At 31.7% G+C, this 112,916-nt stretch overlaps 3 protein-coding genes across 4 annotated transcripts; 2 read left to right on the top strand and 1 right to left on the bottom strand.

The window, feature by feature from the left end:
* Positions 1 to 5,386: 5,386 nt before the first annotated feature.
* On the bottom strand, positions 5,387 to 34,371 carry LOC143059596 (chitin synthase chs-2-like). The gene is made up of 16 exons (XM_076233113.1): positions 34,229 to 34,371; positions 30,632 to 30,722; positions 27,727 to 28,156; positions 24,842 to 25,800; positions 23,188 to 23,287; positions 21,802 to 21,935; positions 21,310 to 21,392; positions 18,278 to 18,386; positions 16,874 to 17,027; positions 16,114 to 16,321; positions 15,214 to 15,414; positions 14,301 to 14,698; positions 12,627 to 12,791; positions 11,295 to 11,506; positions 7,422 to 7,558; positions 5,387 to 6,547 (listed from the first exon to the last, which is right to left on the bottom strand). Exons 1-16 carry the CDS (start codon positions 34,287 to 34,289, stop codon positions 5,550 to 5,552), a joined length of 4,440 nt encoding a protein of 1,479 aa, XP_076089228.1. The 5' UTR covers positions 34,290 to 34,371; the 3' UTR covers positions 5,387 to 5,549.
* Positions 34,372 to 44,456: 10,085 nt separating this feature from the next.
* LOC143058068 (chitin synthase chs-2-like) lies at positions 44,457 to 76,011 on the top strand. 2 transcript variants are annotated; one of them, XM_076231529.1, is made up of 16 exons: positions 44,457 to 44,626; positions 51,934 to 52,045; positions 52,254 to 52,665; positions 54,508 to 55,772; positions 56,840 to 56,942; positions 58,833 to 58,945; positions 60,097 to 60,173; positions 64,251 to 64,353; positions 65,307 to 65,460; positions 66,475 to 66,682; positions 68,261 to 68,461; positions 69,662 to 70,059; positions 70,466 to 70,630; positions 71,707 to 71,915; positions 73,025 to 73,134; positions 74,765 to 76,011. In XM_076231529.1, the coding sequence occupies exons 2-16, from the start codon at positions 51,966 to 51,968 to the stop codon at positions 75,775 to 75,777; spliced, it is 4,611 nt and encodes a 1,536-aa protein (XP_076087644.1). In that variant the 5' UTR covers positions 44,457 to 44,626; positions 51,934 to 51,965; the 3' UTR covers positions 75,778 to 76,011. The 2 variants fall into 2 exon arrangements, with proteins under 2 accessions (XP_076087644.1, XP_076087645.1); XM_076231530.1 differs by having other exon boundaries at positions 58,836 to 58,945.
* A 6,645-nt stretch (positions 76,012 to 82,656) lies between these two features.
* LOC143059503 (chitin synthase chs-2-like) lies at positions 82,657 to 110,699 on the top strand. Its single transcript, XM_076233012.1, has 16 exons — positions 82,657 to 82,709; positions 90,087 to 90,193; positions 90,613 to 91,045; positions 92,363 to 93,414; positions 94,029 to 94,131; positions 96,473 to 96,576; positions 97,799 to 97,875; positions 99,813 to 99,924; positions 101,303 to 101,456; positions 102,037 to 102,271; positions 102,904 to 103,104; positions 103,828 to 104,225; positions 105,599 to 105,763; positions 106,571 to 106,785; positions 107,659 to 107,723; positions 109,236 to 110,699. Exons 2-13 carry the CDS (start codon positions 90,117 to 90,119, stop codon positions 105,695 to 105,697), a joined length of 3,045 nt encoding a protein of 1,014 aa, XP_076089127.1. The 5' UTR covers positions 82,657 to 82,709; positions 90,087 to 90,116; the 3' UTR covers positions 105,698 to 105,763; positions 106,571 to 106,785; positions 107,659 to 107,723; positions 109,236 to 110,699.
* The last annotated feature ends 2,217 nt before the right edge of the window (positions 110,700 to 112,916 follow it).

Consider the following 112,916-nt stretch of genomic DNA (forward strand, 5'->3'; position numbering starts at 1 on the left):
GTAAATTTTGACATTGAATTTTTACTCTTTTGAAAGTTATTGTCCCGTAATGATGATGGATGATATAAATGAACTGATTGATATTTAAAGTCCAGTGGCAACTATGACATGCATGCCAGGATAAAAACAAGCTATACATATGGTATTAATATGAAATAATTACATTAGATGTATGTTTCATTATAATACGTTATTCTGATTGGCTAATTGCACATCACGTGTTATTCCTTAGCAATTGCATCACTCAATAAAACTTATTATTCAGGATAACACGAGGTCACACAATACAGTACACACTCAGGTGAATTAAATAATTTTTTTTTTATAAAATTCGTGTTTTCATGATCCTAGCTACAAAATGTTATTATAAGTATTGAATGCTTATTTTTGTAACTTGATAGGGTTGTAAAAGCGTTGACCGTGCGCACATTTTCAAAATGAAGCGCTTCCGCGCTTCATACAAAATGAACTTCGGTCAACGCTTTTACAACCCAATAAAGTTACAAAAAGAAGCATTCAATTCTTAAATAAATCCTACTATGTACTGAACCGACGCGAAGTCTCGGATTTTGAACGTTCTCAAAGTACTGTCCACTGAATAAAGTCGTATCACATTACTCGAATTCGTTACATAAATACCGCACACTCAACGGAATCGTTACTAGTTTTAATGTCCAGGTGCACATTCAAATGTATACAATCTTTTTGTGAAGTCTTAGGGATTTTGTTAGAAAAACTGTTTTCAGAAGTTGAAACATGTACCCTCTTTTAAAAAAATCGCTGAAAAAGAAAAAGTTGCAGTCTGACAAAATGAAAACTTGATGCGTTTCCCTCAGTTTTAGTTTGTAACCCGGATTTGTGTTTTTTTCTCAATCGATTTATGAATTTGGAATGCCCTCTAATCTGTCTGAAACCCTCATACTATACACTCGTTTTGAACTTTGTCCAAATCGGCAAAAAATGTTTCCGACGTTAAAAAAACTCAAAGCCGCCTAGACTGGACAAGACCGGTGATAAAGAAACCATTGAGTGTTATGTAATTTAACGGACAATCAGGGTGGTGAATAAATAAAGGCAACAGTAGTATACCGCTGTTCCAAATTCATAAATCGATTGAGAGAAAAAAAACAAATCCGGGTTACAAACGAAAACTGAGGGAAACGCATCAAATATAAGAAGAGAACTAAATGTACGACACAACAGAAACACAACATTAAAATGTAACACACACAGAAACGAACTATAATATAACAATGGCCATTATTAGTGGTGACCTCTTTATACACATGTTTTGCTAAGTTTCGATGAAAACGAGTCTCCACACTGCCGCTTTGACCAATCATATTCATTATCGGACTCAAAGTCAATAGAAAGAAGACTGGTTTGAAAAAATTGTAGACGAGACTGACAAATATAATAAGTAATATCCTTTGGTCTTTTCAAATGTTTCCATATTGACTTTTGTGAATATACATTGTATATTATCAAACACCTAAACACATATGTGACTTGTATGATTAATAAGTCAAATAATTTGAATATAGTGATATTTTTTACACTTGTTAAATATGAGTAAAGTCTTTTTCAACTAATTTTCATAGTTCGTTCTTATGTTGTAATGCCATACCACTGTCCAAGGTTTGGGGGGGGGGGGGGGTATCCCGCTGATATGTTGTTTAACCCCGCCACATTCTGTATATATGTGGCTGTCCCAAGTCGGGAGCCTGTAATTCAGTGGTTGTCGTTTGTTGATTACATAGTTTGTTTTTGTTCATTTGTTTGTACATAAATCAGGCCGTTAGTTTTCTTATTTGTATTGCTGTACATTTGTCATTTCGGGGCCTTTTATAGCTGACTATGCGGTATGAGATTCTGTTCATTGTTGAAGGCGGTATGGTGATCTATAGTTGTTAATTTCTGTGTCTTTGGGTCTCTTGTGGAGAGTTGTTTCATTTGCAATCAGACCACATCTTCTTTTTTATATTAACACAGTCAGCATAGTTGACCACGTTAACACTGTAGTTTATTTTAGTTTTTTTTTTAAGGAATCAGGCATTCTAGTAAATTTCATTTTTATGAGTAGGTCATTTATGACGTCATGGTCAAATGACCGTGAGAATTATGTATATGAGATTATAGACAAAATACTTTCATCCAATTAGAAGACGTATTACATCCAAAATCAAATTTTTAGAAAGGAGACTGAAGATAAAAAAGGGAGTAAAAAAAACTCATTAGTCGTAGAGAGACCGGCAATATTATGGCAGAAAACGAAAAAGGATAAAAATAGCTGACGAAGACGGTAAAATGCTCTCTCTGGACTGGTTTGACTCATTATGTTTCGATACAAGTACCCTTGATATTGTTTATCACTACACACAATCATTTGTGGACCGGTGTGTGCACTTATTTGAATAAAAAGAGATGTGAGGTATTCTTCCACGAAATAAGAAATAAACGACAAATATAAAAGAAAACCATCTCGAGTACAACTTACGTTTTTGTATTAAACTTTTGGCGTGGTTCAGTAATTATACATCCCACAATTGCGTTATGATATCTTTTTTTGTATTCTTGTCCACTTCATGTTTGCTTAATACTTGTACTTGTCTATAAAGTGTGTATGTGCCAATATGTTGAATTTTTTAAGTGATTTAGATAATAACATAATGTTGACTGCTGTACCTCAAATTATCATTTTATGACATATTGTTTTACCTTTTATAAATATGAGAAGATGTGGTATGAGTGCCAATGATACAACTTAGCTCTCTATCCATAATATGTCTGCTTGTTTTGCTCACATAGTGCTGTCAATATAAGGGAATTCTATGTCTGAATTAGGAAAATATATATAAAGTTTTCAGGACAATCTTTTGAATTATTTATACTACTTAGTATGCAGTCTTGCATCCAATTGTTTCAAAATTTCTGTTGCGTTTTACATGTATATATTAATAATTCACCTGTAATTAGCTGTTTTGCCTCTGGTTGGGAATAAACTTAAACAACCATGCGACTGATATGCAAGTGAGAGATTAAGCTAGCTATAAAACAGTGGTTTAACCCACTATTCTCTGCATAATGAAATGCCTGTACATGTATTAAGTCAGGAATGACTGTTTTTTTTCTATTTTACTTTTTACAGTCATCAACAATAAACAAGTTTATATATTACAGTGCAAATTGGATTAAAAAGGATATAGAATCCTACTTGTACAAATTGGATTATGGATCCTGCTGGATTTCAGTTTGAACTGCAACATATATACAAAATGTCGAGCTTGAAATTGTTAAACATTTCTGACGTCTCATCTGTAAACATTAATGAAAGGTTGATCCAAGAACGTTTTATCCTCAAAGAAATCAGTGTCATGCATGTTTGAAAAACATTATAAATTTCTGACATTCTATTGGTAAACATTTGGTCTGTAGAATACTTTATAAAACATGTAAAAAGATATTCCGGAAACTTTTTGTCCATAATGACAAAATGAAATGGGTATGAAACATGCTCTTAATTGTAACAAATATTTCATAAATTCCGCCTAAAAAAATTGGGTCTGGATAGTACATATTCATGATTAGGTACTTTAGAACCTTTTGTCCACAATGAAATCGGTATAAATAAAGAAATGACCATTTATCTTCAAGTAGGAGGGGTGTTAATTTTTTTCTTTCTAAAAAGATATTCTGATTCCAAATGAAATTGATGTTGAGAAAAAAATCCTGACTCAGACAAAAAACAATACTCCCCTTTAAATCCCGTATTTCTGATCTTAATTATAAACGTTATGCATTTCTAGTATCTGAGTCTTAAAAAAATTAGAATAAATTTGACATAAGGTATAGAAAAACTTATATTCATTATACAAAAATATAAAACAAAAATGTACCAAACACTGAATGTTTATATCTCAATGTTAACTTGTATATGTTTTGCACTGATATCTACGTCACAGCATTTATAATTCTTCTAGATGTTTCGTTAAAGAGAGGCTGCACTAACACCAAAGTTATATCCAAACTCATCGAAGACAAACTGACTTTCAAGCCGTTGTAAAAAGAGAACGAGAAAATACGAACAACAGTTTACAAAGCATGTCAGAGAAATTTTAAAGCTGAGCAAAACTAACAACCAAAACCCGATGTCTTAGATACTGTAAATTCAGAAATTATTGCGAGGTTTTTATTAATGCGAGTTGTGAACGCAATAATTTTAAACTCGTATTTTGAGATATTATATATGAACTAAACAGGATTTTTCTCAAAATCGTAAAAAATAAAATCGCATTCAAGTCTAAAATGACAAAATCACATAAATAAATGCACGCAATAATTTCTGAATTTACAGTACACACTATGATCAGCCTGTGATAACCATCGTGTACAAATTCTTTAAATTATAGTCTTCCTCTTAATGTGTATGTTAGTAGAACATGTGAAATCTTAAAAGCATTTAGCTTGAATTACAGTAATTTAAATTACGCCTAAACATTAGTTATTTGCCTGATACTTTATGATTTTTGTTTTCTAATCGAAATGTTTCTTCATTGCAACCTTGGGTAAAAACCTTGAAAATCCAACATGTTTCAACCCGCAAAGTGGAGAGGGATTAATATAAGTTGCAAAACTTGTTTCCCAATCCACTATAAATAAATATGTTTAAACTAACACGTTTCAGAAAATTACAAGACACAATCCTTATCAGATTATTTTCTATGTTTGAAAACTCTAAATTGAATATTTTTAATATCTGTATGTTTATGCCATCAACATAAGCACTAATCTACTAGAATGACAATAAATGTATCGCAATACATCAATACGTCTGATAAATTGAGTGATCAACACCACCTTAAGATACAAGATGTACAAAAATGAGGAATACTTGCGATATCAAATACATTCGCCTATTTTTAAAATGTACAACAAAAATACATATAAGATGGACTTCTAAATAAAATTGAGAATGGAAATGGGGAATGTGCCAAAGAGACCATAGAAAAAAAACAACAGCAGAAGGTCACCAACAGGTCTTCAATGTAGCGAAAAATTCCCGCACCCGGAGGCGTCCTTCAGCTGGCCCCTAAACAAATATATACTAGTTCAGTGATAATGAACGCCATACTAATTTCCAAATTGTACACAAGAAACTAAAATTAAAATAATACAAGACTAACAAAGGCCAGAGGCTCCTGACTTGGGACAGGCGAAAAAATGCGGCGGGGTTAAACATGTTTGTGAGATATCCTTAAGACTGCTGAAGGATACGGAAACTAAAACTTGCATTGTAATACTTAAAAGTAGAATTATATTTAATATCGTTTTTTTAAATGTTTTGTTAATCATTTTTATATGTTACTGTAATATAAGTCGAAACCAATTTTAAAATTCGCAAAGCTTTATTATAAAAAAAGTAAACTAGGAAAATTTGGCATATTTCACCAGACAAAAGTTAGGCTACAAATGAATATAAAAATAAAGTGAAAAAATATTATAATACCACAACTATTGTAAATAATTGAATATATCGTTACATTTTTTTTTCAAACGTTACTATCACTACCAAACTTAACATTAGAACTGTCTGACTTTGTTTTGTGTCCTCCCCCTTCAGAAGATGATGATCCTGATCTCTTCCTATCAAAGGGTTCTACCTTGTTTCCGCTCGCCCCGCTCTTTTCTTTCTTTTCATTTTTCTTTCGTTGTTGAGCAGCTGCAACAATGTTCATTAATTTAGGCTCTTCCTTTACTACAGTCTTATCCTTAACGATTTGCCATTTAGCCATTACTTTTTTTGCGATCTCTTCGTTTCTTGAAAACAACGAACCCTTGAGATCTTGTAAAGGTGCCTTCTTCCAGTTTGCGTTCACAACGTCCCGCAGATTCTTGAACTTTTTTCCACCCAATTGGGCAATCGACGTTTTCAAGTTCATGAATTTTCTATCTTTATCGGTATACGTTGTTGTTGACGGTGCAACAGGAACTACTACTGGCGATGTCAAAAAGTCAGCAAATTCGGCAGTCGTTTTATCTGTATGAGTGCTAACACTTTCCCAGATTTCGGTGGTTGCACAGATATGCACTAGCGTTGAAAATCTGTGATACAACATACACAGAAACTGAAGCAACAACAGAAGACCAAAGACGGCCGTGAATAGAATTGCAATGGGTACCAGTTGGATTGTACCCCCACTGCACTCAAAGTCTACAGATAAGGAATCTTTAAAAGCGTTTACCTGAGTTAATCCGAACATTACTGTAACAAGAATAGCATTCAGTAGATAGACAAACAAACACGCTCTATTTCTTAAATCAATTAATGCCTCTTCGACTTCCTTTTCCTTGTTAGTGTCTTTGGGTAAAGGTGCTAGATATTTCTTTATATATTTTTTCCAAAACTTTCGTTCTTCTTTTGAAATAAGCTCAGCAGTTTTGTCTGCATATATGTGCCACTGTATCGGCTCTTCTTTTGTCTTGTTTTCTATTTCAGGTTGCTGCTCTTTATCAATATCCGTTTGTCTGACCTGTGTTGCTTGGTCAACTATATAATTAACGTAATGATTTTAACTGTTAGTATGTCATGTAATGTTAATGATAGAAACAAATAAAGCAAGAATAATAGAAACGGTTACCATAATTTACAAGTATTTTAGTATACTTATCAACGTCACGTGTGTTTATATGAGATTTAATAGTTGTACTCAGAATAAAGGCCAGATCAAAAACGAAGTTGAAGAGCATTGATAGAAAAATATAAAAAAGGCTCTATATTTGAATGTTGCCATACTTGATTGTATTATGTGTTGGACTGGTTTTGATTTAATGTTCCTCTATGTACAGTTTTCTTTTATTCCATCGATATATGTATGTCTTCAAACGAAACAGCAAAGAAGTTTACTCTTGGTGCATTTCAATATGCCTAACCCGAGTCCAGCCCTTATACTTATCTTTAGTTATATCAGTAAATCGTTTATTGTATGTTTTTTTTTATAATGAGTCGTTTAATTGAGGTAAGCATTTTAAATTGATACTCTATAGTGTATCTTGCTATGGTTTGATTTGACACATAGTCTACTATTTAAGGTTAGGGTGAAGGTTGGCGCATAAAAAAACATTTAAACCCGCTGCATTTCTTGCACCTGTCATAAGAAAGGAACCTGTTGTTCAGTGGTTTTCGTTTGTTAATTTGTGTTGATAAGTGTTTCTCGTTTTTTATATCGATTAAACCGTTGGTTTTCCTGTTTGATTGGGTTTATACTAGTCATTTATGGGGCACTTTATAGTTCGTTGTTTGGTGTAAGTCTATGCTCCGTTATGAAAATCATACTGTGACCTATAAAGATTTACTTTAAATTATGACGTTTCGTTTCGACCTTAAACTTTATTTATGCAGCTATCATTTGAACATTTCTTACCTTTATCAAGCATTTCTTTTCCCTTTAGTTCTTCTTTATCTGTGTTCATAATTTCCCTGACATCTCGAACTTCGTTCATCATATTAGAGTATAGGAAATCGTCTTTGTTGTAGTCATTTGTTGGACAAAACATACAACTTATGTAATGTAAAAAAGAAAAAAAATATCAATGAAAGCTAAAGAGAAATGAGATACCCTAATAGCAAGTCGATTTTCGACAGAAAGTGTTGAAAAGCCCGATAATTGCATACTTATAAAATTATGAATTTAAAAACATATCATTGAAAGTTATCCACCCATGATTGAACTTCTTTAAACGGAGCACTAGCTACGAGTCGTATAATTTTTGTTTGTACTACATTACGCATTTGTGGTTCAATTATTGATAAAAGTTAAGTAGTGCTTTTAGCAGCCAGTATGGTTCATTTTCTTCTAAATAAGTAAAGAAACATCGATGATGAATTATTCACTTGCAAGTTATAATAGTTCGACCTCATTGAATTCGTATGCATGTGAACTGCAATTTAACTCCTTAGCTAGAGATAGGTTACGCATGATTTATTAAAATAGAAGAATGTTAACATTGAAAGTGAAACAAAAAGTAAAATCACAAAAATACTGAACTCAGAGGAAAATCAATTCGGAAAGTCCATAATCACATGGCAAAATCAAATAACAAAACGCATCAACAACGAATGGACAAGAACTGTCATATTCCTGACTTGGTACAGGCATTTTCAAATGTAGAAAATGATGGATTGAACCTGGTTTTATAGCTAGCTAAACCTCTCACTTGTATGACAGTCCCATCAAATTCCGTTATATTGTCACCGATGCGTGAACAAAACAAACAGACACAATAGTTAAAAATGTAAAAAATAGGGGTATAGCAGTCAACATTGCGTTATCATCTTAATAACTATAAAAACAACAAATGTAACGAAGAAGCACAAAAAGGCACACACCAAATTAGCATCTTCATTTTGATTATATTACACGATTTTATTTGTCTATGTAAAATGCACCCATCAAGGAAGGAGGGTTTTGAGTACTGGTGTAAAATTGCGCGTTTGAAATTCGCACAGGTAGACATGAAATTATTTTGTCGTTCAAAGTATGACGGGATGCATAAATACAGAGTCACGTCAAATGTATATCACAAAAAAAGTGGATCAACAGTAAAAGTACTATTAATAAATAAAAGAAATTTGTCATTCAAAGTATGACAAGATACATAGGTACAGAGGCACATCATAAAATAATTTTGTCGTTCAAAGTATGATGGGATACATAAGCAAAGTGTTACGTCAAAAAGGATATATAAAAAAACAGACTTAACAGTAAAAGTAATATTCATAAAGACAAATAAAATAATAATATAACACGTTATTAAGATGATAAACAACGTCAGTACGCAAAATCGATACTTCAAGACCATCGTGTATTATTTGTGAAGTTGATACGGAATATTTATCAACAAGTTCTGGGTACCTTCCGATGAACTTATTTTAGAAAAAGGACGAGACGTTTTTTGACATACCCCTGGTTTATCAACTTTCTGCTCAGACACTGGTGACGTTTTACAAAGTCTGAGTAGGAGCTGCAAGCTCTTGAATACCGAATAAGTTGGGAAATGTATATTCCACATGCAGGTGAGGTTGGTATATTACTATTAAGGTGGGGGAAATTGATAATTTCAAAATCGAAATCGTCTCGTTTGTCATAGATTCTGGTACTAAGATGACTGTGTATGTCCAATTCGAGGTATAAGTCTAAAAATGAGGTGGAGGAAGCCGTGTCTGTTGTCTCTTTAATTTCTAGTTCTGGTGGATATATTAATGGAACCCAATAAGAAAAGTTCGGATTGTTAATGGAAAGAACACCATCAATATATTTGAAAGTGAATAATCTGGCTTCTTTGATCTACTTGTTTTTGACAAGTGTCTGAAGGAACTCCGATTCATATGAAAATAAGAAGAGGTCGGCAAGGAGAGGCGCGCAGTTCGTTCCCATAGGAATGCCGACAATTTGTTGAAAAAGTGTACCTCCAAACTCAACAAACATGTTGTCGACAAGAAACTCCAGCATACTGACCACTTGTTCTTTTGTGTAGCATGTTTTACCTTTTTGTTTGTCACTTTTAACGAAATATGCCTTATGAAATCCCAATGTAATAAATTTGTAGCGTATGCTACCATTTTTATGTTGAAAGGTATTGTGGATTCTTATACATGTAACATCAATTATTTTTTAAAAACCTGAAGTATTAAATCAAAGAGACTTAAAAATTGCAATTGCACAAGGTCGTTATAGAATCATATTCAAAACAGTGTGGTTGTGGCCATTAGTTGATGACCTAAATTATACCATTGGCTGGGACAGATTATGTGAATGTTTGTCTGTAACGACCACTGCTCACTACTTACTTATTATAGAATTTAAAACTGTGGGGTCACCAAAGGTATTAACGCCTTTGATAATTAAATAATTGGAAAAATTAATCAGAAATAACCTTTATGTTTTGATTTATATTATCGATATAAATCAAAACATCTTACGATTCCTGATTCGTTTTTTCGAATTACTTCATTTAGGTGTTGAGAACCTTTGGTAACCCCACAGGTTTAGTGTCTTTAACAAGTACACAGTGGGCAGTAGTCGTTACAGACAAATGTTTACACAATCTGTCCCAGTCAATGGGACAATTTAGGTCGTCAATCAATGGCCACAACCACACTGTTTTAAATATGATTCTATTTGTATATGTTTTTGTTTGTATCGTGTTATATTCTCACCGAGAATTTTTAGAGGTACTCTCAAATAGTTCATTAGAAGGTGATTGACTAAAATACACATGAAATTCTGTATACATCATCTAGTATATGCATTGTTGATTTATGACTTATTATAATTTGGATATTTGTTTATCGCATAAGTATAATTGCAAAAATTGAAATATTTTCAAAAACAACCCTATTCTTATCTTTTATCATGAATTTTTAAGATATTTGTTGTTTTTGTTTATTTTGCAAACAATTTAAATAGAAACTCATGAAAATATTAAAATAACAAAAATTACAAACTGCGGGGAAAACGGAGAGTACCCAATCGAATGGTAAAATCCAAGGCTCAAACACATCAAACGAATGGATAACAACCGTCATATTTCTAACTTGGTACTTAATTGTGACGGATTGGATTCACCAACTTTGTTTCATAAAAAGAATAACTATCACAGATGCAAACATCTTCTTCTAGAATAGGACAATAGCACTTTTTTAAAAACAAGAATGGTACAATGATTGAAACATAAAGTTCTTTGTAACTGATATCGTATAGATGCTTATTATTGTTTACTGACAATCTATATGCTACGATTAGAGGACATTATATTTTACAGACAATCAGCAATAATATGCATGGCAACAAACTGTATCCATCGCCATGCTGACTCAATCCATTATTCTTATTAGGGAGCCATTAAATAACAAGAAATCTCTAACTTCTCTTTCTGCTAAGAAGATATTTCCTTCTGATAGAAACAGAACAAATAACTTGACCAAAACTAGTTGAAGTGATGTTTTCTGCCAAACAAATTGCACGAAGTAATAGATAAATAAAAATTAGAATGTGAATTGAATTACAAATTGGATGGAAGTTCCTGAGATTTGATATTTTCTATTTTTATGCATCTGTGTAAAAATTAAATGAAAATATTTACTTTGTCGAAACTGTTAACAGAATTATAAACAAAAGTAGTATTTATCAATTGATTTTACACATTTTGTTAGATTTTTTAACAAAAGGACTGTAAGTCATTGAATTTATAACAAGATTAGTAGTATTTTGGTTAGTAACGGTATTTCAACATACCTGAAAAATTTTCCTAATGAACAAAAATATCCCTTTTCTTCTTTTTCTGGTTTAAACTTTTTGTCTGGTTTCGTGTTGTCAGTTGTTTCTTTGGTTTCCCGAGTGCCCCATGATACTATGTGAAGATTTCCAATCGAATAAAGAAACATCAACATTGACATTGACGGTATAGCCACAAAATACAGCAGCCCAGGTATGATACAGAAAAATTCCTACAATTATAATTTACCAATGTTATAACTCATAGTGCGGAGCTTAAGTTTTAATTTGCATAAGGACAGTCTATATGAATTTGTGTGTGATAAGGATGATTGCCGTTATAATTATTATTGATGTCTAATCACCCATCAGTGTCATCAAACGAATATACAAATTAACTGAATGTATATGGGTCGAATAACTGGACACTTCATTGATGAAGGTATCCAGAAACACCTGTCTATAGATGGACTGGTCTATGATGAGCGAACCGGTTAAACCCCGCACAGTCAAGTGACATAAATCAAGTGATATCCATCTTAAATCATGTACGACAGAAGTAAACATGTTGTACGGTTATAACTTTTTAATACAAAGCTTGTGATTATTTTTTAAAGAATACAAGCATTGAACGCAGTGTTTAAAATTCCATCGGAGATACAATTAAAAAACCAATCTCAGTTATGATACGTTATAAAAAAAAAACGAAACATTATGGACATTCGGCAAACTATTGCAAAGCATATGAAATCTTACTTAATATTTTTGGTTAAGAAATACTATTAATTGAAATAGTTTAAAAAAAACAATAGCATACCGCTGTTTGAAACTCATAAATCGATTGAGAAAAAAAAAACCAAATCCGGGTTACAAACTAAAACTGTGGGAAACACATCAAACATAAGAGGAGAACATATTTGAAGGTTAAAACAATTGTCCTAGCAGTAAGGTATTACGTATTGCTAGTTTGAAGAGTATCATAAGGACATTAAAGCGCTGTTCCTCTTTATCTACTGCTCAGCTGGGATTGAGTATTAAAATGATCATCGTCCGTCAATTACATAGTATATTATCAACTCCTCTGAGACAGAATGCTTTTAATCTTCATGAGGTTGAATGATATCAAATGAGTTTGACTGCCTTATACCATGAATACAGTCTTTCCGATTTATCAATTTCTATTGGAGCTAAGGATCATTTTCATATTCAACATTTTGAAAATCAAATTATATCCTCATTTTGCTACAGTAAAGAAATCTTGTTAATTTTATTTTATGAGTGAGTTAAGAAACTTTAGATTCCCATGTCATGATTTTATGCATCACATCTAATCGTTTTTCTAACATTTCATACCTTTGGATGAATTAAAGCCGATACCACGAAAACACCTGCCACGAATATGATGAAAATGGTCGTCATTGAGCAAAGTCCTTCTTCGATAGCATCCTTTACTACACCAATCATTACAATCATCATCACAATAACATAAATGGCTGATAGCACGGCAGCTAATTGAAGCTATAACAGAAAGCATATATTCGAAAAAAAATTGTTAGAAAAGAGGATCATTGAGCCTATCCCTCAATTAGAATTATACACAACATATATCATGTATATCTTTAATACAGTTTATAAAGTATTAAAAGTATTAATATCTCGATTTTCAAGAATTGTAAATTCATGTTTTCATAGACAATAGAATGAAAAAAGAACAACCGGGAGCGAACGACAAAAACTCAGAAACCCAGAGCAAGACCAGTTGTGCCATGGTGAGCATCTGTTGTTATGAGAAATATAAATACTAGGGAACAAAAATCTCTGCATTGTTCAATAAAGACAACAGTAGTATACCGCTGTTCGAAACGCATCAAATATAAGCGGAGAACAACGACACAACATTAAAATGTAACACCCACAGAAACGAACTATAATATAACAATGGCCATTTTCCTGACTTGATACAAGACATTTTACGAAAAGAATTATAGGTTTAACCTGGTTTTGTGGCATGCCAAACCTCCCGCTTTTATGGCAATGTAAAATATAACATAAAAATGACAACATTACATGACAAGACTACAATACAAATAACTGGCAGAACATATAGGACAGAGAAACACACGAATAATAGCTAACAAAAGTTACTAGGTTTTAAATTTTATACGCCAGACGTACGTTTCGTCCACACAAGACTAACCAGGGACGCTCAGATGAAAAAAAGTTCGAAAGCCAAAACAAGTACAAAGTTGAAGAGCACTGAGGACCAAAAGTTCAAATATAGGGCAACTACTACAAACAGTTAATATCAATTTAAAACCTTGTCATAAGCTATAGAACACGCAAGAGGGTCGTTCTACAACCCCATATTCCCACTGGAAGAACAGCATAGTTTGCAGTATTTCCGACAGTTGTTGATTTTTTTTAACATACTCGATGTATTTATGCCATATCTTCTTTGGTTGTATTTGTCATCAGAATTGCCTTCTTTTGATAATCTGTAAGATTTCAATGTCTTCATTACGATGAATTGAAATGCGATGTAATGAAATATTAAGGATATCTCATCACAAGGACAGACTTATATCCGAGTATATCTCAACTGTTGACACTAAACGCGCCTAAATGACGTAATTTAGAAGTCTGTAACCCTTCACTATCAAAGTTAACCAATCGCCTTTATTTTCTTCATTATGCAGGATAAAACAGATATTGCTTTTGTTCGATAGAATCACATTTTCCTTTTGATAGCAATGTGAATACCAACTATACAAATTTAGTTTGCTGATTATCCGTACAATATAGTATCATATTTTCTACAACCGATCCCTTAATACGAGAACAGAAGTGACGACGCATCATAATAAACGAATGAAGTTCACTGAAACCAAAGTTTGTAACAGAAATGCAAGGAACTCGAAAGCTGTCAATTAGATAGGAAGCATGTATCACACGATTACAAGGTATCAGTAAAGTTACCTAATACGAAATCTTATTATTTATTTGACAAAACTAAATAATGAAACTAACCTGTCTTTGAGATGATGCATAAAGAGTCATTAGCAGGAATAATGTGACAGGAAACAAATTCAGGAGAAGAGACACATATGGTGGTATTGCTTCAAAACCAACAATAATCGCTCCCAAGATAATCATAAATACTGTACCCGGTGTTAACAATGTGGATACGAACAAACTCATCTGGTAGACAATGTACAAAAAAGATATATTCTCATTTTTCTTTGTGACGTTTTTCCAGTCAAGTATGATATCGAGAATATTTGCCATTGTAGAAGGTGTCCATCTGCGGCGTTGGTTGTAAAATTCATAAAACCCTTCCGGTGCGAAGGTATAAGCATCTGATTCTGCGCAGTACTCTACTTTCCATCCTTGTTTAAGCAGTAACGTACATAACCATCTGTCTTCACCTAGAAAAGATCAGTAAAACTAATTAAGTCAGAAGTGCTTATATCTTATAATAATTTTAGTATTAATGTTCATTCAAAGTGTAGTGTCAATCAAGAATGCATATTGGATAATCCCAACTAAGCTTTTAGTGATAAAATTTAGGTACACAATGGTTAAAAATAGTGAGAAAACAGCAATGTAGAAAGGAACTGAAATGACAAAATAGGCCATGTAATATCTCATTTCTGAACAAGACACAACCAGTATGACACAAATAGTTACATTTTTTTTTGAGTAATATATAGGTCTTAGTGATCTTCTGTAGAAGAAGGCGTTTGTAATGTATTCATTTATAGGAGGTAACTAGATATGCATGACATAAATTTTGATGTTCTACCTGATAAAAGTAAATGAGACGCAAAAAAAAAAAAACAATAGAAAAAAACTTTATAAAATATACTTTGCTTATCAGTGATGTTCCAACAGTTTATATGCTCATTGAATTACAAAGTTAAGGATTAAAATGTCATTATACCTTGATCATACTGAACATAATGTTGAGCTTCATTTGCAATTGTTGTGTACTTTTGTAACACTTCTGGATGCATTAGAGCGGAACCCCGGAACAGACTGAAGCATCCTGGACTACAAAGTACGCAACCAATCACGTGTTCTGTTGCTTTCTGCAGCCAATGACTGATTGCATATTCAAACTTCTGATACCATACCATTGGTCCTGAAAAGTAACGCATTCAGGTCACTAAATATGCAATATTAATTTACCTTTGTTTACAGTATGAAAAACCCTATATTCAAAATAATGGGATCTACAGGTGAATTATGACGGATTGGATATCGTATGAATGACTTTGTTTGAGATTTTTACGAAGAAGCCAAATACTATTTATTCAATCCTTCAAAATGCCAACAGTAACAACAGGAAGAAATCCGATTAATGATGAAGAAAGAGAATATTTTGGATAGGGCAGTAAATTATTTCTTACATCATGCAACTTAACGTTTTACTTTTTTTGGTTGTTGCAATGGTTCTTAAACGGATTGAGAAGATGCCACTACCTATGTGTGAGGAAGCAGTTTCATGTCCTCGTTAAAATCAAATTGTCTGCGAGATTATGCATCCAACATGTCCATGTCTATTATCAATGCATTGAACTGTCTGATTGAGAAGTTCAAGGTGAACATATCACTATAAACCAGACAACCATCAAAGTATGAAATAAATAAGTTTATAACATTATGTCTTTCGTTTTTATCCTTTCGGTTATGTCAGCTCTGAAAAGATTGTACGGTGTTAAATAGTTTTAAATGTTTCGGACCGAGCATCACAAATGAAACTTTAATTGTAGAGATATGTTTCGGGTTAATCATTATGAAAATAATATTACTGTAAATGAAATAAGGTAAAATGTAAAACCTGATCCAATAGGGTGAATCCTTCCACAGGCTGCTCCGACAATCTTTGACTTGTTCATTCTTCTCATCAAACTAAGTACAGCTTCTGGTTCAAAATCAACGTCTCCATCGAGAGCTAAGAGGTAGGTATTATCCAAGGCTGCTTGCTTCCCATTATCACCATACTTTTCTTGTATACACCATTGTAAAATATAATACATATACATAACCTGTGTGAATGAATAAAAATGCATCATAAGCTACATTTAGGGATCGCAAACCTGGTTTTTAAGTTGGTTCGTATTCCTAAAACATTACTTAAGCTCTGTGTGTTTATTTATGTCTCTTTAAAAAAGTTTAAGAGATGTGGTATGATTAACAATGGGACAACTATGTACCACAGTTCAAATGAAGCCATTACAGGCATCCGTACGGTCCCCAACAATGAGAAAAGCTCTTACTGTATAGTCGGCTTTAAAATTCCCTGATATAAATAATAAATAATAGAAACATGAATCATTCTAATTCATAACAAAACCAATTTCCGAAAAACAAATATAACAAACATAAACCAATGACACAAACTGAACAGCAGCTTGTACGATAACACGGTAGAAAACTGAAAAAAAAGACAAAACAAAAAAGGGCACGACTTTACGGGGAACCGTGTTATAAATGGTGATTTTAAATTCCACTTTAAATATCGTCTCCTTTTTGTATAATATTGAAAAAAGATTGTGTGCTGATAATATTAAAGATTGTATAATTTGAATTGACTTTACCTGACTCCATCGTTTCTTGTGACGAATTTTTGTCTTATCTTTCAGGTGAGCGACCATTTTGTTTTCTCCTGGTAAAGCCCATTCAATTCTTGCTCCGTAGGGCGTTCTGTACATGGTTCCATCATCTACCTTTACTTCATCACCATGTACTTCTCTGAAAACCAAGGGGAAAATTTATTGAAAGAAACAGTCACTTGTGACAAATTGTTGAATAAATGCCTGTGGACAATATTTAAGGCGTATCGCAAAACATTATTAAAATTAAAACTACTGTGAAAGTACTTTAATTCGTGGGTATCAATTTTCGTGGTTTGAGCAATATTTACATGTTCGTGGGTTTTTAAATTCGTGGATTTTAGTTTTCTAAAAAAAAAAAATTGAAAAATTGAAGCCTTTAGAAACGAGGGATACAAATAGTCTAGATTGAAGGAAATTGCAAAGTAAACATTGACCCGTGTAAATCGTAGTGATAACACTTATTAACCTATGATAAAGTGATCAACAGATTAAAGACCATCAAAGGTGTTAATTAGGCCATTAACATGTCACCTAAAGAAAACAGTAACATAAACAAATGCTATGAATTGCCAAATAATTCTTAGCAAAATCAAGACCAGCATAATTTTTTTATTTCTTATATGTACGAGAACTATGAGGATATAAAATGAACACTTTATCATACCAGCATATCAATACCGGAAATCTGACTTTCATTGATCAAAAACAAAAGTTGTACATTTTAGGTTATTAAAGATTAAATGGGTATAATCCTGCATGCGGTTGTAGTTCTGTGACTGCTATTAAAGTATTCTCAGAGTTTGTGCTATTCAATATCTTCTCTTAGACTAGATCATACATGTCATATCAGTAGTCAAACCTACCGATTGGGATCTTTCCAGGTCTTGATTTAGACAATGGTTATTTTATTTCGTTGGACACTTACATTCGTGGATAAAGTCATCCACGAAAACCACGAAAATTGGTACCCCACGAATAAAAGTACAAATATAGACAAAATGTGTGTATAAATTAATGCTTAACGAAATGGCAAAATCAAAAGCTCAAACACATCAAAGGAATGGAAAATAACAGCCAAATTCCTGACTTAGTAAGGCATTTTAAATAACAAATAATTAGTGATAATTATAATTGCATTTCCGGACAGGGACCCAATTTCCAATCGAAATTTTATGTAACAATAATTTCGTTTTCATTGTTACATGTATTTGTGGTTACATGCAAAATTTGACAAAAAAATTGCAAAATTTATATTTTGAAATAATGTCTCTTTATGTGTAACATCGGGAAGGTTTGTATTATATTCGTGTCACTTCCCCGTATATGTTGTTTATAATTGAAACAAAGTTATATAAAAAATAAAACATTTATTAGAAAATCCATTACCTTCCAGCCACATAAATGCAATCGATGAATGTTTTTACATAGCTATTAACTTCTGGATATTTTTCTCCGTCTTTCAAAGGAATAAAGGCATCATCAAAGAAAACTTGAGCTATAAAATAAAATATTAATCAATATATGTATAATCAATTATATGTATACTAAGTATATTTTGATTTGCAGGCCTCAATAGCACACGCTCCGCCACTGTCATATGTATTAAAACTAAAATAAAAATATACCAAATAAGGAAGAAGCCGATTTGATTGAGCCTCCTCTGAAACCATACAAAGTCAGAAATATTTGTGATATGACATATATACATGTAGATTTTTTCACTTCCTAAATTTTTCATTGGGACAATCTCTTTTTCCCACAGAATACGCCTACTTTTGAAAAAAATATCTTTATTCGGGAACGTTATCGATTGGTGTCTTATAGGCTTTCGCGCATGCTCAGTCGACATACTGGCCGCAAAATACGAATGTTACGCAGCTCATACGGTTTTGAGTTAAAAGGGTAAATAAACTACTGAAAATCCCACTTTGTAACACTTTTCTTAGGGTATATAATTAATGTTTTATTTTCCAACCGTGATGAATGGAGCATTTTGAAATATATTCCTTATGTTCATCTTTTTAGGAGATAACATTGAATGCATTAATCGTGTCCAAATCCTTACTGTGACTACACTCTTTATTTCAACACTTGCTCAATTTTACCGCGATTTCGATCATAATAAAAAATAATTAAGAAAATTCGGTACGTAATGGCACACGTTTAAAAAAAAAATATGTAATATTGTCACTTTGAACATTGACAGAGACATAAACTAGATATGTCAAAGCGACACGAATGGCCCCGTCCCAAAAAGTTTTAAAAGCTGCAATTTCAATATAAACACATGTGGACACAAACATGATGGTAGTCTCACATATCAAAAATCAGCTCAAAATCTGGAGACGTACAAAAAAAAAATCCTGTATAACTGTGATTTTCAATAATTCATCAAGGTCCAAAGCCCGTAATTTCAGCACAAATTAGCGGAGCAGAACGAAACTTTATCTTGACCTGTAACTCATCATGGTTAACTCGCATACCAAAAATCAGCCCAATATCTGAAGGCGTTTTGAAAAAAGGTCTGTATAACTGTGATTTTCAACAATTTCTCATAGTCTAAAGCCCGTAATTTAGTCAAAAATTAGTGGAGCGGAACGAAACTTAAAGTTGATCTGTAACTCGTCATGGTTAACTTACTTCTTAAAAATCAGCCCAATATCTGAAGGCGTTTAGAAAAAAAGTCCGTAGGACTTTGATTTTCAACAATTTCTCAAAGTCCCAAGTCCGTAATTTCGGCAAAAATTAGTGTAGCGGAACGAAACTTAAACTTGATCTGTAACTCATCATGGTTAACTCACATACTAAAAACCAGCCCAATATCTGAAGGCGTTTAGGTAAAAACTCCGTATAATGGTTTTTTGCGGAATGACGGAATGACGGAATTACGAAATTTCAGAATTACGGAACTAATGAATTTCGGACAAGGGTAAAACTAAATGGCACCGACAACTTCGTTGCGGGGCCATAAAAACTGTACTTTAATTAAGGAATAACAGTACTGTAGTTGAAGAGTTGCCACCGTCAATTGTAAATTTGACGGTCGCAAATGCAGTTTTACTGGCGACGCGTAGCGGAGACAGTAAAACGGAGATTTGCGACCGTCAAATCAAAATTGACGGTGGCAACTCTTCAACTACAGTACTGTTATTCCGATTCTAATGCATTACGAAAAGAAAAAATGCGATAAAACTTGAAAAAATGTCTAAATTTGTCAAATAAAAAAAATCCGCGAAACTTCATGAATGATTTTGGCACAAAGACGTCATGGCTAAACGTGACGTCATACAAATGAAAACTTACAAACTGTACGCTTCAAATTCGGATAAAATTACATTAAAACGGCGAATTCGAGGTAGCTGATGTTTTATTTTCGATTATATAGTAGTAATCGAACATTTGTTGATTTATCAATTCAAAATGGCGGGTCCCTCCTTAGTTACGCCTGGTCAACTGTGGATTTGACGGCAACTTTTAGCCAATGAAAAAAATTGTTACATCCAAATTGCATTAGAATCGTTATTATTTGATAAAATCATCCTGATTTTATGGTGGGAGTTTTTTCTGCTTTTATAACTTTTCTGTTTGAATCCGTCTTGGTTTTCTAACTACAACCTGGAACTTCTTGTAGCTTTTCGCGGCGTATATACGTTCTTTGTAGAGGAAACCTGTGACGCAATTTGATTGATATTGACTGTTGGTGTCTTCGAGCAATTTAATCTTATACGTATACGGAGGTCAGTCTGTGATTTTGGGGTTTGGGTGCATTGAGCCATAGCCGTGACTTTTCATGACCATGCTAGCGACTGAATAGTAAAATAAAATCATGTTCAGGTATGAAACAAATTACTTTTATAAAATTGAGAATATAAATGGGAATATGTTTAACTATTCGGTACAATTCCATGATAGGAATTATCTTTTATATAAATTATTATAAAACGTTTTTCTCCGCATCAAATTGATCAAATTGCCGTGTCAAACACAGTAGACACCCCGATGTGGGGTTCTACACGGTGGTTTGATTTATCTGTTTTCATCGAGGAAAAGTTTAAGATTACTTTAGTTGCAAATATTATGCTTATGAAGATATAGTTTGTATAATTTATTCGTTGATATGAACGAAATAAAAAGGACGAAAAATCAAAACTATTTAAAGTTAATGTATGTCAGTATTCTCATAATAAAACTTGTTAAAATAATAAAACTGACATAAAAAAATTTAAGCAACGATGCAATGTTACTCAGTTTTAAAACAAAAACATCTGAAACCCGAAAAAAAAAATCATGATATGACAGAGAAGTAAGAGAATTTATGTTCTTTTGTCTATAAGCTAAAATTACTATCCTAACTTTAAAACACAAAATAGTAAGGCAACAATGCTTATATCGTTATCATCATCTTAGGTTCACAATACCTTCGAGGTCATAATCTTCTTTTGCATCCTCATCCATTAACAAGTCGTCCTTAATTTTGTTCCTAAATTGGTTTGCGTCTAGCCTACAAAGTATTGAAATCAAACGATTGATTTAAGTGTGTTTTACATCGCCTTACAGTTAATGGTTATATCATGGTGATGGAAACAAATAGTTGAAATTTGGATACTGAACAATTTAAAACTAAAAACTTACGAACACAGTAGATGATTTGATACATTTTGTAATTTTTTCGGTGATAATTTTCTCATATATCCAAGGTATTTGGTCTCTAGTAAATAGTGGTTTAATACATCAAAACGATAAATTTATTGAAGTTCTATCCTCACTCATACGCTAGAACGCTGTATTACTGGCGATTTACGCCGAACTTATTTCCGTGCTTTACGAATAATCTTAAATAATAAATTTTCTTGCTTTACGAATTATCCTAATAATATCTTTTTGAGTAATGAAATACAAATTGCATTTACTTAAATATTGACTTCAGAAGCTGTGTCATTTCATTGGCTGTTTCGTGCCACATCGTTGCACAACAAGCATACAACATCTTTGGTTGTTTTTGTTCCTTGTCGTCTTTATCTGTTAGAATTTTGGTGTCAGTATCCTAGGTTTTGAAAGAAAATGAATAACTCATGAAAAATAACTATCTAGTGGAAATAAGTATCATAATAAAAGTAGAGCTAGAATTGCGTTACAAGAAAGGCATAGACAAAGAAAAAAAAATAAATACATTTAAAATATCGTAAGATTTCGTTTGCTTTACCAAATCATTATCAATATTATCTGTGCCCAAAAGTGTTTCAGTTAAAAATAAAATTTTGTAGAATGAATGTTATTTGAATGGAGACAGTGTTTAGAGAAATATTTTATTGACGTGATAGTGTCTTAAGTCTTAAGTCTGTCACGACTGAGTCCCGATTCTACCGAATGTAATCCGACAGAGATCAGATAGTGACAAGACAGTGAACCGACGCTGACGGAAGTTATCCGTTCGAAAACTGTCGGCATAATCGGGATGATCAGGTACTGTCGGAACGTAATCCTATCACGATCCGCTCTATCGCATTGCAAACGGCTTTGTCTATTCTCAGTCGTATTGTATTCTGTTATTGTTGGGACTTCTCCAGATCTTTCCCGTTCTACAGGACACCGTCCCGAATACACAGAACATTGTTAGGAATTCGATCCGATACAGCAGAATCTGTCACGACATAGGCACGATTGTAATCCGACTAGACAAAATCGGCTGAGATTCCCCGAATGTTACGGGACGCACCTAACTGTCGGGGTGCTTTGCCGAACTATTCGGACCCTTCCCGACCAGTAGGAATCTGTTACGAACTAAAACGACTGCGTTCAGACAATAATAGAACATTCCAGATAATTGAGGATACTAATCCGACTTTTTCACTTTTCGTGTCGTATCGCTGTCTGATCTCAAACGGGAGCAATAATCGGCAATGTGTGAACTCCGCATTAAATTAAAACTTTGTTGAGGAGCTAGTGTTTCTGAAAAATACGGGTTGAACGTGAGATGTATTTAATCAATCTGTTGCTGAAATAATAAAGTGTTTCAAATGAATGCCTTGCTGAAGAAACAGCGACCAAAATACATGCTTAAATGAAGGAATAGTGTAAAACCAATACATTTTTGAAGAAAAGTGTGTTCCGAATATATACCAATTTGAATAAATATTGGCCCGAATGAATATCTCCAAATAAAATTGAGAATGGAAATAGGAAATGTGTCAAAGAGACAACCACCCGACCATACATGGAACAGAAAAAAGCAGAAGGTCACCAACAGGTCTTCAAATGTATGTCTTGTTGAAAAAAATTATGTTTGAAATGAATACCTTAGAAGAGATCCTGTTATATTCCTTGTCATTTCTCCTCCGATTCAGTAACAGCGAGAGGTCAATAAATAGTCCGCAGTAGAAATTAGAAACAAACATCCTGTAAGTATATAATGCAAGATGATATTTAAACAATAAGTACTACATAGTTAAGTGCCAAAACTATCTATATTTAAGTAATTGAACTCCGTGAACAATGCTTTGACTATTAAAATGAAATACACCATACATACTCCGAAATACTAAACATCTTATTCTGATTTATGTGCTCACAAAATGGACATTTATATATTGTAAATACCAATGTTTAGACCATTGTCCAATCGTTTTCATAGTATTGATTCAGAATGTTTTAGTACATGTAGTTGAAATAACGCCTTCTTCTTTTTTTGAACGAATGTCATGTTTACCTAATGTATATTTATTTCTGGTTTTGTAACTTGGTTTTTACGCTTTCAAGATTATGATTTGAATAGAACATTTATTTTATTTTTCTTAATATAGCTACAGATTATTTGATAAATTCAAAAGATAGGCAAGAGATACAAAAGGGACTTTCAAAATCATACGTCAAAAATTAGATGAAAACACCATGGCAAATACTCGAAATATTAAATAACAAACAAGCCAACATAACACAATATAGGACACATAAGACTGAGTGAGCATCCTGAAGCACACCAAAACCAGGGGTGTAAATGTAAATTAGAAGAAAACAAATCAATAACGGTTTCCCAAATCGTGATGCGTCCGTAAAAAAATTGAAGGAATGTTTTCAACTTTACCAGTTAAACTCTTTTGTTAATAATTTTCTTGTGAGCAACAACCCTCTATCTAAGAAATCATTTAAGGAAAAGCAAGCCCAGTTATATCGTATCAACTGGAGGATATATGTTCCATATTCAGGTGCTGCTGGAGTCTTGCTTCACAGCATACTCCATTATTCAAAGTTGACTTTTTAGAATTTTATATCCTCAATGCTCTTCAACTTGTACTTCTTTGGCTTTATAAACATTTTGATATGAGCGTCACTGATGAGTCTTATGTAGACGAAACGCGCGTCTGGCGTACTAAACTATAATCCTGGTTCCTTTGATAACTATATTGACCAATTGTCATTTCGGGGCCTTTTATAGCTGACTATGTTATATGGGCATTGCGCATTGTTGAAGGCCGTACGGTGACCTATAGCTGTTAATTTTTGTGTCAGTTTGGTCTCTTTTGGAGAGTTATCTCATTTACAATCATACCACATCTTCTTTTTTTTTAACTTAAAATGATTTTTATAGATTTTGCCCATTTTGTTCAAAAAGCTTCTAAAATATCACAGTACTAATACATACTTTGTTGGTTTGATATTTCTAATTGAATAACAATTCAGAACAGCATTTTAATGACGCTCCAAACTCATTGAATGATATTCTGATCTAAAGAAAAGTCTCTAGCTTCAGTACGAAGAATGCTTATTCAAGATGTCAAATTGGTTAAAATGTGCCAGCACACATTGCCTTCCCTTAAAATTATAACATTCAAATAATATCTTAAAAAAGGTAGTACCAACATGACTTTTGTACTATGCGCGCATGTCTATAAAATACTCAAGATTTATAAAAAAAATTCATTGATGAGATATCATTCAAGTAGACTAAGTTACCTTGCAGTTTCACCATGTTTGTAACCATTGACTTTCCATATATGTCTGGTAATCAAAAGTATAGAAGCAATAAGTACAAAAAAAGCGGCAAATAATTCAGTGTAGTTTCCAACCAACTGATCAATTCCTTTTACACACCAGGTAGAAAATAGCAAATCACAAGAGCTAAACTTCAAAATTTCAGGTTGGTGCATCATGCTAACTAACGTTAAAGTCGTAACTATAGGTACTACAACTAAAGGAATACTGAAGCCAACACGCTGGCAATTTATCACGCAGACTGTTTTTGATGCTTTGTAACAAAGGTATTCACAACATATGCTTATAACAGCTACTATGAATGGAGCACGATTTGTGCAGATTGGATTGTTTCCAAATGTGTGATCTCCGAATGCAGAGGTCAATGTAGAAATCCCAGAGTTGAAAAGCGATTTCAAACCAGATGTAGAGTCTTGTCCTTGGACTGAAAATATAATCATTACTGCAATGAAAGTTACGAATATTTTCCAAATGTTGACCAAACACGCTACTTTTGTTCTTCCCTTATGCAGTTCCCATTTCACCCTACAGAGGAACCTTGAGTTGTCTTCTCCAATAGCAACGAAGTTCTCCCAATACTTAATGGACGTAAAAATGGCTGACATGAAGAACATACCCATTAACCAACCGATCTTTATGTAAAGAGCTATTAGAACTATTCCTACGATTTGAAGTAGAAATCCAAAAAACGCGAAAAAAAATGAAAGCTTAGAAGTCTCCCTGCCTGTAGATTTTTTTGTTTTTTTCTCATTGTCGTCTTCTTCAGATTCATTTACGGTTTTATCTATTATATCTATCAAAGGTGGTATTACTGCAACAGCCAAATATACAACGGAAGCGGAAGCTGGGTCAAATGCAGGCAGTACTAGAAATGCAAGTATGGATATTCCAATCGAATGAATAGTTTCTATCAAAAGTACCTTAAATGAAAAAAAGTACATCAATTTAAATGTATATACAAATTAAGTAAAAGAAACATCATGCAATTTTTTAATCTTTAAACGCCCTAGATTAGATGAACCGACTGAGTAAACCCATTTTATGCAGCTGCTTTATTATCGATGAGTAAATTTACTTATATAGCTGTTGAACAAAGGTGTGCTTTTATTGAGCTGTTTGATAATTTGATAACATTGAACCTTTAAGGAGTTCGACCGTTGAGACAACTACCCAGTACTACACATACGGTAGCTTTCGACTTAAAAATCTTCGACCGGTGCAATAACTATTCATTCAATAAAGCACCAACATTTATAAATATGATGTACAGATACGTTCAAATACCCTCTTTGAACGATGGCATTACTTCATACAATGTACTTGAAACACAAATTTCTAAAGATAAATTTTTTCTAGTGCAATTCTAGTTTGATAAAAAAATATATACATGTAACAGTTTGTAGAAAAATCGTTTTTTTCTAAAATTTAAATATTATTTCTATATGAAGAATGTTTAGGAAGTTGTTTTCTAGCTGACCTTTTATTACACATACTATTTTATCTTTGGGTTGCTATCTCAATAACGTATACCAAAAATCTTCTTTTATTCATAGCGCTAAATGTATTACGGTCACCGTGGTAACAATACTTTTCAACATAATTATACAACATAATAAAATTATGAGAAAGTGAAAACGACCAATTTATAAACAACCCGTCCAAAGATCACAAAGCAATCAAAGGTCACCAGTGGGGAATCATCACAGCTATCACGCATCTTGAGGCAGGCTTCAGTTGGTCCCTTTACAAACATGCGTACTGGTTCAGCGTAAATGAAAGTCACACTTTAAAAACTCCAAAACATATAAATGACGCTTAATTAAAAAAGAATGCACGTCCGTGTTTGTCCGCTATCAATAATTATCGAGTATTTAGAAAGAAACTGTCTTACCATTTCGGTTCTCAGCACAAACATATACAATCAAAAAGACAGAAGAGACAAATTTCAAACAAATTCCGATCTATTTCTATTTATTTGCACTGTTGATATTTTTATGCCCCACCTACGATAGTAGAGGGGCATTATGTTTTCTGGTCTGTGCGTCCGTTCGTCCGTTCGTCCGTCCGTTCGTCCGTTCGTCCGTCCGTTCGTTCGTCCGTCCGTCCGTTCGTTCGTCCGTCTGTCCCGCTTCAGGTTAAAGTTTTTGGTCAAGGTAGTTTTTGATGAAGTTGAAGTCCAATCGACTTCAAACTTAGTATACATGTTCCCTATGCTATGATCTTTTTAATTTTAATGCCAAATTAGAGGGTTTACCCCAATTTCACGGTCCACTGAACATAGAAAATGATAGTGCGAGTGGGGCATTCGTGTACTGGGGACACATTCTTGTTAACCCATATATTTACCGAGTAAATCATTGCTATTGGCATATTTCAGTTTTATTTTTAGCATAAGAATTGGTTTTCTTTTTAGGTTTGTTTCACATTTTGACATATCAGGGCCTACTATGCGATTTTGCTTATGGTAAAGGCTGTACTGACTACAGTTGTTTTCTCGTCCTTTACATATTTCGGGGGATATTGATCTCTGATAAACCACATCTCATAATTTGTGTTTAATTGTGAGTGACACGTTCTTACTAAACATCCATACGGTCCATTTTGTTTCATAATATTCACAAAATAAAAAAACGACGAAGGAACTTTCCTCTTTTTATCAATTAACTTTCAAGTTTTTATTTCTAAAGCTAGAAAAAATTACTTCAATTTGATTTTGAAAAATGTTTGTCAATATTAGTATTTGTTTTCCCCGCAGTCCAAATAAATGCAAGGTTATAACATATGCGTGTTTTTTTTCAAATACGGTTTTCAATAAATACTTCAATAGTTCAAATGAATATACTTACTGCCAAAAGAACTCCACAGTTCAACGGTGCATTTGATTTGAAGCATAATCTAAACAAAGTCGAGAAAAATGTAAGGAAATATGGTGCAGTTATGACGAGAAATAGAGCCCAAATCCAAGTATTGTCAACTGCTGCAGAATGAGGTAAGCACGTGGTCGTATTACTGGTACTGGTACTGGTATTGCAGATGGAACAATTAGATACCAGGAGACCACCAAGAGTATTTATTACAGAATCTTGTGTTTCTATTGGCGGAGTGATATGCCAAATCAAAATATGCAAAGTGATCCTCGCAATAAAGCAACTTCCAAACACAATAATAAACAGGAAGATGGCGAAGATGATTTTCAAAATCTTCTCATCCAGTGGAAACGCAGACGACTTTAGTTTAATTTTGAATTTCTGCTTTTCTCCATCATCTTCATCATTTCTGAAAAAATCAAAACTAGAACTGATTTAAAATATAACTACTATATATAGTAAAATCGAAACCCAAAAATGTTTACTGTAATACCACAAGATTAAAATTTAATACAGTTGTTCCATAAACATAAAATTATATCACGTACACTAAACTGCTTTTGTCGGTAGCATGTTTGATCTTTGTAAATGACATGCAAACTAACCGCGCTGAAGTACGTCCATTATTTGCAAACTACAACATATTAGAGCGACATTTTTCTTGCTGTGTCGAAGGCCCATTAGTGGTCTTCTGCTCCTTGGTTTGGTGTTTGTCTCTTTGACACAAACCCCGTTTCAGTTCTCACTTTTATGTGTTTACTTATTATATTTCAATTTATTCTGCAACAATAATACACATAACAGGTATACTGAATTTTTGCTTTATTTGCACTTGAACTAATACATGCATCTATTATCCCGCTTCCATGAAAGCGATATTTAGGTTATTTCTTTTCGCGAAACAGTTCATTTTGGTGACCTCTTCGCGGTCCACGTTTAAACAATGTCGATTTCTTTGAAAATTAGAGACATCGATTTGGATTTTAGCAACTATAGTTTTAAGTGTCGAGTTTAAATTGCAGGATAACAAAAAATATATGTAAATTGTCAGAAAATATGAAATTCAATTGTATAAGCTTAAGAAACTGGACGTCCGGTTTCGTAGCAATACAAATGTTTTTCAAGAGTCGGGTGTAAATTGCAGGATAAAGACAATATAATTTATGTATATGGTCGAGAAATATACAATTTATTTGTACTCGCTACGAAACAGGAGAAAAGCCCGGCGAGCCCTCTTTTTTCTTCCAGTTTCTAAAGTTCAGACATATCGATTTTATATTTTGGACAATGTACATAATTATGTTGTATATCTAAACATGTCAAGTAGCTAAGGTCCATTTTATTCATATCTCGTCAAACATGTCTACGTATTAATACATCCGCAAGTTTTTACCGGGTGCCGCTTGGATTGAGCAATCCTATTTAAGGTTAATCTAGATAAGTGCTTCTGCCGCATGAAATGTATTATAGTCTAACAAAATGTATGATGATTTATTGGAAAGACGAATGTCAATCATAGTAATGAACTTTTAATTGTCATTATGGGCGATACAATTTCTTCAAATCTAGCCACGAGATCAAGTTGCAAAAGAACAACATATTATGCTGATCAAAGGTATTTAATAAGAATTTTCGCTATAACCGCTTAGCCTATACAAAATAACATTGCATTGAACTAGATCAAAACAAAGATTGTAATATGTTTTATTATATACGTGCCTCATTCATAGTTCTTATAATCAGATGAATGCATTGTTAAAATCATTTATAACCAAGATCTAGATTACAGTTAGTGGTTAGAGAATCACTTAATACTAGTTATCAAAAAAAGAATTAAATAGAACGGTCTATCCAAACCTTGATCAAATGATAATAGAAGAGAGTCGACAAATACCAAAAGAATTTACTAAACTCATTAGTCAAAGGCCATTTTACAAGGCCATAGTAGCTATGGAGACACAAAACATCAAAAGATATCTAGAGATTAACATTCATTAAAGATAGTTACATAAAACCACCATTTATAAGCAATCAATAAAATAAATTCTTAAAAGAAAATGGAGAAGAAAGGAGAGATAACCCATATATATGAATTGTACTATTGGATGTTCTTCATCTGAATAGCTGAAACCGCCTCGATGGTATTGAAGCAGCGTAATTTGGAGGCCTCATATTATATCCATGACCGGCGCATTATAAACTAAGACTTATTAAATTGGTACATGTGAGTTACAAATGTAGCTGTTTTCCTGTATGAAGAGTCATTAAAATGTTCTCAATTTTATAAGTGATGAGAAGGAACAATTTAAAGTTTTTACCTACAATACACCCAAGACGCCTCCTTAATGCTGACTTGAACTGTACTGTTTTATATTAATCAATTATAACTTCATATTTATTAATCAGAATTATAACAAATTGCATTAAACAATTGACAATATGAAACATCTTTCATAGTGTTTTGTAGATCTTCTCGTAAATTTTACGGTCAAAATTGACGGTTGTGCGATAAGGGAGCTACCATTTGATTTTTATGGGAAGTGAGATGTAGGGAGAGCTAGGATGAAAAGTATTGACCTGCGTATTGTTTTGTTGTCTCTGTCCTGCCTTTTTATTTTTCACTGTATTCGGTCCTGTTTTTTCTTTTAATTAGTTTATCCAGATTTTTCTTACATAAACTGCCATACCGCCTTCTTAGCCCTCCCTCCCAAACCAACCCCACCCCAAATCATACAATTATATGGTAGCTCCCTAACGAAACGCATCGTAATAGATAAGTTTTGTATGGCTACATAAAAGATCCACAGCTACCTAAAAGATATTAAGATACTATATAAATACTACAAGTAATTGAATTTATTACAATGGATACTTTTAGATTTACCCTTTTGGTTCTGTTTTCAGTGTTTTCTCATGGAAATTAGTAACCCTAGGAGGTGTTTTAAATTCAGATTCATCTGCCATATCTAACAACACTATAAAGAAAAAAAAATACATATAAACAATGCGAAATGTCAGAATTACTCAATCAAGAAAGCCCCAAACTTTTATAACAGTTGTAGTCGGTACTGTATCATTTGTCGTCCTGTGTGCTATCTAGGCATTATTCCTTTACAGAGATTTGTTAAAGATTGTAAACTATATAGTCTGATATTCTAGTTCCTTTGAATGTTTCACTGATGTTTTCCTGCATCATTGTTTATTCATAGCGTCAAATATATTTTGACGTTACAAACTAATTTCAATCCTTAACGGTACCTCTTTTTATAATTCTAATATAACAATGAAATATTTAACTGTTACGTTATATGTGTTAAAATTCAGTTCAACATGTAAATCTATATATGTACGTATATAGAATAAAATTGTCCAACCCCACTGCATTTTATGTTGGTAACAAGTGAGACTGGGTATCTGACTTTGCGTTGTTAGTTGTTGTTTGTTGTTGTTGTTGTTTGTTTTTGTGTTTATGTGTATTTTTTTCCAGAGTAGTCAGGTGATGGCATTTGGTGTGTTAGGTTTTACTGTTTTACATTTTTTTTTTGTCAATCCTGTATATTATAGGCTTTTCCTAACTACATGTAACTTATTATGTATAATGAAATACGAATAAGGGGAAATGCATGTATGTATACGTCAATAATACAAGACACAAATAATGAACATATCTAGGAGTCAACCTATGGTTTTCATTGATGAATTTGTGACTTTAAGGTATTTTTTCGCGATTAATCGCCTCGAGTTTAAACTTAACCGACATATATGCATATATGTATTTAAAAAAAAAAACGGGGCCTCGATGGTTGCCTGGTTGTATGTTCAAATAGCGCACGAGCCAGTTGCACTCAACTCCAATCTTAACTATGGCTAGGATTGCCATTTTTCCTACCGAAGGTCAGTGGTTTTTTCAGGGTACTTCGGCTTAATTAACCAATAAAAACTGACCGCCATGAAAAAGCACAGTAATGTTGGAAGTGGTTAAAGGCTAAAAGTTCAATAAAAAAACAACTTCTGATTTTATTCGCTTAAATATGCACAAGGGAAGAAACACTTTATCGAACGTATAAAGTCTTCTCCCTAATTGGAAAGCATTTCAACGGAAGGTGTAATTGATAAAAGATTTACACACACTTACCAAAGATTTGTAAATGCCCTAATAAAAATTGAATTATCAATAACAAGAATTTAAGAAATAATTAATTTAAAATAGAATGACTTCCCTTAAACATGTATGTGCTATTTCAAACTTTTATTTATTCATATAAGCAGTAATCTTGGTAGAAATTTTAACTTTTCAGTAAAATAAAGCAGTACTTTTCCTTTTGCTTAGACATTAAACGTGCTATAAAACAATGAAAAGTCCCTGTTTCTCCATAAGTTAAACTTTAACGGGATTTGCATGAATGAATTCTTACAGCAGCTTGCAATACTTGAGACAAATATAGTAGGAGACGGCTATCCTGCAGACACATGCCGATTTCTATTCGTTTGGAAATATACAGCATTTTCTTGTCAGTATATTAAGAATGAATTAATGACTTTTGTTCGTAAATAAATTACTTTTGTCTCATATTTTAAGTGCAGTCGTCAAATACGCATACTGTTTTAAATATTTGTTTTTTAAATTGTATTTGATCTATAATTATTTATTATTTTCAATATGAATTGTGTAATCTAATCTTATGTAAATATAATACATGTGGATGTTTGGGTATACAATAGTTGATTTAAAGATCGGAAAACAAATAAATGACACTGCATTATTAAGTTACATGCACATACAACCTGTTCTATGATCCATTTAAAGGTATATCCATAAAGACATGATTTTGTATAAAATCATACATTAAATCGGTTGTTAAATGTAACCCAATATGTTCGAATCTGAAGATAAGTAATAAGCATGAAGGTGATTTTAAACTTTGTCATCGAGTAAATAACGTTGAAAATATACCAGATTTAGTAAGTCATAGGTTCCTTTAAATATTTTTCGACTTTTTAAAAACTGAAAGAAGATTCATATGCAATATTTGAATATCTATACATTAACCATGTCTACACAATATTGAAGTACTAAGATACCATTGAAAATATACCAGATTTAGTTTTTGTCATAGCTATAGACTATTTAAATGTATTTCAACTTTTTGAAAACTGAAATAAGATATTTGCAATATTAGAATATCTTTATATTAACCGTGTCGATACAATATTGATTATTCTTTCTTTTGTTACTTACAACGAACGTTCTAAGTAGGGAACATTATTCGCGGAAAACAATTTTTTAAAAGCTACACGATGATTGGTTAGTTTATTTGGTAGCTCCAAGGAAGTATTTAGTTTGTTTTGAAACCATACATCAGTAGATTAATTATCTTTCATGCATTTGGAAACATATTAAGACCTTTGTATAGGACACTATGCATAAATCACAATCATTAGGAGGTAACCTTGGTGTTTGGGTTGGGTGGTGGTGGTGGGGATTTTGCATATGAATATCTGGGAAGAATTCAAAATTAACAGTGATAAAAAACAACAAAATACACGAAACAGTTGTTGTAAAAAGGGAAAATGAATCACGTGTTAAAAAAGGAAGCGTAGTAACCTCCAATCCTAAACATAAATTTTAAAGTACTTTTAGTACAGATTGTTATCCCCTAATAGTTTTCTTTACGAGTGCACATATACAGATTTTTTTTTTTATATTAAAATAATGCAAAATTTTCATAGTTTTAAGATCACTTTTATGGCTTTTTCATTTTTCTTTTCTTTTGAGTTTAATTAAACAACCTTGGAATATTCTTTCTTGTGATGATACTTTTGAGTAGTTGATTTTTATTTGCGCAAGTAAACACGGTCAATTTTATAAATTTTGTGACTTAAACATCAGTTTCTTCTACGAATTCACTGTTTGTAAAACTTTAAAAATCTAATTAAAATAAAGTAAAACAAAAGCTTATTATTGCACTAACCTCGAAAAACAGCAAAAAACAAACAAACAAAAAAAACACAAAAAACAAGACGGAACATACACGAGAAATGTAGCTACTATTTTAGGAAAGGGAGACTCAAAGTATACTTAGGTGTGTCCTAACATGCCAGTGAATTTCAAATCAAATAAGAATAAAACAAAATACAGTATAATTGCAAGTGAGAAAACACTTCACAGGTTCTTAACTAACTCAATTATGGTACGAAGCAAAATAATCCATATTTTACATTGAATTTAGTAACCTATTGTGTATTTCGTTTGGTTGCCGTCTCACTTTCTTATAAATGAGCAACACTTGTCTTTTATTAACAAAATATACATATAAATCACTAAATTCAATGGCTATTTAAAAATAAAATAAAACTAAAAACCATTCGCAAATCTGATAATATAGAAACTTATCATTTCAACAAATGCACATTGAATTCTTTATCATTTCTTGTCCAATTTAATAAACGAAATAAGTACTGCATATTTCGAAGTACTTACATGGTGAACAACAATTCCAAAAAAGTACGATATTCCAAGTTGCACTAGGAGGTATGCACATATATTTACATGTTAGCAGTGGTATACATGATCATGGACAGTTTTAAATATACCTCGCTATCTGATATCTAATTTCATTCAAATGTTCCCACTCGACCAATTGATTGATTTTTAAATACTTTTTTGAAATAGTTCTTTCTTTAGATTTGATTGTTTTATTGAAGGAATGAATACACCTGTAACATAACAATGAAATATAATTTACCGTAAGAATTGACACATATATGCATATGTCGCTGTATATCATATTTGGTTATCGTTCACTACTTTGTACAAAAATCAAGCCTTTGGTTTTCCCGCGTTTGAATATTGTTCTACATTTGTTAATTAGGGGCTTTTTATAGCTAATACATGTATGACTATGTGGTATAGATTTTTCTTATTGTTGAAAGCTTACAGCGAACGATAGTTGTTTAATTCTGTGACTTTTGATCTCTTGTGGAAGATTTTTCTTATTGGCAAGCATACCACATATATTTTTCCGACGTAGTCGGTATAATTTCGGTTTGTGCCCTTTGAACTTAAGGACGCTTAACTATGGCAACATAATACGTATGCTGAAAATCCTTTCTGTGATTGGACAAAATGCTGTCATGGTGGGTGATTTGGTTGTGTTTGAAAAAACGTCTCGTTAATTATATCGTGATGGAAAGCAAGTGAAAAACTATAAATATTTGAACTAGATCTTACAAAGATTTATATATTTATTAAAATAATTGTTTCTCCAATAGCTCTTTGCATCCGTGACAGCTGTTTATTCGGGACAATTATATAATTTTTAATGTCAACTTTGTTGTACGAACGTACATGACTTTTAGAACGCACCTACGCATGTGAGATTTCCGCGGGGTTTTGGTGAATGTAAACAGAAAGATACGAGGACCGATAATACTGAACACAAATAGAGAAGACGTTATTTAAATGGTATCTTTGTGCTTCTGAAGGTTATCCAAATGATAGTTTTAAACATATACTCAAATTTAAATACGTCGGATAACTTTTTTAAAGATAGTTCTTGTTTTAATGTATGTAATGTCAATCCGATTAATTGATTGATTGATAGTGGGTTAACGACGGTGAATGTACAGAAATACCAAATTTTGGCAAAATGGCATCATCATGGCCGTTTCAGAATCTAAAGGACTATGGGTAATTTCATTGTTCGTACCCCAAAATGAAAACAACGTCACGACATTGGTTGAATTTTCATTGTTTTGGACGTTTTCAACCAATCATATCGTTTTAGTGTACACTTTTGAAAAAATATCACCCAGAATTCATTAGAGTCTGATAGGCGAATTCAATCAATGTTTGACCAAGTCAGTTGTTGTTTTCTTTTTGTTATATCGTAATGCTAATTTTGTTATTTTGGAATTTAGTATTGTGTTAAGATCGTTAATGGTATCTCTATTTTTCTTTCACATCAGTTTTAAGACATGTGATATTAAAGAAAGTGGTTACCATATCATTACAATTGAATATACGTTGAATGTTTTCTGTTTGTTTACAGCGCAGTTGCAAATATTTCATGCATGACCAAGAAAAGAACTAGCTGCGGAACCGTAACTCTATGATCCTTTTATATATTTTGATTTTGCGGACGGTCCGCAAAATCATTATCTTCTTATTCTGTACTTACGGAGTACAATCTTAAGGACGAACTTTCTCTTTAATCCTGTAGAAGGTGGACAATATACTACACGTGTTGATTTACTGCACGTGTAACATTTTTCAGATAAAATTTATTTGAATAATCAACAAGGAAGTGCCTATACAAACATTACATAACTTTTCAAAACTTAAAGTGGTATTGAGATACTGCGATGAAATAAGAAAGAGTTAATAAAATTAAATCACTTTTAATCAAAATCAATATTAAGAATTTTCAATGGAAAGTCATTTACTATGAACATTAGTGCATGGGGAATTTTCTTTTAAAGGTATTAAATTATAAAAATATGGACATTCATTGCCATTTTCTCTTAAGTTTGAATGAAGTATGCTATAATTTAATGTAAAAATAATAATGTAGCCGTGCTTGTTTGCGAAAAAAATCATACTTTTAGGTACATAACCCATTGCAATGGTTCTCTGGAGTTCTGAAGTACGTGTTATGCTCTTTTGATTTGATAGATACAAAGCAAAGTATGCCCTATTATTTCAGTTGTATATAACTTTTTTCTATCATTAAAAATAAATATTCAACAAGACCAAAAAATGATATCAGATCCTTTATGGTTCATTTTGTACCAACATTATCAAACTATTTTGCATGTTTTTAGTTATAATTATGCTTAGGAACTTTTGTGTGGAATATAAACTGCTTCCTGGCCTGGTCCTCACTTTGGTTGATATATCTTTTAGAAATATAAGTTGCTGCTTTTCTAAAATGAATGAGAACGTATCACGGTTATTATATACTCGATAGTCTAGAAAAAAACCTAAACTTTGCAGACATCCTCCGAAGAAATAATTACGGAATGGTTTGCTTTTATTGCATCTTGACAAACATTTTATAGTTTAATATAATTATTATGCCCCATTTATGGGCATTATGTTTTCTTGTTAGAGCGTCAGTCCGTCCGTCCGTTCGTTCGTTTGTCTTTTCGCTCATTTGTCCGTTCGTTTGTTTGTCTTTTCGTTCTTTTGTCCGTTCGTTCGTTTGTCTTTTCGTTCTTTTGTCCGTTCGTCTGTTTGCCCGTTCGTCCGTCTTCAGGTTTACGTTTTTGGTCGAGGAAGTTTTTGATGAAGTTGAAGTTCAATCAACTTGAAACTTTGAAAACATGTTCCATATAATATGATCTTTCTAATTTTAATGCCAAATTAGCGATTTTGTCCCATATTCACGGTCCACTGAACATAGAAAATGATGGTGCGATTGGGGCATCCGTGTACTTGGGACACATTTTTGTGGTTTTAGGAATTTTGGTCTTTAATGCTCTTCAACTTTGTACTTAATTTGGTCTTTTTACCTTTTTGGATTCGAGCGTGACTGATGAGTCTTTTGTAAACGAAACGCGCGTCTGGCTTATATACAAAATTTAGTCCTGATATCTATGATGACTTTATTTATTATACATGTAATACATAGACATTATGTAAAATGTAAACAAAAGAGTATGCACAGTTCATTCTAAGAGTTTTGAGAGTCCATATATAAAGCCATGAAGATACGAAAACTAATGTACATTGTACCTGTATTAACAATATTATAAAGCATAAATCAATCAATAATTTGTTTTCAATATATCATGACAAATTGTTGCAGTATATATAAATTGCATATCATCATTATTAAATATGTTTAAAAGATTACGTGCTTTATATATTGCGTAATATTTTTTAATATCACGTACTGTCTGCGATCTAAACAAATATTACCCAGTATGATCAAAGAGAAATTGTACACCCTTTACAATGGCGCGTACAATGTATCTATGGAAAACAAAAGGGATTAACATGCCAATATTACAACTTTTAAATTGTAAGACTGCGTCTTCGTAACTTTGCATATTTCAATAAACAACAGTTCAACTAGGTAATAAAATATCCGATAATGGTAGCTCTTATTTTTTCATTTCCGTGAAACAAAATTATATTTTGAAGTACTATTCCTGGTCTTTTCGATTGATTTTTAGTTTGTTTCAATGTTGTACTGGTAAACAATTGTCAAATGATATGGTAAGTGTTGAGAGTGCACAGACGTGATCAGGGAGAGTATAACGACGACCTTTCCTTTTAATTCTATAGAAGGTGGACAATGATTTACTGCACGTGTTACATTTTTCAGATAAAATGTATTGAAATGATGAATAAGGAAAGTGACTTAATAATATCATTTAATCAGTTTTAATCAAAATTATTTCAACAAAGTCAATGGAAAGTAATTTACTATGATAATTAGTGCATGGGGAATTTTCTTTTAAAGGTATTAAATTATAAAACTATAGGCATTCATTGCTATTTTCTTTTAAGTTTGAATGACGTACATGTGTACTATCATTTAATGTAAAAATAATTTCGTAGCCAGGCTTGTTTGCGAAAAAAATCAACTTACATTAAGTGCATAACAAATTGCAATGGTTCTTAGGTTCGCAGTTCTGAAGTGCGTGTTATGCACTTCGATCTGATAGATATATAGCAAAGTATGCCGTTCTTTTTCAGTTGCATGTATTGTTTTCATTTAAAATAAATATTTAACACTAATCAACAATGATTTCTTTCATTTTGTACCAACATTATCAAACTATTTTACATATTTATAGTAATAACTATGCGTAGGAACTTTTTGTGTGAAGTATATATTGCTTCTTGGCCTGACCCTTATAATTTGGTTGATAGATATATTTTTAGAAATAGAGATTGATGTTTTTCTAAAAATATGGAGAACGTATCACGGTTAATATATACTTGATAGTCTTGAAACAACTTTGCAAACATTCTACGAAGGAACAATTGCAGAATGTTTTGCTTGTACCGCATCTTGACAAACACTTTATAGGAGTCTCATCTTATTATGCCCAATTATGGGCATTATGTTTTCTAGTCTGTGCGTCCGTCCGTCCGTTCGTTTGATCTTTCTAATTTTATCCCATTTTCATGGTCCACTGAACATACAAAATGAAAGTGCAGATGGGGCATCCGTGAACTTGGGACACATTCTTGTCGTTATACATATAATACATAGATATTATGTAAACTGTACAAAAAAGCATATGCACAATTCACTGTATGAGTTTTGAGAGTCCATGTAAAAAGCCATGTAGATACGAAAACTAATGTACATTGTTCCTGTATTAACAAAATTATCAAGCATAAATCAATCAATAATTTGTTTTCAATATAATTTTATCATAACAAATTGTTGCAGTATATATAAATTGCATATCATCATTATCAAATATGTTTAAAAGATTATGTGCTTTAATTATATATTGCGTAATATTTTTGAATATCGCGTACTGTCTGCGATATAAACAAATGTTACCCAGTATGATCAAAGAGAATTGTACACCCTTTACAATGGCACGTGTACTGTATCTATGGAAAACAAAAGGGTTTAGCATGTCAATATTAAAACACTTAAATTCTAAGACTGTATCTTCGTGACTTTGCAATTTTTAATTTACAACAGTGGATCTTGGTAATAGAATATCCGATTCTCGCTTTTCATATTTTGCAGCTCTGTAAGTTTAAGATCTATTCTCTGTAGGGACCAACATTAGTAGATTTTTGACTTTTTTCAATGAAAATTCTAAAATTTTTCCTTAAAAATTATAATTTTGACGTTCCATACTTGATTTTTGTTCGATTGATTTTTTAGTTGGTTTCAATATTGTGCTGGTTAACCATTGTCAAATGCTATGGCAAGTGTTAAGTGCACACAGACGTTTTTAAAACACATATTTTTGTACAAATTCAACACAAGCAGCTTGTAGTCAAGTGCTATTCGTGTTTTTGTTACATTCTAAAATTGTTTAATTAAATAACCTTTAATCAGGCCATTAATCAAATTGGAATGATCTCACAGTGCCTTACTTCTGTGAATTTTTCGCTATATATAGACGTGCAGTGCATTAGGGAAAACCTGTAGTAATGTACATGTATATCTTGTTTTTGCCACATTGCCACATTGCCACAGTTTTGCCACATTGCCTTATTAGTATTATATGTTCATAGTAGTTTTAAAAATATGTTTTTGTCATTACATTCGTTTTTCGTTGCTCTATATTTATGAAATACAAAAAAATTGTTCGAAAGGTAATTATTATTTTGTTTGTCAGTAGCTTGATATGTCAATCTGTTCCTACGTCCGTATTTATACCCGAGTGCCTGTTTGTTCATTCGTGTGTCTATATGTCCTCCCGAACGTCCGTTTGTTTCTTCACGGTCTGATCAGTCGAGCGTTCATCTTTTTTACGGGTGTCTGTCAGTCCGTTAGAAATTTTAGTGGAAATTGTGTCTCAGCATCTAAAAGTTTCTTGATAATTGGCTCCATACATGTTTCACAGGATTATATCATACCGACTGGCACGTTTGCCGTACCTTGAATGTTTGAAGACTGTCTTGCCGAAAACGGATTTTAAATGCTATGATACTTTTGATCCCCCCCTCCCCGGAATAACAAGTCATATTTTCTAGAGGAACATTTATGCCTTTGTTATATATCATAACTATATACGTTTTGTTCAATTAGTTTTTGCCATTTTCTCTTAATCAAAATGTCACTTGCTTGCTATTACTTATGTTCACTTCTTTTATTTCCAATGCAAATTTTCAATAGCTCAAATGTTTTTCCCCCAATTTTTAAATATGATTAATAAGTATACCCGATGTGTTGTTTAAAATTCATAAAATAGTAGTTAGTTTTTCATTACACCCGTATCAAATCACACCATTGTCTAGCTGTCAATGGCCTTACAATAGAAACCCGATAGCAAACGAAATTTGAACTTGAGTTTTTTATAAAGTGTTTAACGAATGATATCAATAATCAAAACGTATAAAGACTTTAAAATCTCGTTATTTTAACGAATTATTAAAAATTATACATATTTGTTGGGTAACAATAGTACTGAGGATAATACACTTTTGTGTCTTGTGATTATTTAGCCTGATTTTTTTTTATTTGATACTATTAATATATTTTCCACATTTACAATTCGGTTAAATGATTACATACGTACATTGTAGATGTTGAGTGTTAAACATTTTCAAGGTGAAGGATATTGTTAAATGCCTCAATGACAGATTTTTCTATTCAAGGTATCCTTTTATTCAAATCCCCTCCCCAAAAAATACAAAATCAAAAACAAACACAAACAAACAAACAACAAACAACAACACAAAAAAAAAAAAAAACCAATCAAAACAAACAGACAACCAAAAATAAAATAAAAAAACACCAAACAATCCTTGCCAGAATATTCTCTTTTTATCTATTTCATAACGTCTATTTTTTTATGACACATGCTTCCTAAGTGTCTAGGGATATATTTTCATATAACTCGAACACGCTGAGAAAGGAAATTATCAGTCAGTTCGATCAAAGGACAAAAGAAATTTCGTAAAATTTTGATAAAAATTTGAATATTGTCTTTAATATAATGCATTGTTTTATTTATCTCTTGTTTGTAATGAAACGAAAAGGAAAAGTTATTTCCCCTGGTAGCTTTAATTTGTACCGCATTCGTCACAACTCGGCCAATTCCGTACCTCATCTAAGTAGAGTACCGGAGTCATCCGAGGATTGCCGATTGATTTGTACCGTATACTACAATCAGGAAGTTCATGTAATATGAGTGTAATGAGGTCGTTTAAATCTTAACGATACCATTGTTTCCCATTCTTCTCTGTCAAAATTGAACTAACGACGCGTGGTTTCTCTTTTAAGAAAATAATTAGGCTAACTTAAAACAAATGTTATAATAAATTTCATAAGGCTACTAATAGATTGATAAGGGCACTTGTATAACGTTGACATATATATGAAGTTACATGTAGCTCTACATATAAATAAAGCAGGAATAAAGCTTTGAATCTACAGATCTATGAAATACTAGAAATGATAGTCAATCCACAGCTATATATATGCATCTAATTAAGTTTAGAAAATATTTTGTGTGATTTCTTCTTTTTAAATGTGTATTATTTTAGTTCTTTGTAATCATTAAACTCGTTCGAACTTTTTTGAAATTTTGTATTGCAATATCCTTTTATTCTTACCTACATGGTTATGTTTTTTTGACTGTTGAATAGATAAGTTCAAGAATAGTAGTCCTTCATGAAACAACATAATAAATCCATAAGGACAATATCTTTCATTAATTATTAGTTCAAATGTTTGATAAAGTTTGAATTTGCTATACCGCTTTTTCCGTTCACACGAATTATCATGTACCCTTTTTCTGAAAATTACTAATTCGGGTCATCTTTATTATTTTTTCAGTAGCGCTCTCGCTCAATCAGTTTTAAAACCATATCAGTTACAAAATTATATTTCCGACATATAGAGCTTTATATTTAGTATAAAGAAAGCACATAATCATTTTTGAAATAAGAGTAATCATTATGTAAGCTATCATAAGACACATAAAGTGTCATCTTTTACAACGTAGAACGCAGATGCAGTATACAATCACTTGGACAATTGACTCTTCTACACTTCACACAAATATTCCCCATTCCAAGATAAATTAAAGACAAATTCAAAGAGTTGGTAGTGCTTTGTTTCATAAAAAAGAATAACCAACATAGATACATGTGTCTTGTCTTAAAGAGGGATACATTCTTCTTTGTGAAGAATCACTCTGATTCAAACAAAACATTCTCTGAAACTGACATCATCTGGATGCCTGATTTCTTGATTGACAACATATTTGTTACGTTTGTAGGACGTGTTTTTCAACAGAATCTCGGCATTCCCATGGAAAACAATTATGCCCATCTTCTTGTCGACTTGTTTCTTTGTTATTACGAGGTTGACTTAATACAGGAACTTCTTAGGAAGAAAGATACGAAGTTAACAACATCCTTTAACTTTACTTTGCGCTATATAGATGATGTTCTCTCACTATAAAATTTAAAAAAAAGTGACTTTGTTGAACACATCTATCCCTTCGAACTAGGGATAAATGATACAACTGATAATCTTAAGTCTGCCTCATATCTTGACTTACATCCATAAATTGACAACGAGAATAGGTTGAAAACAAAACTTAAAAACAAAAGACAGGATTTCAATTTTAAATTGTGAATTTTCCTTTTCTATGTAGCAACATTCCAGCAGCGCCTGAATACGGAGTATATATCTCCCAATTGATAAGATATTCCCAGGCTTGTATGCTCTATCATGATTTCCTTGATAGAGGATTGCTGCTCACAAGAGAGTTATTAAACCAACAGTTACAAATAGTGAAGTTGAAATCATCCCTTCGTATATTTTAAGGAAAACATCATGAGTTGGTTGACCGTTATGAAATAACCGTTTCACAGATAAGGTATGTTATTTCTGTCTTAACTGCAATCCCCTTCCCGTTTCACGAATGTTACCTACCGAATTAGACTATTTACAGGGTTTGTAATAACATGAGCAACACGACGTGTGCTACATGTGGAGCAGGATCTGCTTACCCTGCCGGAGCACCTGAAATCACCCCCAGTTTTGGTAGGGTTCGTGTTGCTAACTAGTCTTTAAATTTCTATGTTGTGTCTTGTGTACTATTATTATTATTAGCTGCTTTTCTTTTTCTTTTTTCAGTCATGGCATTGTCAGTTTTTTTTCTATTAATGAGTTTGACTGTCCCTCTGGTATCTTTCGCTCCTCTTTTATAAATTAGCTGTAACTTTAACCTATAGGCAAGCGGCTCTGTACTTATACATCCCGTCATTGTGTTATTGTACTATGGTTAATTATTGTACTCTTGTCTTTAGTTTTTACTATTGCTTGGTTTGTTTGTATGTTTTTGTTTAGTTATTAGGATTATAGCACAATGTATAAAATGACATTTTTACCTATAAAACCAGGTTGAATCCACCATTTTTCTACATAAGAAAATGTCTGTACTAAGTAAGGAATATGACAGTTGTTGTCCATTCGTTTGATGTGTTTGAGCTTTTGATTTTGTCGTTTGATTATAGACTTTCCTTTTTAAATTTTCGTAGGAGTTCAGTATTTTTTTATTTTATTTTTTATTTTTCAAAATTGTTTAAATCTTGTTCCAATTGATCAATCACACACCAGAAGCGTTTGGACAATCCATTACAATATTATAAAAGGTACTAGTAACATTAATTGTTCCATTTCTACCAGATGTACATTTCGACAATAAATGTCCCTTCAGTGATAAACAAGGGCAATGTTTTGAAAAATCTTAAACTTTTGTTAATTAAAACTTGATATAACCGATTTAGAAAACGCTTATAGAAATAAGAATGAACACATAACAATTAAACATGAAATAACCATAATTCATTATTAATAGTTTTAACAATATTAGATATAAAGCTTTAACAATTTTATTTTATTTACTTAATATATATGCTTATATTTTTTTGTCATAAAATATAACTGTGCTTTAAAGATAAACGCTATTGATTGGAAAAATGATAAAGCATATTTAGTGCATATTGATTGAATTTAAAAACACCTTTGAATATAAAGAAAGACCTGGTTCTTTGAACGACAATAACTTAGAATTACCTTTAAATTGAGAATTTTTAAGCCAATCATATATGTGCACAAATGTGCATTGTAAGATACTCTTTTAGTAAGTGAAGTAACTGACAAGGCTGGTTCTCTATACCTGTTATTTGGAAAGTGTCCTGGCAGCATATATGGTATGTTAGATTTTTGTAGCAATGGTTTATTAGATTTTATTGAGATTATTCAAGTTTTTTTTTACAATACAAATATAAATTAGGGTAATATGTATGCAATTATGTAATGTTTATATCAAGATGTTAAAAATAGTTTTATGATGTGTTATTTATAAAATGCTGTACATTATACATTAATTGGTTATCAAAGCTATCAGGATTATAATTTAATACGCCATACGCGCGTTTCGTCTACATAATACTCATCAGTGACGCTCAGATCAAAATGGTTGTAAAGCCTAACAAGTACAAAGTTGAAGAGCATTGAGGACCCAAAGTTTACAAACAGTTGTGCCAAATACGGCTAAGGCAATCTATTCCTGGGACAAGAATATCCTTAGTTTTTCAAGAAATTCATAGTTTTGTAACAGGAAATTTATAAAAAATGACCATACATTTGATTTTCATGTCAACACCGAAGTGACATTAACATCATTTTAATGGGATATATATATATATATATATATATATATATATATATATATATATATATAAATCCAGGCGAAATTTGACAATGTTTAGTAGTTTTCAAGTAAGATATTCTACATCAACTTGGCATTGTATAAAGTTATTTACTATAACAAAAAAAAAAAAAAAATGTTTTGTGATTTCTTTATTCTTAAAATTTGAATTGACCCTTCTTGACACATAAACCAATGAAATATATGATAAAGGGCTATGAGTATTCAGCTCCAGCACTTTTGTATGTAGAAAATGCGATGATAAAGTAAACGCAAATCTCTGAATTAAGTGATTCACTTGTGAAGCCAACTTTTATTACGATTTATTATACTACCAGTTGCAAAATTGAATAATGCTCATAGAAAGATTGATAACAGACCAAACCAAACAATTAATTTCTTTGCGTCCGAAGCCCTTTCCGTTATTCAAATTCACCAGGAACTTTCATAATAATTTTATAAAATAAGAAAGTTACCTTAAATATTAAAAAGATAGGGAACTAAGATCTATCATCTCCAAATCCCCAAAATATACAAAAGTATGTATAATTGTCTGAGCTTTTGTACAATTAATACTAATTGAAAGTGACTGAATATTATATAGAAGTTACAAAACTTATTTAAAATGTACGTCCATATAGAAGTGATTTACACTTACATTGTTTATAGTGAAGTCACAAGTATGTGATTTTTTAAAAAATTTATGATGATCATAAACTTGCTATCTAAATAATACACCAAGGGGAAAGTTCAAATTTATAATCTGACAGCTTGCTGATTTTAAACAAAATGGAACAGTAACATAGAAAGGTGAAACGTTAAGTAAAATATTGATTAAATAAATTGCACAAATCATACTTTGATCATTAAAACAGACATACGTGTTGAAATCAAATTCTGTTTTTTTTTAAAGATACACCTCCTGTTTTTTTTTTATTTCTGTTTCCGTCGGTATATTTGTTTTTCCGTCTGTACGTCCCGTATCAGAAGATCAATTTTACTGCAGTTCTGGCCGGCCCGTAACACAAGGTTGATTTGACTGAATGTAGTCAACAAAAAAATAAAAGTAACACCAACTTGAACAAAATTTAAACTTAATACACATGTTTATTATGAAAAGTCGAACAATTTAAACTTCATGTACTTTATACTATTTTATAAATACTTCTGTCATTGGAATGCATGCATTTTAATGTGATTTAAAGAATCGTCTTTTGTTCCTGTTAGTTTTAGAACCATAACAATTAAAGATTTCCGTGAATTATAATACAAATCGAAGGTAATTACTTCAATACAATATAATTGATATCAGTTCAAATGTTATCAACCATCAACAGTAAAATTGAGAATGGAAATGGGGAATGTGTCAAAGAGACAACAACCCGCCCAAATAAAAAACAACAGCAGAGGGTCACCAACAGTGTTTGCAAACAGTTGATTTATATACTTTTATTGTTAACAAAAAGGATTATTGGATGTTGTTAAGCATGCCAGCAAATATAGTATACAATACATTATTTTTTTCCGACAATGTACGTTTATTATTTTAATCCTGCAATGTTAACCCGAACCTTTAAAGTGTAGTTGGTTAAAGTAAACAAAGAAATCGATACAATTAAACGCATACAGCGAAGAGGACCACACAATGAACTGTTACAGAAAAAAGATATATTCACCTTAAGGTTTGCTTCATATATAATTGGAATACAGGAAGATTTTTTTGTACAAGTATAAATAAGCAAACATTTTTTGAGTACATTTTAGATGTATAAGAGACGGTTGATAGTAGGATAAAAATTGTTACAATTTCTGTCAAAGGCACATATTCGTTTTATTATGACCACTATATTCAGCTCATATTGTTGTAGTGCCATTTCGATTGCTAACTTTTGATCAATACCACCTCTAGTGAACTGTAATTAATCGTCGATATCATTGCCTCAGTAATAAGTTTTTTTTTATATATTCCTTGTTGATCATAATCCTAAATTAAGAAATTATACTGGACTATAGTTACCACTATAGAAGACAAAGTTAATTTTAGATGAATTTGACTGTTTTTCATAGTCATGGTCAAATGGTTCCTAAAGTTTCTACACTTTTATACAACCTGGAGTTTTAAACGATTCTGAAGCATGCATATAAAGGAAGATGTTCAAGCAGTTTGTGGTCAACTAAAATCGTCCCTAAACATTCTTTTGGTTTTAATTTTGCCACCTAGAAGATCAGAACAATACATGAATGTTGTTCTGAGCAATAAGTTGTTATCCTAGGTTAGTGCTGAAATCGTATGATAAACTCATCATAGATACCAAGAATGTGAAATTGCTGCCTTTATCATGGTGCTGTTCCCGTTAAATATTCTTTACCTCAACGCATGTAGGTACGAAACGCTAGCTAGTGTACCGGCAATTCCACAATAGAAAAACTTAAATGATTGCATATAACTTTAAAATAACTAGTTAAGGTTTTCTATATATATTTCTATATATATATATAAATATTGTGTATCTAATCAGAAATTTAGAAATGTACATGTATATCAAATGTTTGTTCAAGAATACACAAAAAGATATAACAAAAAACAGAACAATGAAATTAATCATTACTTGAGTCACTAAAAAGTAGTATACACAATTGAATACATAAAAAAACATAAAGGAAAACAACTTTTGCAGAAGTGAATTTCAAGAAATGTGCATATTCATATATACCAACAGCTGATCACTAACCTGGGTAATCAGTGGAATAATACAGGATACAATACGAAATCCTTGGAGTCGAGATAAAACAATGTTCCAATTATATTTTGCGAAAAGATGTATTTCGTCATTTGACAAACCCAACAAGATTGAAATGAAATAGAATAATACACAGAGATAATAATACGATTAATAGCTACGATGGAAAATATTAAGTATGAGTTCAAGTGAACTTTATGAGTCTCATTGGAGTTTATTTCGCCAGGATTGCCTTTGCTAACATTCTATTTACATCAGACATATAAAGATCCATAACCAATCCCTCATGGTCTTTCTTGATTTTCCCAGTGACGATACAAATGATTATAAATATAATTCTTTTTGATATAATTCTATTAGCATTCAACCTTGAACTACAAATAAAGGAAAACGACCAAGAACGAATTAGGTATTTTTGTTATTGATAAAGGGACCTTAACAGAATGTGAGAATGTTAATTGTAAAGATCAATTTCACACTTTCCTATGCATATTATGTACCTAAGAAGAATGCCTAGTACTCCAAATTATTTTGTCAAACAACAATACACATTTATTTAATAACAAATGCATTGGTCCAATTTATTTCTTATATTAGAATTGACAAAACGAAAATGAGAATTAAACAACTAAATATATAAATTATAACTTTCTAAAGGTGGATTTAGAAATACAAAATGCAGACACTACCAAATCGGCAACTCGCCAATTATATTTTTAAAGACCTGTAAAAAATCGTTTCAGTTATAATGCATATAATGTGGTTCATAAGTGTTTCTCGTTTCTCTTTTTTTTTATAAAGATTAGACCGTTGGTTTCCCCGTTTGAATGGTTTTACAGTAGCCATTTTTGGGGCCCTTTACAGCTTTCTCTTCGGTGTGAGCCTAGGCTCCGTGTTGAAGACTGCACTTTGACCTATACTGGATTACCTTCACAAGTTATGAGTGGTTGTCTTATTGCACTCATGTCATATTTGTTCTTATCTATATAACCTGTTCGTATTTTTCAAGTAAACCTTTTGTAGATGAAGATATTTTATTTGATCATTACCACATTTCAGACTTCGTCTCACATTAAACCTATCGGAATCGGTAGCATTTGAAAATTGTAGACAGGATTTTCAAATGTTTTTTCATATATACTGAAGAGCGCATCCAGGTGCCCGATTTTTTCCCAATGTGTTGAAGACCTGTTGGTGGCCTTTTGGTGTATTTTCCACTTTGATCGGGTTGTTGTTCTTTTTAACACATTCACTTTAGTAAATCTAAATTGTATTTACCACTCATGTTACCGATACAAACCTGATTTTATTATCTTTAACCCGTACAGCAAACTATTTAATAATAGAGGTAGTATTGTATATATTTGTAACGATAGATTATGATTATATCAAAAAAAAAAAAAAAAAAAAAAAAAAGAAATATTTCCGAAATAATTTTCTTATTGAATAAACCTAGCTTCACCTCCTAAATAAGTAGGTTTTTACAAGGTTTTGATTATTTAATTGTCTTTACACCAGATAAACCCAACGTTGATCATGAAAATTATAAGTATAAATTCTGTAAATTTTATCGGAAAATTGGTGTCCTATTCCGTCTATGCTTCCAGTAAACACACAATATATTACTTTTACCTTGTTGACCCTCTCAATAATGTTTAACTATACAGAAATTTAAACTTTTTTTTTCATTAGCTTTAGTATTCTTTTTAGAATATAATTATTTTTTCTTTGAGGTTAAATGAAAAATCTGTAAAATATTTAGCTAGATATATAGTTTTTGCTTATTCACTTTATTAATGGCAATAGTTTACGTTGATGTATATCGATTTGAATAACTGATACATGTATAACGTACGGAAAGACAAGATATTTTCCTTGGAAGAGATAGAAACGATTGAATCAGAAATAATTGATATTTTTTATGTAGTATATTTGAGTCGATATGTATTTAAAGCTTAAGTTAGACCTCATAGGTAAATAATTTTGGTAACACATTCTTTATTTCACATAACAGATTATGTGAATCTCAATGCTTATCAAACATGTCTTCTACACGACTAATATGCATGCTTGATGAACATCATTACATAATATCTGATTTTTTTTTTCTTCAGCGGGAGGTATTATTATAACTTACGTATTAGATAATTCACGAAGTTTTATACTTATTATATTAATATGTTAATAAATGATGTCCTATTATAAAGTTAAAACAAATATACAATGAAATACTATAATTTACAACCTTAGTCATGTTAAAGGGACAATATGTGCCTATTGCATAGCGTTACAACGGTAGATATTCAAAAAATGTATCACTTTGAAGCTACCGGTGGGATATAATCTATGTTAAGACAGCAACGTTAGTTTGTATATTAATTCAAGTAAACAAGGGAGAAGGTCCAAAAGGGACTTATTTTGGCTTTACATTTGAGGTATATCTATGAAAGCTTTTTGGAGTTTTTAAACACTGTAGTACTTAAGTCAATTAATTTAGCTTCTGTAAAAGATTTAAACTGATTTGTGCATTAAATACGCTAAAATTTAAACTTATAAATGAAAAAAATCTATCAAATATGGCACAAACTGTCACTTTTCAGATTTTTTTGTCTACAATACAAGTGCCTCCATTACGTGTTCGGTGTAATTTATGATCATAAAATAGCATACACATGTATTTGAGTATTTAGGCTGAACACAAATGCGACTTCTTTCAGTTTAGACAACACCCATGACAAAGTTTTGAAGATTTTAGTAATGATGCTTGAATTTATGATGCTTTATGCAATATTGCAGTTATTATCAAATAGTCCGTTTCTATTTATAAAATTGAGAATGGAAATGGGAAATGTGTCAAAGAGACAACAACCCGACCATAGAACAGACAACACCTTCCGCACCCGGAGGCGTCCTTCAGCTGGCTTCTAAACAAATATATATATACTAGTTCAGTGATAATGAACCCCATACTAAACTCCGAATTGTACAAAAGACATTAAAATGAAAATAATACAAGACTAACAAAGGCCAGTGGCTCCTGACTTGGGACAGGGGCAAAAAAGTCTGATGTAAGAAGATGTAGTCAAAGAAAATAAACGTATAAGAAGTCTGCATGTTGAGCTATATATGTTGGTGTTTTTTTTGTAGCAGTTCAGTGATCCTGTTGTTCCGTTTGGTTTCCTTTTAAAGATGGTGTATTTCCTTTGGTTTTGGTTTGTGACCCGAATTAATTTCGGGTTATTCGACTTGTGGCTATGGAACAGCAGTATATTTATTTTGCCTTTTTTTTTTATCTATTACCTGATAGAAGTATACTTTTCAATAGATAGGTTAAAGTTTACATGTCGAAAAAAAAGAAAATATTTAAAAAGTCATTTTTAAAAACTACAAACGTCCTATCGGATGTACTCCGACATTAAAATAAAATATTGTTCCAAATGAATCCAATGATTTAGGATACAGTAAGCACACTCCTCTTTGTAATTTTTCAGATTGATTTTTGACTAAGGTTTAAGGCTCATTCTTGTACTTTATTGATAATTTGTTACCATGCGAGTTTATAAAACCCAACTTTCATGTACATATTTTGGGGTGTTCTCATGTGCTTAATTTCTAACCATTAATATAAATTATGTGTGATCATCTTCACTTAATTAATAATTTTGAATAAAGACAGGACTTTAACTATCGTCTAATGATACATAAAAACTACTTGAATATCTATTATTTTTCAAAAAGGTAAAGATTTTAACACTTTTAAAAGCCAGATGCATTAAAAATGAGCACATAACAGGTGATATTGTGAAGCCAAACATTTTACTAAAAGGACCTTTACCGTTCCTTCTATTTCATTTTAGTGTAGAGGTTTTTTTTAAGCAACACGTCATTTAGATATTGACCATGCGGCAAAATTATAAATAATTAAATAGGAATTAGGATAGTGCTTCCAATTTTGATCTTCAAATCCTATGTAGCCTGTCAGTTTTAACTTGATAAGTCACGCTGATATATTTTTATTTGGAGGCAATTTATTGTTTTTTATTCCACACAGATAATTTACTTTCAGTTTTAAGACGATTTTGTCATCGTTTCAAAAAAATGGCAGAAACACCAGATGGAAAGAAAGATACCCCACCAAGAATAAGTAACCCTGAAGTCTTAGACAGGATTATAAAGGAGTAAGTTTTAACGCTTTTTACGGTTTATTTTGAGTTTTTTCATGCAAACATAGTTTAGATTTTATAATAGACTATCAGATCATAATTTACAGGATTCTTTACTTTGAACACGGAAATTAACATAGGAGGGTTTAACATGTTTTAACATTTCGACAATATATTTAAAAATCTTAATGAAAATTTAATATCATTTGTTGTATTATTACAGAAATGGCGAAAATAAAGAAGACCACAAAGAATATGATATGAAAGAATCTGTATGCCCACCACCAGAAAAAATTTTAAAAGTTGGCTTTGCAATTTTTCTTTGTATTGTTGTATTTGGAAGTGGATTTATTGGAAGGATAACACTGCATATATTAATATGGCACATCAATCCACCGATAGAATCCACTATCTCAGCTATAAATACTCTTGGAGGTCTTCTCGAGCCCAACTGTTCAACATGCGTCAACGAAACATCATGCACACGCTATACCGACTCTACAGCAGTTGACGAGTCATGGATCTGGGCCTTGTTCTTAGTTATGATCGCGCCATATTTCTTGACATTTATATCAACTTTATTTAGAATATTTTTCAAATCCAATAAGGCGATAAATTGGAAAGTACTTTTAGCAGTAAGTTGAACTAGTGATAATGCATAGGGTATATTTACAATGGCACATTTGATAGTTCAGTTTTTGATTGATAAGAATAAAGACACTAATGATGCCGAAACCACAATTTGCTAATCTGCAGTATTACTAAAATGAGAATACATGGCAATGGTAATACGTGTTTTATGTTTATAGGTTAATATTTAAAAAAGTATTCTGACTAAGGTGTTGAACATACTTGTTGCATGTCAAAATATCTATTTATCAAATATAAGTACTGTGGATAACTCTATTCTCGTAGATAAAATGTTTCGTTGTTTGATGAGTTCTTGCAGTAATTAGTATTTAAAATCGTACTTTTGGAAAGACTAAATACAACCTGATATAATTTTTTTTTATCTCTTTGAACGCTTATATTTTTGGTTCACCTGTTCCCACGAAATCCTCGAAAAAAGGTACCAAAGGAAAAAAAATTAGGAATCAAGTTATTTAATTTCATATTGCTCTGATTAAAAGTTTTCGTTGAGAAATACTAATAAAGATTTGCTTAATTAACAATTGCATTTGGGCATCAAAGTCCAAAACAAAGATATATTTTCTGTGAAAGAACATATTTTAGAGGCGATGAGATCAGAATTGGTTAATTGACACCGATCTTTAAGAATCCTCCCGCAATATCATAAAAATGTTTTACCTGTCTTTGGTAAAAGTCTTCCACATTACACTGAGAAAATTTTCCAAACTATACATAATTAATTTTCTTGTATTATAAGGTACAAATAATGCTTTTTGAAAAAAAAACCGGTATATCCGACCTGATGTGATACAACCATGTCTTTCTTTAATAATAAATACTGATGAAAAGGTTGCCTTCTTATCAATGCCTCTCACATATAAGGTTGGAGTTATTATTTATAATGATATAAGGTGGTCATTATGAGCCGTATACTTCTTAAATCATGTTCTATATTCTATAGTCACTACTTTGCTCCTTATTCCTTGAATGCGACCTAACACAGGCTTGCGTACATATAGCATCAGAAAGATGTGATATGAGTGCCAATGACAACTAAAATCCAAGTCACAATCTATTAAAGTAAAGAATTAAATGCCAAGTACGACCTTCAACACGGAGCCTGGCTCACACAGAACAGCAACCTATTAAAGGGTTCCACCATGACTAGTGTAAATCAATTTAATAATTAACCAACGATATAATCTATATAAAAAATATAAACAAAAACTTAAATGAATCACATCAACAAACGACGACCACTAAACTACAGGTTTCTGACTAAGACGATTGCATACAAATGTAACGGATTTGTGTTTGTTTTTCTTCGAATAACGTATTAAACTTATCAAATGCTTTGTATCATTCACTTTCCCTTTTCGTTCATCTTTATTTAGTGAAGAAATAAAAAAGAAATGGTTCAAGTTTTAAGTTTCTAAATTTACAATGTTGATTTTAGTCATTACTTAATTAACCGACATAATAAACCAAACATAATCCGACAGACATTGTACCAAACAAATATAATGCATACCTTTTAGGGATTCCATGATTTTTTTGAAATTTTGTGTTTATCAAATCTTTTTAGTTGCCTTGGGAACACTCTATGGATTTGCATTTGTGATTTTTTTTTCGAACTTTTCCCCGTTGATCATTTAAAAGTTTTGCTCTTTTTAGTTGACAAAGACATTATTGAGCAAATTATAGTGCATTTGAAGTGGAACAAATATATGTTTATATTTGATGTTTCAGTGCGGTTCCCTGTGATACGATAACTCCTACCCGCTTTGCTCCTTATAATTAAATTTGTCAAATATGATTTCAATAATAAAAAATATTTTTCATTTCAGCTGGTTCTTATTGAAACACTTCATTCAATTGGACTCTCTATACTAGGATTTATTGTGTTGCCTGCGTTTGACCCTGCTTCCGCATCGGTGGTTTATTTAGCAGCTGGTGTTGGACCGCCTATACTAGATTTTTTTGATAAAGTTGCCAATAAGCTAACTGCAAAATCTTCAAAAACGGCGAAATCACAAAATGATAATGCATCAGAATCGGAAACACAGAACCCACAACCAACAGATAGTACAGAAGCTGGTACACAGAATCAAAACCAAACAAATGGAACAGAAACTGATATGCAGTTAGATGGTTCGAAAACTATAATCAAGAAGCATAAGTCGCCAAATGAATCAAAAACTGAAACAAACGATCAAAATAACACAATTGAAAGTGAAACAAAGGATCCTCAAAATACACATGTCAAGCATAGCACAAACGAACACAACGTAAATTCACAGAAAAGTAGTCCAGATAAAACCAAAGAATCTACCTTTAAATGTTTATTGTGCGACGAAACATCTGCACTCTCCTTCACGTTACCATTTACAGGGTTTGCATTGCAAGTTGCTGGAATTGTTCTTTTAACACTTTATATTAAAATTGGATCGATATATGTTTTATTTGTGATTTCCGTCGTTTTAATTTCAATCAAGTATTGGGAAAACTTCATTACTATGGGTACGGAAGGCTCTTCCTGGTTCCGCCAATTGAAAAGGGAACTACACATTGGAAGAACTAAGACCTCATGTATAGTGAGTCTCTTGAAAATGCTTATAACTTTTTTTGCAGTAATAGGAATTTTTACTAGTCGAGGAACTGATTCAATGAGCGCACTGAAAGCATTATTCAATAATGGAATAACAACAATCAATACAGTCTTTGGAGAGCAGCAACTAGGATCTAATCCGATTTGCCAAACGCAAGTGCCATTCCTGGCAACTATCATTTGTATAATTTGTGAATATTTATGTTATAAGACCTCAAAAACTGTATGCGTAATAAATTGTCAGCGGTTTGGCTTTAGTTTCCCACTGCTAATTTTACCAATAGCCGTACCTGCTGTTATAGGAGGATTGATGCATCAACCTGACATTTTAAAATTAGATTCATGTGATGTTCTCTTCTCTGATTGGTGTATCAAGGAAAATGGTCGTTTATTTGAAAATTGTAAAGAACTAATTATAGCATTCTTAATGCTGTACATATCAATTATTTTCATAACAAGACATGTATGGCAATCGAATGGTCGAAAAAATGGAGAAACCGCTAGGTAAATATTCATTCAAAATTGCTACTGTATACTACAATTTTTTTACGCAATCTCCAAACAGGAGATACAAAACATTTTTAAATATTTCAAATGAAAAAAAAAAACCTTTGAACAGAGGTCCGTTAACATATGTGTTATTTGTTAGTTAGAATTTGAAAAGAGTGGAGAACGATACCAGAGGGACAGCCAAACTCATAGATCAAACTGACAACGCCATGACTAAATAAGAAAAAGACAAGCAGACAAATAATAGCACACACGACACAATATAGAAAAATTCAGACTAAGCAACACGAGCCCTACCTAAACTGAGAATGATCTCTCAGGTGTTCCGGAAGGGTAAGCAGATCCTTTATCCACAGGTGTCACCCGTCGTGTTGTTCATGTTATTACAGACCCGGTAAATAGTCTAATTCTGTAGGTCCTATTCTTGAAAAGGAAAGGGTATTGTAATTACGACATAAGGAACATATCCAATATCATCTGTGAAAAGGTAATTCCATAACGGTCTATCAACTCGTGATATCGTCCGTAAAATTTACGAAGGGGTGATTTCAATTTCACTATTTGTAACTCTTGATTTAATAGCTTCTTTGTTAGCAATAACCCTCGCTGATGGAATGTTGCTACATAGAAATGGAAATTTAACAATTAGGAAGCTGAAATCATCTCTGTTGTTGTAAAGTTTTGTTTTCAACCGACCTTAACTGTCAAATTCTAGATTTATGTCAATATACAAGATAGACTTAACTGTATTTGTTGTTTCCTTTATCTCTTGTTCGATTTGATAGATGCGTTTAACACAGTCACTACATTTTAATATATTAGTGAGAGATCATCCTCTATATAGCGGAAAGTAAAGTTAAAGAATATTGTAGATACAATAGCAGGTAAAACTTGTAAAGAAAGATAATTTGGTGACATTAAAGCGCTTGTATTTGATTGTGTTTGTTGCTTTTTTTTTCAAAGCCTTTTAGAATCTTTTCATTGCATAGCTTGTCATTTTGATCGAAAAACTGTTTTAGTGATTTTTAGCAAATAAAAGCTATATTGTTTTCATTTGTAAGGATATTTATTTCTCCGTTTTACTGTGGACTGTTTCCTGAGTTATCTTTGTTACTAAATCGGAGAAGAAATGATGACGAATACAACATTGTTCACTGTAATAAGGTATGTCATCATTAAACTTACCTATTGCTATAGTAGAGAGTTATTGACAGACTAACCAGTATAAGATGGATCAGTTTTGAAAAAAAATATGAAACAAAATGTCTTGTAATCTTCTTTATTTAGGATTACTAGAACACACCCGCGAAATCGCGGGAGTTTAGAGCTTGGTTGAAAGTATGTATACTGTTGTAGAATTTTTGTGAAAGATTTTGTGTCTGGAGAATTTCAGTACAAGTGTCCATGTCTGGAGAATTTCAGAAAAGGTATCAAAGTTCATAGGTACTTGGAAACAGTCTCAGTAATCTCCCTTGTTTCCAACGTCTGTTATCTGTTTTTTTTTTCTGTTAAATTCTATTTGTTTCGCGTTTCTGTATACTATGAACATACATATCCTATAAATAAAGTGTATTTGCTATTAACTATCAATTTCAAGTTTCTTCTCATAGGCGCACACTGCTATATTATAGAGAGAATCTCTATCAACCCGATAATTATTGTGCTTTCCCCGAGTACTCTTATGAAATTTATGTGCAAGTCTAAAACCGGAAGTTCTGTTTGACTTAAAAGCGAGATCGCGGGCATTTTAAGCTTGGTTGAAAGTATGTTATCTCTTTTAAGAAGGACTTTTGTAAAAGACTTTATGTCTGGAGAATTTAAGAAATGATATCAAAAGTTATATAGGTACATGGAGACCGGACAATATTTGTAAGCCCTCTCTCTCTTTTTCAAAGTCCGTTATCATTTTGTTGTCTGTTATATTTCATTATTTTCGCGTTTCTGTATACTATGAACAGAGACATATAATACATTCTATGTCTCTGCTATGAACATACGTATCCATATTATAAATATTAAAGTGTATTCAATTTTTTATTAACTATTATTTCTAAGTTTTTTCTCCATGGCGATAACTGCTATATTATATAGAGTGTCTATATATATTATAGTTGTATTTTAATTTAGTATACAGTACATGCAGATGAACGCAAACATAATTGTCCTGCTCCCGTTCGAGTACTTATGAAAATTATGTGTAAGTTAAAACCGAGGTATAATAGTAGTGGTTCTTACTATCTAAAAACCACGATATGGACAACACTCTGATTGGCTTATTTATTTTTCATACGATTGGTTCTCAATGTTAAAACTGGTAGTCATGTCTGACAAAAGTCGGTCTGATGACGGAATGAATATCCGGACGCCTTTTATTTCGTTTTTCTCCCAAAATAAACCAAACTGAATAGTCATAAGAACGGATGACAAATGCGACTATGCATGGTACCTATAGAACACAGAGGCATGATGATCAATTTGTTGGGGGAGGAAGAGAAGCGACACACAAAATGAGGTCTTCTCGTTTAATAGTATAGATACGTTACAAATTTGAATTTGTTTAATCATGTTGATTGAGTTAAAGGAACTGCATGTCTTATCGAGATATTTCGTGTAATGGTCTTTTTGATTTATTTTAATGATAATTTTTTATTACACGCTACCCGCTAGAAATAGAAAATTATCGCTATAAACTAAGATCGCACACGCCATTCTCAGTGTAAACATCAACGAAGTAATTGGGAATATGTGTGACAACATTCTCAAATTTCTCTCAAAGATACTGTAATAATCAACATCTTAGCATATACTAGTAGTAATTTGACGACGAACAAAAAAGGTATTACCCACCTAATTTGAGCTTTCGTATTGCTTGTTGGCAATAACACCGCATCTCCTTATTTTCATATGAAAGTGGTAAATAAACCAAATAATTGTTAACTAATCATTTAAAAAATACTTAAATTAACAATCAAACGAGGAAAATGTTCATCTATTTAAAGTGTTTTTGCCATTGAATACTTTAACTGATGTTCAACAATTTTAATTCATTCATAGCAGACGAAACCAAACGTAAAGCAAAATAAGAGAAAAAAGTTATATGCCTGCTGTGCTACCATGTGGCACGAAACAGGAATTGAGATGAAACAGCTATTAACCTCCATTTTAAGGTAATGTTTAAATCGACTCAAAGCAATCGTTTTGAATAACATTGGATTTCCATATGTAATTGTTCAAAAAGCGCATACGAATTTCAATAAAAGCATGTAACAACATTATTTTATAAGCATACGAATTTTCCAAGACACGCCTATTAATTCATCAGTAAAACATAAAAGCTATAATTTCAATTGACTAAATATGTAACTGATTTCTTTCATCATTATTATATAGTACACGCATTTTATCAGTAACAATGTTACATTTCATAATAAATGCATTAAAGTATAAACCGAAACAAAAAACTCAACACCTCTTTCATATATAGTCATAATTTTTCCTTCTTTTTTGTTTATGTTCGAAAAAACTGGAAAGGAAACATATCAAGGTACACCGACCGGAAGCAATTATATTTGATATGATGGTTCACCTGTTTCTCTTAAATAATATCATGTAATACATATTATTTTATCCGTGATTAATTTTAAGTAAATTTGTAATATGGTACCCAACGATAATTTGAGATTTTTTTTTAATAATTTACGATATATTGAATTGAGAATGTATTCCAACCTTTCAGATTACAAAATTTCAATAAGCTATGTGATTGCTTCAAAAAGAATTACCGCATTAAAATCTTCACAATTTATTCAGATTTGAATGGTTATCCTAGTTCCGTCTCATTTAACGTTTGCTGCATAACGGATACATCATCTATTCCTTCAAGACTATATTCTAATTCTCGTTTGAATTGTTTTACATTGTCATTTCGGGGCCTTTTATAGCTTACTATGCGGTATGGGCTTTGTTCATTGTTGAAGAATGTACGATGACCTATAGTTGTTAATTTCTGTGTCATTTTGGTCTCTTGTGGAGAGTTGTCTCATTGGCAATCATACCACATCTTCTTTTTTTATATAAAGAACTGGCTTTTTACTCGTTATTCAAACGTGTTCATAACGGTGCCCATTGATTCTTCTTTTAAACTTACCAAACGTTGTGATATGGGTACTTTGAATAGCTTAACGGTATACCTTTTAAAATAGCTGTTTTATTAGAAATGACTCACGTCAATGGATGAATATTAATCTTTATGGTTAACAACAATTAAATGTGTTTCATATTTTCATTTCACATTTTAAAATTTTGTTTTTTTCATAAGGTTAGACCGAAAGCAGTGTATTAACAAATTTCTGAAGGAAGAAATTACGGAAGACGTCGAAACATTTGATCTAGAAGGTAACTTTTATTTTACCTAAGGGGATCAAATTTTGTAATTGAGTATTGAGAGAAATTAGAAATTTTTTATAACCTTTTCCAATTTCTAATTGTTTTTACTTTGTTAATTTTGTATAAAATTCTAGTTTTATGTGTATTGTTCTAAAGGCATGTAGGATATTTAGAATATGGACGCTTCTGTGTATTATTAAGGGTGTACTCGGCTGAAATAATTTTTTTAACATTGATACTAATAGTCAGAAGATCATTAGTTAAAGTCATATAAAACGAGTGACCAGTGAAAAATAATGCTAATCCAAATCTTGAACCAATGCATACATATATCATTACCTTAGTCTGCTGTGCATAATTTTATCATTTGTTTCGCATAAATTTTGAATAAGCGTAAAAAATATTTCAATCGGTGTGTGTTGTTGTAAAAATATGGCAGCTAATTAATGGTCGTGTTTTGAAGCCAAAGTTTAACGATTGTACCCCGTTTGTAAACAATCCACAAAGAAGCATAGATATTCATGTAATCACGTGTATAACAGGTACAATGAAATATAGGGGTTCTTGATGACGGAGCGATGTTTACCTTAGGTTTCCCATTCACACTTGCGTATTGCGATCATCGGATTTTTACAAGAAAGGTAACGCTGCAAACAGAAAACATGTCGGCTAATTGTTTACTGGAAGCAAGCAATTAAAAAAAAAGTAAACTGCTTCTAAACTTGGACAAATTATAGAAATTGTTTGAGAAAAAAGTAGATGTACATAAGTTTTATTATAAAAACCAGCCATTTAGTTATATGAAACATATGCATAATTTTATTTTAATTTGAAGTTTTGGACTTTAAGGAACAAAATAAACAGAAATTATTAATAGGTTATGGAGCTCCTTTTGAGATATTTGATTTTTTTTTAACATGGTAGGAAAAGGCTGAGTCGGACTTTTACCTTATATTTGCATTGGTATTATTGAGGTTTAAGATCGAAATTAAAGTAAATCTAGAATCTACTTAAATGATAGTAAATGATGAGCTATTCCAGTTGTTTTTGTTTATGAAAGAAAGACGGTTGTTATATGGAAAACTATTTTACCATGTATCGTAGGGAAAAATAAGGAGTTCGAAAATCTGACACAAAGTCCTAAACCTCAACAAATACAACCTTTCAACAAGTGTGTGAACTGGAAACCGTTAATATATATTATGCAAACCAACATTGCGACTGATCGGAGGTGTTAAATGGGAAATATGTTTTAGAGCTGTTAACGGTCGATGGGCACAAACTCTGTTGGAACAACTGTACTGTAGACTCCTTATGGTTGTACTACTGTTTTAAAGTCAGAGCCACAGTGTAAGGCATTCATATAGAATGTCTATGTACTAGGACAGCAATGGAGAAGCACTCAGTCTATGGAAGAAGCCTATCGATAAAAACTTTTCTTATATCACATAGCGATATTGTCTAATATCAATTGTAAATATGCAGACATTCCATGCGGAAAATGTTGTTTTCGGAAACGAAAAATTAAGAAAATACTAATTTTAAAACTTATTGTTCAAATATAAACAACAATTGAGTCTAAATATACATGCAGAAGTTAGTTAGAAGCTTACGTTTATGTCAATGTAAAATTTGAAGTGCTGTGTTTTTCTTATATACATAAATAAACAATGCGATACTTTTAAAATATCAATGCGATACTTTTAAAATATCATAGCGGTGTTTTTGTTATATCAATATTAGTACCGATTAGTATTGATATTAGACTGTTGTACCCATATTTTGACAATTTTACCTATTATGTCTGTTTTGTTCACGCATCGTTGTAAATATGACAGAATTTTATGAGACTGTCATACACGTGAGAGGTGAAGTGCTATAAAACCAGGTTCAATCCACCATTTTCAAAATTTGAAAATGCCAGTACCGAGTCAGAAATATGACAGTTGTTATCCATTCGTTTGGTGTGTTTTATCATTTGATTATACCATTTGATAACATGAATAAGGGACTTTCTGATTTGAATTTTCATCGGAGTTCAGTATTTTTTTTAATTTTACTTCTTAGTAGTATTGTATGTAAATAAGCAGTTTTAAGACCATTGCTTAAATTCAAATTGTTTTTGGTAACATCTTACAAATTTCTCAATTGGTTTTGGAAGCAAATCTAATCAAATAAGAGTTTAATAAACAATGCCATAATCAAATAGCTAAGTATCAAAATGATTGACCTGTACTTTTGAATCTCCTTCTTTTTTTAAAAATTAGACCGTTGGTTTTCCTGTTTGAATGGTTTAACACTAACAATGTTCTTGTTCCTATATAGCGTGGTGTTCGCTGTGAGCCAAGGCTCTGTGTTTAAGGACCTACTTTGATCTATAATGGTTTACTTTAAACAAATTATTACTTTGATGGAAAGTTGTCTCATTCGAACTCATGCACCATCTTCTTATATCTATAAATCTTTAAAATTTCCCCTTATAAATAACTGCTGTCCAGTCCTCCAACTGAACAATCTAAATTTATGAATACAGAAAAGATATATAGATATAGGAAGATGTGGTGTGAGTGCCAATGAGACAACTCTCCATCCAAATAACAATTAAAAAAAAAAGTAAACCATGATTATAGGTCAATGTACGGCCTTCAACACGGAGCCTTGGCTCACACCGAACAACAAGCTATAAAGGGCCCCAAAATTACTAGATTAAAACCATTCAAACGGGAAAACCAACGGTCTAATCTATATAAAAAAACGAAAAACGAGAAACACGTATATAAACAAACGACAACTACTGTACATCAGATTCCTGACTTTGGACAGGTGCAAACATTTGCAGCGGGATTAAACGTTTTAATGGATCCAAACCTTCTCCTTTTTTCTGAAACAATAGCATAACATCACAACATAGAAAAACACACGATAAAATATCAATTGGCAGACTTAACTCGATCAAAAAACGTAAATTAATACACAATGAACGAATGAACGAATATACACATTTCTAACGTCAAAAGACATTTACATCTTATTTATTTGTGTTCTAAACATTTTTTTTTAGTACTCATTGAAGAAATGAATTTATAACAAGCGATACGTATTGTTATTTTTGCACTAAGAAAAGTTCGCGTATTTATACGATCGGTTACTAGTTAGTTAGTTGGTTAAACCATGTGATTGAAAACAATAGACTGAACAGGTTGTTAACACTTTCAACTATCAATAGGGTCAAGCAACATTTTCGGAATGATAAGTTCATGTGAGCGTTAATTGTGTTACAGTTACGAAATTTTAGTGATGTTGATCCTAAAACATTGAACTGGTCATGATCTAAGTTTGTGAATTATGTTTGCAGTTTTCTTGACATGCATTGTGACGTGTCATCGTATTAATTCTATATTAGAAAACTACAGCAGTTATATTAGAAAAGTATCGCATTCATAAATTTTTGATATTAAAAAATCATCGCTATGATATAAGACAAATATCGCATTGATATTTTAAAATATAGCAGTATCGTTGACTTATAGGTGATTTTGGCGTAGCAAACAATTGAATTCATCTCAATTGCATTCCACTGAATTTGCTACATGATATTTATAGAATGTGTACACCTACAAATGATAAATCGTGCATTTATGTTTCATTTATTCAATAATTCAATTTTCTCGTTTAAATACACCTTGCTTGTTATTACATAAAATAACTCATGAAAATTATACACCAGACGTATGTCATGTTAAATGTCACCCTGTTTTAAGAAAAGAGTCATTACTTGATACCGAGAAATCTGCCTTTCTTCGTACAAATGCTAACATTCGTCTGAAATTTACCACAATGCAACTCGTTGATATAAGACAATATCGCTCGTTGATATAAGAAAAGTTTTATCGAATCGCTTCTTCCATAGACTGACACTACATTAATAAAATGTGTATATTATTTTTTAAACAAAACTCAACTCTGCCAAAGATAACATTATGTTACAAAACCAGTATATATTGAAAAGACAATTAAAAAAAACCCCATTAAAAACACCTTCCAGCAAATTTTGTAAAAAGTTGATATCTACTTTTCAATTTACAGCTCATGTATTTTTTGATGATGCTTTTCAACCTGAGAAGGACAACAAGAAAGAAATTAATATATATGTTAAAACATTTATACGTGTATTGAGTGAAGCTTGCAGGTAGGTGAAAAACTTATGACAGTTCAATAACATTGTGTTATAGTCATGAAACATCTTTTTCTTTTTTTGTTTTTAAAATCAGTTTAAAATTACATTAAAATACCTTTAAAGAAAGCTTAACCTTGCATTGTTTATTGGTCGAAAAAGGCAAAATTTCATTTCATAATTTCGTCAAATCCTGAAATCAAGGCCATTTGATTCATGATAAATTCACAGTGCAGGAGACACGCTTAAGGGGGACATAACGCCAGTGAAAAAATGTCAATATTGAAAATGTTATTGGAACATATTGATAACCTTTAGTAGCCATGAATTCGTACTATGCTATTTCATTCGATATCTCATTATGCCGTTTTAGAATAAAAAAGGATAAAAATTGTGTCTTCATCGAAAAAATCGCTCAATGATATTACCATTTAACCAATAGTTTTCAATTGTTATGTGCTGTTAATCTGTTCTTTCTTGAATTTACATGTACTATAGGATACTCAACTTTACAGACACCAAAATTATTCGCTCATTCAACTCAACATGGAGTTGTGATCGAAACAAAACAAATTAGGAAATCAAGAAAAAACTCCAAACAGAAGTTTGAAAACATAACATTATGTATTTTGTGATTTCTCACTATCTTATGAATGTTTGTCTCAAATACGGACATCACTGTCAATTGACCTCTTGTACACGTTTGTGCCTGAGGAAATAAGATTTTTTGTCTTTTTTTGTCTTGTCAATAAAATTGTTAAATAACTTATTTTACACGATGATAATTTCGGCTATCTCTCAATTTGATTTTTAAATATACCCTTCATAAGAACGAACAAAACAAATTTGAAGCCACAAAATAACACTTGTATTAAAAATGACGTTTATAATAAACAATAAACATAACGTAGAACTGTAAAATAAATCAATTTCATTCATTTCTAAAAATGATTTTTTTTTATATACAGTCGCGTTTATGAACAGCAAATGGAACCCTCAGAAGGCCTTATGTTTAAAACCCCGTATGGTGGAAGGATTGAATGGATGCTTCCAGGAGGAAACAAGTTATTTGTTCATTTGAAAGACAATGAAAAAATTCGAAATAAAAAACGATGGAGTCAGGTACACGTTCATTCACTATTTATATTATTCTACTTTAGAGTACATGCTGTTTTCAGTTAAACATCAGAATTCCATTCATAACAATAAAATATGACTCAAAATGATACCATACAGACAATGTTAAAATCGAATAAAAGAATTATATAACAGCGTAAAAATCAAAATCACAAAAAAACTGAACTCCGAGGAAAATTTAAAACGGAAAGTCCCCAATCAAACGGCAAAATCAAACAACAAAACAAATCAAACGAATGGACAAGAACTGCCATATTCCTGAACTGGTACAGGCATTTTCAAATATTTAAAATAGTGAATTGAACCTGGTTTTATGGCGCTAAACCTCTCACTTGTATGACAATGGCATCAAAATCCGTTATTTTTACAACGATGCAATACATCAACCTTTTAATTAGGCACGTAAGACTAGTGTCATTAGTATTGTGATTTGTTGCCAAATATGATAGAGAAAAATATACTGGTAGTTTTAACCATAATTTGAAATCAACATTTAAAGAAACCCAACACTTATGAATTAATAAATATGCATATAAGACAAAATTTTTAAGACAGATAAAGATACCATTCCAAATAGGTTAGAAAGTTTGGTGTCTATGATGCATATCTAATAAAAAAAACTAATATGGAATATCAAACTCAAGCACAATTGCTTTTGTTCCCTTAGCTACACCCGATTGTGATTTACGTTTGATGAATAAGAAAAGTTTGATCACACAGTTGACGATATTTTCCATTGTATGTAGCATAATTATTTAGCGTTAAGAAAATACTATTAGCTCCTATCATATCAGTAAGCTCGCAATTCCAAGCGGGATGTTCTGATTACTAGGCAAGTATTCAAACAATTAAAAATTTCATGAAAGTGTTGCAAACACCTGATGTCAAGAAACACCTTGAACGAGTCCTTTGGGTCAATTATTACTTGGAAAATAGGAAAAAATGTATGTACACTCCGTTGTAAGTAATAATTCAGGAATAATATACAATGTCTTCCAGGTCATGTATATGATGTACATTTTGAAATGGAAAATGCTGAAGGAGTATGGTAATGAAGGAATCCAGGAAGCAGCTGAAAATACATTCTTATTAGCTCTTGATGGTGATGTTGATTTCCAACCAGAAGCTGTTCTTAGTTTAATGAGACGGCTAGAAAAGAATGAAAAAGTAGGAGCAGCATGTGGCAGAATTCACCCTATTGGAAAGGGTCAGTTTCTTTAATTTACAAATTTTTATTTTATGCTTAGAACTTTCTTGTATATAGTTTTATGACAGTATACATCATATCGTATGTGTGTTTATCACGTGCGATATTGTGCGAAATACCTACATGTTTTTTTTCTATTTATATTATGTTGATAAATGACGTTTTTGTCTTTTGACATTGATACTTTTATTTAGTTTTCATTTACTAGTTTGTGATATAAGTGGGTTTATGGGGAACCACTAGTTGTAGATCATTGATATGAGGTATGCAGTTGTACTGGCATTGGCACATCGCATTAACATGGACATTATTTGACCTCGCCCCCTCATTTATGGTTTATTGACTTTGATATTTTGTTTAGTTTACATGAATTAGTTTGTGTTAAGATCTGTTTAAAGGGCACTACTTATGATAAGTCAGTGGTGTTTGGTATGTTTTGTATTAGCATTGGCACATCTTATTTCCACTGAGATTGTTCAGCCATGTACCTTCAGTCATGGTTCATTGACTTTGAATATTCGAAAATTTTACATGTTAAAGTTTTCAACATTTGCATTATCGAAATTACCAAAAGGCGAGACATATCTCTGTGATAAACAGTTTATTAAACGTTGGTATCTAAATAACGAAATCAACATAGCACTTATTTTACTTTTAAACAATGATAATGTACTAGCATATAATTTTAAGAAGAGTTTATGTTTTTATTCATGTCATTTCAATTTTTGTCACATTTGGTTGTTACCCGCAAAGTGGAAGGGATTAATATAAGTTGCAAAACTTGTTTCCCAATCCACTATAAATAAATATGTTTAAACTAAACCTTGTGTAGACCAAGGGTATTTATTGACTCAAAGATGAATACTAGTACTGGTATTTCTAATTAAAGTCCGTTAGCATTCATGGTTATTTACATTTTAATTTTTTTACTGATATGTGCTAGATGACCACACCTTTGGAATTCTTCCTCTTTCCAACCTCAAGCTGGCTTAAATTGTTTTCAAAGAGTTGAGTAAGGTAAAGTTCTTTTAGAAAGAAGATTTGATTAGGCAACTCCTGAAAAACTATATCAATCAACAAGATATGCATCTGAGGCCATACTGTAGGGCATGGATTTTGCATCAATTGAGAAGTTTTAAGGGTTATAATTAAAACTAAGTATAAAAAAATTCTCCGCGGTTGCCTGCATGTGTCCTTTAAAACCTCCTTTTATAAGTAGACATCGTAAACGTGAATGAAGACAGTTGCAATATCTTAGAAACTGTCTTCTAAATTTCTCCTATCTTCAACGATGGAGCTAACTGATGGTCCATCATTAAAATGTGTTTACAGAACAGAAAACAAGTTACTTAATATACTAGTAGGATTTAAATATTGGATAGACCAAGAAATTCATGATAACTCAAGGAAAATGTGAAAAAAAACCCGGTTGGTTATAATTGTTCAAGATTATCCACTTTGAAGCCTTTTGATAACATTAATTGCTAACTCGTTCTTTCCTTTAATATGCATTTTCAACTGTACTTAAACAAATCAGTTACCAAAACATACGTTATATAACTATTCATTATATCGTAGGTCCGATGGTATGGTATCAACAGTTTGAATATGCTATAAGTCATTGGCTACAAAAAGCAACTGAACACGTGATTGGCTGTGTCTTATGTAGTCCTGGATGTTTCAGTTTGTTCCGGGGCTCTGCAATATTGAATCATGATGTTCTTGAAACATATACTACAATTGCAGAGGAGGCAAGACATTGCTTACAATATGATCAAGGTATTTAATGAATTTTATTTATTCTAATTTTAAAGGGCACAAATGTCTTGTGAAACATTGACGCTGATATCTATAAATTGCACCATCCTCAGGTACAGCTGTATGCTATGTATACATGGTATATCCCATGTAAAACTGGAACTTTAAAACGAACAGCAGGAATCAGAGCGTTGGTCCTTTGTCTTTATATGTATTTTTTTTTATTCAAAAAAATATTCATCTTTTGAATATAAGAGGGACGAAAGATACCAAAGGGACAGTCAAACTCATAAATCTAAAACAAACTGAATATGTGTTGGATAATTAGGAATTTTGGTCTCAAGCACCACTGCAGAGACATTTATTGTCGAAATACGTAACTGGTGCAGTAAATTTTCGTCGTAATTTTTCTACATTTGAAAATGCCTGTACCAAGACAGGAATATGATAGTCCATTTGATGTGTTTTGTCATTTGATCTTGCCATGTGATTGGGAACTTTCCGATTGAATTTTCCTCGGAGTTTAGTATTTTGGTGATTTTACTTTTTGTTACCCTTGAATAAATGTATCTGGCAATTACTGTTACTAGGTCAATAATTTAATGGTGGACGGTTAGTCTCCGAGAGTATCACAACCCTAGTAACAAGTTTGCCCGGTACTGGTGTGAAAATAAGGATATTTTGCTTACTAAATAAGTTGTTTTTAAAGTTTTGAAGTTAGTAAAGTTAAGGAATACATCTTATTCAAGAACAGCTTTGTTTTCTTGTGCTATCCTGTTTGTTTTGTTTTCTGGTCTTAAAGCTGTTCAAGATTTTATATGATTTGGAATTTCAAGTAATGTGGCCTTCTGATTGTATGATTTCGAACGTCAATGATGAATGTAGTATCTATCATGAGTTTATTATATGATACAACAAATTAATAGCTAGTATCTTTGATGAGTTTATGAAGATCTGTATTAAATGTTTTGATTAAACGTTTGAGATGATAACATTAGCATGATTATTATTTTAGAGTTTTGCTGACCTAAACAAGATTTTTAATAATGTTGTACCAAAATTGATATATTACTGTTTTGTTGATGGCAAATGCGTTTGTTCCTATATCTATTAAATGCAGGACTTATACCGAAATATATATGTATCTATACAAATATTAAAATTAAAGTAAGTCAGTTATATTGGAAACATTATAAAATAAAAAAACAAAATCATTGACAGGTGAAGACCGATGGTTGTGCACACTGCTTCTTCAAAAAGGATGGAAAATTGAATATTGTGCAGAATCTGACTCATACACATTTGCTCCAGAATCTTTTAATGAGTTCTACAACCAACGAAGACGCTGGACTCCTTCAACTATGGCTAACATTTTAGAAATAATTCAAGACTGGAGAAATGTTACAGAGAGCAACGAGAATATATCTTTTCTGTACATTGTCTATCAGGTCTTTTTGTTCGTGTCAACAATTCTAACACCAGGGACTATATTCATGATTATTTTGGGTGCCTTAATTGTTGGTTTTGAAACAATACCTCCATGGTTGGCACTGATATTGAATCTACTTCCTGTTGTAGTGTTTATATTGATGTGTTTGTATGCGTCATCTCAACGACAGGTATGTTGTTGAAACAATTGATATGTACATATATTTTCATGATGAAACTTGATATAGCTTAACAGATCTTTATCGAACTGCTGACAGCTGAAAAAGAAGCTGCTTATCTGAATACACATTAAAACTGAGAATGAAAGTATAAATGAGGAATATGTCAAAGAGATAACAACCCGACCAAAATTCAGATGACAGTTGTAGGAAACCTATGGGTTTTTAATTCAGCAAGAAAATTCCTCACAAGGAGGTGGGCCTTAGATAGCCCGTACATAAATATATGTTCTAGTTAAGTGCAAATTTGCATTAATATTAATGTGCCAAAATTTTCATTTTAAACACACCTTTTCCTTATTTATTCCATACCTGATTAGATTAGAAACATCTGTACATCATTTGTTTTATTTTTCAGTTGCAAATGGCTGCTGTTTTATCATGTATATACGTTATCGTTATGGTTGTTGTTATGATTGGAGTTGTGCGAGACGCCATATTAGAGGGTTTGTGTTCAACAACCACAATTTTTATTATCTTTGTTGCCGGAGTTTTTGTAGTATCTGCACTTCTTCATCCAAAGGTAATACATTTGTGAATATGTTTCATCACAATTTGTAATAATTTGAAATACTTGTTTGTCTTCATTATTGAACTTCTTTTTGACACTCTGTATTGTTTAATTACTGAATCTGTACAACAAGCATGACAGTGATTGTTGAATATCTAAAACTTGTAATGTTATTTTGTCATGTATTTGATCATACACAGGATGTGTCAACAATCTGACTGTCTTTTTGAAAATCTGTAAAAATTAGTAAATTGTCAGTATGAATAAGTAGTGAAAGTGATTACCGTATTTAATGAAGAGTTGAATATGAATTTTAATAGATACTACAGATGATAAAGTTGAATATGAATTTTAATAGATACTACAGATGATAGAGTTGAATATGAATTTAAATAGATACTACAGATGATAGAGTTGAATATGAATTTTAATAGATACTACAGATGATAGAGTTGAATATGAATTTTAATAGATACTACAGATGATAGAGTTGAATATGAATTTTCATAGATACGACAGATGATAGAGTTGAATATGAATTTTCATAGATACTACAGATGATAGAGTTGAATATGAATTTGAATAGATACTACACACACCCTTCTAGAAACAGAGCAAAATCCATAAAAAAAACATACTTAGTTCAACACCCGGACTGCCTTATATAAAGCATGTCATATATTAAAATGATGTTGTCAGTATGAATAAGTAGTGAAGTGATTATCGTATTTAAATCATTTGCATTTTCCAGCAAAATGCATTTTACAATGTACATACCAGATTTAAATTAACTAAATATACATCATGGCATAAATAAGAACATAAACCATATTGCTTTTTTTAAAATTAGAACATTGAAGTAATATCTTTTGAATGAAATCTTCGTTTGTTTCGTTTAGTTATTGCTAGTATCCCAAAAAAGGAAATAAGCTAAATCCTTATTGGATTTGGGTTTTTGATTTACCACCGATAATTTTGTTAATTCTAAAATTATGATATTTTCGCATTTTGAAAAAAAGTAATCTATATTCAACTTACAATAATTGTCACCATGTTCATAAATCTATGCATCTTAAATATCGTTGTAGGAATTCTTTTGCCTTATTCCTGGACTGTTATATTTTTTGGCCATACCGTCAATGTCAATGTTGATGTTTTTATATTCGCTTGGAAATCTTCATGTCACATCATGGGGTACAAGAGAAACAAAAACAGAGACAGTAAAAATAGAAAAACCAAAATCAAAGCCCGAAAAAGAGGAAACTGGTTATTTCTGCTCGCTGGGAAAGTTTGTCAGGTTATATACTTATTCATAATACTTTTTGCCTGTGAAATTATTGTCTGTTGGCAAACGTATTGAAACTACTTTTAAACTAGTGTTTTGCTCTGTAAAAGGTCATTTGAGCATAGTTTCGAAGCTTCCCACAAACAAAACCATTCAAAAAAAAATAAAATTGATGAACAACCAAACGAATCCGGGTTACATATATAATGATATACAATGAGCAATTCGAACCGAACAATATTTGATCAGATATTATATACGCATCAAAAAAAATCCTGTCAAAAGACTTAATAGTATCCATTCATGTTAATTTGGTAACTTTTTTGTCATTGACAAGGCCTGTTACAGAAATTATTTGTAAAGTTCGTTAACGTCCTTTGACATAAAAATCATTGACAATTTAAACTAATCCTCTAATACTTTATTTTACCGCGTGTATAGTTTGAAAAAAGGTTGTCATAGTAAATAATAGGACTGTTATCTATGTAATCGAACACATACATATAATTTCAAAACGATACAAAATACAACGTTTTGATTAAAAGAAAGCAAGCAAACAATTATATCAATTAAAACAAAGGGTGCACTAGTGTAATCTAGAAAGAGTAGGGTTTAAATCGACGTGTCGTAGAAATTACAAAAAATGTGATTAGTCACATTCTGTTCAAGATAGCGGAAACGCGATAGTAACAACGATGAGGGTAAGATATCCCTGGCCAAACGTGATATAGATATATGTACTCAACAACAGTCAACGATAGCATAACAATCATTATAATTAAACGGCTGCTTTAAAAGTTCTGTTTCTAAGTAGTGGATATGATAGAAAAATACGAAAAATTGCAGTTCAACACCTGCAGGTAATGGAAGATTTTCACCAAAATAATCACAAATAACAGCTGTTAAATAAAAGCGTAGGGATACAATGGGGTTATAAATAACCTCATGAATCGAAGTTAATCATACAACGCCATGTTAGGATAAAAGTAAAAACGAAAACAAAAACGAAAGACGACGATAATAAACACAAGTTCATCAAATTTACATTATTATTTTTTTTATCTAAATAATACGTGTATACCAAGTATGTCTAAATAATAGACAAGATGAATATTTTACAGTTGCTTATTCTGTCCTTCGAATGATTACACCAAGGATGAATTTTTGTATTCTAACTTGGTCAATGAAATGAAACGTATTGTACATAAAGAGGAGGGAACACAAAACAATGGTATGTATGCACAGAATCAAACAATGAAAACAAATAGACAAAAATTAAAAATTGCAAAAATGATATTGTCTGCTGTCGTTCAAGTAGAAAAATTACTACATAGACTATAATCAAACGGATAAAGTATAAAACCATTAAATAACTCAGGAATGTGTTCCGCTTAACCAGGGTTATTGAGGTGTACAACGTTGATTTCTGTTTTACGCAGGAATATTATATATACACCACCAACTTGAAATGTAAAATTGCATCTCAAAATCGTTCTTATTTTTGATAACATCTTCAAGAACAGAACGAAACTTTAGTTATAAGACAACTTTTATAAAGATATTTTGATAAAGAGGAAAATATGAAATTGTAAATCTTATATTGAGTTTAGAAAAATAATTAATCTTACATATTTGTTCGATTTTTTTTTTATAATTGTATATATCAAAGTATATTATGACATTTTCATTTTTATGCCCCACCTACGATAGTAGAGGGGCATTATGTTTTCTGGTCTGTGCCTCCGTTCGTCCGTCCGTCCGTCTGTGGTTCCGTTCGTCCGTCCAGGTTAAAGTTTTTGGTCAAGGTAGTTTTTGATGAAGCTGAAGTCCAATCAACTTGAAACTTAGTACACTTGTTGCTTATGAGATGATCTTTCTAATTTTAAAGCCAAATTAGACTTTTGACCCCAATTTCACGGTCCACTGAACATAGAAAATGAAAGTGGGAGTTTCAGGTTAAAGTTTTTGGTCACGGTAGTTTTTGATGAAGCTGAAGTCCAATCAACTTGAAACTTAGTACACTTGTTGCTTATGATATGATCTTTCTAATTTTAATGCCAAATTAGATAATTACCCAATTTCACGGTCCATGGAACATGGAAAAGGATAGTGCGAGTGGGGCATCCGTGTACTTTGGACACATTCTTGTTATACTTCATGTACTAATAAGTTGTGTATAAAAAAACAAACACATGGTATTTATTTAATTTTCTAAGAACATATTGTAACACGCTTCTTATCAACTTTCATTTCAAAAGTTTATCAGTTGGAATCACCTTCTATCCTCGAAAAAGTTGTTTCTTAAATAGTCTTTGCAGTAATTGGTAATTTTGAGAAACTTAATTTAGCTTGAAAAAACTCACAGTGACTTTTCATCATAGTTTAGGAAAAGCACGGTACAATCTTTATTTGTGGAAATAGTTATTGCTGATCTACTCTAAAAGTTTTATATTACGACATTATTTATTTGATAGTGATTTGTGGTATGAGAACAAGACGTTACGACAACATATTTATTTTTTTCATGTGGTGAACATTGTTATGTAGCTTTCAAAGCGGCTCTTCATGATGTGTTTGTATTACTGTGGTTCGATAATGCAAGGCCTATCGTGTACTCGACAACGTCTTTGAAAGAAAATTTGTGGCATACATTCAGTATCTGAATCAGAAATTCAAATGTTGTCTCATCAGTTTTCAGAAACTCATACCCTAGCTTTCTCTCTCTCTTTCTCTTACATATTTTTGTAACAGTGGACACTTTCAATATTTTGTTGTCGTCGCAACTATTTCTTCTGATTTTGACATCACTGAATAAGTTAAGTTAACAATTAATAAGCTATCATTTTTAAATTGATTTGCAGAAAGTGCAGCTACCAATAAAACCTCCAGTGTAAATAATGAAACGCAGGAAAATCTAAAATCTGACGACACAACAGTAAAAGTAAGCCTTGATGTTGATCAAGACATAGATGGGCTCGGAAAAACGGAGGATGACAATTTAATGGACGAAAAAAAGAAAACAAAAATTGATAAAAGTGCTAAACGGACAAATCTTGAAGATGTTTATTGTTTATGTGTCGATGAAGGTTTGCAGAAGATCAATAAAGATGAGTCCAAATTCTGGAGGAAACTGATAAAGAAGTATTTACAACCGTTTGATAAAAAGGAACCGCACATACAAGAACGAGAAAAAAGACTTGCCGGGGAACTAGTTGAATTACGTAACTCTGTTTGCCTGTTTGTTTATCTTTTGAATGGCATTCTCGTGACAGTAATGTTTGGATTGACACAAGTTAATACATTTAAAAGCTCATTAACTGCCGATTTTTCATGTGGTGGTAAAGATATTTCAGTAGTTCCAATAGCAATATTATTCAGTGCTGTATTTGGTATTCTTCTTTTAATACAGTTTTTGTGTATGCTCTACCATAGATTTTCTACGCTCGTTCATATCACAGCAAATACTGATTTGCGTAGTACTGAAGATGAACATATTACTGAAATAATGCAAAAAATTGCAGATATTGCTACAACACGAATGAAAGAAAAACAAGAAGTGCTATCAGATAAGAGTAAAATAGGCGTAGACATTAAAAGGTCTGTTCTCCAAACAGAAGAAAAGCAGTATAAGAATCTAAAAGATATGATGGATAAAAATAAAGAAAAATTAAAAGCAATTCAAGGATCCCTTTATTTAAAGCATCAGTCAATGAAAGAAAAATGGCAGTTATTTTTGAAGGAACCAAAGTTGAAAGAAATTGTTACGCAAGCTGTTGTTGCTAGCAAACTGCAAACTAAAGTACACCCAGAGTCCACAAATAAATCTCCTGAACCAAAACCTAATCAGGAAGTCGGTAGCGATTGCAATATTTAAACATAATTAATCTTACATGATGAAGCTAGTTATAGATTTTAGTTTCCAATGAAAAAATATGAGTTTTATATACACTGCTAAAGTGCATGTTTCGTGTGGTGTGTCTTGCACACATCTCTTTACTGTTTTGTTGTGTTTGATTATTTTTTTTTATTACTAATATCTATTTATTTATTTTACTAGAATAGCTATAATGTGTTGTAATAAGAGTAAATAAATTCATCATAGATACCATTACTAAATTTAGTATACACGCCAGACGCGCGTTTCGTCTACAAAAGACTCATTAGTGACGCTCGATTTCAAAAAAGTTAAAAAGGCCAAATAAAGTACGAAGTTGAAGAACATTGAGGACCAAAATTCCTAAAAGTGTTGCCAAATACAGCTAAGGTAATCTATGCCTGAAGTAGAAAAGCCTTAGTATTTCAAAAAATTCAAAAATTTGTAAATAGTAAATTTATAAATATAACCATATCAATGATAATTCATGTCAGCACAAAAAGTGCTGACTAAAAGATTGCTTTTATGTACTATATAGATTTGATATATGTCGACAGTTCATATGTTTCAATCCACATTTATTATGACGAAGTTATACTAATTATTTGAAAGGTGACGGTGTTCTCTAGTTTAACATATTATATGTATATTGATTAAATTAACTATTTTGAAACAATCAGCATCAAAAGACAAAGTGAGAAACAATTGCACTTTTGCGAGAGGTACTTTGTTTTATAATCAATGTGAGTTTGGCGTTATTTTTTTAAAAAATTTTTTTTTTATCAATTTGTTAATATTTTACTAAACAGTAGTACACAGAATATTTGTCATGCCATAGATAATATTTTTTTTAAATAAATAATTTGTTTATTTAAGTGTCACGTCTTGATTGCAATAAAAACAATTCATACACAATATACATAATAATAAAACAACAAATATCCAGTTAAAAACTGACTTACGAGACATTAGAAAAATTGATTAAGAGCTTGTCTCGTTCATTATTCGGGTCAATGTGATATCGGAATTTCTTTTCTCACACAGTTGAGTGTGGTAATTTCTGTGAGTGTTTCACAAAATGACTATGAGTTCATAAATACATAACGTAAATATCAGTATATATTACATATGGTTTGATTTTTCTTATTTCTTTTTGGTTTATTTGGTCATATGTTGAATTGTCCAATGTATATTTTCAAATTTTCCCCCATTGTTTCATATTGACTTAAAATAGTAACTCGGAGAGTCTATATAATTTCAAAAAATAGTAACGTCGAGTCAACGGCCGAGTTCACTTAAAACTCTACAATCGACTTCAGAGTTAAGAGATTATCACGTGAACACACAAGAGTTGATATTTGGAACAATTCTAAGTAACTCTGGGGTAAGGCCCTGACCAAGCATAAAAAATAAATATTCTCATTGGTTTGACGTCATTCAAGGGTTTCCCGAGTTTAACTCTGGCTCGGTGAGGCTAGGAACCAGGGTACGAGAGGTTAACTCGAGTGGTTCAAGTAAAATCGTTTTGTTAAAACCCGAGTAAGTAAAGTTAACTCGAGAGTTTCAAATGAACTCGGTCATAATGTCTTGAATTTGCCTTACTGCAGTGAAGTCAAGTGAAGATTAAGTCAGTTCTGCTGACAAACTACGGTTAGAACTGATTTGGACAGTTCTACCTAGAACAGTTTAGTTGTCTCATTGGCAATCAAACAAAATCTTCTTTTTTATTTTAGACAGTTCTACCCTAGAACTGATTCTGACAGTTTTACTTAGAACAGTTCCAGGGTAGAACTGTTCTAGGTAGAACTGTTCTAGGACAGGTTAGAACAGTTCTATGACAGATTATTCTGACAGTTCTAATGAGAGGTTAGAAGTGATCTCCACTGTATGTATGTCTATGGTTTCCCTGTACTAGGTGAACTATAAAACAAATACACAAAAAATGCATTGGATAAGAATTTCTAGAAGTGGTAGGAGTTGCGGCAGCTAATGAGACAACACTCCTTGCAAGTCCGAGCATAGATAGATCCATTTGGGGGTTGAGGGGGCCCCTTTTGTGGGAAAAATTTGGTTGATAATATAGGGAACACTGAAGCATGACTTGAGCAGCCCCTCTTTTTATGAAAAGGTCTGGTTCAGCCACTGCTGAGTACAATGTACTTTTTAAAGTTAATAATTACATATAGGTCAAAGTATGACCTTCAACACAGATAGCTTACAAGGAATAGCAAATTACCCAGGGCAGAAACAAATATATTGCTAGCTATACTTTTACTCGTCAAAATAATTATGACGACTTGAAATGTCAGAGAAAAAACACGCAAGGCCCAGTAGCTAATGGTACTGACATTTGGGTTGGGTCCCTAAAACTTGTATAAATCTGCACATCATAGTAATTATAATGGTATTTTTCACATTTCAGCAGGCCCAGTTGCAGATCCATATCTTTTATATATAAGTTATAGACTGCCTCCTCAAATCAAATGGTTCATACCTTAAAGTCATGACAGTCTGAGATATTTGAGAGAAAAATTCTGACTCAGATTTTTGCCTTAAACATAAATTCTGGCCAATTGAAAACAATAATCTTGTCCACTTTTTTGCTATTAGAAACAAAAATTTCCAACAGAATTATTTACCATCAAATGAACATAATGTATTAAAAACTGGCGTATTGTTGTGGGGGCCGGGGTTTGACTGGAATGTCTGTTTCGCCGAATTGATATATTGAAATCTTTTTTTCAAAACCAGACTGCAATCTGCCTGCTGGTTGTGGCCTTTATGTGTTCATTTTGTGGACTGTCATTAACGCAGTAAGCAAAATCTCGTAAAATACCACCATCGGGTTCGGTGCAATTCCGTCAAGCTTTGGTATAAATTTAGTAAACATCTCATTTCGTGAGTTTAGGGGCGAGCATTTTCACTCTCTTCCCATGTTATGCGGGCGGTTGAAAAAAAGATGCTACATTGCATATGAAATTATAATTGTTTTGAAATAAACATTGAACGACAAAATTCTTTTATATATCTATATGTGACTTACATTTTATGACGTCAAACACGCGAAGCAATGCATGTGGTTTTTAAATTTGATAGATTCTTTTTGTGCTTTATTGTCAAATATTTGTTTGTTTTGTGATTGTGACACAGTGATGACTGTTGTACCCATTTTTTGACTATTTACCTATTATGTCTGGTTTGTTCACGCATTGTTGTAAATATAAAGGAATTTGATGCGACTGTCATACAAGTAAGGGGTTTAGCGTTATGAAACCAGGTTCAACCCACAATTTTCTACATTTGAAAAGTCAGGAATGTGACAGTTGTTGTCCATTCGTTTGATTTGTTTTATCCTTATATTTTGCCATTTGATTAGGGGCTTTCCGTTTTGAATTTTCCTAGGTTTGTATTTTTGTGATTTTAATTTTTGGAACAATTATTCGGCAGGTTGTACACGTTATATTTTTTATAACTGATAATCATCACTGCTGTGAGGGAATTGTGATTAATAACAACAACTATTTCTAGTTAATACTGCATAATGACAATTACAAAGACGTTTAATGAAATATGACAAATAGTCAGGGACACTGGTCATCCCCGTTATCTGGTAAATGACGTCATAAAGGCGCACATTATTGATGCGATTTTAAAGTGAATGACGATATGTTCTATTGCAACCTCTTTGAACCTTGCAATTTTCCAAATGCATCTAGTTACAAAACGGGTTCCATTAAAAAAAAAACCGAAAAGACTTGCATAATCCGTATTCTTATTTCAATACACAACTGTGTTACAATGAATATGTTCATGTAAATAAGTCGTAAAGGAAACACTATCTATGGTAGCTTCAATTTTTATTGTGAGTGATAACCCTCCTGATAGCTTCGATTTCAACAATTTGACTCAACCAGGAAGTTCATGGTATATGAGAAAAATAGGTCGTTTCTATTTCCACCTTACTATTGTTTCACTTTCTTCAAACGCTAAATTGAACTGACGATGTGTCGGTTGCCTTTAAAAACAAGTAGTAAAAACATTAAACACCCGTCACGATTATTCTATTCACTATATTCAGTCCTGCCTTTTTTATCAGTTTAGTCTGACTTTTTTGTTTTACATTGTCATCCTGCATTTTTTAAGTAGACCTATGTCTTCAATACAGCGTACAAATCCCTGTTTAGACCACTTTCGACTTCGGTGCATTGGTATTGGAAACTTTTGTATTAGTCACCATCATTTGATTGTTTAGGGGCATCGCCGCTTACTTTTCAAAGAAAGAATCTTAGTTAAGTTTTTTTCTAAATTTAAATTTTAAAGCGCCAGCACCATTTAAAATCACTTTATTTTACATTTCTTTTGCATATGGCATTGCAAAAGCTAAATTAATCGGAAGGAACTTATATTTTCTTTTTAAAAGCAAAAGTAAAGAAGAAACCATATGTGTTTCGAAAAATTGTAACGTAATATAATGAAACACATAAAAGCACATGAAAGCATACTAGGCGACATCAAATCAGATAGAAACCATCAGGTTTTTTTATACATGTAGTTGTTTGTACTTCTTTCAAGAGAATCATCGACTATCAAAGAAAGAACTGATTTATAATACAAAATAAATGTTATAATATAGAAAACGAATCAACATAAATTAAACCAGATAAACATTTCGACAATTAGAGTCTCCTCAGTGATAGACGAGACCATTATATTTCGAAATACAAAATATAAAGTAAACTCCGAACTTTTGATGCAGTCACCCTTGAATATAATACATTTCCCGAGACCTACAATGGGTTCCTTGAAAAGACAAAGTCTTGTATTTTATTACCTTTAAACTGAGAATTTGACATTTAATCAAATTATCTTATAACTTTAATAGTATGTATACCTACCTTTTCTTAATTATATAAGCAAGAACACAATTAAATGTTCCTCAATAGTTTGGTGGATAAGTAACGTGACCTGAAACTTGTTGTTTTAAATTGAAATGATCTGATATTTTTGAAAACTTATGCATGCGTTAGCAATTTATATCTTGGACAACGACACATATATCGACGTTTGAAAAAAGGTTACTAAACATTCAATTATGTAATACAAATATCATGATCACTGCAAACAGTGATTTAGTTCAGAAGGTTTGTGCTGTGTCTTATACTTGACAATATATGTATGGAATGTTTATAAATCCACATGTAAGTTGACAATGTGCAGTAATTTATAATTGAGATATTATACATTCAATAGGAGATTTCGGACAAAGTTATATACATTTGTAGTTTGGAATAAAATGATGTCAATATGCAATTTCATTTTCACAAAAAACTGAATAAAGCTTTCAACTCTTCTAAAAACGTTACATCGAAAATATGATAAAGATTTATATGACTCATAAAGTATATACGCATACAATAATTGATAACAATTGTGCAGCCACAGTTTAGATGATGTGTTATAATACAAGTTGGTAGACTTTAAAAATAACAATGAATAGTTTTTAGTTTGTAAAGAAATATATATATATATAAAAAACAAACCATTTTATATTATTTGTCGCCATCAGGACCGTTTATAAAAGATAAAAATTGTACTGGCAATCAAGGTATTTGAAACTTGGAAACAATAAAAAAATGAAAACGTATATATAATCAAATATTGGTGTAAAACCTATTATGATACTTTTTACAAAAGTTTTTTTCTTTGTTCGATTGGATACGTTTTAACTTTAGACATTTTAAGTTTAGTTCGAAGGTCAACCTTTTTGTTTCGGACCTTAGCTATGAATTCATACGGTTTCAGATATAATAACGCCATATAATCTTTGCATTTTGGCATATGCCATAGGACAGTGAAAAAGTTGTACTGGAAGGAACTTTGTAAAGAAACATCCTTTTTTTTCTCATATTACAGTACTTAGAAAACATATATTTCTGAACATGTATTAAATAAATTACACAATGAAAGTGACATTTTGTAAACCGGAATAGCAATTTTTCTCGCTTTATCAAAGAAAAAGTAAACGACACCTTATGTAAGATATCATGAAGCACTTGCAATGCTATGTTGCTTTAATAGTTGACATCATTGGCAATAAACATCATATATAATCAGATAGAAACTAGGCGTTACTTTATAGTTGTTTGTGCTTCTTTCAAGATCACCAGAAAAAAAAAGAAAAGAAAAAAGACACTGGTTAACATAAAAAAAATAGGTAATAATATAATTAACAAATCCACATTCATTAACCACGATGTTCATTTCAACAGTTATAGTCGCCTCAGTGATGTAGGATTTCAAACTAACTGGAATAACTATAAGGGAGACGGATTTATATAAGTTTGTCTTGTTTGCGAATCCTAGTATATATATTGTATAATTTTATTTTGCCCACCTTTGAATTAAAATATTGTTTAAACTAAACTTATTGAAATCCAGAACATTAACACTATTTCGAAGATTTAACCTTCGTTAAATGCACTTGAAAAAGAATGTACAACAAAGTAAATATGAATGACAAAAACAACAAATACCCATCTTAAAATATTATCAAGTTAAAGGTTTATCGATTTTAAACTAAGTGCTAAATCAATTTTATGCACATGTTCTCGGATTATTTTCATTTAAATATCGCAGCGATTAAAAAAAAAATTCGAAGCTTTACATTAAACAAATAACAATGCATATTGAAGAGTTACTAATCGAATTTAAATACAGACACCCGTACATACAGTGATTTTTTCAAGACCTATACTGAGTTCTTTGAAAATCCAAAGTCTTGTATATTATAACCTTTAAACTTGGAATTGATATCCAATCAAATTCTACTATATTGTAATAAAATGTATATCTCCTTTTTTTTTTATAAGTGAAGACAATAAAATTTTCCACTATAGCCAAGTGGATAAATGACGTGATAGAGTACTTGGTATGTAAGTTGAACCGATTTATTATTATTGAAATTTTGTTGCGTGCGTAAACAATTTATATTTTGGACAGCGAAGAATAATTCGCCGCTTGAAACATGCTAACAATGCATTCAATTATGTAATGCAAATACTAAGGATCACCGTAAAAAGTGATTTATTATACGATGTTGTTCAGTATCTTATACTTTAGCAATATATTCATGGAGTATTGATTAATCCAAGTTGACAATTTGAGGTAATTACATTTTAATGATAATTTCCTTATTCTCATAAAACTGACACAACCACTCGATACTTCTACAACCGTTTTTATATAGTATTCAACGGAACACGTTATTTTCTATTTCTGAAACCTGAAAATGAAGATTGAAAAAATTGCATGTTCAAAATTATTTTTGAAACTAATTTATAAAAAAGAAGTAATTAGTTGTCATGTGCAATCTTGTGAGTATTTAAAAGTAGTAATATATATTGAGAAACGCTATTTAAGTATCCACTTACTGAATTCACAAACATTCGTATCCCGAAAAATGGAAAACATTTCTCTTTTTATTAATATAATGCTTTTCGGTCAGATAATAGAGAAATTCTACAGACTAAACCTCCACAATAAAGGATCATGCAAACACTGAAAATACATGAAGTGTGATTGCATTCATTTGATATGTTTGAGCTTTGTGATATTTCCATTTGATGATGGACTTTGCGTTACGAATTTTCCTAGACGTTCGATAATTTTATTATTTTACATTTTACACTCATCGATGTAAACTATGTTTGTAGTAATTCACTTGACTAATATACATAAACACAATTTGCGCGAGGCATGAGTTGTTGAAAACAATTATTTCTCTTTTATCTAAAATTGTTCCCGCACCCGGAGGCGTCCTTCAACTTGCCCCTAAACAAATATATACTAGTTCAGTGATAATGAACGCCATACTAATTTCCAAATTGTACACAAGAAACTAAAATTAAAATAATACAAGACTAACAAAGGCCAGAGTCTCCTGACTTGGGACAGGCACAAAAATGCGGCGGGGTTAAACATGTTTGTGAGATATCAACCCTCCCCCTATACCTCTAGCCAATGTAGAAAAGTAAACGCATAACAATACGCACATTAAAATTCAGTTCAAGAGAAGTCCGAGTCTGATGTCAGAAGATGTAACCAAAGAAAATAAACAAAATGACAATAATACATAAATAACAACAGACTACTAGCAGTTAATTGACATGCCAGCTCCAGACTTCAATTAAACTGACAGAAAGATTATGATTTCATAATATGAACATCAGGCACAATCCTTCCCGTTAGGGGTTTAGTATCATACCATCATAACATAACCCGTGTCAGTTAAGTTTTTTCGACAGATTTGCATAGGTCGTTCATATGTTGTACTGTCACACCTCATGTGTCTGTCACAAGTCAGGTTTTATTATTTGATGGCTGACCTTTGTTGCTGCAATTCATTTTTATTAGATAATCTTTAGACTAATGGTTTGCGGAACTATTATATATTTGATAAAAAAAAAAGATTTATTTTAAGTTTAAGGTACTAATAAACATTATAAAACGCTACTGTATATTTTTTTGCAAGATTGCAATTTAACATTTAATTGTCAGCGTTTATCTCGGTTTATTTGATGGACCATAATGTATAAACATTTCCGATGACATTCCAACAAAAGACAGTCAATGACATATACAAAATTTGAAGATAATAACGATCTATCAGGTTCAATTGTATCAACCATCTATATTTATAAACAAGTAACTGTTTACTTAAAAGACCATTGAAAATCATTTAGCATACCAATGAATTATGTGGATATCGTTTGTCCTGCATATGTTACAGTGATCTTAGATATTATATATCAAATTAAGAAGGTTAGCAACCAGAACACGGTAGTACATCGATTTTTTTTCTACAATCGAATAAGAAATATGTACTTAGTTGAATATTTAAATTAGTGGTTCATCTGTATTCATGCACAAAATCCACGAAAATTGGGAACACATAAAAAAGCAAAATGAACCCTCGTTACTTCAAATTGATTTTGAACATATAATGGACTTCGATATATGATTTACACACAATTGTCATATAAAAGATCAAAGATTAAAATACACGTCACTATGATAAATTGAGATAAGTTTACGTGATGTTTTAGTCAATATATTGTGTGACCACCCTGAGCAATTTACATTGTTGCAGTGTAGTTTTCTTTAAAGAAGAGGGACGAAAGATACCAAAGGGACAGTCAAACTCATAAATCTAAAACAAACTGACAACACCATGGCTAAAAATGAAAAAAGACAAAGAAAAAACAACAGCACACATGACACAACATAGAAACTAAAGAATAAACAACACGAACCCCACCAAAAAACTAGGGGTGATCTCAGGTGCTCCAAAAGGGTAAGCAAATCCTGATCAACATGTGGCACCCGTCGTGTTGCTTATGTGATAACAAATCCGGTAAATAGTCTAATTCGGTAGGTCACATTCATGAAAGGGATTATTAACTATCACTGATATCATTGCTAGTGTACTATTAAACTAGTCCATGATCGTATCATCAGCTCAGTAATCAATAGTAAGTAGCTGTTAGCTATACATTTTTGGTATGATAACTTACAATACAACATTCGCCCGTTTACAAATGTTTTTATGATTAATTAGATAAAAGAAGATGTGGTATGAGTGCAAATGAGACAACTGTCAATCCCAGTTGTCTCATTGGCACTCACATATTAAGCAATCAAATATTAAGCATATATTAAGAAAAATAGTTACTCACTAAATCACCATAATTGTTAAGCATTGATTTCAAATGTTTAGGGTAGAATGTACATGTTTAAAGTAAATCCCGGAAAGCGCTTCAGATGAACAAAATGTATAATGTTATTTTCATTGACAAATTGGTCTTATGCTTGACAATGGGGTTGGCATTTGCGAATGTGGTTAGCATTTACGAATGCGGATATAAAGTTCTTTCTCAAGATATTCTATTGGATTTAAATCAAGTAACGTAAAGGGTAAGGGCAAAACACAAATGCGTTCCGAGTTACCAAATCCATTGCTCCCTATTGCTGTCGTCGAATAATAGGTTTTAGTCTATTAAGGATCTTTAGAATTGTAGTTGCTAAAATGTCTTTTTTCATCCGAAATATACAAACCTGTCAATTAGCACGCTATTTTCTATAAATGTTCCCTGTAACGATATGTTTTATTTAGTTATAGTTAGATATCATATGTTAGACGTATAGCCTTGAAATACAAAAACAACCCGCATTGGTCTAATATGTAGCATACAATTCACAGCAAAATTAAATAAACGAGTGTTGAATAATGAAATTTGAGTTAATAAAGGGTATTTAAAATCTGATAAATGAACTGTGCAGTTATCATACACCTACAATGATGATATGTTTCAAGTAGTACATGTAAATATGTTAACTAGATTTGTGAATGCCACTCACATATTACTTGTTGAAGTTGTCGTTAGTGGTAGATATAAAAAAAAAATGTATTGATTTTTTAAAAGCAAATTGACTTAACCAATGCATTTTATTATGAGCTTTCTCAAAACTGAAATTATTTAAAACTTTTGTCTTCGTCAAAAAAATTGTATTTATAGAACTCGTATTGTGTAAATGTATTATGTCGTATTTTTCTTAAAGCATTTATTTTTGTATTGTATATTTCTAAGCTTCACATGCAATAAAGAACATATTTTTGTCAAAATTAAAAAGAAGATAATGATTCCATTTCCTTTTCATTAATTGTGTGAGCTAGTGTATAATTTCTAACATATTGTTAAACCTTTTTTAAGAATACATGAAAACAATTTGTATTCACTTTAGGAAATTGAATTTAACATTGATTCCAAAATATTTTGACATATATTGAAATATATCCTTGCTCTTTTAAATTTTGTTTAAACCAAGAGAGAGTACACTTTTACTGACACTCCCTCAGAATGTAAATACATGGAATAGTTTGAAATTCTACGCACTTAAAAAAGAAAGAAAACAACACGATATACATTTAAAGCGTTCAATGCGCTTTTCTGGATTTACCTTCATCAGGAACGCAGAAAGCCGAAAATTTAAAAGCCATTGATGTATAAAGACCGAATACGTCGGACAGCTATAAACCAAAAAGGACTTGAAAATAGCCGAATCTATCTAAGGCCGACTTTGCCTGACGAAGTCGAAACCTTAGTTGCTGTATAATTTTCAAAATTTAAATACGGGCAGTTTTAGATAATTTGTTACAAATCAATCAGTACCGGAATTCTAATACCTTGTTGATGATACTGCAAAGTTTACAGTAATACACGACAGGTTGTGGAAAATTATTTTTTTTCTAAATTTTGTTTTTGTTTTTTGTTTTGTTTTATAAAAATCAACTTTAAAGAAGTTATAGTAAACAAATAAAGAAAACTACAAGGGACATTCAAAACGAAAAGTCCAATATAAAATGGCTAAATCAACAACTCAAACAGTTCAAACGGATGGAAGACATCTGTCATCTTCCCTACTTTATGGCCAGCTATTCCTACCATTTGTATGACAGACGTGCACAATTCCAATATATTCACATCAATGTGTATAAACATACTTTGCTTGAGTTAGAGATTTCAGGAATAATATTATTTACGGTATTTGCTGTTACTTGTCTTCATTTGTACAAACCAATTTGAAGAACCCGTATACATCTAAGGCAATTTTTAGGTAAGTTTCCTTAAAATGTCTCCTGATTTGAATTGAGTTTTCTGATATAAAGCAAATCTCTAAAACTTTTGAGAAACCGAGCATACTATTTTTGCGCAGAAATAATATGTCTGCTTGTTAGATGACAAAAGAAACCATAAAATGATGAAAAAAGATTCCATTATACAGGATATTCGATATATACTAAGTATTCGAATTTCAAGGTGTTTTGATTATGACTTGGCAAATAAAAAAAGGAATAGGTAAAATAATGAATAAAACAATAAAAAACCACACCATTAGCATAATATTTGATAAAAATAATCCTTACGCAGCAAATTCTCCATTTAAAAAAAAACAATCTCAAAGATTTTAATCAATAATATTTTAATCGTACAGATTGTACAACCATGTTAACACGTTTGATGAACATCATGACATAATATCTATAAGATTTATTCGGCGGGAGGTATATGTCTAAATGTCAAAATGGCGTGAAATTTAAAAATCACTAATAAAAGTCTTTATCTAAGTTATATTAATATGTAGATATCTGTTGTGCTATGGTAAAGTAAATACAAATTAATATAGACATGCCGTTATTTGCAGCCTAAAGCGGGAATGCCATTTTTCACTGATCCTCCTTAGCATTTGCAAAACTTTATCATTATGATTTTCCGTACGAGCAACAATGTTGGTTTGAAGACGGGTCAAGTTTATTCGTTCATCAGAATTTACAGACCAATTGTACCAAGTCAGGAATATGGCCATTGTTATATTATAGTTCGTTACTGTGTGTGTTACATTTTACCGTTGTGTCGTTTGTTTTCTCTTATATTTGAGTGTGAATTCACATTACTATAAGACGTGTCACGGTACTTTTCTATCCCAAATTCATGTATTTGGTTTTGATGTTATATTTGTTATTCTCATTGGATTTTGTCTTATGCTAAGTCCGTTTCTGTGTGTGTTACATTTTAATGTTGTGTCGTTGTTCTCCTCTTATATTTAATACGTTTCCCTCAGTTTTAGTTTGTTATCCCGATTTTGTTTTTTGTCAATCCATTTACGAGTTTTGAACAGCAGTATACTACTGTTGTCTTTATTCATATGTCCCAATTAGTCCGATTATTTATTAATACGTATTAAAAAATAAATGGAAAAAACCCAAGGGAAATGTCGCACAGCCAGCAAATTCAACCAAAGATCAGGAAACAGCCCAAAGCCACCAATGTGTCTTCAGGCGGGTTTCGATGGTCCTCTAAGCAACAATGTGTACTACTTAAGTTTAAATAGACGTCACACTAATCTTCGAAACATGAATGAACAAGATTGAAAAAGAAAAGAACTGATTCACATTAAAGGGATTTATTGTTATTCGAGAATATTCAATCGAGTGCAAAGTGTCTGATTGCTTGAGTTTCATGCAGACTTATATATCCCATATTGCGTTGTGAAAATAAATGAATTAACGCTGCATGACTTAACGTACGTTAAACGTTTTGCCTCTTTCTAAAGTTTGGATTTGTTTCAGGCAGATATCTAATTGCATTGCTTACATACGAGAACATGATTATAATATGATTATAATATGGCGTGCTTCTTTCGCTTAGTAAACAACATATAAACTTCTTTATATATCTTTACTAAGCGCAGACCTATATATATACATAATAATGGTTGTTAAAAAATACCCCCCCACGTAAATCCACAGGTATCGTTCCAAATGTACAAATACTATGTCGTTTTTGCTGTGTTAAAAATTACAACTTAAAAAACCTTACAGAACCACATTTATATTATAACTAAAGAATATATGCATTACAAATCGGTAAAAAAAATGTAAAAAGTTAAAAAAAAAAAAAAAAAATCTCAAAAATCCATTTATGTTTTTAGCGCAATTACATCATTTCAAAATGATAGAATTGTTAAATAAATGAGGAAAAGATTGCTTTCAGTCAATGCTTTGAGAATATGAAAGGAAGCTAAACAAAATGATAGAATTGTTAAATAAATGAGGAAAAGATTGCTTTCAGTCAATGCTTTGAGAATATAAAAAGAAAAGATATGGTCACCGTGCGTTTTTACCGGCTAAGATACAAAAAAGGAAAATTCCATGAAGAATCCTTCAGAAAATGCACAGTTTTAGAGTTACCTAACCTGAAAAAGCCATTTTTTTTTAAAACAACCGAAAATAATCAACACTTGTAAACATATTAATATTTATAAGTTATATTCTTATAAATTGGTTCTTTAAAATGATAATTCACATTAAATATCTGCATTCCTGCACTGCATGCATTGCTTACATACGAGAAACATAATTATGATATGGCGTGCTTCTTTCGCTTAGTAAACAACATTGAATAAACTCTTCATTGATACCATGATCTTATATTTGCACCAGATGTGCGTGTCATCTTCAAAAGTCTTATCATTGACGCCTGAATAAAAAAAGTTATAAATTCCAAATAAAGTGAAAAGTTGAAGAGAGTTAAATTCGGTTTAAAAAAAAGAGAAAATGCTAATAGCACGCTTTTCAAGTTGTTTAAAAATATATGCCATATTGCGTTGTATTTGTAATTGTGAATTATTTTTGTGTTTCTATAGCAACAATTTGTTATTCGCAATTTACCACTGATACACTTTGTTTTCAGTTTTAATACGATTTTGTTGATGTGTTAAGAATGGCAGAAAAACCGGAAGGAAGTAAAACGTTTTCACGAATAGCCAACCCCCTGGTTATAGAACAGTATCAAACGGAGTAAGTTAAAATACATTTTAATTTTTCTAAGCATGTTGTAACTGTATACATGTATGCCATGATAACGAACAATACTAATCATTGTACTATGACATTTTAATTCTGTTTTGTCATCAATAAGGAGGTCATGTAATCCTTATTATAACTTGATCGATATTTCAACTCTTTTAGACTTGACATTGATCATGAAAAAAATACATATACAAGAAAAATAAAATACGAAGTAAAACATTGAATGATTTTTACCAACAGATTATCAAAGATAGCCAAACACATTAAGGCAATGAAAACAAATACAATCATACAATCAGTTACAAAAGTAGTGTCTTTTAAAAGGTCATATCAACAACTGACCGGGTTATTTTTTTATTTTAAATCTTTAATTAAGTCGTCAAAAGCTATTCTTTTTATTTTTACAGAAATGTTGAAATCAAAGAAAATGAAGATAATGAAGAACACGAAGAACGTACAAAGGAATATGATAGCAACCTGAAACTAAAGCCGGAAAAGATTTTAAAAATTGCCTTTGCAATATTCCTTTTCATTATTGCTTTTGCAAGTGCATTTATTGGACGAATAACATTGCATATCCTTATATGGCACATCAATCCACCGATGGAAACTCCAATCTCAGTTATAAATACTCTCGGAGGTCTTCTCGAGCCAAACTGTACCATATGCATGAACGAAACATCGTGCACGAGTAAAAGGAATTCTACTGCAGTTGACGAATCATGGATATGGGGACTTTTTTTGGTTATAATCGCGCCATATTGCTTTACCTTTATGTCGACTTTTTTTAGAATCTGCTTTAAATCCAATAAAAAATTAAACTGGAAAGTTCTTGTTGCAGTAAGTTTAAATAAGAATTTTTTTACTACTATATATGTCATATTATGTCATACTGGGAATATACAATGTAGTATTTTATTGCGAAGGAATTACTTTGATATAAAAATACTTTATAAAGATGTCTTTGTGGTACAAAAGAAAACAAAACAAATATTCGGATATTGTATACGCTATTCAAATAAATGGAGTATACTGTTTAGTAATTGTCGGAATTAGAAGTTATACAATTTATGATTTCAGAGTCGTTCGACCTTTTGTTATTAATAGCAATATGGCTTTATCTACAATTTTATCAGTCCATGACTGTTAAAGTACTAGTAACACACGAGCAAATGCGAATCCATTTACACTAGGGCCTGCGAGATTGACGTTGTTGTACAAAATGTCAAGAATATGTCAAAGTACATAGCATCTCGGTTCATCCACCGTGCAATATTATACTCATTTTTTACTGTTTTACTTATCAACTCTGTACATAAATATTCAGCATTGTCAAAGGAAATTTTTTTGCATATAGAAATCAACATACAGATAGTTACTTTCTATAAAGACACATTAACCCCGCCACATTCTGTATGTATGTGCATTTCCCAAGTCAGGAGCCTGTAATTCGATCGTTGTCGTTTGATTTTGTGTCACACATATTTGTTTTTCGTTCATTTTTTGTACCTATATTAGGCCGTTTGTTTTCTCGTTTGAAGTGTTTTACATTATCATTTTGGTGCCTTTTAAAGCTGACTAATGGATACTATAATGACTTTGTTGAAACATACTTGAATTATGACATAGGATACATTGCATATGTTATGGTTACAATCTGTCATCTTTCCCACGACTTATTACCAGATGTTTATTTTCCTCTCCTTTACGAAAGTAACACACTGGAACACAAACTAAATTTTGACTCTTTACATTTTAACAAGAGTTTGTATTTTTTCTCAATATGTATAAAGGGGAATGTGCAGTCAAAACATATTTCAAATTGTTATGATTGCAGGTTCCTAAGTTAAGTGATACGAATTGTTATTGATTGAAAAACGACCTAAATAAAGGGAAAAAAGGCTTCTTCAACAGAAAAATGACAATGCCTTCTTTACAGTTCCACCTGATTTTTGATTGGTTGTAGAAGGTTTGTATTTACTGAGTTCACACATTTCTTGTTTGTTTGTCGACAAACGTTTACCAATATTTATGAATTTAGCAGTTTGTATCTCTTTTGTTTATTTTCCCTGTCATAACATGACCCAATGGTCTGTTCTTCTCCATCTTATCATGTGTTTATAATGTTTATATTACTAATGTCTTCATAATTTGCAGGTGATTATAATTGAAACCCTCCATTCAGTTGGACTCTCTATATTGGGATTTCTTGTGTTACCTGCATTTGATCCAGCTTCTGCGTCAGTCGTTTACTTAGCAACTGGCGTTTTCCTGCCTTTACTTGACCTTTGTGATAAGATTGTCAATGCGATTGGTAAGAAAGTCCCTAACAGATTGAATAATCAACAGAATACCAATGTCAAAACACCAGAGCAAGAAAACAATGGAACTACACAAGACAGCAGTTCAGAAAATACCATAGGATCGCCTGTTAAAAGTTCATTCTGTAGTGAGACATCAAAACTATCATTCTTATTGCCATTCGGTGGATTTACAATGCAGATTGCGGGAATTATTTTGATAGCAATTTACATTAAAATTGGATCAACCATGGTTTTATTTGTGCTGTCCGTCTTTTTAGTCTCAATTAAGTACTGGGAAAACTTCATTTCTATGGGGGAAAATGACTCGATCTTTTTCAGCAAATTGAAACGAGAACTACATATAGGAAGAACTAAAACATCGTGTATAGTCAGTTTCTGGAAAATCCTTATAACTTTCCTAGCAGTTATAACGATTTTTACTAGTCGAGGTACTGACTCAATGTTGGCTTTTAGAGCATTGTTCAATAAAGGAATAGCATCGACAAATACCTTTTTTGGAGAGCAACACATTGGATTAAATACAATTTGCAAAACAAATGTGCCATTTTTAGCGGCACTTATTTGTATTATTTGTGATTACCTGTGTTACAAGACATCCAAAACCGTATGCGTAATCAACTGTCAACGGTTCGGCTTTAGTTTTCCAATGACTTCTATTCCACTTATTGTCACTATTGTAATTGGAAGCTTGATGCATTATCCTGATATTTTGAAATTAGATTCATGTGATCTACTCTTCTCTGACTGGTGCATTAAGGATAATAGTCGTTTAGCTAAAAAATGCATGGAATTAATTATAGCATTTGTTTTGCTATACGTTTCCTTTTTGTTGATAACAAGACATATTTGGAAATCTAATGGACGAAAAAATGGTGAAACGGCAAGGTAAATATATTTCTTAGCTGATATGTTTTGTTACTAAAACTTAATTGATGGATCAGACCAAATGATATGCTATGAAATATAAGTTTTTTGTCATGTCTTATTAAATAGCTTCAATTAAATTCTGTGCGTTTCAGTAGAATGTAAGTCGAGACTAATGTTTCAATTCCCTCAAGCGAAGTAGACCTTAGTAGGGATTGACTAGACTTTAAATGCAATTTCTGATTAAAATAATATAACTCTTCAACTGTTTAAGTTCTTTATACATACGTCGCTTTCAAATGCTTGGCTCTGAACGTTCCTGATAAAGGTTAGTCTAGTTTATAACGTTTGGTTTTCATATTTTGTTCGAAGATATAACTATAATACTTGACATCATCTTTGCAACTTGTATAAACACAACATATTGTATTAAAACCTATTATATTTCAAAATTATAATCAAAAGGCAGTAAATGTTATTTAAGAGTACAAACAATCAATTACCAAAATTAAAATAAAACAAAAGGTTGTTCTTTTTTTAAGGGTCATAAGTCTACCACTCAATCAACTATCCGTGCTTCAGGACATGTTTTCTCAAATACTGAAAAATATAACCCATTTCTATCTATTTCATAGGATATTGATTTCACCCTTCTACTGTGGACTCTTAACTGATTTATCCTTGATACTGAATCGCAGAAGAGATGACGATGAATATGACATTGTTCACCGTGAGAAGGTAATTATCTAGAGGAACGAAAGATACCAGAGGAACAGTCAAACTTATAGATTGAAAATAAACTGACAACGCCATGGCTAAAGATAAAAAGACAAACAGACAAATAATAGCAAAGAAGACAAAACAAAGATGACTAAAGATTAAGTAACATCACTAAAACTGGGGGTGATCTCAGGTGCTCCGGAAGGGTAAGCAGATCCTGCTCCACATATGGCACCCGTCGTGTTGCTTATATACGAAAAAAAAAGATGTTGTGTGATTGCCAATGAGACAACTCTCCTAAAGAGACCAAAATGTCACAGAATTAACAACTATATATCACCGTACTATGTTATTAAAAATCCGGTAAAAGGGTTAATTCGGTAGGTCACAATTGTGAAAAGGGAAGGGTATTGTAGTGACGACATAAGGAACATATCCGATATCATCTGGAAGACGGTTATTCATAACGGTCAACCAATTCGTGATGGCGTCCGTAAATTTTACGAAGGGATAATTTAACAACTTCACTATTTGGAACTCTTGGTTTAATAGCTATCTAGATAAATTTTAAACCAATGCATAGAAAAAGGGGTGAAAACTCCCCAAAAGAGCGTCTCATTTGTAATTGCACGTGCATTTGAATGCAAGTTGATCTAGATGCCTTAATAACAGAAACGCTGCATATTTTACTGCATCAAATACTCATTTAGACAATCATGTCTCTTCAGTGATGCTGGTTGCCAAAATATTTGAAAATCTCTCCTCTTGTTTTTGCATATTTGTCAGATTTTCGGAATCCTTTAGTTTTATCCATGCAGTGCTATTAACAATTTGTGCCCACCAATCCTTACCTATCTTTTCATAATTGAAATACAAATAGTAGTTTAAAATGCCATCTATGAAAATCTTATTCTACTTCATACTTTTTGACGGCAAACAGGTTAAATGTAACAAAAATCTAGAGAGAATCATTTCCCTTCAAGTTTTCAATGGCTTCTATCTCGAAAACATGCACATCTGACCCCTATTTTTTTTCTGTTGTTATAGTTCCTTTATTTATATTCTATCAATATATATATATCAGTCTTTTTAAACGCTTCTTATTTTGAAACAGAGTAGCAAAAATCCTTAACAGGATGAAGTGGTATAAATCAAGAAGGATAAAAAAGTAAAGCAAAAGCAGGGCAAGGAATTGGAGCTTTGCATGAGGGAAATACATTCCTTAATTTTGAATAATTTTGTAACAGCAAATTTTAAATACACAAAAATCCATAGTTTAATGCCAGTACCGAATTATTGGCTACTGGGCTAGTGATACCCTCGGGGATCAGTCCCCCAGCAGAGGCATCGAGCTAGTTGAAGTAATAACATTAAAATGTTCTGCACCATATACGCATTTCGACAATCAATGAATCTTCAATGATTCTCGAGGCCAAAATATTTGAAAATCAAAAGCTAATTAAAAGGATGAAGAGCTATACTCAAAAAAGGACAAACAAGTATAGCCGAAGGGAGGGGGTTACATTCCTTAATATTTAATAATTTCAAAATATTTATAACAGCACATTTCTAATAACAGAAAATCCGAATTTTCATGCCAGTGTCGAAGTGATACCATCGGGGACTATTAGTCCACCAGTAAAGATATCGACGCAGTGGTAGTTATAACATACACGATATTAATTTGTATGCACATGCTGTGGATTCTGACAATTAATGTCTCTTCAATGATACTCGAGGCCAACATATTTGAAAATCCACAGCTTATTAAAAGGGTGATCGAAGAGCTATCAACAAAACAGATAGAAAACGTATAGCCAGAGCCATGCAAGAAATCAGAGCTTTACATGAGGGAGACAGATTTCTTAATTTTGAATAATTTCAAAATTTTGTAACAGCACATTTTAATAACACAAAAACCATATTTTCAGAAATCATACTCTTAATAAAAACAGCTAATGTTTGGGAAATTTAAATAAGTAACATTATTTTGAAAGTTGCTGTGATACGTTACACAACTCTAGTTTAACTAGTACACATACCATGTCAGGTTGTAAATCATGTATTCCGATCATGGTAAAGGTAAAATAACAAGGATAGAAAAAGAAACATTCCACACATATACAATTAAAGATCTAGTTGAAAAGGACAAAAATTCAAAAACTCACAATTAAAAATAATAGTTTCTTCCGACGTACTATGTCTGTCATGCTTTATATAAAATTGAAATCATGTTTAAAAATATTATCTGTTAAACAATCGTCGAACATTGAAAATGTAAATACTATTGGAGACATTATAAGACGTTTAGATATAAAACGGTGTTTCGTCTCTTTGAAATTTATCTACCGTATTACAGAAACCGGATGAAACTAAGAAACATAAAACCCTTTACGCCTGCTGTGCTACAATGTGGCATGAAAATGCAATTGAAATGAAGCAGTTAGTGACATCATTATTAAGGTAATTTGAAACAATAAATTAATAAATCTTCTGTTCTACTAGTTATGAACGAAATTGACCGAGAGACTGACTTTTTGTGTCGGGATGTATAAGTGACGTGGCCGGGTACTTATACATCCCGACACAAAAAGACACAATGAACAGATCTGAGAGTACTCGCAGTTATCTGACAGCTAGTTCAAAGCCACAAACAACTAATAAAAAAATCATGCATCTAAGACTAAACAATCAATCCGTACACATCCAACATCCAATGGATTTAGTGTAAAGACGTCATAAACAGCCAGAGAAAAAGTGTATACTTGATAAAAAAAGACTCTATTATTGATACTATGAAGACCAACTAGGAGTGTTTTATTAACTATTTAGATGTTAAACAGACAGTTGAGTTTGCAATTGGACTTTTAGTCAATTAGTTAATTAACAGATTCAGGTGACTATCTAGAAAATGTTGTGTTTGCTTTAAATAATTAATGAAAATGTTTGTTCAAAGTGTTATTCAATTTAAAGTCGTATTTCTTTTTTGAATAATCACACAACATGTAAACACTATTTAATAAATAATGTTATGGAGGTGTTTCAACTTTATATACTACAAAATGAATGATAGACTTATGCATTTATAATTTCTTTACATACTAAAGTATGGAGAAAACATAGTACACTTAACATGACAATCGTTTTGAAATAATCTACCATCTCAACTTCATATTGATGGAAATCCACATGGTCATTAAAAATCATTTTAATTGTGCATGAAGTAATAAGAAATCAACATAAACCTATGTTTAGTGCTTATGCGTTCATATTAGTTGGCGAACAATAATGCAATTGACAGAACTGTTAATAGAGCATATGACACAAGGACAAAATCTAAAATTAAAATGTTAATGGTAGTAGCCATGTCGATATCCTTTATGTCGCGTTTCAGAAGACATATGCTTCAAATATTGACACTTAACTTTTGACTTATTTTAAAGTGCAAGGAAATCGTCTATGACTACTAAGTGAAAATGAAAGTTAGATGACTATGATTATACATTCATTCCCCATACCCTCTATCACATCTTTTCCAAAAAACTTTATATCTCATAACTAATTTATAAATATATATATATATATATAAAATGATGTTTTCAATATGCAGCCGCAACACGAGCAAGTTGCAGCATTTGTTTCCTTACAACAGAGAGTTTTTCCTTATCCGTTTTGTAATTTATAGATTGGACCAGCGACAGGCTAAAAACAAGTTTTTGAAGGAAAAGTTTGACTTGAACGTCGAGACATTCGACTTAGAAGGTAATGTACATTTTATATGTCAATGTATTTGTGTAAAATTGTCAGATTTGGTTATTGTTGTTTTATTGATAGATGGTTGTTGGTTGATTTCACGGCTAGTGGGAAATATTTCGGGCATGTTAGGGACTTAAACAAAAAATACAAAAACAAAACGTATGTTTTCACAGTTAATACCCACCAGGACGACAGAAATTTGACATGATAGTTGGAATACCACTATAAAAGAAGGTACATTGAAAATGGATAAGCCCTCATGAAGTTGTTGCAATGGTTCGTAACGTGCAGGGCGCGTGAGACTATTTAACCAAGTGGCATTAGGTTAACAACAATATTCTGTCTACACATTGCTTCTTTTTTTATACACCCCGCGCAGTCAATTAAGTTTTATAAGGTTATATTCAGATTTTGCAGATCCTGTTCTTTAGGTTGCATCTGTCGTGTTGATCATGTTGTTGCAAACCCGGTAAATAGTCTTATTCGGTAGTTCACAAGCGTTAATAAGGAGCATGAGTGTTGTTCCGACACAAGGAAAATATCCGATATCATCTATGAAACGGAAATAACATAACGTTTAACAAACTCGTAACATTTCCTATGATTGTAAATTCGGGCCAGTTAAGTTGCGTGATTGATTTCCGGTAAGAATTATTTCTCTAGTGTTTAGTGTGTAAACGTGTGTTTGTGTGTTTATATTACTAGCGTTTGATGTAGGTATATAGCATTCAGCGTTAGCGTTAATTGTTGACTTTTCTTTTAAATCAGAAGTATTGTTTGAAGATTTTATTGTTTGCCGAAGTTTTCGTATTTGCCTAATTTTACTGTCTAAATTAAACATATACTCATCCGAGTCTGTAATTTCTTGTTCAATGTGATCCTCGTGTAGGACTTCTATCATCTTCTCGTTTAAAAAATAAATAATCTTCTTTTTCAGGGTTACGGCATCCTCTATGGCTTTGAATTCCTCCATTTCAACGTTGTCTGGATTCTCCTTTAGCTCCTCGAATTTGGTCCATAGCTTCGTCACTGCTGCTCCGTTACTGGCACGTATTGCATTTGACTTCGTTTCCTTTGTTCAGTTTTCAGTCAGTCATGGCCCAAAAGATGTTGAAGAATCTCAATAAATGCGTTTTTTCTAAGTTTAAACGTCGTGATGACTATTGCATAAACAATAACATCACACGCTTTGGCGTTATTATTACAACGATACCATAGCTTAATGTGTGTTCTTCGCGTATTTTCCGACAGTCCCATCACACACCGGTAATGAACTGGAGTTTTTCTAAAACGTAATAAGTTCTGGCTCTACTTCGGTGTTTCTGTTGTTTCGTGGTTTTTTCTTATAATTGATGTGTTTCCCTCGGTTTTAGTTTGTAACCCGATTTCTTTTCTCCCAATCGTTTTATGACTTTCGAAAAGCGTTATACTACTGTTGCTTTTATCTACATTTGGTCTATGCATGTACACATCGATGGTAAGTCACATTCGTTAAAGTCACAATCGATTAAAAGAAGACAGGGTTAATGTTTCGACGAATTGAAAATAACCATGGTCATTTGCAACAGATATTAAAGAGCGGTATATAACATTAGTAACCATTGATTTGCACTACCTTTCTCATACTTTGAAAATAATAAGGTATTTATACTATTCTAAAAATAATTTCCGCAAACAATTTAAGGGACGACATCAAAAGTTCAATGTAGGATAAAAAACTTAATTCACATAGTTTTTTCGCTGACCCCCCTACCCCCCTTCTTAACTTAATTTGGGAAAAATTGATTTACCTATATGGATATATGTAAAATCGATTTTAGATTAACAAAACTTTCAGCTATGTTGACCCCCCCACCCCCAAACTATTTGATTTAAGTTTTTTATCCTACATCGATCTTTTGATGTCGTCCCTAACTGTTTAAGATCTTCTATTGAATTTTCAGCCCACGTGTTTTTTGATGATGCATTTCTACCAATTAAAGGCAAAGACGATACAAAGAAAGTAATGAATACATATGTACAAACCTTCATTCAAGAATTAAACGATGCTACTAGGTATGTTAAACATAAATTCGTTTACACATTCAATCAGTTATTTGTCCTGTTTGTTTCAAACATGCGAACATAAAATATGTTAACAATTTGATTATGAAAAACCCTACTTTAATTCCTTTGTCTCGTAGAAAGAGATTACATATTATAATGCAACTATTTTGCATCAATGGTTCTGATTGGATGCCACTAAGCGTAAAATTCTCTATCTCCTTGTCTGTAACTAAGGAAGCCAACATTTTGAATTGCGGAAGGTATTGACATGTAATTTCTACAATAATAAGAAAAAGAACCTCACATATTCCAACTATATATCTTCTCTTTATCATATCTTCATCTAATTACATTCCGAAGTGGCCAAAAAAAAACAAAAAAAAAAAAAAAACAACAGAAACGCCCGGTTATAACGTTTGACGCCGGAAGCATACCTATGACGTCACCTTATTTAGGGGTCAAGGAAGATAACGTATTTTCGCGGAATTTTCCTTTATGAAAATTGTATACTGAAATAATGATTGAAATTGAATTATGTACTCGTTTTGCATTATAATAGAGATAACTGTATTGTATTTGAAGCTTTTTTTTGTGCTACGCGTCGCCAGGTAAACTAAATTGATGACAGTAAAACTACCGATGGAGTCTAATAAGATTAATTTTACTAACTAAAATCAAAACCTAACTCGTGTTTGGATATTAACCATAGTTCAGTACTACATAAAATATAGTTTATATAACTCATTAACTGCAACCAAGCATAACGAGTTGCTGCAGCTCTTTTTACTATGTTTTAACCAATAAATATACAGAAAGATTTGTACAAACATTTTAAGAATGATTCATATTATTAATTATAGTATTTAGTTAGGTCTATGCAATTATTGATCAACCTCAGAGAAATAATTTGCATTTAGGCTGACGACCAAGGTGAAGGTCATATCTCTTTGGCTGAAAAACCATTGTATCAACTTTAATCAAAAGTCAACAATTGTTTTACAAATCTCGTTATATGAATGTTTTCATTCTTAAATTTTATAGTATTTGCTGTAGATTATGGTTTCAAAACTGTTCCCTGATCTTATACTAATTAGGTTATCTGTTTTTGCAGTTGTAAATTCATCAGTTGAGAAGCGGGAATTTACATGACGTCATAAACCTCAGTTATTGATGTTGTCTTTGAATATTTTGTTTTAGGTATAATGATGTTGTCCCAAGTCATATGTTACTTCTTGTGATTTTTTTCCGCGGTGAATATAACGATTTATCAAAGAAGATTACTAATAACGCATAGTATTGGAGCGACATTTAATCATGAACTCCGATTCTGCTGCATTTTAAATAACCATTCGATAAGTTAACTCTATTTATATTTGTTTTTATACAGCGAATTTTATGACAAACAAATTGAATTACCAGAAGGCGGTATGCTTAGAACTCCTTATGGTTCTAGGATTGAATGGAAACTTCCCGGAGAGAATAAATTGTTTGTACATTTGAAAGACAATACGAAAATTCGAAACAAGAAGCGTTGGAGTCAGGTACATGTACTTGTTAAAATGTTAAAACTATTAAACAGTATGGCATCTTTACTGAAGCAGTTATATATAACCTAACTCGGAATATGTATATAATAGTTGATGACAAAAACATTATGAAAACCTTTCTACTTTACATGTATAAGTAAAAAGGCCGATTTACCGCAAGCTTTAAAATGCTTATTGAATTGAAAAAAAAAAAACCCAATGGTTTTAGTTAATTTTTTATTATCTGCTAACATCAATTGGCTTTGGTGACTATACATCCTATATATGAATATATTAATCTGGCTTGTTTCTTTTTTTTTCTTTTTACATAGATGTGAACCATCTGATCTGAAAAATATGAATAATCGATCTCACTGTTTTTAAAATGGGAATATGAAGTTTAGTGAATAATAATTTCAACGATACAGGCACAAAAAAAATAAAAAATATAAAAAATATACCATCCAGTTGAATTGTTCTTATTAACCAGCTATCACCAATGAAATACCCATTCATAAATCTGATTTTATGGAGTGAACAAATTAGAGTAATTTTTGTTTAAAGACAACGAAGACTGATATACTATGCATTTCAGGTGATGTATATGCTGTTTATTCTAAAATGGAAAATTCAACGAAAATTTAAAAGTAAAGGATTGGAGAAAAAGGAAAAAAAGAAAGCAATACAGGAGGCCGCTGAAAATACATTCCTACTTGCTCTTGATGGAGATGTTGACTTCCAACCCGAGGCTGTCCTAAGTTTAATGAGACGAATGGAAAAGAACGATAAAGTAGGGGCAGCATGTGGAAGAATTCATCCCATTGGAAATGGTCTGTGTTTGCAGAATAAATGTTTGCCTATTCTTCCCTTATCCTTCAGAGGCAAATCGCTAAATTAAGATATTTCATGCAAAGTTACAGATGGCGACCATGTCGTAATTATATTCCTCCCTCATTTTTTTTCATGGTTTTTATAATGGTCCATGTAGCAAGCAAACATAAGGAGTGTTTTACAGATATCAAAGACTACGAAAGACTACGAAACCATAATATTTTCTTAACTCTTAGAATTTATCTTTAGAATACATTGCCGCTTAATACAAATAAGATAATATAAAATTGATCAATTTTTATTGAAAGTAATGTATTCCAAAAATCCATCTATTTACATGTAGATACATTCTGAATTAAAGTTCCCAAAACAAAAGTAACTCAATAAGAGGGGTAAGATGTATATAGCAAAAAGTACGTTACATCATGCCATATATATGCAGTCCAATTGAATAACTGCAAGATGCAAATTAAATTACTTTTAGAATTGACACAATTGACAGAACACCATGAAAATAAAACTTTTTTCTTTATACGTTAATATGATTAAAAATATATTTGGGCATCGTCAAATATATATTTATATATTTTTCTATCAAGTATAAATTGCGTGATATTTGTTTTGTAAACAGGTCCTATGGTTTGGTATCAACAGTTTGAGTATGCAATAAGTCATTGGCTTCAGAAAGCAACAGAGCACGTGATTGGCTGTGTATTATGTAGTCCTGGTTGTTTCAGTTTGTTTCGAGGTTCTGCGATATTACAACACGAGGTCCTTGAGACATATACCTCAGTTGCACAAGAGGCAAGGCATTGTTTGCAGTATGATCAGGGTAAATACTGAACTAATTTTCATATAAATCATCGTAAAAATAAAAAGCATTATAAATGTTCATATACATCCAATGCTTAATGGAAATATTCAATCAATTTATTTTCTATTCTGTTTAATTCCAAGCGGTTCTGATTACAAACAAGTCAGATCATACAACTTTTATATTTTATATGAGCATAGTAAAATAAAGGTGTTCGTTTTTACGTTCTTATCCTGGTGCTATTGTATCCAATGCATCAACTACTTTTTACCATGTACATTAATGGATTGTTTCATTTGATTCCAATTGCTCTCTATTGCCCTTACTGGAAAGGTATCGAAATGATTGAAGTCGTTCGTACGTAATCACCAACTTTATTTTCTCCATTATTAACTTTTAATAGCACAACTTTGCACCTATCGATTTGCATGACTACTGAAATCTTCTAGAAAGTCCAATTTTTCATTCTACAAAACTAATCAACAGAAATTTTTAATCGAAATGAAACCGTAGTAAAAAATAGACTTTACTACCACAGTATCTGTCTATGAAGACACTGACCGCTCGAGTGTTTTGATTTGTACCGAAATTTTCCTATATATGCTTTTTTGTATTTCTAAAAAATATTTAGTTTTCGTGAAACATGTTTTAAATCATTCAACATAAGGAAACCATAGATCGATTTAGCAGTTATATATTAACCCTATTACATACCAGATACACAAAACCTTTATTTTTTAGGCGAAGATCGGTGGTTATGCACCTTGCTTCTTCAAAAGGGATGGAAAATTGAATATTGTGCAGAATCGGATTCATATACGTTTGCTCCTGAATCTTTTTATGAGTTTTACAACCAACGTAGACGCTGGACTCCTTCAACTATGGCCAACATTTTAGAAATAATTCAAGATTGGAGAAATGTTACCAAGAACAACGAAAACATATCCTTCCTGTACATTGTATATCAGGTGTTTTTGTTTGTTTCAACCGTTCTCACTCCTGGAACAATATTTATGATAATATTAGGTGCTCTTATTGTCGGATTTGATAACGTTCCACCTTGGTTGGCACTCATATTAAACCTTATTCCAGTTGTAGCGTTTATATTAATGTGTTTGTATACCACAACTGAACGGCAGGTGTTTATGTTAGCTGTATACAACATAACACTTATATTATGTTTATTTATGTTATCAAAGAAAACAAAACAAAAATTAGGTTTCTCATATTTGATTTCAATGTGCTCTATAAAATTGAGAATGGAAATAGGGAAAGTGCCAAAGAGACACAACCCGACCATAGAAAGGACAACAGCAGAAGGTCACCAAAAGGTCTTCAATGCAGCGAGATATTCCGGCACCAGGAGGCGTCCTTCAGCTGGCCCCTAAACAAATATTTACACTAGTTCAGTGATAATGAACGCCATACTAAACTCCAAATTGTACACAAGAAACTAAAATTAAAAATATTACAAGACTAACAAAGGCCAGAGGTTCTTGACTTGGGACAGGCGCAAAAATGCGAAGGGGTTAAACATGTTTATGAGATCTCAGATCTTAGTTCCGATGCAAAGACCCTATAAGTGAATCAATATCAACCCTCCCCCTATACCTCTAGCCTATGTAGAAAAGTAAACGCCTAACAATACGCACATTTAAATTCAGTTCAAGAGAAGTCCGAGTCTGATGTCAGAAGATGTAAGCAAAGAAAATAAAACAAATGACAATAATACATAAATAACAACAGACTGCTAGCAGTAAACTGACATGCCAGCTACAGACTTCAATCAAACTGATTGAGAGATTATGTCTTCATCATATGAATATCAGGCACAATCCTTCCCGTTAGGGGTTTAGTATCATACCATCATAACATATATGAGAAGAACATAACCCGTGTCATGCCAACAACTGGTTTTTAAATAAATGTGTTTAGTTCCGATGCAAAGACCCTATAAGTGAATCAATATTAACGCCAAAATATGCAATATTTAATGATCTGACAACAGTATCGTAACTATATCCTTTCTTAATAAGTCTATTTAAAGGTTTTGTTAACTTCTGAGGTGAATACTGACATTTGTGTGCTTTATAAAGAATATTTCCATAACAAATTGGTTGTGAAATACCTGAACGTATAAGAAGTCTGCATGTTGAGCTATATTTACGAATGATGTCCTTATACCATTGATAAAATTTAGTAAATGATTTGAGTTTATGATATTGAAAACCCTGGTGTATTAATTTTTCAGTAATACATAAATTTCTCTCGTTAAAATCTAATTTAACATTTTTAGATGCAAAAACGATTGATATACATATATTTATACTTGAAAATGTCGAAAAGAAAAATGTTAACACGCTCCAAGAAAGTTATGCTATTTAGGAGAATATGTTGATTTTTTTTCGAGTAAACTAGTCTTAGGTGTTTTGATTTTAGACACACATTGTTTTTCCTGACTGATGAGATTAAATTTACATCGGTATAAATTATTTATTTTAATATTTTTCAGTTACAATTGGCAGCCATTTTGTCTTGCATATACGTTATTGTTATGGTTGTTGTTATGATTGGAGTTGTGCGAGACGCCATAGTTGAGGGGTTATGCTGAACGACCACTATTTTTATAATGTTTGTGGCTGGGGTTTTTGTAATTTCCGCTATACTTCATCCTAAGGTAACATTCTATATTTAAATGAAGGAATGATATAAATAAAGAAGAAGATGTGGTATGATTGTCAATGAAATAACTCTTCAGAAGGGATCATATGGGACAGACATTGATAACTGTAGGTCACCGTACAGCCCTCAACAATGAAAACAAATCATAGGCATAGTAAGCTCAGAAATGACAAATGTAAAATAACTAACGGCTTAATTATTATACGAAAAAGTGAACGAAAAACATATGTAACTCAGAAACAAACGATAACCACCGATTTGCACACTCCTGACTTGGGACACGCACATGTATACAGAAACGACAGTGTTAAACATGTTAGCGGGATCCAAACTCTCCCCTTACCTGGGACAAGGTTGTAACATTACAACTTAAGAACGAACTATAAAAATCAGTTGAAAAAGGCTCAAATCAATAGTTGGATACAAATAGAAATATATCTAACAATAACATAGAGTGGGCATACCCGGGAACTTGTTCATCCGAACAACCAATAGAAATTTAATACAGATCTGAGAGTTCTCTCGGTTACTAGAAGCTTGTTCAAAGCCAATAACCACTAAGAAAAAAATAATCCATCGGTACGTATACACATCTGACATCCAATGGATTTAGTGTAAAGACACAAAAATAGTCAGAGAAAAAGACGACCTTGTGCAATACAAGGTTCACTGATTTCTGACATGTAAAATTGAAGAAAAAACATTTATTAAATGATTCCTTACCCAATTCTTATTTCGTTTAACTGTATCCAACCTTTGATTTTACTTACTATAGAATGAATACATTTGTTGATTGTTGTAGGAAGTGTTTTGCTTACTCCCAGGATTGTTATATTTTTTGGCCATACCTTCAATGTCTATGTTGATGTTTTTATATTCAATTGGGAATCTTCATGTCACATCATGGGGTACGAGAGATACCACCACAAAGAAGGAGTCCGACAATGATTCAAAAACAGAAAAGATAAATGATAAAGAGGGCACTGACTATCTGTGTTCCATAGGGAAGTTTGTTTGGTAAGTTCATGCTATCTGTTTTGATATTTTTCTGAGTATATCAAATGATCTCGTAAAAAAAGGCGATTTTTACCTCTAAAAACTTAGCATTGTTCTGCTAGTATCGTAAAATATACAAATCACAGTTTGTCAGGTTCTTGATTTGAGAAAACAGAGGCAAGTGGTGTTTCAAAATTATTTCGTGTTTTCCTGTGAGGAAATAATACATTTGTTTAGTACTACAATACTATAAATTGTAGGGTACGCTATGTTTTGCTCATGGCGCTATATCTCAAACGTGTAACTTATACATAATTTAGTCAAAAATAACACTGAATTACAGGCTACTGAATTATGACATGCATATACAGGATGTTGCTATGGATTACTGTCACATTGTAATGCATTCATAGATGCAACATTTAATTGAAACAGAGATTAAAGCAAATTTTTGATGTGTGATCATTGTTCATTACCAACCAAAATTACGGAATTTTATGAAGCCTTTGTGTATGTAATGAAATTATTGCACTATAATGTTAAGTTCTTGAACAATTATCTACTAATATTTCTGATACATCCTTTTTCTGGTCAAAGTTATATCAATTGCAAAATCATATACATATCTTGTGTTTCAAAGGAAAACGAATTGGTGTTTGAAGTTTGACATCTTTAAAGTGCTAGTATACAAAATGTATCGAAATAAGGAAGGCAAAAAATAAGAGGAACATTCAAACTCTCTGAAAGAAAACGTCATGGATAAAAAGAAAAAAAAAAGAAAAAAACAAGTGACAAACAACAGAATAAAACAATGATATAAGACTGACCTACACGAGTAACAAACTCGGTGATTGTATATATTAACATTTTTAAGTCATATTTTCTATTTAACAGTTGTGCAATGTCTCGTTCGAAAGATAATACAACAGAACAACGTTCGAATAAGGAACAAGATCAAAGTATGTATGGCCTGTAATTCAGTGGTTGTCATTTGTTTTTCGCTTATTTTTTGTTCATAATTAAGGCCGTTTGTTTTCTCGTTTAAATTGTTTTACAGCGTCATTTCGGGGCCTTTTATACCTGATTATGCGGTGTGGGTTTTGCTAATTGTTGTAGGCCGAACGGTGACCTAAAGTTGTTAATTTCTGTGTCATTTTAGTCTCTTGTGGAGAGTTGTCTCATTGGCAATTATACCACATCTTTTCATTTTTTATGTATAATAAAGCAAACCAAACAGATCAGCTTGAGTGAATATCGAACGTATATATATATTTTTCACAAATAAATTATTATGTAGCCTTACTTTAGTGTTCTCTTTCGTGAATTTCCTGCTTTTGCACGTTGCTTGCGTCTAAAGCCAAAACAATATGCCTTCCCAATTAACACCTTTAAGTATTAAAGGGATATAATATGGAACTAAGTTCTTAAGGTAAATGTACACAAATGTGCATTATATTGACAACTTGCAAATTTTTTTCTTTTCTTGAAGCCGAACCCGAATAACGAAAATTGATATGTTAATAGTTCAGGCAGGTCACAAATTATTTCTGCGGGCAAAAGTTGAAATATGCAGAACACACGTGTTTATCGCAAAGCATAAAGCAATGTTTTATTATCACAGAAAGTTTATTTTTTAGTGTTTCTAAATTCATCGTTTAGTATAAACATATAAATTGTCTATAAAGATGAAAAATAATACAACGGGAAGCACGATATAGTTATCAAATTAAACAACAAAAAAAAAAGGTTTTGTATGAATGTTACACCAAATCGAACTGGATAACCCCTCTTTACATTTCGGAAATAATATGTATTAACAACCAAAATTGATCATTATTTGCATCCTATACATTTTCTCTTTGTATTTTTACATAAGAATGTTCAAATTGCTTCATATACGATAACTGTAAACTTGTTGTTTATTTTCATAAGTAGTACAGCAATTTAACAGACAAATATGTAGTACAATAATATAATAGACAAATATGACAACCTTTAAATAGATCTTTAATATATTGTTTGATTTGTTTGAAGTACATTTATCCATTTGATTTGTTTAGTATAGTCTGTAACATTGATATGACAACTTATATAACTAAATTTTGTGATTTCTGAGTATGTTTAGCCGTTTTCTCGTTCGAAGAAATAAAAAGTGTGCCACAATATAAATATAAGGAGATGTGATATGATTGCCAAACAGAAAACTATCCACTAAAATGCAAATAAAGTGGATACAAGCAATTGAAAGCAACCTCAAGGACTTCAGAATTATTATAAGTAGCAAGTATATGATATAAGCAATAGTTGAATGACATTTTTTAGGGTTCAAATTAGTTTGAATTTATTATTGTTTTGTGCATATCTTTTTTTTTGCAACAAAACATGAGAACTACCACGACACAAGTTTTAAAATAATTTAACGGCTGCATTTATGCATGTTTTGTAATCTTTAATTTTACATTATGGAACAGAAATTAAATCCAACAATGAAAAATCATCAATAAATGATGAAAGGCAAGAGAAGATATATGTTGAAGATGATGAAAGTCAAGATAAGGATATGACTCGTTTCACCGTCGACGAAAGTGTCCCGAATATCAGCAAAAAGGAAACAAAATTTTGGGAGGAAAATATTGAAACTTATTTAAAACCACATGATAAGATGGATCGGTTTACGATTGCACGAGAGAAAAAACTGAAAACCGAATTAGTTGAGCTTAGGAATAGCGTTTGCTTATTTGTTTATCTTTTGAATGCCATTCTTGTAACAGTAATGTTTGGGCTAACACAAGTAAATGCTTTCAAAGACTCTTTAACAGCTGGATTTGACTGCGGTGGCGAATATATTTCGATTGTTCCTATAGCAATATTATTCAGTGCTGTATTTGGAATTCTTCTTTTAATACAGTTCTTATGTATGCTGTACCATAGATTTTCCACGCTCGTTCATATTACCGCCAATACTGACTTACGTAATACGGATGATGAATATAGTGCTGAAATATTGATGAAAATTGTAGCTGATGCTGTAGAACGGAACAGGGACCAACCAGAAGACGGAAAGGACACGGACATGAATAGATCCGTTTTCAAAGCTAAGGAAAAGCGTTTTGAAAATTTTAAAGACTTGATGACGAAAAATCAACCGAAACTACGATCAATGATTAAAGGATCGCTTTACTTAAAGAATTTGTCAATACAGAAGAAAGGAATAGAAAAATGGCTTTTATGACGAAAGAGAATAAACCAGAGCCAAAATTATTAAATGTTGTAGAAAAAGTAAAGAAAAATAAAATTGGTCCGACGCCAGTGAATGATTCTCAACCGTCCAGTTTTAACACCGACAGCAATGTTTGAACAAAGAGTAGTACATTAAATCAAACAAATTGTAGAATATAATATTTTTAGTTAAACCAAATTGTAACAAATGACACAAATGCTAAAAGGAAAAAGTAGAATTATAATCAATAAATACTTGCCATTTCTGTCATAATATCAATATTATTTGTTATTATGATTTTTTTTATTAGGCCTATAGCAATTTTTTCCATATTCTATGTTACTGAAAATGCATCTTATCTACAAAAGACATTTTGTTTTGAAAAGAAAAAAAAAATGAATTTATTCAAGTATGTTAAAGATGGCTGATTAGGGATGTTTGACCTCCTCTTGTCTTTTTTTAATTTTTAATTTTTAATTTTTTATTTTTATTTGTGGAGTTGAACCATATCTCTTTGTTTATTCAACAAGAAAATCTGTGTAGGTAGACATTTGTGTAGTTTTACATGTTTTATTATTTATAGACTTTATGATTTATTGATTTCTTTTCAAAACAGTATCAAAACGTGTACTTAATAATAAGTATGATTATTTCACTATTAGTGGTTTATTTTAATTATTGTATATTGCTTTCAAATAAAGGTTTTTCACTTTGATTAAGTGCCTGCTACAAAACAGCAGCTCATTGGTTTCTGTAGTTAAACACTGCAGTAGAGCCGAAAGTTTTCTTTTTCAGATTAACAAGACAATCCTAGTGTTTTGTTTCACAGTAAACTGTTGTAAGTCTCCCATAAATAATTTGTGGTACTTACACACAAATGTTCAATCTGTTGGGGATTGTAAAATATAATACAAGCTTCAATGAAAATAGTCAAACAAAATTTTAATGCACAACAAAACCTCAATCAAAATTATATAATTACAACAGGTCATGCTTTTGATTTTTACTTTTTTTTTCAATTATCAAGTGACGGATCATCATCGTATTTCTATTTGAAATTAGTACAATGGCAGGTACCGCACGTGTACCAGGAACTGAATACCTATTCCTGGCATCAGAGTTCATCCCAGTTGTTTTTATTTGGAATCATGTTGCTAAATCTGTATAGTATTTTGTTATTGTTATATATCCTTTTCGTCGTTTTCCCTTGAATAGAGTGTTATAATGTAAAACCTGTTTTCTATTGGTTTTAAATCTTGTCGAGTCGGTTAAGTCAAATTCAATGATGAGAGGATGGGATTGAGATTTTAATCAGTGAAAAAAACTCGATGTAATATTTTGACACACCTAGTTCCAACAGTTTTCCAAAACAATTGATTATAGAGAACATTTCGTTGGTGAATTTGGCTTAGTAATCAATAGTATATCTATAATACTAAAATTACGAGGTCCAATTTGTCAGCCGTCATCACGTTAAAAACGATGAATCAAAGAAGTCAACTTTATACATAGCTAATATAGGACAGTGGTGTAGATTAAAAATTACACCACTCCAGACCGTTTTGTTTTCCACTTAATAAATATTGCCAATAATTAACAGTCACGGACCCGCGATATCACGGGTGTGTTCTAGTATGTTATATTTTTATGATTGCAACAAACGCTTGAAATTTGTATTTGCTGCTTCTTTATTTAGCATACGGGTTTTATGTGCAAGGGTTACATGTATAGTCTCCATACTACCATATACTAATTCACGTTATTAGGTGACACATGTTGATACCGTTATTTTCCTTATATCACAAACTCCATGATATTTACATTTATAGAAACATGATTTAAAGCGGACTTTAACATAGGGTTTCAAATGTGTTAAGGGAATGATAACACTATAGTAAGAAAGTATCAAATCTTAGAATGAATATAACCAATGATGTTCGTGTTACACGATTTACCAAACACCCATATTATATGTATAAATAACTAAGCCGTGTACTTAATTTACACATACAATAATAAAATGTGAAGGGCAACATTTTGGTCGAATGATTCTTGGTTATATTATTTTGTTTTAATATAAAGCGCAGTCAGTTTCAGTGATTTTCTTGCATATATTAAAATACCGTCAGGAATTAAGTGTTTTCATTCTTCAATCAGGTGAAGACATGTTTGATATGAATTACATAAAAATGTTGGAATATGTGGGTGAAAAGAATAACCACAAAAATACTGACCTCCGAGGAAAATTCAAAACGGAAAGTCCCTAATCAAAAGCGCAAACACATCAAACAAATGAATAACAACTGTCATATTCTTGACTTGGTACATTCATTTTCTTTTGTAGAAAATGATGAATTGAACCAGGATTAATAGCGCTAAACCTCTCACTTGTATGATAGTCTCATCAAATTCCATCATATTGACAACGATGCGTTAACAAAACAGACACAATAGGAAAAAATATCAAAATAGGTGTACAGCACTCATAACTGTGTCACAATCTCAATTGAACCAAAAACAAACAAATATTCAACAAAGAATCACAAAAAGCAAATTTAGCGACCACATTAATTGCTTACCTATACATATAATTTGAATTTAACCATGATTGATTGAAATATTAGAAGTCTTGTAACTGCTTTCACATCAACTATAGCGTAGCGTCGGGTGTTTGACGTAAGAATGTAAACGTCACACAGGAAGAAATATGAAATAAGTTTTGTCAGTATTACTTTTAAAAAAAGACCGAGATTTAAAATTATCCAGAAGTTCTTTAGAATGTTAAAGAATCCGCACATGGTTAAAACAACTACGCGAGTAAAATAATTTTGTCGTTCAACATATTTTCAAAAATATAATAGAACAATAACATAAAATTAACCCATAAAGGATTGAACGATTTCAAATACTGGGACCGAATCCGTACCCTGTT

Source organism: Mytilus galloprovincialis, chromosome 14 (assembly GCF_965363235.1).
Source record: "Mytilus galloprovincialis chromosome 14, xbMytGall1.hap1.1, whole genome shotgun sequence".
Taxonomy (NCBI): domain Eukaryota; kingdom Metazoa; phylum Mollusca; class Bivalvia; order Mytilida; family Mytilidae; genus Mytilus; species Mytilus galloprovincialis.

Bases quoted from the DNA above. Each gene is read 5' to 3' on its own strand.
- LOC143058068 (XM_076231529.1), top strand. From the start codon at position 51,966: ATGGCAGAAACACCAGATGGAAAGAAAGATACCCCACCAAGAATAAGT. The intron at 55,773-56,839 runs GTAAATATTCAT...TTCATTTGTAAG, and splicing joins AAAAATGGAGAAACCGCTAG to GATATTTATTTCTCCGTTTT. The intron at 70,631-71,706 runs GTAATACATTTG...ATATCGTTGTAG, and splicing joins CTGCACTTCTTCATCCAAAG to GAATTCTTTTGCCTTATTCC.
- LOC143059503 (XM_076233012.1), top strand. From the start codon at position 90,117: ATGGCAGAAAAACCGGAAGGAAGTAAAACGTTTTCACGAATAGCCAAC. The intron at 94,132-96,472 runs GTAATTATCTAG...ACCGTATTACAG, and splicing joins ACATTGTTCACCGTGAGAAG to AAACCGGATGAAACTAAGAA. The intron at 103,105-103,827 runs GTAAATACTGAA...TTTATTTTTTAG, and splicing joins TTGTTTGCAGTATGATCAGG to GCGAAGATCGGTGGTTATGC.
- LOC143059596 (XM_076233113.1), bottom strand. From the start codon at position 34,289: ATGTGCATACCTCCTAGTGCAACTTGGAATATCGTACTTTTTTGGAAT. The intron at 15,415-16,113 runs GTTTTACATTTT...GTTACTTTTCAG, and splicing joins GATTCACCCTATTGGATCAG to GACCAATGGTATGGTATCAG. The intron at 11,507-12,626 runs GTATGAAATGTT...TTATAATTGTAG, and splicing joins CGGCTTTAATTCATCCAAAG to GAATTTTTCTGTATCATACC.